Source organism: Pristiophorus japonicus, chromosome 1 (genome assembly GCF_044704955.1).
Source record: "Pristiophorus japonicus isolate sPriJap1 chromosome 1, sPriJap1.hap1, whole genome shotgun sequence".
NCBI classification, from domain to species: Eukaryota; Metazoa; Chordata; class Chondrichthyes; family Pristiophoridae; genus Pristiophorus; species Pristiophorus japonicus.
Window position 1 is genome coordinate 8374633 of NC_091977.1, and position 144179 is coordinate 8518811.

Consider the following 144179-nt stretch of genomic DNA (forward strand, 5'->3'; position numbering starts at 1 on the left):
GACTCTGGATCAGTTCCTATGGGTAGCCAATGTAACCCCACTATTTAAAAAAGGAGGGAGAGAGAAAACGGGGAATTATAGACCAGTTAGCCTGACATCGGTAGTGGGGAAAATGTTGGAATCAATTATTAAAGATATAATAGCAGCACATTTGGAAAGCAGTGACAGGATCAGTCCAAGTCAGCATGGATTTATGAAAGGGAAATCATGCTTGACAAATCTTCTCGAACTTTTTGAGGATGTAACTAGTAGAGTGGACAAGGGAGAACATAGAAACATAGAAAATAGGTGCAGGAGTAGGCCATTCAGCCCTTTGAGCCTGCACCACCATTCAATATGATCATGGCTGATCATTCACCTCAGTACCCCATTCCTGTTTTCTTTCCATACCCCTTGACCCCTTTAGCCGTAAGGGTCACATCTAACTCCCTTTTGAATATATCTAACGAGTTGGCCTCAACAACTTTCTGTGGTAGAGAATTCCACAGGTTCACAATTCTCTGAGTGAAGAAGTTTCTCCTCATCTCAGTCCTAAATGGCCTACCCCTTATCCTCAGACTGTGACCCCTGGTTCTGGACTTCCCCAACATCAGGAACATTCTTCCTGCATCTAACCTGTCCAATCCCGTCAGAATTTTATATGTTTCTATGAGGTCCCCTCTCATTCTTCTAAATTCCAGCGAATATAAGCCTAGTCGATCCAATCTTTTTTCATATGTCAGTCTTGCCATCCCGGGAATCAGTCTGGTGAACCTTCGCTGCACTCCCTCAATCGCAAAAATGTCCTTCCTCAGATTAGGAGACCAAAACTGAACACAATATTCAAGCTGTGGCCTCACCAAGGCCCTGTACAATTTCAGTAAGACCTCCCTGCTCCTATACTCAAATCCTCTTGCTATGAAGGCCAACATGCCATGAGTAATTTTCCGGTTGGCAAACAGTAACCAGTGGGGTGCCGCAGGGATCGGTGCTGGGACCACAACTATTTACAATCTATTTTAATGATTTGGATGAAGGGACCGAGTGTAATGTAGCTAAGTTTGCTGATGATACAAAGATGGGTGGGAAAGCAAATTGTGAGGAGGACACAAAAAATCGGCAAAGGGATATAGACAGGCTAAGTGAGTGGGCAAAAATTTGGCAGATGGAGTATAATGTGGGAAAATGTGAAGTTATCTCCTTTGGCAGAAAAAATAGAAAAGCAAATTATAATTTAAATGGAGAAAAATTGCGAAGTGCTTCAGTATAGAGAGACCTGGGGGTCCTTGTGCATGAAACACAAAAAGTTAGTATGCAGGTACAGCAAGTAATCAGGAAGGCAAATAGAATATTGGCCTTTATTGCAAGGGGGATAGAGTATAAAAGCAGGGAAGTCTTGCTACAACTGTACAGGGTATTGATGAGACCACACCTGGAGTACTGCGTACAGTTTTGGTCTCCGTATTTAAGGAAGGATATACTTGCATTGGAGGCTGTTCAGAGAAGGTTCACTCGGTTGATTCCAGAAATGAGGGGGTTGACTTATGTGCATAGGTTGAGTAGGTTGAGTAGGTTGGGCCTAATCACATTGGAGTTCAGAAGAATGAGAGATGATCTTATCGAAACATATCAGATAATGAGGGGGCTCGACAAGGTGGATACAGAGAGGGTATTTCCACTGATAGGGGAAACTAAAACTAGAGGACATAGTCTCAGAATAAGGGACCGCCCATTTAAAACTGAGATGAGGAGGAATTTCTTCTCTCAGAGGGTTGTAAATCTGTGGAATTTTCTGCCCCAGAGAGCTGTGGAGGCTGGGTCATTGAATATATTTAAGGTGGAGATAGACAGATTTTTGAGCGATAAGAGAATAAGGGGTTATGGGGAGCGGGCAGGGAAGTGGAGCTGAGTCCATGATCGGATCAGCCATGATCTTATTGAATGGTGGAGCAGGCTCGAGGGGTCAATTGGCCAATTCCTGCTCCTATTTCTTAAGTTCTTATGTTGGCAGGATGTGACTAGTGGTGTCCCTCAGGGAGCTGTACAGGAGCCAATGACTTGGATGAAGAAATAGAACGTCATTATTCCAAGTTTACTGACGCCACTAAGTTAGACAGCACAATAAATTGTGTAGATGGGAACAGAGGGTTTCAAAGGGACATTAAGAGATTCAGAAAACTGCAGCAGGTGGAGTCCCATCGGGAAAAGTGTGAGGTCATCCACTTTAGACCTAAGAAAGATCAGGGTATTTTCTAAATGGCAAGAGGTTAGGAACCCTGGAGGAACAGCGAGATTTGGGGATTCATAACAACAAGAACAACAATGATAACGTGTATTTATATAGCGCCTTTAACGTAATGAAACATCCCTAGGCGCTTCACAGGAGTAATATGAGATTTTAAAAATTTGACACCGAGCCGTATAAGTAGAAATTAGGGCAGATGGCCAAAAGTTTGGTCAAAGAGGTAGGTTTTAAGGAGTGTCTTGAAGGCGGAAAGAGCGGTAGAGAGGTTTAGGGAGGGAGTTCCAGAGCTTGGGGCCCAGGCAACAGAAGGCATGGCCACCGATGGTTGAGCGATTATAATCAGGGATGCTCAGGAGGGCAGAATTTGAGGAGTGCAGACATCTCGGGGGAGATTACAGAGATAGGGAGGGGCGAGGCCATGGAGGGATTTATAAATAAGAATGAGAATTTTAAAATTGAAGCGTTGCTGAACAGGGAGCCAATGTGGGTCAGCGAGCACAGGGGCGATGGGTGAGTGGGACTTGGTGCGAGTTAGGACACAGGTCAGTGAGCACAGGGGGAGATGGGTGAGTGGGACATTGCGAGTTAGGACACGGGTCAGCGAGCACAGGGGTGATGGGTGAGCGGGACGTTGCGAGTTAGGACACAGGTCAGTGAGCACAGGGGTGATGGGTGAGTGGGACTGGGTGCGAGTTAGGACACGGGGCAGCGAGCACAGGGGTGATGGGTGAGTGGGACGGTGCGAGTTAGGACACGGGTCAGTGAGCACAGGGGGAGATGGGTGAGCAGGACTGGGTGCGAGTTAGGACACGGGTCAGTGAACACAGGGGGAGATGGGTGAGCAGGACTGGGTGCGAGTTAGGACACGGGTCAGCGAGCACAGGGGTGATGGGTGAGTGGGACGGTGTGAGTTAGGACACGGGGCAGTGAGCACAGGGGGTGATGGGTGAGTGGGACGGTGCAAGTTAGGACACAGGTCAGTGAGCACAGGGGGAGATGGGTGAGCGGGACTTGGTGCGAGTTAGGACACGGGGCAGCGAGCACGGGATGATGGGTGAGTGGGACTGGGTGCGAGTTAGGACACAGGTCAGTGAGCACAGGGGCTGATGGGTGAGCAGGACTTGGTGCGAGTTAGGACACAGGTCAGTGAGCACAGGGGGAGATGGGTGAGTGGGACTTGGTGTGAGTTAGGACATAGGTCAGTGAGCACAGGGGGTGATGGGTGAGCAGGACTGGGTGCGAGTTAGGACACGGGTCAGTGAGCACAGGGGGTGATGGGTGAGCAGGACTGGGTGCGAGTTAGGACACGGGTCAGTGAGCACAGGGGTGATGGGTGAGTGGGATGGTGCGAGTTAGGACACGGGTCAGCGAGCACAGGGGGTGATGGGTGAGTGGGACTTGGTGTGAGTTAGGACACGGGTCAGTGAGCACAGGGGGTGATGGGTGAGCAGGACTGGGTGCGAGTTAGGACACGGATCAGCGAGCACAGGGGGTGATGGGTGAGCGTGACTTGGTGTGAGTTAGGACACGGGGCACAGGGGGTGATGGGTGAGCGGGACTCGGTGTGAGTTAGGACACGGGTCAGTGAGCACAGGGGGTGATGGGTGAGTGGGACGGTGCGAGTTAGGACACGGGTCAGTGAGCACAGGGGGTGATGGGTGAGTGGGACTTGGTGTGAGTTAGGACATAGGTCAGCGAGCACAGGGGGTGATGGGTGAGCGGGACTCGGTGCGAGTTAAGACACGGGCTGCCGAGTTTTGGATGAGCGCAAGTTTACGTAGGGTAGAATGTGGGAGGCCAGCCAGGAGCGTGTTGGAATAGTCAAGTCTAGAGGTAACAACGGCATGGGTGAGAGCTTCAGCAGCAGATGAGCTGAGGCAGGGGCGGAGACGGGTGATGTTACGGAAAGCACTAAAAGCTGCTGAAAAGGTACAACAAAGGGTTACGAAATCAAGGCGGGTAGATGGAATTAAGATACAGATCAGCCATGATGGAAATGAATGGCTGGGCAGGCTGAACGGCCTCCTCCGTCCCTATTTCCAATGTGTGCGCACGCTTTTGTCGCTTGAATGTCCTTGTTCTGGTTGTACTGACAGGCGTGTCTGCTATTTCCCGGTGTGAGGTGGTTTGTACACTTGACGCGTCGGTGCCTGTTCCCTCGCACTGACCGACTGAGTATTGGCCAATCCGCCCACTCGCTGTGCAATTGCTACCCCCTGCAGGACAACAATGGAACATCACAAATGAAAGTTTTTCCTCCGATTTTCTCTCTGATTTTTTTCCCTTGCCGTAAAATGTTAAAAGGATTCGATAGGCTAGGTACGGAGAAATTATTTCCTCTGATGGTTGTGGGGGCGGGTGGGTGGGGGAGGGGAATCCAGACGGGGGAAATTCTCTACCACGGAAAGTTGTTGAGGCCAGTTCGTTGGATGTATTCAAGAGGGAGTTAGATGTGGCCCTTACGGCTAAAGGGATCAAGGGGTATGGAGAGAAAGCAGGAATGGGATACTGAAGTTGCATGATCATATTGAATGATGGTGCAGGCTCGAAGGGCCGAATGGCCTGCTCCTGCACCTATTTTCTATGTTTCTAAAATAGTTAATTTATGAAGACAGGTTGCAGAAACCTGTATTCCGTTGCCTGAGGAATCGCGTTCTTTAAAATGATGAAGAGTAGGTACAGAGAAACTATTTCCTCTGGTCGGGGGTGGGAGGGGAGAAGTCTTAGAATTAGAGTCAGGCCGTTCAGGCGTGATGTCAGGAAGCACTTCTTCACACAATAGAGAGTGGGGATCTGGAACTCTCTCCACCTGTGGAGGCTGGGGGTCAATTGGAACGTTCAAGACTGAGCTTGACGGATATTTTGGGTAAGGGTATCAAAGGGTAGGGAGCGTAGGCGGGTAAATGGAATTAAGACACAGTACAACCATGATCTAATTAAATGGCGGAACAGGCTCGAGGGGCCGAATGGCCTCCTCCTGTTCCTGTGAGCGATAAGGGGATAAGGGGTTATGGGGAGCGGGCAGGGAAGTGGACCTGAGTCCATGATCAGATCAGCCATGATCATATTAAATGGCGGAGCAGGCTTGAGGGGCCAAATGGCCTACTCCTGCTCCTACGTTCTTATGTTATGTTGTTATCTTTTTCCTGCTTAACTCAGATCCCATCCAGAAGAGCAAGATGAAAGTCTCCTCTGTCCACTGGTTAGAATTTGCAGGGCTACGGGGGAAAGAGCAAGGGGGAGTGGGACTAACTGGGTAGCTCTTTCACAGAGCCAGCACAGGCACGATGGGCCGAATGGCCTGCTTCTGTACCGTACCATTCTATGATTCTCAGTAACTGGACTTGGAAATATATCGGCCGTTCCTTCATCGTCGCTGGATCAAAATCCTGGAACTCCCTCCCTAACAGCACTGGGTGGGAGCACCTTCACCACACGGACTGCAGCGGTTCAAGAAGGCGGCTCACCACCACCTTCTCAAGGGGCAATTAGGGATGGGCAATAAATGCTGGGCCTTGCCAGCGATGCCCACATCCCAGGAAAGAATATTTTAAAAAAATGAATATTGTGTTTGCTTGATGTGGAGGTGTCAGCATTGGTGGAGTGTTGGCTGAACCGAAGGGACCAGGATTACGGAGGCACCTTTCAATAACTGACCCAGACCCAACCCACTCAGTCCTGCTCCCGCAGCAAGGGTCAAACTGCTGGGCCGGTGTCAAGCGGGTCTGGGGGTGTCTCGGGTCAGAGCTGCTGAATCACAAAAGTGGAAAGTCAGCCAGGAGCAGAAAGCGATTGAGAAACAGGACTCGTCTTGTAGAATTTGGAGGTAGCAGCCCCACGGTGACTGCAGTGAAAGGTCCAGCGTGGTGGCCCCGACCTGTGAGAGACCATCGGCAGCAGGTCGGGGCCATAAAAGGCGAGCGGCAGCCTGGAACGGCATGGCGGTGTGCCACTGCAAGGAACAGCGCGAGCTGGTACAGGCGGGCGACGGCTGTGGATTGGACATCACCATAACCCAGGTCGGTGATTGGAGTGTGGGCAGGTACAGCAGGAGTAGCGAGAGATTGCATAGCGACGTGACCGGGGCCCAGGAGAGGCGTGAGACTGGGGCCCAGGAGAGGCGAGGGCCCAGGGGCAGCACGGGCCCAGCCCACACTGTGCGATATGTGTGCGCGCACTGGGTCCGTGCAGCAGAGCTGGTCTCCAGTCGTCCTGGTTAACCCTCGCCACTGGACCAAGACCTAGCTCTGTCAAGCCCCGTGTGGTGGCTGGTGTGCAACGATCACCAAACATTAAAAAAATCCACGCACAGGCATCTTCCACCCTTCAGGATGTAGTTCGGGATCTGGAATATTAGGTCCTTCATTGAAACACCTGTGAACTCATCCCTTTTTGGCGTGGAAGCAAGTCATCCTCGCTTCGAGGGACTGCCTATGATGACGTGATTAAGAATTAACAGTTGCTCGGTTATTGATCGCGTAAGCTCTTAGCTTGTCAACTGTCGAGTTTCACTTCTGCTGGATTATATATAAATTAGCACGACTGCTGTAAAGTTGAGAGATTTCGGGACTTGACTTTGGGATGCCGAGCACTCTCCCCTGCATGGTTACATTAAAGAATTCTCGTATCGTGGACTATAAGTGACATCGAGCGGTGTTTTTTCCCCACAACAGTCGGATCACGGACTCCCAGGTTGCCTACAATTTCTGCGGTCTGGAGGAGTCCGTGTTCCACGTCTATGTTGCAATGTGCGAGGTTGCAGCCCCTGTTCCATTATTTGAAGGGGCTGCTCCTCAAATTCTGGCTGCACTCCAGTCCCACACTCCTGATCTTTGGGCACCCTGTGCGGAGGGGAGCGGGCAGGTCGGAGGGCCTCCTCGTAGGACTGCTCCTGGGCACGGCCAAGGTGGGCCATCAGCCGGTCCAGGCAGCGGGCGGTCGAGGGGGTCGTTCAGCCCGACTTCTGTGGTTGCATCCGAGCCAGGGTGTCCCTGGAGATGGAGCACACGGTGTCCACCGGTACGCTCACAGCCTTCCACGAGAGGTGGGCGTCGGAGGGACTGGAGTGCATCATCACCCCCTGGCAACCAAATTTTAATTTGATGTGGTAAGGTTCTGTTTAGCGTTTATTTGTTAATTTGCGGGTTCCAGTGGTTGCGCCCCTTTAACAAGTGGGCACCCGGTTGCATTGCATTATTTAAAAAGAGTAGTGCGTGACGCTAGCCCCGCCCCCAAGTTATTGCCCAATCCCGAGTTGCCCCTGAGGGAAATCAAGAGTCAACCATGAGGTGCAGTACTGGATTCACATACAGGCCTGGCGGGGTAAGTACAGCAGTATCCAAGTCCGGTTTTTAACAACAGTCCGACAGGTTTCTTGCTTCCAGCCCACCAGATCTGACTGAACTCAGTTTCATGACTTGCCGAGCCGGGATTTGAACTGGCGACCTCTGTCGCTGCTCCTGCAGTACCGGCTGTCACCACTAGGCCGCCGGGTTAATCTGGAAGCTTGGCGGCGAAATCACATCCACCATCATCATCATAGGCAGTCCCTCGGAATCGAGGAAGACTTGCTTCCACTCTAAAAGTGAGTTCTCAGGTGGCTGAACAGTCCAATACGGGAATTACAGTCCCTGTCACAGGTGGGACAGACAGTGGTTGAGGGAAGGGGAGGGTGGGACTGGTTTGCCGCACGCTCCTTCCGCTGCCTGCGCTTGGTTTCTGCAGGCTCTTGCCGATGAGACTCGAGGTGCTCAGTGCCCTCCCGGATGCACTTCCTCCACTTAGGGCGGTCTTTGGCCAGGGACTCCCAGGTGTCGGTGGGGATGTTTATCAGGGAGGCTTTGAGGGTGTCCCTTGTAACGTTTCCTCTGCCCACCTTTGGCTCGTTTGCCGTGAAGGAGTTCCGAGTAGAGCGCTTGCTTTTGGGAGTCTCGTGTCTGGCATGTGAACAATGTGGCCCGCCCAGCGGAGCTGATCGAGTGTGGTCAGTGCTTCAATGCTGGGGATGTTGGCCTGGCCGAGGACACCAGGTGGCAGCAGAGCACCATCTTTCAATGGAAGATCTCCAACCAATGGGAGAGCTTGCAGCTTCTCACATGTGGGCAGCTGTTTGAGCGATAAGGCGGGTAAAGGGTTATGGGGAGCGGGCAGGGAAGTGGAGCTGAGTCCATGATCAGATCGGCCATGATCTAATTGAATGGTGGAGCAGGCTCGAGGGGCCATATGGCCTGCTCCTGCTCCTAGTTCTTATGTTCTTATTTTTAGCGTTCCAGGCAGACGGCTATTCAGCCACTCGGATCTGTGCCCGCGGGCAGGAGACTCGGGAAACCGGGATGCCAGGCCGGGGGTGGGTTGCCGGTTCATGGTTTCAGTGCTGACTCCTCGGTCCTCGGCCGAGAGAGGCCAAACCAGCACTCCACTCTTAAAGGGGCCGCTCACAAAACAGCCATGACAGGACGCAAGGAAATACGAACTGCTCCCCCCCACCCCCCACCCAGTCTCCCCCCTCCTCAATGGTCAGCTCCAAATTCTCCCCCCCCCCCACCCCCCGCCCCAAATGTCCCACACCCCAGAGTAACCCCACATCCCATTCGGTTTTATTCCAGCTCTGCTCCACAACAGCCTCCACTACCAAGGGGTGTCCCCATTTCCCCATATCCCCCCCCCTCCCCACTCTGGACAGTTGACCAGCCGACCCAATGCTATCGAGGCCTGAACATGGGATCGGGCCGGAGTTCAGGCGGCTGGTATCAGAGAGCCGAGAGGGCGGGGGGGCGGGGCATGGGGGGGGTGGGGAACATCAGGTGGGGGAAACATTGTGCGGTTGGGGCAGGGACATGGGGGGGGGGGCGGGGGACATTGGGAGGGGCGGGGGACATTGGAGGCGGGGGACATGGGGGGGGGCAAACATTGGGGGGGCAAACATTGGGGGGGCAAACATTGGGGGGGAGAACATTGGGGGGGAGAACATTGGGGGGGAGAACATTGGGGGGGGGAGAACATTGGGGGGGAGAACATTGGGGGGGAGAACATTGGGGGGGAGAACATTGGGGGGGGAGAACATTGGGGGGGGAGAACATTGGGGGGGGAGAACATTGGGGGGGGAGAACATTGGGGGGGGAGAACATTGGGGGGGGAGAACATTGGGGGGGGAGAACATTGGGGGGGGAGAACATTGGGGGGGAGAACATTGGGGGGGAGAACATTGGGGGGGAGAACATTGGGGGGGAGAACATTGGGGGGGAGAACATTGGGGGGGAGAACATTGGTGGGGGATTACATTGGGGGGAGAACATTGGGGGGGAGAACATTGGGGGGGAGAACATTGGCGGGGGAGAACATTGGCGGGGGAGAACATTGGCGGGGGAGAACATTGGCGGGGGAGAACATTGGGGGGGAGAACATTGGGGGGGGAGAACATTGGGGGGGGAGAACATTGGGGGGGGAGAACATTGGGGGGGGAGAACATTGGGGGGGGAGAACATTGGGGGGGAAAACATTGGGGGGGGAGAACATTGGGGGGGGAAAACATTGGGGGAGGAGAACATTGGGGGGGAAAACATTGGGGGAGAGAACATTGGGGGGGAGAACATTGGGGGGGGAGAACATTGGGTGGAGAACATTGGGGGGAGAACATTGGGGGGAGAACATTGGGGGGAGAACATTGGGGGGAGAACATTGAGGGGAGAACATTGGGGGGGAGAACATTGGGGGGGAGAACATTGGGGGGGAGAACATTGGGGGGGAGAACATTGGGGGGGAGAACATTGGGGGGAGAACATTGGGGGGAGAACATTGGGGGGAGAACATTAGGGGGAGAACATTAGGGGGAGAACATTGGGGGGAGAACATTGGGGGGAGAACATTGAGGGGAGAACATTGAGGGGAGAACATTGAGGGGAGAACATTGAGGGGAGAACATTGAGGGGAGAACATTGAGGGGAGAACATTGGGGGGGAGAACATTGGGGGGGAGAACATTGGGGGGAGAACATTGGGGGGAGAACATTGGGGGGAGAACATTGGGGGGAGAACTTTGGGGGGGAGAACTTTGGGGGGGAGAACTTTGGGGGGGAGAACTTTGGGGGGGAGAACATTGGGGGGGGAGAACATTGGGGGGGAGAACATTGGGGGGGGGAGAACATTGGGGGGGGAGAACATTGGGGGCAAGGAACCCTCTCGAGACATCCCGCCCCAACCCTCTCGAGACATCTGAAAGAATGACCGCACAGCCAACAAACGACCTTTGAGGAACAGGAACTTTGTTACCTCAGCACATTTAGTGACCCATTGGAAACAGCAAGATCCCACAGCATATTCGGTGAATGACCAAAGCTTTCCTTGGTGATGGTGGTGGAAAGAATATTGACCAGGACAACAAGACCACTTCCTGACTTACCATCGAATCTTCAACATCTATTTAAATCTTCTGAGACGGCCGCCGGGGCCTCGGTTTAACGGCTCATCCGAAAGACGGCACTTCCAACAGTGCAGCACTCCCTCAGTACTGCCCCTCCAACAGTGCAGCACTCCCTCAGTACTGCCCCTCCGACAGTGCAGCACTCCCTCAGTACTGCCCCTCCGACAGTGCAGCACTCCCTCAGTACTGCCCCTCCGACAGTGCAGCACTCCCTCAGTACTGCCCCTCCGACAGTGCAGCACTCCCTCAGTACTGCCCCTCCGACAGTGCAGCACTCCCTCAGTACTGCCCCTCCGACAGTGCAGCACTCTCTCAGTACTGCCCCTCCGACAGTGCAGCACTCCCTCAGTACTGCCCCTCCGACAGTGCAGCACTCCCTCAGTACTGCCCCTCCGACAGTGCAGCACTCCCTCAGTACTGCCCCTCCGACAGTGCAGCACTCCCTCAGTACTTCCCCTCCGACAGTGCAGCGCTCCCTCAGTACTGCCTCTCCGACAGTGCAGCGCTCCCTCAGTACTGCCCCTCCGACAGTGCAGCACTCCCTCAGTACTGCCCCTCTGCCAGTGCAGCACTCCCTCAGTACTGCCCCTCCAACAGTGCAGCACTCCCTCAGTACTGCCTCTCCAACAGTGCAACACTCCCTCAGTACTGCCCCTCCAACAGTGCAGCACTCCCTCAGTACTGCCCCTCCAACAGTGCAGCACTCCCTCAGTGCTGCCCCTTCAACAGTGCAACGCTCCCTCAGTACTGTCCCTTCGACAGTGCGGCGCTCCCTCTGTACTGCCCCTCCGACAGTGCAGCACTCCCTCGGTACTGCCCCTTCGACAGTGCAACGCTCCCTCAGTACTGCCCCTCCAACAGTGCAGCACTCCCTCAGTACTGCCCTTCCAACAGTGCAGCACTCCCTCAGTAATGCCCTGGAGTATTAGCCTGGACTTTGTGCTCGAGTCTCTGGAGTGGGACTTGAACCCACGACCTGCTGACTTTGAGGGTGATGTTCTCCCAACTGAGTCAAACCGACACACAGTTGTGAAACTCGGTCCACACTCGTATCTGTGAAGAATCAACATTTCTCTGTGTTTGGTTTATTGCACAGGCTGACTTGATGTTAAACTCACTCCTCAGGGAATCATAAAATGATAGAGCACAGAGGAGGCCCTTTGGCCCATCGTGCCTGTGCCGGCTCTTGGGTCAAGCTATCCAACTAATCCCACACACATAGCCCTGTTAAAAAATCTGCTTCAATATTTATCCAGTACCCTTTTGGAAGTTACTATTGAATCTGCTTCCACTAAGGGCTTCCACTGCCCTTTCAGGCTCCTAATCATAACAACTCGCTGTGTAAAAATATTTCTCCTCATCTCCCCGTTTGGCAATTATTTTCACTGTGTGTCCAGTGTGCCAGTGCAGCATTCGGCCGCCTGAGGAAAAGAGTGTTTGAAGACCAGACCCTCAAATCTACCACCAAACTCATGGTCTACAGGGCTGTAGTAATACCCGCCCTCCTGTATGGCTCAGAGACATAGACCATGTACAGTAGACACCTCAAGTCGCTGGAGAAATACCACCAACGATGTCTCCGCAATATCCTGCAAATCCCCTGGGAGGACAGACCCACCAACATTAGCGTCCTCGACCAGGCCAACATCCCCAGCATTGAAGCACTGACCACACTCGATCAGCTCCGCTGGGCAGGCCACACTGTTCGCATGCCTGACACGAGACTCCCAAAGCAAGTGCTCTACTCGGAACTCCTTCACGGCAAACGAGCCAAAGGTGGGTAGAGAAAACATTACAAGGACTGGGAGAAATTTAGAACTCAGCAGAGGAGGACAAAGGGTTTGATTAGGGCAGGGAAAATAGAGTACGAGAAGAAGCTTGCAGGGAACATTAAGGCGGATTGCAAAAGTTTCTATAGATATGTAAAGAGAAAAAGGTTAGTAAAGACAAACGTAGGTCCCCTGCAGTCAGAATCAGGGGAAGTCATAACGGGGAACAAAGAAATGGCAGACCAATTGAACAAGTACTTTGGTTCGGTATTCACTGAGGAGGACACAAACAACCTTCCGGATATAAAAGGGGTCAGAGGGTCTAGTAAGGAGGAGGAACTGAGGGAAATCCTTATTAGTCAGGAAATTGTGTTGGGAAAATTGATGGGATTGAAGGCCGATAAATCCCCAGGGCCTGATGGACTGCATCCCAGAGTACTTAAGGAGGTGGCCTTGGAAATAGTGGATGCATTGACAGTCATTTTCCAACATTCCATTGACTCTGGATCAGTTCCTATCGAGTGGAGGGTAGCCAATGTAACCCCACTTTTTAAAAAAGAAGGGAGAGAGAAAACAGGGAATTATAGACCGGTCAGCCTGACCTCAGTAGTGGGTAAAATGATGGAATCAATTATTAAGGATGTCAAAGCAGCGCATTTGGAAAAAGGTGACATGATAGGTCCAAGTCAGCATGGATTTGTGAAAGGGAAATCATGCTTGACAAATCTTCTGGAATTTTTTGAGGATGTTTCCAGTAGAGTGGACAAGGGAGAACCAGTTGATGTGGTATATTTGGACTTTCAGAAGGCTTTCGACAAGGTCCCACACAAGAGATTAATGTGCAAAATTAAAGCACATGGGATTGGGGGTAGTGTGCTGACGTGGATTGAGAACTGGTTGTCAGACAGGAAGCAAAGAGTAGGAGTAAACGGGTACTTTTCAGAATGGCAGGCAGTGACTAGTGGGGTACCGCAAGGTTCTGTGCTGGGGCCCCAGCTGTTTACATTGTACATTAATGATTTAGACGAGGGGATTAAATGTAGTATCTCCAAATTTGCGGATGACACTAAGTTGGGTGGCAGTGTGAGCTGCGAGGAGGATGCTATGAGGCTGCAGAGTGACTTGGATAGGTTAGGTGAGTGGGCAAATGCATGGCAGATGAAGTATAATGTGGATAAATGTGAGGTTATCCACTTTGGTGGTAAAAACAGAGAGACAGACTATTATCTGAATGGTGACAGATTAGGAAAAGGGGAGGTGCAACGAGACCTGGGTGTCATGGTACATCAGTCATTGAAGGTTGGCATGCAGGTACAGCAGGCGGTTAAGAAAGCAAATGGCATGTTGTCCTTCATAGCGAGGGGATTTGAGTACAGGGGCAGGGAGGTGTTGCTACAGTTGTACAGGGCCTTGGTGAGGCCACACCTGGAGTATTGTGTACAGTTTTGGTCTCCTAACTTGAGGAAGGACATTCTTGCTATTGAGGGAGTGCAGCGAAAGCTCACCAGACTGATTCCCGGGATGGTGGGACTGACCTATCAAGAAAGACTGGATCAACTGGGCTTGTATTCACTGGAGTTCAGAAGAATGAGAGGGGACCTCATAGAAATGTTTAAAATTCTGACGGGTTTAGACAGGTTAGATGCAGGAAGAATGTTCCCAATGTTGGAGAAGTCCAGAACCAGGGGTCACAGTCTAAGGATAAGGGGTAAGCCATTTAGGACCGAGATGAGGAGAAACTTCTTCACCCAGAGAGTGGTGAACCTGTGGAATTCTCTACCACAGAAAGTAGTTGAGGCCAATTCACTAAATATATTCAAAAGGGAGTTAGATGAAGTCCTTACTACTCGGGGGAATCAAGGGATATGGCGAGAAAGCAGGAATGGGGTACTGAATTTGCATGTTCAGCCATGAACTCATTGAATGGCGGTGCAGGCTAGAAGGGCTGAATGGCCTACTCCTGCACCTATTTTCTATGTTTCTATGTTTCTATGACACCCTCAAAGCCTCCGTGATAAAGTGCAACATCCCCACTGACAGCTGGTAGTCCCTGGCCCAAGACCGCCCTAAGTGGAGGAAGTGCATCTGGGAGGGCGCTGAGCACCTCGAGTCTCGTCGCCGAGAGCATGCAGAAACCAAGCGCAGGCAGCGGAAAAAAGCGTGCGGCAAACCTGTCCCACCCACCCTTTCCCTCAACGACTGTCTGTCCCACCTGTGACCAGGGACTGTGGTTCTCGTATTGGACTGTTCAGTCACCTAAGGACTCATTTTTAAGAGTGGAAGCAATTCTTCCTCGATTCCGAGGGACTGCCTATTGTTGTATATGCAGACTATAGATATACGCTCTGTGTAGTCACTGTGTGGTTGGATAAAGTGGAGACTTGTTTACCTGATGTACTGTCAATAAGGTTTACACTGTGTACATACTATACTGGTACCACTAGAGGGTGCAACTGGTGGAGACCGGGGGTTTCCTGCCCTGGTGGCAGGGCCCAGTATTAAAGACTGCCCACCATGCTTGTGCCTCACTCTGGAGTTACAAATAAAGGACCGAGGTCACTACAGTTTGAGTACAAAACATTGCCTCGTGGAGTCATTCATAAGTACATTACAGACATAATACCTATGATGCTGACGATGATGATGATGTATCCTCTGGTTAGTGACCCCTCTGCCACGGGAAACAATATCTTTTTATTCCCTCAATCATGATTTTGAACACCTCGATCAAATCTCCTCTCAACCTTCGCTGCTCCGAGGAGAACAATCGCAGCCTCTCCAGTCTGAAGCCCCTTTACTGAAGCCCCTCCCCTGGATAGTTTCCCTGTGAGAGCAGTGTGGGCTGTCGGGAGCTTTTGCCCACACTCCCTGGTGCAGCACGTGGCCCACGGAGTGCGTGGGCAACGGAGAAGGGGGAACGGTGGTGAGAGGGACAGGCAGGACCCTGACTCAGCATTCAGCTAGGCTGCTCGACCGGACGTAGAATCGTAGAAATTTACAGCACGGAAGGAGGCCATTTCGGCCCATCGTATCCCTCCCGGCCGACCAAGAGCTACCCAGCCTAATCCCACTTTCCAGCTCTAGGTCCGTAGCCCTGTAGGTTACGGTACTTCAGGTGCTTTTCAAATGTGGTGAGGGTTTCTGCCTCTACCACCCTTTCAGGCCATGAGTTCCAGACCCCCACCACCCTCTGGGTGAAGGCATTTCCCCTCAAATCCCATTTAAATCTCCTATCAATTACTTTAAATCTATGCCCGCTGGTTGTTGACCCCTCTGCTAAGGGAAACAGGTCCTTCCTGTCCACTTTATCCAGGCCCCTCATAATTTTAACACCTTAATTAGGTCTCCCTTCAGCCTCCTCTGTTCCAAAGAAAACAAACCCAGCCTATCCAATCTGTCCTCACAGCTAAAATTCTCCAGTCCTGGCTGTCATGTATTCAACCAGCATTGTCCCTTGCAATGGGGTGAATCGCCGTTCAGCTTGCCATTGTCTCTGTCGAACTCCCCCTCTGGGTTCGACATGTTGGGGCATGCCCGATTGCCCTTGTCTATCTGGAGAACTATGTGCTGCTTTAACAATGTTGAATCTCTGTCCCAACCATTCCTTAACACAGTACCTCTTGTCTGTTCTGCTAGTGGCCATGCTCGCGTGGTTTAAATCCCAGTTTCTCGTCGCCATTGATACGTCCTTACTACACAGTATAAATGCACACGAGGCCCAAGCTTGAGAGAAGGTCAGTCTGTGACCTGTCCTTTATTCCTTAGCACTCAAGTGATGGAAGTGGGTGAAGCTTCCCCTTTTATATCTGAAGGTCCAGTGAGAACAATGACCACTAGGTGGTGAACTTGTGGGAGACACTCCTAACCTGGACCTTCAGATTAGGAGTATCTCCCACAAGTTCACCACCTAGTGGTCATTGTTCTCACAGTGTACAACTTAGGTCAGATTTTACATGGGTTACAATGCTGGTTGAATACATGACACTGGCAACATCGATGAAGCCATGCTCCACACTGCTCAATGTGGTAGAACCAAGGGGAGGGGGGGTAGGTGAAGTTAAGATACAGATCAGCTACGATCTAATTGAATGGTGGAACAGTCGCGAGGGGCTGAATGGCCCCCACTTTCTATGTTCCGAAACAAAACTTGTTCACTAGCAAATACTGGCCCCAGTCACTGGGATCTGAGGTAAATACAGCCCGGAAAAAATCTCTGATTCTATCTTTCCCACTCCCAGAGCAGGTACAGCACGGGTTAGATAGAGAGTAAAGCTCCTTCTACACTGTCCAATCAAACACTCCCAGGGCAGGTACAGCTCGGGTTAGATACAGAGTAAAGCTCCTTCTACACTGTCCAATCAAACACTCCCAGGGCAGGTACAGCTCGGGTTAGATACAGAGTAAAGCTCCCTCTACACTGTCCCATCAAACACTCCCAGGGCAGGTACAGCACGGGTTAGATACAGAGTAAAGCTCCCTCTACACTGTCCCATCAAACACTCCCAGGGCAGGTACAGCACGGGTTAGATACAGAGTAAAGCTCCCTCTACACTGTCCCATCAAATACTCCCAGGGCAGGCACAGCACGGGGTTAGATACAGAGTAAAGCTCCCTCTACACTGTCCCATCAAACACTCCCAGGGCAGGTACAGCTTGGGTTAGATACAGAGTAAAGCTCTCTCTACACTGTCCCATCAAACACTCCCAGGGCAGGTATAGCACAAGTTAGATACAAAGTAAAGCTCCTTCTACACTGTCCCAGCAAACACTCCCAGGGCAGGCACAGCACAGGTTAGATACAGAGTAAAGCTCCCTCTACACTGTCCCATCAAACACTCCCAGGGCAGGTACAGCACGGGGTTAGATACAGAGTAAAGCTCCCTCTACACTGTCCCATCAAACACTCCCAGGGCAGGCACAGCGCGGGTTAGATACAGCGTCCTAATTACACCATCCCGCAACCCCCATCACCCCACCTTCCGTTACCCCACTCCTCCATCACAGCAGCCCCATCACCACCTCCACACGATCCCACAACCCCATCACCCCATCAACCCCCCATCACTCCACCCCATCACCCCATCACCCCCTCACCCCATCACCCCCATCACCATGTCCCCATCAACCCCCCCCTAATAACCCCCATAACTCCCCTCCATCACCCCACCCCCATCACCAATCACCCATCACCTCACCCCCATCACTCCACACCCCATCACCCCACCCACCCAACCGCCCATTACACCACAACCCCATAACCCCCATCACAACACCCCCCATCACCCAAACCCCATCACCCCCCCAATCACCCGACCTCCCATCACCCCAACCCCCCATCACACCAGACCCCCATCACCACCCCCCTTTGCCCCACCCCCCTATCAGCCCCCAAAACCCAAACCCCATCACCCCCCCATCACCCCACCCCCCATCACCCCACTCCTATCACCCCACCCCCTACAACACCACCCCCCATCACCCCACCCCCCATCACCCCACTCCTATCACCCCCCCTACAACACCACCCTCCTATCACCCCACCCCCATCACCCTACCCCCCCATCACCCCACCCCCATCACCCCCCCATCACCCCACCCCCCATCACCCCCCCATCACCCCATCCCCCATCGCCCCACCCCCCATCACACCACCCCCCATCGCCCCACCCCCCATCACCCCACCCCCATCACCCTACCCCCCCTCACCCCACCCCCATCACCCCACTCCTATCACCCCACCCCCCATCACCCACCCCCATCACCCCACCCCCCCTTCACTCCACCCTCCTATCACCCCACCCTCCATCACCCCACTCCCCCATCACCCCACCCCCATCACCCCACCCCCCATCACCCTACTTCCCCATCACCCCACCCCCCCAATCACCCCACCCCCAATTAGCCCACCCCCCATCATCACACCACCATCAGCCCCCCACCTCCCCATCAACCCCCAATCACTCCTCCCCCCCATAAACCCCATCACTCCACCCCATCACCACACCCCAAACCAATCCACAACCCCATCATCCACCTTTCACACCACCCAATAACCCCCATCACTCCCCCCATCAACTCACCCCCATCACCCCATCCCCCCGTCACCACCGCCATCACACCACCCCTATCACCCCACCCCCCCTCACCTCCCCATCACCCACTCCCCCATCACCCTATCCCCATCACCCTACTCTCCCATCAACCCCCATCATCCCACCCCCCCATCCCCCTTGGTAGTCTGCCGTATCCAACAAAGACGTTGATGTGCTAATCATCAATGGCATGTGTCTTCAAGTGGCTGTGTAGGCCAATTCTGGATGCACATAGTCTCTTGCACGTGGGACAAGGGAAGTTCGATGTGCCTGATGCTGACAGTACTGCCACCTGATGTCGTCTATCTCTAGTGTCCCACAGGCGTTGACATCGGCTTTCTTCGAAGGTCTGGCAGGCAGTCCTCGTGAGGGTTCACCACTGGATTTTATTAGCTGCTGTATTCTCGAAGTCCTTTGGTCGGATGCCACAGTACTGGAGGTTAGCCTTGATGCAATCTTTGTAGCGCTTGGAGGGTCGCCCCTGGTGTCTTCGATCTTCACAGAGCTCGCCGTGAAGAAGCTGACGAGGGATCCTTGACTCATCCATGTGGATGACATGTCCAGCCCACCGGAACTGGGCTCGCATGATCATCACCTCGATGCTGGTTGATTGTGTTCTCTCCAGAACCTCAAAGTTTGACACCGGGTCTTGCCAGCGTATGTGGAGTATAGATCTGAGACTGCGCATATGGAAAGCTTCAACTTTTTGATGTGATGACTGTAGGGTGTCCAGGTCTCACATCCATAAAAAAACAAGCCTGAAGGCTTTGTGTCTTAATGCAAGGAGTATCCGTAATAAGGTGGATGAATTAACTGTGCAAATAGATGTTAACAGATATGATGTGATTGGGATTACAGGATGATCAGGGCTGGGAACTCAACATCCAGGGGTATTCAACATTCAGGAAGGCTAGAATAAAAGGAAAAGGAGATGGGGTAGCATTGCTGGTTAAAGAGGAGATTAATGCAATAGTTAGGAAGGACATTAGCTTGGATGATGTGGAATCTATATAGGTAGAGCTGCAGAACACCAAACGGCAAAAAACGTTAGTGGGAGTTGTGTACAGACCTCCAAACAGTAGTAGTGATGTTGGGGAGGGCATCAAACAGGAAATTAGGGGTGCATGCAATAAAGGTGCAGCAGTTATAATGGGTGACTTTAATATGCACATAGATTGGGCTAACCAAACTGGAAGCAATGTGGTGGAGGAGGATTTCCTGGAGTGCATAAGGGATGGTTTTCTAGACCAATATGTCGAGGAACCAACTAGGGGGGAGGCCATCTTAGACTGGGTGTTGTGTAATGAGAGAGGATTAATTAGCAATCTCGTTGTGCGAGGCCCCTTGGGGAAGAGTGACCATAATATGGTGGAATTCTGCATTAGGATGGAGAATGAAACAGTTAATTCAGAGACCATGGTCCAGAACTTAAAGAAGGGTAACTTTGAAGGTATGAGGCATGAATTGGCTAGGATAGATTGGCGAATGATACTTAAGGGGTTGACTGTGGATGGGCAATGGCAGACATTTAGAGGCCGCATGGATGAACTACAACAATTGTACATTCCTGTCTGGCGTAAAAATAAAAAAGGGAAGGTGGCTCAACCGTGGCTATCAAGGAAAATCAGGGATAGTATTAAAGCCAAGGAAGTGGCATACAAATTGGCCAGAAATAGCAGCGAACCCAGGGACTGGGAGAAATTTAGAACTCAGCAGAGGAGGACAAAGGGTTTGATTAGGGCAGGGAAAATGGAGTACGAGAAGAAGCTTGCAGGGAACATTAAGACGGATTGCAAAAGTTTCTATAGATATGTAAAGAGAAAAAGGTTAGTAAAGACAAACGTAGGTCCCCTGCAGTCAGAATCAGGGGAAGTCATAACGGGGAACAAAGAAATGGCGGACCAATTGAACAAGTACTTTGGTTCGGTATTCACTGAGGAGGACACAAACAACCTTCCGGATATAAAAGGGGTCAGCGGGTCTAGTAAGGAGGAGGAACTGAGGGAAATCCTTATTAGTCGGGAAATTGTGTTGGGGAAATTGAAGGGATTAACGGCCGATAAATCCCCAGGGCCTGATGGACTGCATCCCAGAGTACTTAAGGAGGTGGCCTTGGAAATAGCGGATGCATTGACAGTCATTTTCCAACATTCCATTGACTCTGGATCAGTTCCTATCGAGTGGAGGGTAGCCAATGTAACCCCACTTTTTAAAAAAGGAGGGAGAGAGAAAACAGGGAATTATAGACCGGTCAGCCTGACCTCAGTAGTGGGTAAAATGATGGAATCAATTATTAAGGATGTCAGAGCAGCGCATTTGGAAGGAGGTGACATGATAGGTCCAAGTCAGCATGGATTTGTGAAAGGGAAATCATGCTTGACAAATCTTCTGGAAATTTTTGAGGATGTTTCCAGTTGAGTGGACAAGGGAGAACCAGTTGATGTGGTATATTTGGACTTTCAGAAGACTTTCGACAAGGTCCCACACAAGAGATTAATGTGCAAAGTTAAAGCACATGGGATTGGGGGTATTGTGCTGACATGGATTGAGAACTGGTTGTCAGACAGGAAGCAAAGAGTAGGAGTAAATGGGTACTTTTCAGAATGGCAGGCAGTGACTAGTGGGGTACCGCAAGGTTCTGTGCTGGGGCCCCAGCTGTTTACACTGTACATTAATGATTTAGACGAGGGGATTAAATGTAGTATCTCCAAATTTGCGGATGACACTAAGTTGGGTGGCAGTGTGAGCTGTGAGGAGGATGCTATGAGGCTGCAGAGTAACTTGGATAGGTTAGGTGAGTGGGCAAATGCATGGCAGATGAAGTATAATGTAGATAAATGTGAGGTTATCCACTTTGGTGGTAAAAACAGAGAGACAGACTAATATCTGAATGGTGACAGATTAGGAAAAGGGGAGGTGCAACGAGACCTGGGTGTCATGGTACATCAGTCATTGAAGGTTAGCATGCAGGTACAGCAGGTGGTTAAGAAAGCAAATGGCATGTTGGCCTTCATAGCGAGGGGATTTGAGTACAGGGGCAGGGAGGTGTTGCTACAGTTGTACAGGGCCTTGATGAGGCCACACCTGGAGTATTGTGTACAGTTTTGGTCTCCTAACTTGAGGAAGGACATTCTTGCTATTGAGGGAGTGCAGCGAAGGTTCACTAGACTGATTCCCGGGATGGCGGGACCGACCTATCAAGAAAGACTGGGTCAATTGGGCTTGTATTCACTGGAGTTCAGAAGAATGAGAGGGGACCTCATAGAAACGTTTAAAATTCTGATGCGTTCAGACAGGTTAGATGCAGGAAGAATGTTCCCAATGTTGGGGAAGTCCAGAGCCAGGGGTCACAGTCTAAGGATAAGGGGTAAGCCATTTAGGACCGAGATGAGGAGAAACTTCTTCACCCAGAGAGTGGTGAACCTGTGGAATTCTCTACCACAGAAAGTTGTTGAGGCCAATTCACTAAATAAATTCAAAAAGGAGTTAGATGAAGTCCTTACTACTCGGGGGATCAAGGGGTATGGCGAGAAAGCAGGAATGGGGTACTGAAGTTGCATGTTCAGCCATGAACTCATTGAATGGCGGTGCAGGCTAGAAGGGCCGAATGGCCTACTCCTGCACCTATTTTCTATGTTTCCATGTTTCTATGAGAGATGAGAGAACGACTGCTCTACACACCAACAGTTTAGTTGACAGTCGGATGTGGTGGTGACTCAACACCTTAGTGCGCAAGTGACCAAGTGCCTGGCTGGCTTTACAGATCCTTGCATCAATCTCCTTGTCCAAGGACCCATCACTTGATACGGTGCTGCCAAGGTACTTGAAGCTGTCCACTGACTTTAGTTGTATACTGCCGATGGAGATTGTGGGAGCAGGTGCTGTGGTGCCTGGGGCAGGCTGATAGAGAACCTCGGTTTTACTAAGGCTGATGGTTAGACCAAACAATTCTGTTGCCTCAGCAAACTTGCTGAGTATGAATTGTAGGTCCCTCTCCTTGTGTGCCATGAGGGCGCAGTCGTCAGCAAAGAGTGCCTCGAGGATAAGTCATTTACATACTTTGGTCTTTGCAGCAAGGCTGCGGAGGTCGAACAGTGAACCATCTCATCGATATTTCAGGTAGACCCCAAACTCCAAGTCTTTTTTGGCATAGTTGAAGACGCAGGTAAAGAATAGGTTGAACAGAACTGGAGCGAGTACACAACCTTGTTTCACTCCATTTGAGATGGCAAATGGGGCCGTGGTTGTGTGTCTGAGAGCACTTCACCTGTCATGTTGTCATGAAACAGCTCGATGATGTGGACAAACTTCCTTGGGCACCCAGGTTTCGTCAAGATTGACCACAGCGCTGCTCTGTTGACAGTATCAAAGGCCTTGGTGAGGTCAATAAATACAGCGTACAGGTCCATGTTCTGCTCAATGCACTTCTCCTGCACTTGTCTGAGTGCAAAGATCATGTCCGCTGTGCTCCGACCAGGTCGAAAGCCACATTGTGTTTCTGGAAGATTTACTTCTGAGACACTAGCTATGAGTCGGTTCAATACTATGCGGGTGATGATCTTCCCAGCAATGGACAGAGGCGATATTCCCCTGTAGTTGCCACAGTCTGCTTTGTTGCCCTTGTTCTTGTAGAGGGAAATTATCATAGCATCACGGAAGTCCTGTGGCATGTCTTCATCTTCCCAGATGCTAGTTATTATGTCATGAAAGGCCTCGAGAGTTGCTGGGCCTTGTAGATTTCGGCAGGGATTCCATCCTTTCCAGTACTCTTCTGGTTGATGACTTTCTTTACTTCGTCCATGCTGGGAGGAAGATCAAGATCTTCTTTGATAAGTTGCTGGGGTATGGAGTCAAGTGCTTCTTCATTCACTGTTGAAGGTCGATTGAGAAGATTACTGAAGTGTTCTCTCCACCTCTCATTTATGCCAGTCCTGTCTTTGATCAAAGTGCTGCCATCTGCTGAAAGGAGTGGAGTAGTGCTGGGTTTTGATGGTCCATAGACTGACTTGATGGCACTGAAGAACATCTTGGTATTGTGAGTTTCAGCATAATGTTCCACTTCCTCTGCTTTCGTCTGCCACCATTTATCTTGCATCTGGCAAAGGTCTCTCTGTGCTTTGCTCTGCGTGTGTCTATTGCGGTCCCTCTTGGAAATTGAAGAAGGGTCATTTTGCCATTCTCGGTATGCTTTTTTCTTTTCATCCAGCGTCTTGCAGATCTCAACGTTGTTTTCATCGAACCAGTCTTGGTGTACCTTCTTTTTAAGTCCAAGAGTTGTCTTTGCTGAGTCTGTCACCATCTGTTTGAGCTTTGTCCACTTCTGTGTGTTGTTGCCGATGAGCTGACCGTGAGACATCAGCCTGTTATCGAGGTCATCCTGGAACTGCTCACGGTAGCACTGATGTTTCCGCCTCGCTGTGTTAAAGGCACTTCTGCTCGGTTTTGGACGCTTGCTCTGAAATGGAGCAACGTACAGCTGGAGAGTGGATCTGACTAGACGGTGATCTGTCCAGTATTCTGCTCCCTGCATGGCTCTTGTGATCTTTACATCCTTAATGTCTCGCCTTCTTACAATGTGACATGGTCCATTGTTTAGACCTGGGGTGCATCCAAGTTGTTTTGTACTTGTCGGCCTGCCTGAATAGAGTATTTGTGAAAGTCAAGTCATTCTCCGCGCACATACTCAAGAGGAGGAGGCCATTACTGTTTAATTTTCCTGTGCCGTGCTGTCCAATGACTCCCTTCCAGTGCTCGCTGTCGTGCGTTGAAATCACCCAGGATGATCAACTTGTCCCCAGCAGGTGTGGACCTGACCAGTCTGTCTAGATCTTCATAGAACCTCTCTTTCATCTCATCGGGGCTTGGAAGGGTGGGTGCATACGCACTTAGAATGGTGATGTGGCGCTTGGCATTCAGGGGCAAACGCAGTTTCATAAGTCTTTTGTTAATCCCTTCAGGCAGATTCGGAAACTGTTGCATAAGAGAAGTCTTCACTGCTATGCCAACTCCGTGGATCCTATTCTCATTCTCTGCCTTGCCTTTCCAATAGAAGGTGTAGCCGCTGCCTAGTTCACTCACGCAGTCCTCCCCTGCAAGTCTTGTCTCGCTCAGAGCGCTATATCGATGTCATAACGCCGCAGCTCTCTTGCAATAAGGGCAGTCCTTCTTTCCGGTCTTGTAGTGTCAGCTCTGTCTAAGAGTGTGCGAACGTTCCATTGTCCAAGAAGAAGTTTTCTTGTGTTATGAAGTTTTCAACTGTTGCTGTATTTTCGACCGCAGAATGGGTTGAACTGCCAGCCGCGGTATACTGGCCAGTTGATAGAAGGGCAGGCAATGTTTGGGCCACCTTTTCTAGGCCCCTCCCTTCTAAAGGGTGAGCAGTGCTGTCCTAAAGAGGGCTGCTCAGTCGCCTGGGGTGCTGCCGGGTTCCTCTGCTGCCCTGGATACAGAGTCGAGCGACCACTTGCCCACAGGCCACCTACGGGCAGGTTTGAGGCTATGACTCCACCTGTCGCTTCGCCCCTCACCCATCGCCGCAGGACTTGGTGTGTTGGATGACGGTTAGCACAAACCTGTGCATCGATGCTTTTAAAGTGGGAAAGCCAGTGCACAGGGGCAGTCCCACTCTCTCCTCCACAGAAGCCAGGTTTCAGTGGCCCAAGATTTGGTACAACTGAAGACTTCATTGGCTGCAGTGGATGGCCATGACGTCTTTCGTGCTCTGCCATGCCCTATACACTCCACAGTGCATTGCTGTTCCACCTTCATGGCCGTTGGATCAGACTTGATCTCCTCCACCCAATCCACCGCAACAGGCTTCACATGCTGGGGTGAGCAGATCCCGAAAGTCACCGAGGGATAATACCCATCGGCTACCCTCATCTGGTTTAGCCTGCCTGTCGAAGCAGTTTACCAGGGTGTGGCCACTGTGCATGCTACAGCTACCTGGAGCCACAGATGAGAGTTGGATACCCAGTGGGGACCAAGGCAGAGGCACTACTCTGAAGAGCACGACAAGTCCACTGTCAGAGGTGCTACCCCTCCCAGACACCCCCCCATCACACCACCCCCATCACCCCAGCCCCACATGACCCCACAACCCCATCACCCCCATCACACCCTATCACCCCACCATCACCCCACTCCCATCACCATGCCTCCCATCACCACCCCACCCTCATCAACCCCCATCACCTCACTACCATCACCCCACCCCCAATAACCCCCATTACTCCGCTCCATCACCCCACCCTCATCACCAATCCCCCACCAGCCCACCCCCATCATCCCACACACCCGACCGCCCATCACCCCATCCCCACATAACCCCCATCACTCCACCCCATCACTCCACCACCCATCACACACCCCCATCACCCCACACCCCAACACCCCACACCCCAACAGCCCCCCATAACTCTGCCACCATCAATCCACCCCCATCACCCCAACATCACCCGCCCATCACTCCATCCCATCACCCCACCCCATCACCCCACCCCCCATTCACCCCACCCCCATCACTCCATCCCATCACCCCACCTCCATCACTCCATCCCATCACTCCACCCCATCACTCCACCCCATCACCCCACCCCATCACCCCACCCCCCATTCACCCCACCCCCATCACTCCATCCCATCACCCCACCCCATCACCCCACCCCCATAACTCCCCTCCATCACTCCACCCCCCCATCACCACGTCCCCCACCACCCCAACCCATCACCCCACCCACCTGACCACCCATCACCCCACACCCTCATAACCCCCATCACACCCCCATCAACCCACCCCCATTACCTTACCCCCCCATTACTCCAACCCCCATCACCCCCCCATCACCCCACACCCCAACACCCCCCCATAACTCCGCCACCATCAACCCACCATCACCCCCCCCCCATAATCTTATAAGTTTCGATAAGATCACCTCTCATTCTTCTGAATTCCAGTGCGTAGAGGCCCAACCTCCTCAACCTTTCCTCGTAAGTCAATATGTTCTCTCAGTTTAATTGGGCTCCGTGTTGGACTTTGAATTAGTGCTCCCCTCCTAGAGGGGGCACGTGTAGACCATCTTTAGTCAGCTCTCCCAGGCACCGTTCTTCACATGCGCCTCTAGACGGTTAGTGTCAGCAGTCGAGACATCCTCTCCTCAAGCCTGATCTGTCCTTATCCAACATCTACTCTGAAAGAAAGAAAGAAGAAAGAAAGACTTGCATTTATATAGCGCCTTTTACGATCTCAGTCTGTTGCAGAGCGCTTTACAGCCATGTGTTTGTAATGTGGGAAACGCAGCAGCCAACTTGCGCAGAGCAGGCTCCCACAAACAATGTGATAATGACCAGATAATGTGGCCAAGAATCAGAGAATCACACAGAGAAAGAGGCCGTTCAGCCCATTGTGCTGCGCTTTGGTAGTGGAATCCAGCTATTCCCACTCCCCCCTGCTCTTTCCCCATAGCCCAGCAATATTGTTCCTGTTATGTCTCAAATAAAGCAATGTGACGGAGTACTGTCGACATGAGTAATTGTGACCTTAGTCTCTTTATTCTGACTCCAGAGTGCTGGCACAGCATGGGAGACCTGCTTATATGCAGTGCTCCCAAGGGATGCTGGGATCCCTTGGGACGCCAACAGATGCACCCCCTGGTGGCGGTAGAATGCTGGTTACAAGGTGTTGCATACATAACAGTTCCATTTCAAGTATTTCTCCGATTCCCTTTTGAAAGTTATTATTGAGGCTGCTTCCTCCGCCCTTTCAGGCAGCGTGTTCCAGATCACAACAACTCGCTGCGTAATTTTTTAGTTCCCTCATGTCGCCTCTGGTTCTTTTGCCAATCACCTTAAACCTGTGCCCTGCTGCCACCTGGAAACCATTTCTCCTTATTTACTCGATCTAAACCCTACTTGGTTTTGAACACCTCTACGAGATTTCCACTCAACCTTCTCCGCTCTAAGGAGAAAAACCCCAGCTTCTCCTCATAACTGAAGTCGCCCATCCCTGGTATCGAGTAAATCCTTTCTACACCCTCTCTAAGGCCTTCACATCCTTCCCAAAGTGCGGTCCCAGAATTAGACACAATACTCCAGCTGGGGCCGAACTAGTTAAAAAAAGTTTTTAAAAAGACCTGCCATTCATAGCGCCATTCAGGACCACCGGACGTCTCAAAACGCTTTACAGCCAATGAAGGACTTTTGGAGTGTAATCACTGTTATAATATGGGCAACGTGGCAGCCAATTCCCCACAGCACAGCAAGATCCCACACACAGCAATGAGATAATGACCAGTTCACCTGTTTTAGTGATGTTGATTGAGGGGTAAATATTGGCCAGGACACCGGGGATAACGCCCCTGCTCTTCTTCAAAATATGCCATGGGATCTTTTATGTCCACCTGAGAGAGTAGATGGGGCCTCGGTTTAACATCTCATCTGAACGACGGCGCCTCCGACAGCGCAGCGCTCCCTCAGTACTTCCCCTCCGACAGTGCAGCATTCCCTCAGTACTTCCCCTCCGACAGTGCAGCGCTCCCTCAGTACTTCCCCTCCGACAGTGCAGCATTCCCTCAGTACTGCCCCTCCGACAGTGCAGCGCTCCCTCAGTACTGCCCCTCCGACAGTGTCGCGCTCCCTCAGTACTGCCCCTCCGACAGTGCAGCGCTCCCTCAGTACTTCCCCTCCGACAGTGCAGCATTCCCTCAGTACTGCCCCTCCGACAGTGCAGCGCTCCCTCAGTACTGCCCCTCCGACAGTGTCGCGCTCCCTCAGTACTGCCCCTCCGACAGTGCCACGCTCCCTCAGTACTGGGTCTCTGACAGTGCGTTGCTCCCTCAGTACTGGCCCTCTGACAGTGCGGCGCTCCCTCAGTACTGCACTGGAGTGTTAGCCTAGATTTGTGTGCTCAAGTTCCTGGAGTTGGACTTGAACCCGCAACTTTCTGACTCAGAGGCGAGAGTGCGGCCCACTGAGCCACAGCTGACACTTTAGCATAACCGCCTTGCTTTTGAAATCTATGCCTGATGATAAAGACAAGGACCCCCAAGTTTTTTTTTAACAGCCTTCTCAACTTGCCGTGCCACCATCTCCTCACTCAGTTGAGGTGTCTGCTGTATCTCAAATTGCCATAGAAATACCACCAACGATATCTCAACAAGATCCTGCAAATCCCCTGGGAGGACAGACGCACCAACGTCAGTGTCCTCGATCAGGCCAACATCCCCAGCATTGAAGCACTGACCACACTTGATCAGCTCCGCTGGGCGGGCCACATTGTCCGCATGCCTGACACGAGACTCCCAAAGCAAGCGCTCTACTCGGAACACGGCAAACGAGCCCCAGGTGGGCAGAGGAAACATTTCAAGGACACCCTCAAAACCTCCCTGATAAAGTGCAACATTCCCACCAACACCTGGGAGTCCCTGGCCAAAGACCGCCCTCAGTGGAGGAAGTGCATCCGGGAGGGCGCTGAGCACCTTGGGTCTCGTCACCGAGAGCATGCAGAAACCAAGCGCAGGCAGCGGAAGGAGCGTGCGGCAAACCTGTCCCACCCACCCCTTCTCTCAACAACTGTCTGTCCCACCTGTGACAGAGTCTGTAATTCCAGTGTTGGACTGTTCAGTCACCTGAGAACTCACTTTTAGAGTGGAAGCAAGTCTCCCTCGATTTTTGAGGGACTACCTATGCTGATGACTCAGCTAATAAGATAAGTCACTGAAGGTCAGAAGCAGGAACCCTGGCTGATTATCCGCTTCTTCATTTAACTTTAGCTGCCACGGACAAAGGTCATCACCAATGTAAAGGTGGCGAGCGCTCCCTTCTTAACGGGCCACAACCAATAAACTCTAACTTAAACCAACATTTTTAAGTAAACTTAATAAATTCAATTAAAATCCAGTTCTGGGGGGTGATGATGCACTCCAGTCCCTTTGGGGCCCACCTCTCGCGGAAGGCCACGAGCGTACCGGTGGACACCGCGTGCTCCATCTCCAGGGACACCCTGGCTTGGAAAGATAAAATAAAAGGAAAAGGAGGTGGGGTAGCATTGCTGGTTAAGGAGCAAATTAAGGCAATAGTTCGGAAGGACATTAGCTTGGATGATGTGGAATTTATATGGGTAGAGCTGCAGAATACCAAAGGACAAAAAACGTTAGTGGGAGTTGTGTACAGACCTCCAAACAGTAGTAGTGATGTTGAGGAGGGCATCAAACATGAAATTAGGGGTGCGTGCAATAAAGGTGCAGCAGTTATAATGGGTGACTTTAATATGCACATAGATTGGGTTAACCAAACTGGAAGCAATACGGTAGAGGAGGATTTCCTGGAGTGCATAAGGGATGGTTTTTTAGACCAATATGTCGAGGAACCAACGAGGGGGGAGGCCATCTTAGACTGGGTGTTGTGTAATGAGAGAGGATTAATTAGCAATCTCGTTGTGCGAGGCCCCTTGGGGAAGAGTGACCATAATATGGTGGAATTCTGCATTAGGATGGAGAATGAAACAGTTAATTCAGAGACCATGGTCCAGAACTTAAAGAAGGGTAACTTTGAAGGTATGAGGCGTGAATTGGCTAGGATAGATTGGCGAATGATACTGAAGGGGTTGACTGTGGATGGGCAATGGCAGACATTTAGAGACCGCATGGATGAACTACAACAATTGTACATTCCTGTCTGGCGTAAAAATAAAAAAGGGAAGGTGGCTCATCCGTGGCTATCAAGGGAAATCAGGGATAGCATTAAAGCCAAGGAAGTGGCATACAAATTGGCCAGAAATAGCAGCGAACCCGGGGACTGGGAGAAATTTAGAACTCAGCAGAGGAGGACAAAGGGTTTGATTAGGGCAGGGAAAATGGAGTACGAGAAGAAGCTTGCAGGGAACATTAAGACGGATTGCAAAAGTTTCTATAGATATGTAAAGAGAAAAAGGTTAGTAAAGACAAATGTAGGTCCCCTGCAGTCAGAATCAGGGGAAGTCATAACGGGGAACAAAGAAATGTCGGACCAATTGAACAAGTACTTTGGTTCGGTATTCACTAAGGAGGACACAAACAACCTTCCGGATATAAAAGGGGTCGGAGGGTCTAGTAAGGAGGAGGAACTGAGGGAAATCCTTATTAGTCGGGAAATTGTGTTGGGGAAATTGATGGGATTGAAGGCCGATAAATCCCCAGGGCCTGATGGACTGCATCCCAGAGTACTTAAGGAGGTGGCCTTGGAAATAGTGGATGCATTGACAGTCATTTTCCAACATTCCATTGACTCTGGATCAGTTCCTATGGAGTGGAGGGTAGCCAATGTAACCCCACTTTTTAAAAAAGGAGGGAGAGAGAAAACAGGGAATTACAGACCGGTCAGCCTGACATCGGTAGTGGGTAAAATGATGGAATCAATTATTAAGGATGTCATAGCAGTGCATTTGGAAAGAGGTAATATGATAGGTCCAAGTCAGCATGGATTTGCTTGACAAATCTTCTGGAATTTTTTGAGGATGTTTCCAGTAGAGTGGACAAGGGAGAACCAGTTGATGTGGTATATTTGGACTTTCAGAAGGCTTTCGACAAGGTCCCACACAAGAGATTAATGTGCAAAGTTAAAGCACATGGGATTGGGGGTAGTGTGCTGACATGGATTGAGAACTGGTTGTCAGACAGGAAGCAAAGAGTAGGAGTAAATTGGGACTTTTCAGAATGGCAGGCAGTGACTAGTGGGGTACCGCAAGGTTCTGTGCTGGGGCCCCAGCTGTTTACACTGTACATTAATGATTTAGACGAGGGGATTAAATGTAGTATCTCCAAATTTGCGGATGACACTAAGTTGGGTGGCAGTGTGAGCTGCAAGGAGGATTCTATGAGGCTGCAGAGCGACTTGGATAGGTTAGGTGAGTGGGCAAATGCATGGCAGATGAAGTATAATGTGGATAAATGTGAGGTTATCCACTTTGGTGGTAAAAACAGAGAGACAGACTATTATCTGAATGGTGACAGATTAGGAAAAGGGGAGGTGCAAAGAGACCTGGGTGTCATGGTACATCAGTCATTGAAGGTTGGCATGCAGGTACAGCAGGCGGTTAAGAAAGCAAATGGCATGTTGGCCTTCATAGCGAGGGGATTTGAGTACAAGGGCAGGGAGGTGTTGCTACAATTGTACAGGGCATTGGTGAGGCCACACCTGGAGTATTGTGTACAGTTTTGGTCTCCTAACCTGAGGAAGGACATTCTTGCTATTGAGGGAGTGCAGCGAAGGTTCACCAGACTGATTCCCGGGATGGCGGGACTGACCTATCAAGAAAGACTGGATCAACTGGGCTTGTATTCACTGGAGTTCAGAAGAATGAGAGGGGACCTCATAGAAACGTTTAAAATTCTGACGGGGTTAGACAGGTTAGATGCAGGAAGAATGTTCCCAATGTTGGGGAAGTCCAGAACCAGGGGACACAGTCTAAGGATAAGGGGGAAGCCATTTAGGACCGAGATGAGGAGGAATTTCTTCACCCAGAGAGTGGTGAACCTGTGGAATTCTCTACCACAGAAAGTTGTTGAGGCCAATTCACAAAATATATTCAAAAAGGAGTTAGATGAAGTCCTTACTACTAGGGGAATCAAGGGGTATGGCGAGAAAGCAGGAATGGGGTACTGAAGTTTCATGTTCAGCCATGAACTCATTGAATGGCAGTGCAGGCTAGAAGGGCCGAATGGCCTACTCCTGCACCTATTTTCTATGTTTCTATGTTTCTATGTTTCTATGTAACCGCGGGAGAGAGGCAGGCAGTCGGGCTGAATGACCCCCTCGACCGCCCGCTGCCTGGACCGGCTGATGGCCCCCTTGGCCGTGCCCAGCAGCAGTCCTAGGAGGAGGCCTTCCGACCTGCCCGCTCCCCTCCGCACAGGGTGCCCAAAGATCAGGAGTGTGGGACTGAAGTGCAGCCAGAAATCGAAGAGCAGCCCCTTCAAATAATGGAAGTGGGGCTGCAACCTCGCACACCGCACGTACACACGGAACACGGACTGCCCGCCAGACCGCAGAAATTGCAGGCGTGTCGGGAGTCCGTGAACCGACTTAAACACGTATTGCACGGGACTGCTCCGTGCACCACCCTCCAGGCCAAGTCCCCAATGGAGAAGGGGAGGACTCCCGCCTAGCGGGCCCTCAACTGGGGACCCCCCCCCCGCCTCCTCAGGATGGCATGGTGATGCGCTAGGCCTTGTCCGGACGGCAGACGGGAACGATGAAGTGGAGAGCACGCACGAGCAGCCCGTAGCGGAAACCTGTCCGGCGCGGAGCGGCATCGCATAGAGGGGCTCCCCGGGAGACGGCGCAGGGCTGCGAGGTGCCAGCTCCCGAGGGAGGTCTCGGGGGCCTGGCGCCGATGAGGAATTCCATCCGGACGGGGGTCAGCTGGGACGGGATCGCTCCACGCGCCCGAGCCTCCTCGACACACCGAGCGGGGTCAGGGTCCAGCGCCTCCTTTAGTGTCTCGACGGCTTTGGCCACGGACCGGATAGGTGCCGCGCCAGGTGCTCTGGTGACATCCAGCCTGCGGCTCCGGCATCCACTACATCGGCGGCTCTGGTCCCCTTGCCAGCCAGGGCCCCCTCCCCCTCCGCCAGCTACCCGAGACCTCGCTCGGTGAGGGGCGTATTCCTGGGCGGCGGCCCCCCGGAGTGAAGTCTCCACTTCTGACGGGGCGGGGGGGCTGGGGGGGGGCGAGTGATGATGAAACGCCTCTCGCACTGCTACAGGAGGCAGCAGCTAACTCAACGTGCGCCAGAGATTGAGCCGGAGAACCCTTTTAATGCGCTGAGCGCTCAGTGTTGCTGCTCTTCCTTCTTCAAGGGACAAAGTCACAGCAAGCAAAAAAACATCAAGGAAAACTACACACAAGCAAAAAAACATCAAGGAAAACTACACACAAGCAAAACAACAGCAGAAATGTTGTTTTGGTGATAAGGGAAGAAAAGGGAGTGGAGAATAATGGTGTGCTGACAGGGAGATAACAGGGTCGTTGCTTTGCAGGATGTAGATCAATGGATGGAGGCAAGTGCTACTTGCTGACATGGAAGTCACGTGACCTCTCACAGGAAGTGGTGTTGATTGGTCACCTGACTAGAGAGGATTTAGAGGCAGAGTTGGGAGGTGTGAGAAGTTCGAGAAGGTGTTCTGTGTTGGCTGTGGTAAGTTTTGAGTTTGACTAAGTGGGTTCTTGCAACCTGTTAGTTAGATTATTGATCCTGTGGTTAGAGCATTTTTTTTTTACATCTTGTGACATCTCCCTTTGTTCCTCAACTCTCACCTACTGCCCCTAGAACTTTAGGTGGGGTAGAATGGGTCACTAAGTGATGTGAATTAATATGGTGAGTACTTTCTGCCTAAATTGTCACCTGTGGATACTCCAACTGAAGTCTTGTTTGTTGTCTATTCTATTCCCACTAACCTTTTTGGTGTTGGTATCTTCTGCAAAATTCAGGGCTGTGATTTGGGGCACTACAGCTCCCAATGGATAGAAGTTACTAGTCAGTACCTCTACTATGGCAGCCTCTGGCCTGATTTGTTTTGAGGTGAAGTGATTCATGGCTACTCCTGCCTATCTGACTCTGGAATCTTGATGGCCATTTTCATTAGTTTAGGATTCTCTAGTTTTCAGCTGGGGGCTATGGTCTTGTCTTAATGACCCTTTTACTGAGTGTCCCTGTGATGAGCAATTGGTGGATACTTGCCCCATTTAACCTGGCTGAATCTGTTGCTATTGCTGCCCAATCTAAGCCCTTGTGTTTTAAATGGCCAATTATGAGTTGAGTGCTTAACCTAGAGGCTGGTGTTTGAGGCCCACTCTGTCTTGTCCTGTCACTGAACCTGCAGTTCCAGTTGAAGGTAGCTTTTCTGCTACAGTTCCAGTGAGTGATTGGGAGAACTCCCATGGGCATGCCAGATAACTGACTCTACTCTGTTCTGTGCTCTGCCCTGCCTGTTGGTGGGTGGGATGGTCATTCAGTTGACTGCTAGTACTGTGTATCTCTTTCCTCTGTCCCCCCCCCCCCCCCCATCCCTAATTGTGACTGGCCTTGGTCTTAGCTGTCCAGTTCTGTGTCCAATAAAAGTCCCAATCACTGACACTGAGGAATAGAATGCAAATCATAAAATGGTTACAGCATGGAAGGTCAATTGGCATATTAAGCCTGTTCTGACTGTTAGTGTCTTCCTTTCCCCCCTTGTAAGGGAACCTTGTTAATGTTGGCTGGCTAGTTTGGGGGTGTCTAGGGCTGGGTGACTGGTTAGTTGGAGGGTGTTGGTTAACTCAAGTCTGGACCTGGGGTAAATATGTACCATCTAGTTAGCCTCTTACATACTCTACTTGGTCCATCTTGCTGTGATCTGTTTGTGGCCCTGCTGAACTAATCCTTCACTGGGTGACTGTTCAGTTTAAAATTTGCAAACTGCTTTGCTCTTTTTTTGTGTTCTGGTCCTTTGACCTAGCCTTTAATCTTTTTTGAATAGGGATATATTTGTCTGATCAAAGCTGGCTGTTGGATTGAAGTGGTCTGTTAGGGGTAGCCTGTTACCCTGGCTATTCCTTCCTGTGCTGGTTGTTTTTTTTTCCTACAAACCAGTTGGGAGGAAAGGCCTTCCCAATTGGCCTTGAGACTATTCTCTGGTCTTGTTTAATTTGAGGTAATGCTCACTAGCTGAGGTCTCTCTCTCTCTCTCTCTCTCTCTCTCTCTCTCCTCCTTGCCAGATGCTTCACACCAGTTTATCTCTCCCTCTTTGTGCTTGGGTTCAATTCTGTCACTTCAACAGCCTCACCAAAGCTAGTAGGCTTTTTTGTTCCAGTGATTAAACTACTATGCCTTTTTAGATGTGGTCTGACCAGACCAATGTGCATGCTCAGCAATTCCTGTGGACACTAACAAATTAACTGTCTAATCTTTAACAGTAAGTGCTGTGTCTCTAGACTCTCATTATAAGAACAAAAGAAATGGGAGTAGGCCATGGCTGGTCTGATCATGGACTCAGCTCCACTTCCTTGCCCACTCCCCTTATTCCCTTTTTATTGGTTAAGAAACTAATTTATTCAATGACCCAACTTCCATAGCTGAGACAGAATTCCACAGATTTACAACCCTCAAAGAAATTCCTCCTCATCTCTGTTTTAAATGGGTGGCCTCTTCTAAGATTATGCCCTCTAGTTCTAGTCTTCCCCTGTCAGTGGAAATGTCCTCTCTGCATCCACCTTGTCAAGCCCCCTCAATCTTGTATGTTTTGATAAGATCACCCCTCATAATTCCAGTGAGTACAGGCTCAACCTTTCCTCAAGTCAACCCCCCTCATCTCTAGAATCAACTGAGTGAACCTTTTCTGAACTCTCCAAAGCAAAATATATTTTGTAAATATGGAAACCAGAACTGCATGCAGTATTCCAGGTGTGGCCTCATCAATACACTAACTGTAGCAAGACTTCCCTGCTTTTATACTCCATCCCCTTTGCAATAAAGACCAAGATTCCATTGGCCTTCCTGATCACTTGCTGTACCTGCTTCCAGCAAAGGTTCCATTTATACAAGACTTGGAACTAGGGTTCCCCCAAAGCTCTAACACTGGCTCCTTTTTTATTGGAGTCTGTTGTAGACTAATGGATTGATTTGATTAGTTATCAGCTCCATTTATTGTATGATGTGACCACCAGTATGGTAGTGAACTAGATAGACTGGTCTTTCAAGAAGTTCCTTTGACCTCATTTGATAAATGGCCTGCTTCTGAAATGTAGCATTTTTCTCTTTCTTTAAAAAAAAATAAAAAATTCTGATACACTTCACAATGTAGGATGTATGCAGAAATGCACTTTAGGTTGGTGACTAGTTTTGTGCAGCTTGAACTGAATCTCTTGTCCTACACTCCATGCTACATTTACCACTGTTTCAGTTGTAATTAGCTTCTGAACTGTTCCTCCCAAGTACTATAATTGCTTGATTTCTGGCACCTATCCTAGGGTGTCATAATGACCTGAGCATACAGCCTGGCACCAGCCTGTCTGGATCTTTCTTTACAAACTTGCTTTTTGAAGTTTTGTTGACCCTTCAACAATACCCTTTAGCTAACTGTTCCGATAATCTGGTCGCAAACTTCCTAAACCCTGATTATTGTTGCCATGGCAGCAGTGCTGAAATGCAAGGCCGAGTCGGTGTACTACCCCACCCCCCCACCAATGGAGCAGGTCTATTCTTGCATCTGAATCTGGTCCCAAAACTAGATACCCAGCCAAACGAAGTGTGATCAGCCTGGGTCGACTGATCACTTGCAGTCAAGTAAATCCACATTTTCATCAAAATAGTGCTTCTTGCACTGATTCAGTCAGGGATCATGGACATCAGCTGATATTTGACCTAGGATCAAATCATACAATGGTTACAGCTCTGAAGGTGGTCATTTGGCCCATTGAGTCCGTGTCGATTCTCAGCTCGTCCCATTCCCTGTAGCCCTGCAATTTTTTTTTCCTTCAGATACTTATCCAACTCTCTTTTGCAAGATTAAAATTGCATCTGCCTCCACCATCCCTCAGGCTGTGAATTCCAGATCCTAACCACTCGTTGCACATATCATCAGTTTTTCCTCGTGTTACCTTTGGTTCTTCTGCCAATCACCTTAAATCTGTGTCCTCCTGGTTCTCGACCCTTCTGCCAATGGGAAAAGTATCTTTGTCCAGACCCTCATGATTTTGAACACCACCTATATAATTTTTTTAAATATCCTTTTCTCCAAGCACAGCCCCCAGCTTCTCCAGTCTATCAATGTAACCTGAAGTCCCTCATGCCCAGAATGGTAGATGTAGTGCAGATTACAATCCAAGACTTCAGACAGCATTCAGTGGAGACAATTGCTACATATCTGCACTTTTTTACTTTTCAAATGCCCCATTTGTGCAAAGAGCCCTGATTGCAGGACACTGGATGCTTAACATGGGTCGCATCAGACTATCCACCTATCTGTAGTTCTTGCTAGAATCCACATCTGGGCATGGTGCTTATAAAAACCTAATTGGGAGCAGGAGCAGGCCACCTGGCCCCTCAAGCCTGCTCCACCATTTAATATAATCATGGCTGATCTGATCATTGACCTGCTCCCCATATCCCCTTCCCTTAGTTAAACTGTCTATTTCTGTCATCAATTTATTCAATGACCCAGCTTCCTCAGCTGAGGCAGCAAATTCCACAGATTTACAACCGTCAGAAGAAATTCCTCCATCTCAGTTTTAAATGGCCCAGTGAGTGAATCTGACACCTTCACTGAAACAGGAACCTAACTGGTGACACGAATGGAAAAGGACAAGTGTCCATGGCCAGTCTGCCCCGGCCATGGAATCCGCCAAAGGTCTACCCCTGGTCAAGCTCACTACTGCCAGCAGCTTGACTTCCTGTGAATTTTTGACTGGTTCTAAGTGCTTTGCCTGCCAGCTGGGAGGAAATGGGAACTTGATTCCTGTTGTAACCACTATGCAATTGTGGCTGAAGTTGTGAAATTTGGAGTAGGGTATTGGGGGTGGGTGGAGCAGAGCAGTCCTGGGCTCTTGGGAACCCATGCTCTACTAACCAGGTTAGATATTTGAGCGCTCACCTTCCCTTCATTCTCTGAGATGGAGGATTTTGAAGTAAAAGCCATAGTGCTTACACTTAACATTTTCCTCCAATTGTTTTTTGGCTGGTTGGATTTTATTGGCCAGTCTTGATATAACATGGCTTCAGTCAATGTGGTAATTAGTGTGATTGTGTAACCCATCAAGGATTAGAACTCTGCTTCTCTCCTCATCTCCCCAGGCCCCACTCTAACCAAGGCTTGTCTTCTATCTATCTGGCTGCTTGCCATCCTGAACTCTCTCCAGGCAGTCACCCAAGAAATAAACTGGAGGTTGTTTTGAGGGTGTATTCCCACCCACTGCAAAGAGCTTCAGGGGTACAAGAGCACAATGTTATGTTGTGAGACTAGTAATCCAGCAGCCTGGACTAATGATCCAGAGACATGAGTTCCAATCCCACCAGGATTTTAAATAAATCAAATGCATCTGGAATCTTAAAGTTTAGTATTGGTAATGGTGACTCTGACCTTACTGGATTGTTAAAGCTTGTAATGTTTATATTACCACACTGGATGTGGACTTATTGTGCACTGCAGCTAGAATTAATAATTAAACAGAAGCAGCAGGTTCTGGAGTCTTCGGAGAGCTGCCTGCCATGTTAGAAAGTTGTGTGCTGTGCTCTGGATATATTGCAAAACCCACCTGGCTCACTAATGCCCTTTAGGGAAGGAAATCTGCTGCCCTTGCCTGCTCTGGGCCTATGACTCCAGACCCACAGCAATGTAGTTGACTCTTAACTGCCCTCTGAAATAGCCCAGCAAGACAGTTATATTCACGATGGCAGCTCACCAGCACCTTCTCGAGGGCAATAAATGCTGGCCTTGCCAGTGATGCCCACATTGCATGGATTTTTAATTAAAGATTAATGCCTACTCTCTGGACTGAGGTTTGGTGTAGTCAGTGAGTGGCCAATCCCATTCCCTAAGACATGCTGGAAGCAGATAGTACTGATTCAAGTGGAAATTAGATACTTATATTTTTTAAACTACTTGCTGATAAGTGAGTAATTTTGAGATGTGATGTGTAGCAAGCTTGAACAGGTGACTGTGCCTCTAGTTCCCAAAGCTCTATCACTGGGGGGTTTCCCTCACCATGTCTGGGTCTTAAGAACCTAAAATAGGAGTAGGCCAGAAGGCCCCTCGAGCCTGTTCCACCATTTAATATGATCATGGCTGATCCGATCATAGACTCTGCTCCACTTCCCCACCTGCTCCCCATAACCCTTTACTCCCTTTATCGGGTGCATTATAGACTCATTGATCGCGATTGATTGCTGTGACTAGTCAATGCCATGTGACTAATTGAGACTTGCATTTATATAGTGCCTTTCATGTCAAGCTGCTCTACAACCAAGTTTTTTTTAAATGCAGGTGCAATTGTAATGTAGGAAACACCAATGTGAGAATGCAGATATATTTGGTTCAGGAATAAATATTTGCTAAGACACCAAGGATAACTCCCCTGCTCTTTGGCATAGTGCCCTGGGATCTTTTACATCCACTTGAGAGCAGGCGGTCAGTGTCTTATCCAAAAGATGCCCCCTCCAACAGTGCGGCACTCCCTCAGCACTGCATTGTAGCATCAGCCTAGGTTATGGGCTCAGTTTCTGGAATGAGTCTTGTATGCCATCTTTGGACTGGGCAGGAGTGTTGCCCACTGAGCCATGGCTGACACTCCATCATTAGAAGGCAGACTAGATGGACCTTCATCTATCCGCAATTCCGATGCTCCCAAACTCTTTCTTGCCCGAGTAGGTTTTGTGTTTGGGCTGTGTGATGCTTTGCCCATCCTTAGAGAGGGTTGTGGGGATCTGAAAGAGTGGTGGATGCAGAAACTCTCTCTCTCTCCACTTTTGAGGTGGTTGGACAGGCACTTGAAGTGCTGTAACCTACAGGGTTACGGATCTCGAGCTGGTCATTGAGATTAGACTGGATGACCTCTTGTTGGCTGGCACAGATACAAGTACTACAGGGAATCTAATACAGCCAGGGTGATCTTCTGGACTCATTTCGATTGCCTAGATGGGTCAGAGGAATTTTCCCCAGATATTTTTCTCCCTAAATTGGCCTGGGTTTTTAATCTGTTCCCCTCGGAGATCACATGGCCCTAGTTGGGGTGATCTACTGAAAACATCAGCACAAGAGGTGTCACAGTTGTGGGCTAGGTGCTCTTTACCTTTCTGTCATTGTTCATAGGTTTATATGTAACCTTCAGGACTGCTGACAAGGCTGTGTGGCTCTTTGATGGCTGGTGTGGACACGATGGGCTGAAATGGCCTCCTGCACTGTAAATTTGTGTTTATAAAGCAGTCTTGTGTTGGGAGTAGACTTGTGTAGGGTTGACAGGTTCCCTGACCTGAAAGACATGAGCAGTTGGCTGATTGTAATGTTACAGTAGCTTTCATGGTCACTTATTTCCTGGTACCACAAATTGCCAGATTTATTTCAATTTCAGCACTTTTACATGGAGTGGGGGGGGGGGGGGGGGTTGAACTTGTGATCATGAGATTGTTGATCCAGTGCTCGAATGCTGTGTCACTCTGCATTTCCTGATTGTGTGCTGGCTTCCTATAACCTCCTGAACAGGCAGCCGATTGTACGGAAGCCCCCCTGTGTTGGCAGAAAGTGTTGGCTCTTTCACCCTCTTGGTTGAAGGGGCACAGTCTTGGTCAGTCATGCCAAGCTGGTTTAGCTGCTGTTCATGACCCCAGCCACACAGGCATAAAACATTGCTCCTGGAGGCTGGAGCATTGTGAAAATCTACACGCATACAATGAAGTCCTGTTTAAATTTTTTTACATTCCCTCCAGGAATCTCAAACTTGCTTCAATCAATTTCCTGGTGTGTCTCGTGTGGAAAGATATTTGCTGCCCAACCAATAGGCTGGAGGGAGGGGAGGGGGTTACTGAAGGAACACTTGTTTGAAACAAAACTCCTGTAAACTTCCTTAAATTCCAGCAGTGCTGGCAGGAAAGCCTCCATCCTCGAACATGACTGCTGGATGATTGCTGGGTGGCTAGCTGCTGACTTCCTGTTTCTCAAATTTTTTTTTTTGTTTGCTTGGATTTTTTAAAACAGTAAATCCTTGAAGGGGAAAGGCTGTTCCAATGGCAGTAACTGGAGGCCCACTTTACTGAGTTACTGCAGACTGGTTGCTACCCTATATTCTCATACTACAAAAAGTGCTGACATCCTGTGCGCTTGGGGTAAGGAGTTTGCTTTTTGACATCCAGCATCTCTAGGCATTAGGACCATGCAGCACTGGAGGAGGCAGTTTGGCCCATCCTGCCTGTACTGGTTCTCAAAGCACACACAAGCTCCCACTCTCCTCAGCTTGGCTCGGGTGAGTAGCACTCTCTGCAGCCAGGAGTTTGTGGGTTCAAATCCCCTCCCCACCCCCCCCTCTGAGCACATGATCTAGGCTGGCACTCCAGTGCAGTACAGAGGGAGTGCTGCACTTTTGAGGTGCCATCTTTCAGATGAGACATTAAACTGAGGCAATGTGCAGGTGGATGTTGGAGAGTCCTGGGATCTTTTTTATTTGAGAAGGAGCTGGGAGTTCTGGCACCAACATTTCATCCCTCCACCAGCATTGACCAACACAATCTCTCCATTCATCTCCTGCGTTCCAAGATTGTGTACACAAGTTGGCTGCTGCTTGTATCCGTGACTACATTTCAAACACCAGCTTCGGGATGTGATTCAGCACTATATAAATGTAAATTCCAGTTCAGCTGTATGCAGAGCAGGATATTGTGGCCAAGTTTATTTCTCCTTTCCCAAGAAAAGCTTCCCAAGGAATGTTTAAACTAAACATTGCAAGCTAGTCATTGAGTGCGATCTATAATCAGACTGGCCTCTCTCTCGACACAGTAATCTGTTAGTGATCTATAATCAGACTGGCCTCAACACAATCTGTTAGCATCATTTCAGTCCAGCTGCCTCTCCCACTTTTGGGACACACTACATGATGTCATTTCCTTTCCATGGTCTGGGGAGTAATATTGGCCAAGTTCCCAGTTCAAACTAGCTGTAAAGCCGAGACCATTTCGAGCAAAGGTTCTGCTCTTCTCCTCTCCCCCACCCCCCCTGCCAAATGTCTAACAGCCCTTCTGTTGTCATCTTTGATTCACTAGCAAGACCAACATTTATTGTCCATTCCACCCATGCCCCCAATTACCCTTTTGAAGGAGCTGGTGGTCTTTGCTGCCACATTGGCAGCAGTTTACCAGTGTTCTCCAGTGCCTCATTAAATGGTGATTTCAGTTTTAATGGAGATTGCTCAGAATTATTGGCTTGCAGTTGAGTGTATGAGCCTCCACTGGGACAGTCCTGGGCAGTGAGCTGGGACAAGGCTTTCTGATCTTCCTAGCCCACCACACAGCTAAGATGAGTTGTATTTGCAGCTGTTCCAGGCTGTGGGGACAATGGTGGCAGAACTCCCCATTGATTGATTCATGCTTGCTCACTGCCAGATAGTGCCCCTGGGAGAAGAGCCCAGGGACTAGGTAGGGGGCGTGGGACCCAAGAGTCATGGTTTGATGCATAAACTGGCATCTACAATGTTGGATATAGACAATGTGCTCAGTCTAGCAGACAATTGGTGGTGTATGAGCCCTTGATCTTGTCAGCTTGGCTCTGTTGGTAGGACTCTCGCCTGAGTTGGAAGGTCATGGGTTCAAGTGTTGCTCATGTCCCAGGCCAACACTGCAGTGTGATACTGAGGGAGTGCTGTTGCATAGGAACTTGCAGTGCTGGAGCAGGCCATTCGGCCCATTGTGCCTATGTTGGCTCTGATAGAACAGTTGTGCTAGGTCCCTCCGCCCCCTGCTTTGTCCATAATCCTGTACATTCCTCATCCTTCAAGACTGTCCAACTTCCTGTTAAAATTATTCATGAAATCTGCTTCCACCACCTTTTACAAGTAGAGCGTTCCAGATCCTGACCACTCTGAATTTTGCTGCCTCTTGCCTCAATATTTTTCCAATGATTTGTTGAATCTCTGACCTCCAGTTATTGACCCTCTCCTAATTGAAGTCCCTCCTCCCTGGCAAACCTCCCCTGCACCCTTTGAGGCCTCTACATCTTTCCTGAAGTGCCACACCCAGAATTGTCCACAATTCTCTAGCTCCGGCCTTTGTCTGTCTGGCACTAAGGAGCAGGGATTTCACTGTCCTGATGCTCCTCCCTCAACCATCACCACAAGTTAATGCTTCATTTATCGCATTGCTATTTGGGACCATGTGCAAAAGATGGCTGCCATATTCTCTGATGGGAGTTTTTGAAATGCACAAACGGGGCATTTGGCTCAACTAGTCTACACCAGTGTTTATGCTCCCCACTAGCCTCCCAACCTACTTTATCTTGCAATACTATTCCTTTCCTCCCCTCGTTTATCTAGTTTTCCCCTTCAATGCATCAAATACTTTGGGGTTTTTATTCATTCCAGGGTGTGGGTGTTGCTGGCATTTATTGCCCTTGAGAAGGTGGTGGTGAGCCCCCTTCTTGAACCGCTGCAGTCCATGTGGTGAAGGTGCTCCCACAGTGCTGTTAGGGAGGGAGTTCCAGGATTGTGACCCAGCGACGATGAAGGAACAGCCGATATATTTCCAAGTCAGGATGGTGTGTGACTTGGAGGGGAACGTGGAGGTGGTGGTGTTCCCATGCTCCTGCTGCCCTTGTCCTTCTAGGTGGTAGAGGTCGTGGGTTTGGGAGGTGCTGTCGAAGAAGCCTTGGCGAGTTGCTGCAGTATTATTTATATATAATACTTCATTTAAATTTGTTAATGCAGCAAATTGACCTAGGCTCTCTCTCAGTAGGAACTGGGTGCCTGTTGGAGTGGAGGAGTCTGTTTTTATAAGTGAATGAATGGTGCATTTAGAATCCAAGCCTAACTGACTAGTCCATTCCAATCCTCTGTGTAATGGTTACAAATGGTGATCAAAGGTGGAAGATTCCATTTGTGGAATGTATAATTTGTTTAAATTGGAAGTTGCTGCAGACTGGGGGGGGTGGTGAAGTCAGTTACCCCACAGTGGGGTGTGACTGCCTCTTAATGCCAAATGGTGATGCCAAGAGCTGGTCTGGCTGTGAACACCACCTCCCTCATACTGGACCAGTCCTGGTGCTCACTGGGTTAACATTGACCCTGTAACAACACATCCATTTCATTCACGGGAGGTGGGGGAGGAAATGTGCGAGTCACAGCAAGGAATTTGGGGTTGGGGGGGGGGGTGCTTTTCGGGTGCCCTGCTCCTCGTCACTGGAAGTACTGAATATTTATCTTGGACCAGACTTCACGAAGCTGCCCCTAATTGGCTAATGGGTTCCAGATGAAAGCTGGAGTTCTCGTTGTTGGATATCGACTGACTTTGCGTGTTTGTTCAGATTGATGCAGTGTGTCAGTTGCTGCGCGCACCATGGAGTGTTCCACAAGGCTTGCACTGTGTGCCTGTGGCTACACTCCAGTTTCCTGTACCTATTCTGCAGGAACGGGATACAAAACCTCTTTTGTGAGGGGTCCGTTTAGATAACTGAAGTCTGAGTTGTTAAGCTGCCTCTTGACATTTGCTACACTGGCTTTGAGGTATGGGGTGGGGGGGGGGGTCTTGGGGGACATCTCCCACATCTTGGCAAAACAGACCAAGGTAGGATTTTTGAAATGAGATTATTTTTGCACCAATCCAGTGTGAATTTGAGACTGGGGCAGTAGGTGCAAGCTGGGCCATCTAGCTACAGGTCCGAGACTAGGCTCTCTGTCCTCTCTGCCTATACCTTTGGTTGAACATTCTTGGTCATGGTTTTTTTGAAGGGGTGCTGCTTCCTCCCTCCCATGGACTGTGACTGTTTAGAGACTTCTGTATGTGGGGAGGAAGATTCTGCATCTGAAGAGACCTGGTGGAATGGAGGCACTAGACTATGGATGGCCTGCTGAAATTATGGTGCAGCAAGGGGCCAAATCTCCTTGTGGGGTGGGGGCATTCTACAGCTGTGGGACTGTAACTCTCTCCTACCCTGCTGCTGACTGCCCCCCCCCCCGGATCAGGGCTAATTGGGAGCACCACTCTCTGGGCCCCCTCGGGGGCAGTGCAGAAGTTCTCTGATCCCCTTGGGGGGGGGGAGAAAGAGAGTGGGTCCATGGATGCCGATGCTAGCTGCCTGCATTATTTATTTTTCTAGCACAATTCCCTCAGTCAAGTTCAGACTTGCCTGCTCCAAGTGTGACCAATGCACTAATGTATCCAGTAGTGTCTGCCCTGTCATGTGAAGCTCCTCCCTTTGCCAAACATGAACTGTGTACCAATCGCTCCAGGTGACTTTTTTTTAACTTTAACTACAAAAAAAGTCTCGTAGACTTTACTGGGTTGGAGTTTAATTTGTCTCCATGGATGAAGTGGTACTGTTGCTAAAGACTATTCTGATAGTCCATGTGGTGACTTGGAGGGGGCATGGTGGGCACAAATACTTGCAGGCAGTAAATGGTTAATCTACAAGCCTGTTTCCATGGTGATTCTCTGTTGTAGCCAGTTAGCAATAAGCACCATTTACAAGTGTGGAATGCAGAGTGCTTGGGAGACCAGCGTTCCCTCCCATCACACAACTGTCCCACCAGAACTCCCATATATGCTGGCTCTTTGAAAAATCTTCACTCCAAGTATCCATGGCAACCCTGAAGTGGGTCTGAAGGGAATCTTGGGCCTCAGTTCGGTTTTAATTCCTGAGCTCTTGTTACTGATCAGTCTCATTTTGGGTAACTTTAAACCTCTAGCTGCGCACAGTTATGCAAGTAGTGGATTCTGTTCAGTATCAGTGCTTTCCAAACTAAGTGTAGGACTCTGTTCTTGAACTGGAGGCTTGCAGAAGGGGCATTGAGCCCTCTCTTTACCCCCCCCCCCCACCCAAAAGCTAACATCAACCGTTTCTCTTCTCTTCCCCCCCCCCCCCCTCATTGATCATTGCAACTGAGGATGATTTGGCAAGTACTGATCATCCATCAAAGGTAATCCCTCAGAATTGAGGAAGACTTGCTTTCACTGAGTTCTCTGGTGACTGAACAGTCCAATACAGGAATTGGTGTCTGTCACAGGTGGGACAGACAGTGGTTGGAGGAAAGGGTGGGTGGGGAGTCCAGTTTGCCACACGCTCCTTCCGCTGCCTGCGCTTGGTTTCTGCATGCTCTCGGCGACGAGACTCTAGGTGCTCAGCACCCTCCCGGATGCTCTTCCTCCACTTGGGGTGGTCTCGGGCCAGGTGTCGGTGGGATGTTGCACTTTATCAAGGAGGCTTTGAGGGTGCCCTTAACCTTGTCCCTGCCCACCTGGGGCTCGCTTGCTGTGCAGGTTCCGAGTCATAATGCACTGTGCTTGCATCAACTCGCCCTGACTCGTGCTGGTACATCTCTATGCTCTGTGCCTGGTCTGTGTTTGGGAGGGATTGGCAGAGTGGGTGACTAGAATGGGAGCCTTGGCTTGACCTGTGGTTGTGGGGTGGTAGTGGGCAGAGAAGGCTAACCCAAGAGCAGGCAAGTAGGATTGGCTTTCCCCTTGACCTCACGAGTACCTCCGACTAGTTAACTTGCTCAGGGAAAAACCTTATCCTTGTTTGGCTCTAAATGTGCTGGCTGTGGGGCATTCCCTCCAGTGTACATCAATCTGCAGTAATAGATTGGCAGCTACACCCCCTTCCTCCATGGGGACAATGAGCACAGATCCATTTACGCTGACATTTGTCTTTTTTTTTGCAGACAGTCTGAAAGGTTTGTAACGATCGGGGGTTCCTCCTTGTCTGAGTCTCGATGTTGGAATCTTTAAGAATTGGGAGCTCTGGACTTTCAAACTCAAACTGCATCTAGGCTTTGATCAATTGGATAGCATTCAAAACTACCTGTGAATACATTGACGTTCCAGAATGATGTGGCACAGGAGACCATTTGGCCCATTGAGCCAGTGCTGGCTCTTAATTAATCCCACCCCATAATTCTTTTTTCCCCAGCTGTATATCCAACACTTTTTTTGGTCTCCAATTTAAAGTTATTGAAATATCCACTTGCTCTTGGTGTGAAGGTATTGTCCCTGGTATGACACAACTGGCAATGCTCGTGGAGTTGAGCATTCTCTGGCTGCACATTCTCAAACTGAAATGCAATTCCTCTTATCGGGAGCTGAAGGCTCTTTATCAGGCACTGGCCAGCGAGCGTCTCTTGCACAAATGAGGTGGTGACCTCATGGACCTGGTTTCTCTCTGCTGTCAGGTGGTGAGGGCAGTGCAGACTTCAAACACTTCAGTGTAGCCCAATGTATGGCTCCAACAAGCCACAACCATTGGTGGGGAAACTGTGCAGGAGCTGGAAACGAGGTTCTAATTCTACCTTTTTTTCTTTTTGTAGAAAGGGAGCTTAATGGAAAATTACACTGAGGTGTCTTCAGACAATACAATGCTGAGTTCTCTAGTGCTCTGAGGTTATGTAAAATTCCCCCACTAGTTCAATGGGTCATGACCATTTTAAACTAACAGATCAATCACTTTGAGCAATTGGTACTGGGGGCCTGGTTAAGGTGAGCATGTACTCTAAGCTTGGGCTGTGAAGCAGTTGAGTTTCTGGCTTTAAGTTGTGTAGTTTAGCTCTCCATACAGGAGCAGAGATTTGATGAGCACTAGTAAAGTATCACAGGGGGTCAAGGTAGTTGTTTGACCAGTAGTATTGAGGTGTTGTGTGGCTTTTGGTTGGAGCGAGACTTCAAATTGAAGTGGTCTGCTTAAAGTAGACTTGAGTTTTGCATTCCTATAGTGACTTTCAAGACATCCCAAAGTGCTTCAGCTAACAAACTACCTGTGAATTTTAGTCACCTGATGTAATGTAGGAAACTCTGCTGCTAATTTGCCCGTGGCAAGAGCCACACTTGCAAACAGTGTGATGACCAGAATCTTTTTGTTTTGAGGTGATAGTTGTTAGATTTCCTCGTCGCTGCTTCCTTGCAAACCCTCCTCGACCAGCCCTACTAGAAACATCCCAACTCGTACACTTGCTCTTCATGGGACCAGGTCTATTGTTTCAGCTTTGCGATGGGCAGCTAGACCCCCGCAATCAGTTTAAAGAAAAACTTGCATTTATATAGCACCTTTCACAACCACCGGACATCTCCAAGCGCTTTACCGCCGATGAAGTACTTTTGGAGTGTGGTCACTGTTGTAATGTGGGAAACACAGCAGCCAATTTGTGTACAGCAAGCTCCCACAAACAGCAATGTGGTAATGACCAGGTAATCTGTTTAGTGATCAATATTGACAGGAAACCAGGGGTAAAACTCCACTGCTCTTCAAAATAGTGCCATGGGATCTTTTGCATCCACCTGAGAGCAGGCGGGCCCTCTTTTCAACATCTCAGACTGCCCCTCTGACGGTGTGGTCAGTGCTGAGGCAGCCAGACTGTTGTGCTCAAGTCCCTGGAGTGGGACTTGAGTCAGAAGGTCATGGGTTCAAGAGCCACAGCTGACACTTCAAAACTGTAGCAACTCGTATATTAAAAGGTGCTTGGAGGATGGAACATTTTATGGGACCAGATAGCCCAAAAATACACTTGGCACTGCAGTGCCAAATCAAGATTTCTAAATCCAGCACTACTAAAATCATGGGTAAAGCAACTTTTCTCAGACAACTGGCATTGGGCAGAGCTCAACACTCTCTCTCCTCAGTGAGCTGGACCATCCACTCCAGGAACATGATTGGTGTAATACAGCCACCTTGGTCTTTCCAGGCTGGGTGTTCAGTTTGTAGGCCAGCACATGTGATGGTGCCATGGCGGGCCCTTTGGTGCACAGTGAAGTAGTAATCCACCAGAAATGCACCTCCCTGCACTTGGAACTAGCCAATTCTTGCATCCCCCTTTGTTTATCTCCACCCTCCACCAAATTTAGAGCCATTGATAGACAAAAAAACTGTTGAGTTGAAGCAAATTGATGCAGCAACAGCAAGTAATTAGGAAAGCAAATGGTATGTTGGCCTTTATTACAAGAGGATTAGAGTATGAGTAAGACATCTTCAGGGTTTTTATAGGGCCCTGGTGAGACTGCACCTGGAGTATTGTGTACAGTTTTGGTCTCCTTGCCTCGGGAAGGATATAGAGAGAGTGCAACAAAAGTTCACCAGACTGATTTCTGGGATGGGGGGGATTGTCCTGAGGAGATTGAGTAGACGAGGCTTATATTCCTTAACAGAATGAGGTGATCTTATTGAAAAGTACAATTCTTACAGGGTAGATACAGGGAGGATGTTTCCCCAGGGGTTAGTCTCCAAATAAGAGGTCAGCCATTTAGGATTGATGAGGGCTGTGGAGGCTCAGTCTTTAATTATATTCAAGACAGAGATCAATAGACTCTTGGATATTAAGTGGAGTTGAGGTCAAAGATCAACCATGATATTGAATGGTGGAGCAGGCTCGAGGGGCCAAATGGCGGCCTCCTGCTCCTAGTTGTTGTTTGAGCATTTTGGGGCACATCTCAGGAGGGTGACTGCCCAGCTTCCTTCAGTGCAGATCATTGGCTTGGCATGCCTGCCATTTGCTTCCCTACCTAAGGGTTGCTTGGCTGTTAACCCTGTCCCTGGTCAGAGTTACTGGTGAACATGGTGAGATGCTATCCAGACTTGGGCTGACCAGTCTGTCACCAGGTGGCTAGGCAGTGACTGCTCCTGAGGTGTACATCACTGGGGTTATTTGGGTCCTAAGTTGTCTTTGGATCTCACAGGTGGTTTGTATCCTGGTGTGTGGCAATGTCCCGCTCACTCACTCCTCCACTTTGTTCTCCAATTTCTGTTTGAAGGTATTGCAAAACTCTGACCTGGTTTCCCTTCTCTACCAGCTGGTAAATCCTGTGACGAACTAGCACTGGAATTGTTTCCTGTAATAGACACTGGAATTTTCAACTGTCTGAGCAGCTTTTAGGTTTGTCACTTGTGGCTATTTGCCCAAGTCTTGCTCCAGGGACTTGATCACTGAATCTAGGCCGAACATCAGTGTTGCACTGTTGGTGTTGCCATCTTTTAGTTGAGGTGTTCAACAAAGGCTATGTCCACTCTCTCCTTGGGGCAAGGATCCCATGGCACTATTTTGAAGAGCAGGGAGTACTCCCTGGGGCAAATGTTTATTCCCTCCACCAATATCCACAAAATATGGTCTGGTCATTATCACATTGCTGTTTGTGGGAGCTTGCTGTGCACAATTGGCTGCTGCGTGTCCCATATTACAACAGTAACTACACTTCAAAGTACTTAATTAGCTGTAAAACACTCGCACATCCTGAGATCATTAACAGTGCTGTGTAAATGCACTTAATGTGCATACCAAACTAGTGACATTGAGTGAAGAGGAGGGACCCATTCCTAGCTGATGCAATGGGTTTACGAGTCACAGTAATGAGTGGGCTGGTTGAAGCGCTAATGGGAAGCAAGGGAAAGTTGTGAGAATCCAACATCTGCCAGATGCAAGCTCTCATCTGGCTGGAGACTTTCTGGGGTGGGGGAAGAAAGGGATGAGGGCTAGGAACTAATTCACTGGGGATGGAGATAAGGGGAGTTTCTACATTGACCAGTCCTTTTTAACCAGGTGACCGAGAAGAGACTTGCATTTATATAGTGCCTTTCACAACCATCGGATGTCTCAGTGCTTTACAGCCAATGAAGTACTTTTGAGTGCAGTCACTTGTAATTTAGGAAATGCAGCAGCCAACTTCTGCACAGCCAGCTCTCTCAAACCTGATGACCAGATAATTTGTTTGAGGGATAAATACTGGCCAGGACACTGGGATAACTCCCCTGCTCTTTGAAAGAGTGCTGTGGGATCTGTTGTGTCCACCTGAGTGGGCAGATGGGCCCTGTGTTTAACATCTCCAAAAGAGAGATGAGTGGGTGTGCAAAATCTCCTATTCCCCTCCTGGAGTTGACCACTGTTGCTAGTGGAGATTTTTAGACCTCCACCCACTTACCCCGAGCAATTCCTGGGTGCGAACAATTCCTATCAGCGGTGCCAGCACTGATCACTGCTGGATCACCCCTTCCTGCTAGATGAAAATCTTCCCTTGACTCCTGCCTGCTGTCCTGTAGCTCAAGACACAAATTAGTGGGAAAGCGGGTTGTGTAGAGGACCGAGGCTGCAGAGATTTGGATAGGTTAAGTGAATGGGCTAAGGTTTGGCAGATGGAATACAATGTCGGCAAGTGTGAGGTCATCCATTTGGGGGGGGAACAGTAAAAGAATATTATTTGAATGGTGAGAAATTACAACATGCTGCAGTGCAGAGGGACCTGGGGGTCCTTGTGCATGAATCCCAAAGTTAGTTTGCAGGTGCAGCAGGTAATCAGGAAGGCGAATGGAATGTTGGCCGTCATTGTGAGGGACGGAGTACAAAAGCAGGGAAGTGTTGCTGCAACTGTACAGGGTATTGATGAGGCCGCACCTGGAGTACTGCGTGCAGTTTTGGTCACCTTACTTAAGGAAGGCTATACTGGCTTTAGAGGGGGTACAGAGATGATTCACTAGGCTGATTCTGGAGATGAGGGGGTTACCTTATGATGGATTGAGTAGACTGGGTCTTTACTCGGAGTTCAGAAGGATGAGGGGTGATCTTATAGAAACATTTAAAATAATGAAAGGGATAGACAAGATAGAGGCAGAGAGATTGTTTCCACTGGTCGGGGAGACTAGAACTAGGGGGCACAGCCTCAAAATATGGGGGAGCCAATTTAAAACCGAGTTGAGAAGGAATTTCTTCTCTCAGAAGGTTGTGAATCTGTGGAATTCTCTGCCCAAGGAAGCAGTTGAGGCTGGCTCATTGAATGTATTCAAATCACAGATTTTTAACCAATAAGGGAATTAAGGGTTACGGGGAGCGGGCAGGTAAGTGGAGCTGAGTCCACGGCCAGATCAGCCATGATCTTGAGTGGCGGAGCAGGCTAGATGGCCTACTCCTGTTCCTAATTCTTATGTTCAATCCAGTCTGCTACCTGACTCGACACACACTGACCCTTGCCGCAAGTCTCCTGTGTGCCCCTTTATCAATGGTTTGCTGCAAGTCCATGTTTATAAAATCCACTGCATTGCCTTTAATCTTATTTGAATTCTTTGAAGAAATAACAGTTAAACATGGCCTTGGAAATCTAACTTTAATTCTGTCTACATGTTTAATCTTGAGCGCAGGTTCTACTGTTTCCTACCATTGTTGAGCCAACTGGTCTATAGTTCCCTGCTAGTTCTATCTCCACTTTTGAAGAATTGAGCGACCTGTTGCTCTGGATGTACAGTGTCCTTCAGGGATACCCAGATACAGGGAATGTGATGTGCTTGGACTTTCAGGAAACCTTTGACCAAGTATGACACAGGAAGGTTGAAGAATGCAAATCGAGCATTGGAAATCTGGACACCAGGCTGATCTGTGGTGGTTGTCTAGAATCTGGACACCCTGCCAAGCTGCTTACTGCTGCCAGCCAGGCACGGAGAATCGAGAAAACAAACTCCAACCCTACCACTTCCAGGTCTTCACAGGCACTGCACGCAGGTCCCTTCCCCTCAGCCTGGACACGGACATGCCTAAACACCTGACAATGCAGCACTCCCTCAGCATTGCCCCTCTGACATAAGAACATAAATGGGAACAGGAGTCAGCCATTCAATAAGATCATGGCTGATCTGATCATGGACTCTGCTCCCTATCCCTGCCTGCTCCCCATAACCATTTACTCCCTTGTCACTCAAATCTCTCTATCTGCCTTAAATATATTCACTGACCCAGCCTCCACAGCTCTCTGGGGCAGAGAATTCCACAGATTTACAACCCTCAGAAGAAATTCCTCCTCATCTCAGTTTTAAATTGGCAGCCCCTTATTCTGAGACTATGTCCCCTAGTTCCTGTTTCCCCTGAGTCGCAATATCCACTTTGTCAAGCCCCCTCATTATCTTATATATTTTGATAAGATCACCTCATTGTGTGGCACTACCCTATTGTCCGCCTGGACTTTTGTGCTCCAGTCCCTGGAGTGGGACTTGAATCTACAACCTTCTGACTGAGGCAAGAGTGCTGCCCACTGAGCCATGGGTGAGGATGTGGGATTTGGCCTATTATGTAATAAACACCATGGGTTGAATGGCCTGTTTCCATTTCCATCATATCTGCATTCCTTCATGTGGGGGCATTGACTAAAGTGACCCTGCAGTCTCTCTGCTCCACTGAACGCTTGTTCCCTGCAGCTTTGCGGTCTAGCAAACTGCTCAATTCACAAATTCACAGCTGCTTTAGTGAACTGTTCAACTTCCTCCAAGGGTTGGGCTGCTGTCCTTGGAGCCTTTCACTTTATTTATTTTTAAAAACCTTGTGGTTAAGGTTACATTGAGTTGTAGTACAGCACCCGGGGTTCAGCTGAAATGACAGCTTGTGTTGTATGGGAGGGAGATGAGGTGTGCACAGGGTTAATCCTAAAATGGCAATGTTGGCTGGGAGTTGGGTAAGAGGGCAAGCATGCAAGGGTTAATCCTGAAGACTGGTGTATTGGGAGGGGCACACCAGATTTCCTCTTTAGATGTTCCTTTAAAACCCACCTTTTGTTCACCTGTGCTAATTTCTACTTATAAATTTGACACTGAACTGTATCATACTCGAGCACTTTGGAATGTTTCACTGTTAAAGGCACTATATAAATAGAAGTTTAGTCCTGGAGTGACAGCATGTTGGAGGAGGAGGCACAAGGGTTAATGGTGTGGGGAAGGGGCACACGGTTAATCCTGGAGTGTTGGAGGGAGGCGCATAAAGGGTTAATGTTGGGGAGGAGGTGCCGAGGGGTTAACTCTGCAGTGAGTGTTGGGGAAGGGAGGGGGTTAACCCTGGAGTGACAGTGTTGGGGAAGGGAGGGGGTTCCTGTCAGGATTGTAGTACATTCCACTGGAGCCTCCAGCTGCCAGGGTCGGATTGGAAAGCTCTCTGCGGCCGCCTCGATTCCCCACCCGGGGTCCACACTGCTCCACACACCGCTCGACCCGGCTCCGGCTCGGTCCAGCCCGTCAGCCTGGGCAAATGTGGACTGGACCAGATGGCTCGCTCAGTCCCTTGTAAGTTTTCTGAATCTCTCTCTCTCTCTCTCTCTCTCCCTTCTACTTTTGTGCTTGTTGGCAGCAGCGATGAATTGTCTCTTGTCGAAGGGCTAGACCTTTGTATCAGCTGCGTGCTTGTCTGTTGTAGCCCGGTGCGTGTTAAAAGTACTTTGTAACCCAGTGCTCCTTGAGTGAGGCTGCTCTGTGCTCTGCAGTTGTGGATGGACGGAGCGTGTTTGTTACTGTTGCTGGCAGAGGGGTGAATGGAAGGATTGCATTGGCTTCTGATGTCACAGGTCTGTGTTCCGGTATGGGACTGACATTCGCTGCAAAGCTGTGCTGTCGTGGGTCTGGGGGCAAACTTTGCAGCTTGGTGTGTGTGCCCCGTTCAATGGGGCTGGGTGCTGGCCCTTGCTCGGAGCTAGTGGACTGATATACTTCCAGCCACGGGGGAGGGACTCATTGAGAACTTGGTGCCTGTCCGAGGGTATGGTGGGCGGGGAGGCGCTCAGTGTCTGCTTGTTAGTGGATGCAGACTGGGGGGTTGATCCAGTGGCTCACTGCCTTCCCTTGATGTGTGGGGGCAGGGGGTGCTTTGTGTCATGGGTGGATCCCTCCTAACACTTGACCTGCCCAGGAAGGCACTGTCACATGGATAACTGCATCAACTGGAGTATCTTTGCACTGGACTTGAGGCATTCGGGTCCTCCTTTGCCTCGTGCCTTCTAGGCTGGGCAGGCCACATTGTCCGCGTGCCAGACATGAGACTCTCAAAGCAAGCGCTCTACTCTGAACTCCTTCACGGCAAGCGAGCCAAAGGTTGGCAGAGGAAATGTTACAAGGACCCCCTCAAAGCCTCCCTGATAGGGTGGTCTTTGGCCATGGACTCCCAGGTGTCCGTGCAACATCTTCTTCACTAAGTGGAGGAAGAGCATCGGGAGGGTGCTGAGCACCTTGTGCATCATCGCTGAGGCCATGCAGAAAATAAGCGCAGGCAGCAGAAAGTGTATGGCAAACCAGTCCCTCGAACTCTGTCCCACCTGTGACCAGGACTGTGGCTCTTGTATTGGACTGTTCAGTTAGAAACTCATTTTTCGAGTGGAAGCAAGTCTTCCTTGATTCCGTGGGACTGCCTATGATGCCTTCGAGGGTGATGGCAAACTGGAATATTGTGTACAGTTTTTTGGCTTCCATATTTACAAAAGGATATACTTAAGAGGCAGTTATGAGAAGGTTCACTAGGTTGATTCTGGAGATGAGGGGTTGACTTTTATGAGGAAAGGTTGGGCCTATACACATTGGCATTCAGAAGAATGTGAGGTGATCTTATCGAAGTATAAGATTGAGGGGGCTTGACCAGGTGGATGCAGAGGATGTTTCCACTGATGGGGAGACTAGAACTAGGGGACATAATCTTAGAATAAGGAACTGCCCATTTAAAAAGAAATGAGAAATTTCTTCCGTTGTAAATCTGTGGAATTCGTTGCCTCAGCTGTGGAAGCCAGGACATTGAATAAATTTAAGATACAGTTTCTTAATGGATCAGGGGTTATGGGAGCAGGCAGGGAAGTGGATCTGAGTCCTGATTGGATCAGCCATGATATTAAATGGCAGTTGGCTCGAGGGGCCATATGGCCTACTCTTGCTCTTAAACCGAGGCGATAGCTGGCAAATCTTGCACTGCTCAATTTCAGTGCTTGCAATCATGCAACACAGGAGGAGGCCATTTGGCCCATTGTACCTGTCGGCTCTTTTTTCCCTATAAACCAGCACCTTTATCCAATTTGCTTGTGAAAGTTACTATTGAATCTGCTTCCACTGCCCTTTCAGGCACTGGTCCAGATTGCAACTTGCTGCATTTATTCATTTAAAAAAAGTAATTAAAAAATTCTCCTGGTTCCTTTGTCAATGTATCATTCTCCCTATTCCCCCCCCCCCCCCCCCCACCACCAATGCAGGGAGTAAATATTGGCTGGTTCTTCCTTGAAGTATGGGTACAATTATAGCCATTGTTACTAGTCTAGTAATCCAGAGGGCAAGAGTTCAAACCACACCATGGCTGTTTTGAGAATTTGCATTTGGTGGTTTCTTGTAAATAGAAAGCTGGTATCTGTAAACGTGACCATGAAGTATTGGTTCACTGGGGAAAGCTGTTGTCCTTGCCTGATCTAGGCTGATGTGACTCCCTGGATGTAGTTAACCCTTTACTGCCCTGAGTGGCCCAGCAAGGCACTCTGTTATACTAGTGTTAGGGTAGTAAATGCCAACCCTGCCAGTAATGATCTCAGTAGTACAGAAAATGTTAGAATCTGATGTGGTAATGGAATGCTTGGAAAATAAGTGTGCAGATTCAATGATTTATGAAGAGGAAATCCTGTTTGACTAATCTGTTTTGAGGTTGTAACTTCTAACTAGTAGAATAGAGAATGGGGAGCAAGTGGGTGTGGTGTATTTGGATTTTCAGAAGGCATTTGAGGGTGCCACACGAGTTTGTTAAACAAGGCTCAAGGGATTGGGGGGTAATATACTATCATGGATTGGTTTATTCCTTCTGATCTGTCAATAAATCACTTTTGTTCACTGGCTGCAAGGATCAGTGCTTGGGACCCCCAGCTATTCACAATCAATGATTTGGATGAGGGGGACTAAATGTAATCCCAAAGTTTGCTGATATAAAGCTAGGTGGGATTATGAGGAGGATGCAGAGGCTTCAAGGATCTAGATGGGCTAAGTGAGTGGGCAGAACATGGCAAATGGAATATAATGTGGTCACTTTGGGAGAAAAAAATAGAAAAGCAGAGTTTTTTTTAAATGGTGAGATTGGGAAATATTGGTGTTCAAGGACCTGGGTGTCCTTGTACACCATTGAAAAGTCATAAGAATATAAACGGAGCAGGCCATCTACACAATATCATGGCCTTAACTCTTCCCCACCCACTCTCCATAACCCTTCTCTCCCTTATTCAAATATCTCTACCTCTGCCTTAAATATATTCAATGACCCACAGCTCTGGGGGAGAATTCCATAGATTCACAACCGAGATTTCTCATCTGTTTTAAATGGCAGCCCCTTATTTGACCCCTACTTTTAGTTTCCCCCTGAATGGAAATATCCTTTCTGCATCCACCTTGTCAAGCCACCTCAATCTTGTGTTTCAACGAGGTCACCTCTCATTACTCGTATTGGCCTAACCTGGTATAACAACCCCTTCATCTTGGGAATCAACCCCTCTTATGCTTTTAAATAAGACCAAAACTACACAGTACTCAAGATGTGATCTTGCCAATGCCCTGTACAGTTGAGGGACTGCTTAAGTATAGTTGGAGCAGGACTACCCTGCAGGTACTGCAAGCAATTAAGCAAGCTAATGGTATGTTGGCCTTTATTGAAAGAGGATTTGAGTGAGATGTCTTGCTGCAATTGTAGGGCCCTGGTGCGACTGCATCTGGAGTATTGTGTAGTTTTGGTCTCCAGGATGTACTTGCCATTAAGGGAGTGCAACAAAGGTTCACCAGACTGATTCCTGGGATGGAGTGATTATCCAATGAGATTGAGTAGACTAGGCCTGTAAGTTTAGAATGAGGTGATCTCATTGAAACATACAAAATTCTATCATGGCTTGACGAGATAGATGGAGAGGATGTTCCCCCCCCCTGGCTGGTGAGTCGGTCAGTCTCCAAATAAGGGGTCGGCCATTTGGGACTGATATGTAGATTCACAACCCTCTGAAGAAATTTCACAAGAACATAGAAATAGGAGTAGGCTTGCGCCACCATTCAATAAGATCATGACTGATCTGATCTTGGCCTCAACTCCCCTTCCCCACCTGGTCCCCCCATAACCCTCAACTCATCATTCAAGGGAATTCTCTTCTCCAGAGGGCTGTGGAGGCTCAGTTCTTGAGTATACTCTAGACTGAGATCGATAGACTTTTGGCTATTTGGGGAATCCAGGGATGGTTGAGGTAGATCTGCCATTCAAGAAGATCATGGTTGAACAGGCTCGAGGGGCTGGATGGTCTACTCCCTAATATGCTATGGGAAGCACACCTCAATTCCCTCACTCCTCCACCTCTGGTTGATGGTGATGCTGAATTCTGTATGGTTAGTGAATGTCCAATGGGAGCTTAGCATCATGCAGTGCTAGGAGGCACACTTTCCATTCTTTGGCATTGCTGGCATTTTCCAACCCAAGAAGGCAAGTTACCAGGCCATTTGAGGGCTTTTGCCAAACTCATTGGTTTGGGACTGGAGTCACACCCAGACCAGGTAAGGATGTCCATGACCCAATTGGGGGTTAGTTATTTATTCATACTCGCACTTGCTGATGTCAGCATTTTATTTAACTGCATTCAAATTCTCAGCTTTGTGATTTGAACTTGCATTCTGGGGATTTAGTCTAAGCCTATATGGAGACTGGGCCTGGGGTGGGGAGCTGATTAATGCATCCAGCACTCATTTGTCACTGGGCTGCCTCTGCTGGTCCATTGGCACTGAATGGATGTCCCAGGGTATCCAAACTCTTGGGTGGGGGGGGGTTTCCTTCAACCAGGAACTGGTCACAATCTGATATCAAATGGGTTGTCATTTTTTTTTTTAGAGCTATAAAGGTGAGGATCAGCACTGCTGGTGTTCAGTGAAGTTATTGGGAGAGAACCTCTTCCACTTACTACACTGGCCTGGCTGGCCTCTCTCCTTCCTTCCTCCCAACTTGAATGATGGGCTGAATGGCCTCCCTCTGCTGCATGATTCTAAGTCTCATCCCATACACCCATTGCCCCCTGCACTTGCTGACCTACATTGGCTCCTGGTCTGGTACCACATCAAGTCATCTCCTGCTTTCACACCCACTTCCCCCCCTCCCCCTCACTCGCCTGTTCCCTCCTTGTCAGAGATGAGGAGGAATTTGAGGGTTGTAAATCTGGAAGTCTCTGCCCCAGAGGTGTGGAGGCTGGGTCATTGAATATATTTAAGGCAGAGATAGATTTTTGAGCAATAAGGGAATAAAGGGTTATGGGGAGCAAGCTGGGAAGTGGACCAGAGTCCATTATTTTTTCTCATAGCGGAGCAGGTGTGCAGGGCCAAATAGCTGCCTCCTCCTATTTCGTTCTAACCTACTCCAGCCCAACATGCCATGGATCTCTGCACTCCTCCAATTCTGACTTCTTGCACATCCCCCCCATTTTAATTGCTGTGCCAATGTCCTTTAAACCCCAATGTTCCTTTCTCAAAAGTTCTCTGCCATTGGGCTTCCATTTTGCTCCAGGGCAATTTCTGTACGTAGTGGTCGTGTTGCAATTGGGAACTTGACTGCTGTAAGGCAGCCGAGTAAATATTGATTCTATGCTATCTGATTAAGCTAGAGGCGATTTTTAAACTGCATGCCATTTATGGACTAGTGGCGCACTGGGGGTCCTGTGGGAAGTCCTGGCGAATAATGGCCTGCAGTATAATTTCCCAACAAAATAAGTAACTTTTTTTAATTAGGGTGTAACTTCCCTTTTCAGGTTTGAGTGCAACAAAAATTGAATCCAGACCACAAGGAAATGTTTGTGGTGAAAATAGTTTTGATTGCGTTAATGCTGCTATTTAGTCAGCACTGCCCATGTCAATACTACTGACTTGGAGCCTGAATATTTAATGTTCACTGCATCTGAACTGGCTTCTCTCCTCCCTTTCCCCCCTCCCCAACCCCACCCACCCACTCTGGGGCCTAGTGACAAATGGGGGGGGGGGGGAGAGAAATGAGTCCCATTGTGGCTCCACTTCAGAATTTCTCTCTCTCTCTCTCTCTCTCTCTCTCATCAGGACTGTCCCTTCACCTCTGTCTGATCCACTTACACTTTCCTTGTTGGGACTAGATTTCCCACCTCTGGTCCATTTACATTTTCCTCTTTTTGCCCATGGGCACTTCAACTGTGGTTTGACCAGGCTTTAATTTTGTGATTGTTTAAAGAATCTTACTGGCCTTGTTTCCTTGGATACACTTTCCACCCATGATCTCCTTCCCCCCCCCCCCCCCCCCCGGCTGAATTCTGCCCTTTATGTTCCTGAAGTTTAGTTTCAGCAAACTGATGTTCCCTCAGTGAGATTCCTGTTGAGGTGTTTGAGCATTTTAAGGGGGAAAAGTAGATGAGGGAGAATACATTGAAGGGCAGAGGATGGGCCTGCTTGTGCTGTTAATTCCATGAATAACATTAATTTGAAACCAATATCCACTAAGCTGCCTTGTAACTGTCTACAAGATTCAATAGTGCTCAACCATGTGAGCATCTAGTGGTGAAGGGTTAAATAGTCTGTCTGCAATACTTCAGTCTCCAGCAATTTAATTACTGTAAAGCAGAAGCCAGAGTTCCAGCTACTTGCTGCCAAAATCCCAGCTCCCTCCCCTATTCCTAGGCTTCTGGCTTTTTGCATTAGTATGTGGGTGTCGCTGGCAAGGATTGTCTGTTCCTTGAGCAGTTGTGGACCACTGACTCCAGTTCATGCAGTGAAAGTTCTCCCACAGTGCTGATGGGGAGGAAATTGGTGGATTTTTGACCCAGCAATGAAGAAGGATGGCTGTCCATGTTTGGATGATGTGTGCAGCTTGGAGTGGAATCTGGTAGTGATCCCATGCATCAGCAGCCTGTGATTCTAGGTGGTAGAGGTCGCTGGTTTGAGAAGTGCTGCTGAAGCCTTGGCGAGTTGCTGCAGTCCCTCAGGCAGTTCCTCAATCAAGGAAGACTTCCACTAAGTGAGTTCTCTGGTGACTGAATAGTCTAATACAAGAATTATTCTTGTGCAGCCATGGTGTGCTGCTGATGGAGGGAGTGAATGTTTACAGCTAGTCTATGGCTAATTTGGGTAGTGAATTGAGACTTGGTCTAATCCTTGCAAGGGAAATTTGCAACCTGTCCTAAGAGCATGGGTTGATCTCATTACCTGCAATATTACCTTCCCCATTACTCCAGTGGGTTTTGCAGCAGACTTTGAAGTTTTGCCAGGGTTATAGCGCAGTGCTCTAGCCTGGCCTGTGGGTCTCTGTTCCGTGCTCTAACTTTAACTGAATATTTTATCAGCAGTGACCTGCTTGAAATGGAACTTCAAACTGAAAACCAGCTTGTGGTTCAGGTGAACATTAAATCACACAAGTTGGCACATGAACAGAGGAGGCTGAGAGGAGACCTTTATTGAGGTGTATATAATTGAGGGGCCTGGATAGTGGAGAGGAAGGATCTGTTTTTCTTGGCAGAGGGGTCAACACCAGGGAGCATAGATTAAAGTAATTGGTAGGAGGTTTAGAAGGGAATGTTTTCACCCAGAGGGTGGTGTGGGTCTGTCTCTGCCTGGGAGGGTGGTAGAGGCAGAAACCCTCACCACATTTAAAAAGTACTTGGATATGCACCTGAAGTGCTGTAATCTATAAGGCTATAGACCAAGAGCTGGAAAGTGGGATTAGGCTGGGTAGCTCCTTTTGGCTGACGCTGGGCCAAAATGGCCTCCTTCCATGCTGTAAATTTCTGATTCTAAGAGTTGGGAGTAGGCCATACAACCCCCCTCAAGCCTGCTCTGCAATAAGATCATGGCTAATCTTTAAATTTGACTTCTTGCCCTATTCCCCCATATCCCTTAATTGCTCGGAGTCCAAAAATTGCCACCTTGAATATACTCCACAACTGAGCATCCACAGTCCTCTGGGGTAGAGAATTCTGAAGATTTGCAACCCTTTGAGTGAAGAAATTTCCCATCTCAGTCTTGGATGGTCATGCCCCCTAGTTCTGGTGTCTTGTCTGATATTATTTCCCTTGACCAATATTGTCCAAAGATTAACTCCTTGTCATTATGGGATCTTGCTGTGTCCACGATCAATATTTGAGATCCTGCTGTGAAAACTAACTATGGAAAATGCATGTGAAGGTTTGGAATGGTGACACCATGTGCTTTTATGTGGATAGTCAGATGGCTTTCTCAACTGCAATATGTTTCTAGTCTGGTCACACTCTACATTAACATGTTGGCTGAATAAATTATAAGTAACCTGGCTGCTTGTTCCAACATGACTTTCAATGAGTTGAACCTCAATCTCTGGAAAAAGCATTGAACTAGTGCCCTATCCTTTATCTCCAATGTCAGCTCTTGTCGACTTCTGCGATTAAATCTCCTGCATTGATGTAATTGGCAGCAAAAACAAATGGGAATCCAGGCTCTATGACCCCTGTCTTGGCATTGACCTCGAATCAAACATCCAGCGATATCTTGTGCTGCATTCCTCATGTACTGTTATGTCTCTCGAAGCTGGCTTCCTGACTTGATGCCAGGTTGAGCAAATGTTAAAAGGGAAACTGTTTTTTTAAAAAAAAAACTCCAAGTATGCAATTTTTGCGTGGCTTGTGTAGCATCTTGTCTCGTGGTGGCTTGTCTATTGTGTTCTCTTCCAAACTCATGTTCCTGGCAAAGGCAGTGTCCAGTCAGTGATTGAAAAGTGAACATTTTAAATGGGGCAGTACATCTGCCCCCACCCTGTACTGCCAGATACACATGGCTTGCCCATCACCACCTGCTGCCCATCCAGCCCAAGTCAATTAGATTTCTTGTCCTGAAATAAAAGGCCAGTTTATTTGCTTTTGGTGAAGTTGGTCGATGGATATATATTTCACCAGGAGAACTCTCAGCTCCTGTCGAGGGCTGTCTTGCCTGGAATACAAACTGGTGCCAGTTGTGCTCTGGTCTGACTATCTGGAGTGCTGTTCAGTTTTGGGCACCATGCCTCAAGGATATATTGATGGTGGACTGATCACCAGGATGTTGAGATGGACAGGTTGCAAAGACTAGAGTATAGAACAAGAGGTAATCTCTAGGTAAATCTTGGACCATGCAATCTCTTGGATTGGTTTAGATTGGCTAGTGGCTTGAAGGTTAATTTTCCCTTTTTGGTCCTGGGGTTTTGGCCCCTTGCAGGAAGTTACATGGCTGGGAGGGGGAGGAGAGGCCGGAGGGTCCTCAGTTTAACATCTCAAGACTGTAACTAGTAGTGTTACTCTGATCTGTTGAGATTCTGCTGAAGTCTTGCAATGGAGTTTGACTCTGAGCCAAGTGGGCCCTTGATGTCTTGACAAGCTGATTTGAGATCCAGTCAGTGCCACCCCCCACCAGACATGTGTCCATTGTTCATATACTGTCACTTCCCCAACACTATCAAAAAAACCACAGCTCCAGTTTAAAGGATAGAATTGAAAAGCAACAGTTAAACATCTATCAAACCTTGGGTTGATCGAGTGTTAACAGTTCTGGTCTCCATATTAAAATGTCAAGACTCGGAAGGGTGCCAAAAGACCCAGCCTGAGCTTGTACTCGTCAGCCAAGATTGAATTGGCTGGGGCTTATTTCTCTAGGGAGGGAAAAAAAGCAGACTGAGGGGAAACCTGATGGTCTTCAAGATTAATACAACTCTTTTTGGGAGTACAAATAAACATTAGATTGAGTGACAGTAAGTGCCAGCCCTGCTGGGAGTCAAACTGAGAATCTATTGTTTCCTAGATGGGCATTTTTAACGTGTTAAGCCAGAGAGTCAAACCACGCCTCCAGATTAATACAAACCAGGGTTTGGCCCTTGCACCTGTTCTGCCATTCAATAAGATCATGGTTGAACTTCAACTCTAGATTTACAATCAAATGACTTGGAAGAAAGGAATGAGTGTAACATAGCCAAGTTTGCTGACAATACAAAGATGAGAGGAAAAGCAATGTGTGAGGAGGACACAATCTGCCAAAGGACAAACAGGCTAAGTGGGCAAAAATTTGGCAGATGGAGTATAATGTTGGAAAGTGTGAGGTCTTGCACTTTGGCAGAAACAAATCAGCAAGTTATTTAAATAAAGATTGCAAAGTGCTGCTGTACAGCAGGACCTGGGGGTACTTGTGCATGAAACACAAGAATGGTATGCAGGTGATCAGGAAGGCCAATGGTATCTTCCCTCTTTATTGCAAAGGGGATGGAGTATAAAAGCAGTGAAGTCTTATCACAGCTATATAAGGTATTGGTGAGGCCACACCTGGAATACTGTGCAGTTTTGGTTTCTATATTTACAAAAGGATATACTTTGGAGGCAGTTCAGAAGTTTCACTAGGTTGATTCTGGAGATGAGGGGTTGACTTGAGAGGAAAGGTTGAGTAGGTTGGGCCTATACACTGGCGTTCAGAAGAATGCAAGGTGATCTTATCGAAGTATAAGATTGAGGGGGCTTGACAAGATGGATGTTTCCACTGATGGGGGAGACTAGAACTAGAGGGTGCAATCTTAGAATAAAGGGCTGCCCATTTAAAACATAAGTTTTAAGGGTTTAATTCCTGTGGAATTCATTGCCTGAGAGCTGTGGAAGCCAGGACATTGAATACATTTAAGACAGAAATAGACAGTTTCTTAAATAAGGGGCGCAGGCAGGGAAATGGAGCGGAGTCCATGATTCAGATCAGCTATGATATTGAATGGCAGAGCAGGCTCGAGGGCCATATGGCCTACTGTTATGTTCTGTTATGACTTTGCCTGTATTCACTAATTTAGTAGAATGAGAGGATCTTAATGAAAGGTATAGTTCTCTTGGTTGGATAGGCTGGATGCAGGAGGATGTTTTCCCTGGCTGGGAAGTCTAGAACAAGGTCAGTCTCAGGATATGAAGTAGAAAAATTTAGGACTGATGTTTTCAGAGGGTGGTGAACCTGTGGAATTCTCTTGGCTGTGGAGGCCAAGTCACTGAATATATTCAGAGGGAGATGGATTTATAGACAAAAGGCATCAAGGGGTATGGGGATAAGCATGATATTGAATGGTGGAGCAGACTTGAGGGCTGAATGGCCTACTGCTCCTATTTTCTGTTTCTAACTCTACCTTCCTGCCCAATCTCGATGTTTGATCTGGTAGATGAGATGTTTCCACTTGCAGGGAAGAGATGGTCATGGGATCATAGATATTTCCAACAAGAGTCCATTTGGGAAATGGGTCCTTTCTATCCAGGCCCCTCATAATTTTATCCACCTCTGGTCTCAGCCTCCTCCATTCAAAAGAAAACAACCCCAGCCTATCCACTCTTTCCTCATAGCTCATTCTCCAGTCCAGGCAACATCCTTGTAAATCTCCTGTACCCTCTTGTGCAATCACCTCTTTCCTGTAATGTGGTGACCAGAACTGCACACACTACTCCAGCTGTGGCCTAACCAGTGTTTTACAGTTCAAGCATAACATCATGCACTGCTTGCAGCAGATTTGCTCATTGACACAATGTTTCAGAGGGTTGATGAGGCAGTGTTTAATATAGTCTGTCTGGTCTTTAGCAAGGCTTTTGGTCCCACATGGCAGACTGGTCACCAGTAAAAGCTGCAAGTTGGATACAAAATTGGCTGAGACAGGAAGCAAAGGGTGATGGGTGTTGTGATGAAGGCTGTACCCAGTGGGGTTCTGCAGAGCTCAGTGCTGGGTTCCTTGCTTTTTGTGGTATATCAATGATTTGGACTTAAATGCAGGGGATATGATTAAGAAGTTGGCCCCTGCTACCTTCATGGATCTGTGCTCATGCATTCCAAGGTCTCTCTGCTCCCCTACACCCCTCCTACCATTTGTTGTGTATTCCCAAATGCATTACCTCATTTCTCCAGATTGCATTCCATTTGCCACTGTTCTGCCCACCTGACCAGTCGATTGATGCCTTCCTGCAGTCTACAGCTTTCTTCCTCACTATAACCACAGTCAATTTTTAATCATCTGCAAATTTCTTAATCCTGCCTCCTACATTGATGTCTGAAATATATATTTTAAAAAATTCAGGAGAAACCTCTTTACCCAGAGTGGTGAGTATGTGGAATGCTCTACCATGGAGCAGTTGAGGCAAATAGTGAGGATGCATTCCAGGGTAAAGCTAGACACCTGGGGGAGAAAGGTTATGTTGATGGGGTGAGGCTCGTGTTGGGCTGAAGGTAGTATTACAGTGCAGTAATTTCTATGCTAGTCCTTCTTTTTTAAATGAGCAGTTTCACCATTGAATTATCACATTGGGCAGAGTTCTGTAAACTAAAGACTATTAAAGTAGTATTGGATGGTGTCATGTCTTGACTGTCCAATAGGATCCTGAGTTTTGTGTATATACATGCCATCTGCCTGATTTGAGAGTAGTCAGTCTAGACACTACAATGTAGTCATTCCAAAAACTACTGATGCTATTTTGGGATTGAAAGCTTCAGCAACTGGGCTGTCTCTGATGTTGCAACAGCCTGAATTGCTAACTAATTGCACTACAAGAAAACCAGCCTGTTATGGGTTCAAGATCCACTCCAGACTTCAGTATAGCACTATTGCAGTCAGTCTCTCCTGACATTACACACAGGCCTGTTTACCTGCTTGAGTATAAGCAGGAGGAGGCCATTCAGCCCCTCAAGCTTGTTCCACCATTGTGAAAAGAATACTTGCAATTGTATAGCACCTTTCACAAACTCTCATGCACTTTACAATCAATGAAGTACTTTTTTGGGGGAAGTGTAGTCACTGTTGTAATGTGAAACATGCCAGCTAATTGTGCACAGCAAGCTCTTGAGCAGCATTATGATGACCAGGTAATCTGAGGAATAAATATTGGCCAGGACACCAGAGATAAATCATCTCCAATAAGTGACATGGGATCTTTGATCCCCCACTTGAGACAGATGGCTTTGGTAATAGAAATTTACAGCACAGGCGGCTGCCATTTCAGTCCAAGTCTGTGCTGGCCCACAGTGCTATCCAGACAATCCCATTTTTCAGCTCTTGGTCTGTAGCCCTGTAGGTTACAGCACTTCAGGTGTACCTCCCAAAACTTTTTAAATGTAGAAGTTTCTGCCTCTACCACCCTTTTCAGGCAGTGAGTTCCAGACCCCCACCACCCTTGAAGAAATTTCCCCCTCTAAATCTCTTTTTCCCCCCCACCCCTCCTCTCCCCCAATTACTATAGAAACATTACTATAGAAATAGGTGCTGGAGTAGGCCATTCAGCCCTTTGAATGGCAGTGCAGGCTCTGAGTTCATGGCTGAACATGTAACTTCAGTACCCCATTCCTGCTTTCTCGCCATACCCCTTGATCCCCCTAGTAAGGACTACATCTAACTCTTGTTTTAATAAATTTAGTGAATTGGCCTCAACAACTTTCTGTGGTAGAGAATTCCACAGGTTCACCACTCTCTGTGAAGTTTCTCCTCATCTCGGTCCTAAATGGCTTCCCCTTATCCTTAGACTGACCCCTGGTTCTGGACTTCCTTCCCCCCCCCCCCACATTGGGAACATTCTTCCTGCATCTAACCTGTCAGAATTTTAAATGTTTGAGGTCCCCTCATTCTTAACTCCAGTGAATAAAAGCCCAGTTGATCCAGTCTTGATGTCAGCCCCACCATCCTGGGAATCAGTCTGGTGAACCTTTGCTGCACTCTTAATAGCAAGAATGTCCTTCAAGTTAGGGGACCAAAACTGTACACAATACTCCAGGTGTGGCCTCACCAAGACCCTGTACAACTGTAGTAACACCTCCCTGCCCCTGTACTCAAATCCCCTTGCTATGAAGGCCAACATGCCATTTGCTTTCTTAACCACCTGCATGCCAACCTTCAATGACTGATGTACCATGACACTCAGGTCTTGTTGCACCTCCCCTTTTCCTAATCTGGCACCAGATCTATGCCTGCTGGTTGTTGACCTCTCTAAGGGAAAGGGGTCCTTCCTATCTACTCTATCTAGGCCCCTCATAATTTTATACACAATGAGGTGTCTCCTGTTCCAAGGAGAACAAATCCTGCTTATCCAATCTGTCCTCGTAGCTTAGATTCTCCAGTCCTGGCAACATCCTTGTAAATCTCCTCTACCCTCCAGTGCAATCAGTCCCATATTACAGGAAGGACATGAATGTTCTGACTGCACAGCACTCCCTCAGTAATTCAGAATGTTGGCTAGATTTTTGTGCACTAACTTCTGGAGTGAGATTTGAACCCACAACCCTCTGACTTGGGAGGTGAGGGTGTGAGCCACTGACAATTGAAGTAGATCATGGCTGATTTTGAAAAAAAAATAATTATTTGCTCAATGTGTGGTGTCACTGGCACTTTGGAGAGAGGATTCCAAGGCTGCTTAGTAGCTGAGGGGCACATTGGAACAAATAGCCTCTTGGTCTACATTTGGTGTTTCTCTGGGATAGACTGGACAGTTCTGCAAAAATCGGGGTTAGCTACAATGCTTGCCACATCTGCTCACTAGAGGGTGCAGAGAAGATTTGCAAGGATAATCTGTTATACCCTTGCATTTCTATCAAAGGATGAACAGGCTGGGTCTCTTTTCTCAGATGGCTGATAGTGGATAAAGACCATATCAAAACCTCAATTTTAGAACATGTTTCCACTTGTTATAACTAGGCTATCTGAGTCCCCAAGAAATCCAATAGGGGAATTCCAAACTTTACCCAGAGTAGTGAGAATGTGGAACTCACTACCATGGAGTGGTTGAAGTGAATTGTATCCATATGTTTAAGGGAGTGCTGGACAAGCATGAGAAGGGAAGAGGGTTATGCTGATTTTAGATGAGGCAAGACAGGAGGAGGCTCAAGTGGAGCATAAATGACAGCATGGCTGGTTGGGCTGAATGAATGGCCTGTTTCTGTGCCATATATCCTGTAATCACTAGACTTTTTACCCAGCCAATTTAAATGTCAAACAAGCTGAGGGGGATGGAGATGGTGGCCAGGGAATAGTTTGTGATGAGGACCATGGCTTTGGTCTTCCCAATATTTAATTAGAGAATTTCTGTTCATCCAGTACAGGAGGTCAGACAAGCAATCTGACAATTGAGTCTAGTTCCAGTGGGCCTGTGTTTACTCCTTCACACTGATCATACAAAACTTTACATGAGCTGTATAAACTTTGCTCTCCAATGTTTTGAGCTGCTTGCCTGCCCTTCTGAGATTGGAGGATCATCTGGTGCAGACACATTTACTAGTTCAGCTTGGTCAAATGCTGTTCAATACTTTCTCCCAGAGCAGTTCAATATGGGCACTGCACAACTTTCCAGCAGATCCAGGTTGCCCTACAAGGACATAAATTCAAACTTTTTCCCATAGGATGTGGGTGTTGCTGGCATTTATTGCCCATCCCTAATTGTCCTTGAGAAGGTGGTGAGCTGCTGCCTTGAACCACAGCAGTCCATGTAGTTAAGGTACTCCCACAATGCTGTTGGGGAGGGAGTTCCAGGCTTTTGACCCAGTGGCTATGGAGGAACAGCAATATACTTCCAAATCAGGATGGTGTGACTTGGAGGGGAATGTGGAAGTGATGTTCCCATGTGCTTGCTGCCCTTGTCCTAGGTGGTAGAGGTCATGGGTTTGGGAGGTGCTGGCAAAGGGACATGATAGAATAAGTGGTTGCTCATTTAAAACTGATGGGGAGGAATTTATTCTCTGTTGTAAATCTGTGGAATTCACTGCCTCAGCTGTGGAAGCTGGGTCATTGGTTAAGAAACTCTCTCAAATTTATTCAATGGGGAGCAGGCAGAGAAGTGGAGCCAAGTCAATGATATTAAATGGCAGAGCAGGCTCAAGGGGCCAAATGGCCTACTCTTGCTCCAAGCCATGTTCTAAGCTATGGTGAGTTGCTGCAGTGCATCTTGTAGATGGTACACACTGCAGCCATGGTGTGCTTGTGGAGGGAGTGAATGTTTAAGGTGGTGGAGTTGGGGTTAGTGAGCTGCTTTGGCCTGGATGGTGTCAAGCTTCAGTTCTGCTCCTTGACCAGCTAATCCTTATGACTTTCTATTATCTTGATCACCATGTGTGTGTATATAGTAAGCTTCATGTTGCTACCAAATGACTTGGGAGTCAGTTGTCTAATTTTAACTACCAGCTGCCTTTCAGAAGTCTCAAACTCCGATCAAACTGTAATCCATGGTTTGAATTCAATGAGTGACAAGGAGGCTGTGATTTACTTGGCTTTATTTTTAGCTGGGAGTGGGGCAGTCTGAATCTTGCAGCAGGAACTACATCATGGAAAAGGACTTGTGTGCTTTGCTGAATATAAAAGATGGCTTCTGTAGTTCCCATAAGATGTTTCAACTTAAACTAGCAAAAGCTGACCACACTCCATTGCTAGCTGGGAGGGCTGTTCTTGACCTTGACATCCCAAAGTGCTTGCAGACATTGAAGGCATAGTCACACTTGGGTATTAAGGGACATGGCAGGAAAGTGGAGTTGAGGTAGATCAGCTGTGATCTTGGTGAATGGCAGAGCAGGCTCAAGGGGCTGAGTGGCTTATTCCTGCTAATGTATGCAAGTGCAACAGCTAATTTGCTCCAATGAGATGATTCTGTTATTGATCAAGGGATAAATGTTGACCAGGGCACTGGGGAGGACTCTCGTTTAAAATAGTGCCATCTGTCCAGGCCTCTATTGGTGACACCCCAGACCACCTGCACTCCCTCATACTGCACTGGGTGTGTTCTACTTTGTGCTGAAGTCTCTGGTGGGGCTTGAGTCTATGCCCTTGTGCTCCCAATTTAGTGGGATTTGCCTCGTGGGCCCAATATGTACCATGGATCTACAAAGCCAAAACCACTTTTGTACCAATTCAGTGTAAATGGCACCTTGACTAGCTGCTTGTAGGGTGAAGGGACAAGAGACCAACGGTTGCTTTGGGTACACACTACTGTGTTGCCCAACTTGATAAAAATGATGAGACATGTCTTGGTTCCCATCCCCCCTGTCTTAGGCCATTTGGCCCCTCAAGCCTGTTCCACCATTTGATGAGATCATGGCTGATCTGTGGTCTAACTCCATCTACCTGCCATTGGCCCATAGCCCTGGGTTTCTCTTGAAAGGCCTGGCTCTAATTTTTAGACTATGCCCTAGCCCTAGAATCCCCAAGCAGTGGGAATAGTTTCTCTCCATCTGCCCTCTTCCCCTTTAATGTCTTGTATCACTCCTTTGTAATCTTGGTTCCAGGGGATACAGTCCCAATTTTATGTAAAATCTTTGTAATCTTGGTTCCAGGGAATACAATCCCAATTTTATGTAAAATCTTTGTAATTTAACCTTTTGAAGTCCAGGTATCATTCTGATAAACCTACGCTGCACTCAAAGATCAATATATCCTGTGTGTGGGGTTTCAGAACTGCTCACAGTACTTTGCATGTGGTCTAACCAGGGCTTTGTATAGCTCCAGCATAACATCTGCCCCCACCCCCCATCGTCATGTCCTTGAGATATAACTGCCAGCATCATTAAAATGTCATGAACAGGTACAGAAAATGATCAATGTACCTGGACTGTTAAGTGCCCTGTTCTATCCTTTTTTTAGGGCCAAAGTGGATGACCTCACTTACTTGCATTGAAATCCATTTCAGATTTTTGCCCATTCACTTTAATCTATTACTATTGCATTGTAATTTTATGCTGCCAGTGACCTTGCTTACAATGCCACATGACTGACTGGCCTCATTTAATAAAGTGAATAGTTGAGGCCCTAACATTGATCCTCAACATCCCTGGTCACATCCTGATAATTAAACTGCCTACCCATTATCCCTACTATCTTCTGCTGCTCAGCCAATTTCATAACATAAATAGGAACAAGAATAGGTATGGTTTCCTAACCAGGTCAGTAACTCTCCCTCAATTCCATGAGCATCAACTTTGCCTGCCAGTCTCAAGATCCATTACTTTAGCCACCTTTTTTTTGATCAGCCATGATATTGAATCATGGTTCAGGCTGAATGGCTTACTCCTGCACCTATTCTGTTTCTTTTCAAAAAGTTGATCTGTTTGGCAGGCATGGCCTAACTTTTACAAATCCATGCTGGTGTGCTCTGATCAGCTGAAAATGTGAGATTTTTGCCCTATCCTTCAATTATAGACTAGTAATTTCCTGCCAACAGATGTTGAGCTCAATGGTCTGTAATTGTTAGGTTCCCCACCCCTCCCACCTTAAATAGCAGTGACATGCAATTTTCCAATTTAAAAGTTCCAGCTTCAAATACTCTGCACATGCTGTAATGTGAACATTAAGTCCTACTGTGCAAGCTATTCTTGATTCAACTTGTCAGCTGTTTGTCCTTCTGGGCACATGTCCCTTCCTACAACATTCTTTGCTCTCGGCCATCTCCAATCCTGTCAATCCAGAGTCCAGTCTTCACATCTGACATTTGTGTAGTTGGATCAGGCAGGATAGCAGAAGTGTCTGTGTAAATCGATGTGTTGTCTCCTCAGTTGGTGCCTGCTAGGACTCTGCCCATTCCGTGCGTCTAGCCGCAGTTCTGTTCCACACTGGGATTTGTCGATCATTGAGGGGGTCTTTGTTTTCTGTATGACATGTTTGTCCCAACACAGGGAGCATTGGCAGCAAACAGTTGGCTTATTTGTGCAGTCTACCCTTGATCAAAGGGATTCTGCTCACGCAGCCCATCTAGTCTATTCCTGGTTAATGTATAACCATTCTGTCGGAGCAGTGTTACTGGGGTAACTAAGTTGCAATGGACTTGAGTCCTCTTCTGTCTCAAGAAATGGTGTTTTTGGAATCCGTGTGCTGACCTTTGTATCTGTTGGGTTTGAATGCCTCGGTTGGGGGAGGAGTGTAGAATGTTTCAGTGTAAGGGGTCAGTTGTGTGGGGCGGGCTGGGTGCTCTTTACCTTTCCTTCATTGTTCATGGGTTTAAATGTAACCTTCAGAGCTGCTGACCGAGGGCTGTGCAGCTTTGTCGGCCGGCGTGGACACGATAGGCCGGAATGGCTTCCTTCCATGCATAGATTTCAGTTTCTAGTGAGTCTCTCTATGCAGAGACCTAATGTTGAATGAGCCCACCCCCCTCCCCTGCGGGATCTGCCTAGTTTAAGATGGAGGAATGGGTGGTCAATTGTAAGGGACTATCCAGTCTTGCTGATGTCCACAAGCCCCCCTTCTTCCCCCCCCCCCAAATCTAACCTTTAAATATTCCACTGGCCTCTTTCCCTTATCCCATCCCTTAAGGTAAAACTTGTGGTGTTGTGGACCATCCTTCTGCACTGAAGTGCTAAATTTGCATGCTGACATTCATGTTCAAAAGTGGAGCAAATGGGACCGAATGAATAAGTGAACTTTCCTCCTGAGAAGGATGTTCAGCAAACTTTTTGTTGCTTGAGCCCAGCCCAAGCCAACATTGCTAATTCAGTGCTTACTCACTGCACAATCTTAACGATCCAAGGTGCTTCAAGTGTAATGAGACAAACTAAGGAACAATGACTCCTGTCCCAGGGATGGGGGAAGGTGGGCTCTGGAGGTCAGCATGCATGTGAAGTCTGGCCCATGCCTTTGGATGATGCCATGTAGATGAGCCCAAGGATAGAACATTGGCCTTTATTGCAAGGGGATGGAGCATAAAAGCAGGCAAGTCCTGCTACAACTTTACAGGGTATTGGTGAGGCCACGCCTGGAGTACTGCATAATTATGATCTCTATTTAAGGAGGGATATACTTGCATTGGAGGCTGTTCAGAGAAGGTTGCTTCTGGAGATGAGGGGGTTGACTTGAGAGGTTAGGCCTATGTGCAAATGGGGTGATCTAACAACATACAAGATAATGAGGGGGCTCAAGTTGGATGCAGAGGGGATATTTTCACTCTAGGTGGAGGGGGGGAAGAAACTAAAACTAGAGGATGTAGTCTTCAAATAAGGGGCCACCCATTTAAAGCTGATTTTCCTGAGTGTTAAATCTCTGGAATTCTCTGCCCTAGAGAGCTGTGTCATTGAATCAATTGAAGGAAGAGATAGACAAATTGAGTAAGGGTTGAGGTGTGGGAAGGGAAGTGGGGCTGAGTGTATGATATTGAATGGCAGAGTGGGCTCAAGGGGCCAAATTGCCTACTCCTATGACTTTGTAAATGGAGATACTCTGCACTGGAAGGTAGTCTGCATGTCTGTTCAAAAGAATTTGCATTACAGATGTGTAATTTGCAGCAGTTTAGTTTTGACTTCCCATGGGTGTAAAACCTCAGACCACTAACTTCTGGTTTGACTGGAGTTACATTTGGTCCAGCTGGTCTATATCTATTTATGCTCAAGTCTCCAAACCCCCATCCCTGTTATTTCCTATTCCTTTCTCCCTCATGTTTATCTAGCTTCATAAATGCATCTATACGATTTGCCTCAACCACTTCCTGTGGTAGCAAGTTCCACATTCTCACCACTCTGGGTAAAGAACTTTCTGCTGAATTCCTTATTGGATTTATTAAGTGACTCTTGTATTTTATAACCATGTTGAGACCAAATGACCAGCGAATGTCTCCACTTGTGGGGAAGAGCATAACTAGAGGCCATCAATATAAGATAGTCACCAAGAAATCTGAACTCAGAAGAAACTTTACCCAAAGTGGTGAAAATGTGGAACACTCAACCAGAGTGGTTGAAGTGAATAGTATCTGCATTTAAGGGGAGGCTAGACAAGCAATGGGGGAGAAGAGAATAGAGGGTTATGCTGATAGATTTAGATGAGACAGGAGGAGGCTAGAGTGGAGCATGGCCTGTGTGCCATATATTCTGTGAACTCTACATCTGCCCCAATAAGTCACCCCTGCCTTTTTCTCAGTTCAATGAGCTATTGCACTATTTAAAATGCTTCCTCATGCTAACTCTTGAGCTGGGTTTGAACTGTCTCCTTGTCTATCACCCTATGCCACCCAGGTGCATTGGTTGTGCACACCAGTGGCCCAATGCCTGCAGGCAAGGAATTGAGGTGTAGGGCTTTGTTTAAGATGGGTTGCGCATACACTCTCCTGCCTTCTCCACCCCTTTTTATGGACTCGGAAATCGAGGGATATGGGAATCATGTTGGAGTTCAGGTAGATCAGCCATGATATTGAATGGTGGAGCAGGCTCAAGGGGCCTGCTCTCAATTTGTATGCTTTCCAACCTCTGCTGCCTCTCTGACCATTGTAAGTGTTCTGAGGTTCATGGAGTTCACACCACTGGGCTGGGAAACAATGGATAATGTTATCTTGCTGTTTCTGTGCTTCCCCTCTCCTCTGATTCCTGTCTACTCAAACTCTTGTTTAAATAGGAGGGAATCTAATTGTTGCTTGAAATGCTGCAGTTGAGTAGGTTGGTGCATCAATGTGACTAGTGCTGTTATCTTCCTATCCCTGCTTTTTGGCTGAGCCAGTAAAACATGATTCAGAAGTACAGGTACTGTGCCTGATGAGCATTGAGTCCATGAAGTTTGACATGTCTTGTTTCTAACCAGCTGTGACTATCCAACACTGGCTGAATAATCTGATACAAATGCAGTAAAGTGCTAGGTTGAAAATGTGTTCATTTCAATTTTTGCCTGCTACAGAAAGCTGAAGTCCTCACACACCTAATTCAGGAGTTGTTGGCTAGCAGCTAGAATTGGGCAATGGGTCTGCTTGGCATCTGCAGTGCTGATCAGGCTTGATCACACCCAAGCTCGCTCTCCTGTTATGGTATAAGCTCCACAGACTTGGTTTAGAGGTAAAATGTCATGGAGTAGTAAACTAGGCCACTTGGCTAATAATCCAGGAGAAAAGTTAAAATCCACTGGCAATTTGATCTTTGATAATAAAAATCTATTACCAGTAAAAGTGAGCATGGAGCTGTTGGTTTTTAAAAACTCAACTCTTTCACTAATGCTGTTTAGGGAATTAAATCTGGTGCCCTTTCTTGGTCTGGGCCTATGACTCCACCCTTGACTTGCTGTTGTATACAATAAGCTGCACTACCTTGAGGGGAAAACCAGGAAATAAATGCCCACATCAATAACTAACTTTAATCGATTCTTGCTCTCCTCTCAAAGGTGAAAACACTGATCCTCCCAGCTCTTCCCCCCCCCCCCCCCCCCCCAGTGTTCGACACACATTTTTGCTTTAAGGCTGGCTGTCTTATCTATCTCTCCCTCCTGCTGTCTGTGCATTTTGCAGCATCCAGTAATCTGGCTGTACTGCTGCTCGTGACTAATGGATGTCCTGAGTTAATGGTTTTTTAGCTAATCTTTTTTTTTAAACACTCTGGTGGTTTAACCTTTGTACGTAGCCCCAACCTCTTCCTCTGCCCCTTGGTCTGTGTATCACACTCCAGGCAGCTCGGGCACGATCACTGGTAAGGGCTCCTTTTGAGTTGAAGTCTGGGAAGGAATGTTTTGAATGCTAAACTCTGCCTTATTTCTCTCGCTTGCTTTATCCCCTTCTCCTTGCTGCCCCCAGGGCACTTGGGTGCCTCAGACCCATGTGGGCCAAAGTCTGGATGCAGAATGCTTGCAGGCTATCTGGCTGTGGTGGGCATCACAACTGATCCTGAACCCCCCCCACCCCCCAACAGACACTCCCTGCATGGATTGAGCAAAGCCCCTATTTTTTAGCTTTATTATGGCCAATGAAGCTCACGGCACCAAGGGCTGTTGAATTTCATGGTGTCGAGGGTTTGGTCTTTTGACATTGAATGAAATGGGTTGGGTTCTGTAATCAGACTGCAGGTTAAGCTGGAGTGTGATTGGTGCTATTCCTTGCCTCCTGAGATGTTCCTGGTCAGTTCTGTTCTCCCCATGAGTTGAGCATCTGTTTAACCTGAAAAGATAAATTGCAAACTTCCTGATCTCTAGAATCAAACTGCTCTTTCAATACAGGGGCAGGATCGAGGCCATAGTGTTGATTTTACACAAACGCACAGAATAAGTTTATCAGCTGCTGAATGGCATTGACGCCAAGATTGCTCCTTTCCAAATGTTTGTTGCTGACGAGGTTTTTTAAAATCTTGCTGGTTGGGAGAAGTTTAGATTCAACAATTCTAAGTGTTTGGTCTTGGCTAGCTTGTGGTGTGAAGTTTGGACTTGATATCTGTTGTAGGGAATGCTCCCCAGTCCACTGCTGTTCCATGTCTGGCAGAATGCTGACCTCCTGATCCCGATGGGCTTCCCACTGCAATGTTTGTCGGATGGTACCTTTTTTTTTAATAAAAGGAAGACTTTGATTTATTTAGTGTCTTTCACAACTACCGGATGTCTCCAGTGTAAATCTTTACACTTCAAAAAGTACTTCATTGGCTGTAATCACTGTTGTAATGTAGGAAATGTGGCAGCGAGCGCTCTCCAGCATTATGATGACCACCCAGATCTGTTTTTGGTATGTTGATTGAGGGATAAATATTGGCCCCAGGCCACCAGGGAGCACGCCCCTGCACTTCGCAATAGTGCCGTGGGAGGTTTTGCGTCCACCTGAACAGACGGGGTGTCGATTAACGTCTCATCTAAAAGACTACCCCCTCTGACAGTGCAGCACTCCTTCAGTGCTGCCCCGAGTGTCAGCCTAGATTTTTGGTGCTCAAGTCCCTGAACTGGGACTTGAACCCACGACTGAGGTAGGAGTGCTACCCACTGAGTCACAGCTGATGCTAACACTTTTTTTAATGATTTTAGATGAAGGAATTGAATGTAATATCTCCAAATTTGCAGATGACACTAAGCTGGGTGCTGTGAGGAGGAGGATAAGAGGCTGCAGGGTGACTTGGACAGGTTAGGTGAGTGGGCAGATGCAGTATAATGTAGATAAATGAGGTTATCCACGTTGGTGGCAAAAAGAGGCAGATGGTGACAGATTAGGAAAAGGGGAGGTGCAATGAGACCTGGGTGTCATGGTACATCAGTCATTGAAAGTTGGCATGCAGGTACAGCAGGCAGTGAAGAAAGCAAATGGTATAGCGAGGATTTGAGTATAGGAGCAGTGAGATCTTGCTGCAGTTGTACAGGGCCTTGGTGAGGCATCACCTTGAGTGTTTGCAGTTTTGGTCTCCTAATCTGAGGAAGGATGTGCTTGCTATTGAGGGAGTGCAGCAAAGGTTCACCAGACTGATTCCCGGGATGGCTGGACTGACATGAGACTAGATTGACTAGGATTATATTCACTGGAATTTAGAATGAGGGGATCTCATAGAAGCGCATAAATTGCCAGGATTGGACAGGTTATATGCAGGAAGAATGTTCCTGATGTTGGAAGGCCAGAACCAGGGGTCACGGTCTAAGGATCAGGGGTAAGCCATTTAGGACCGAGATGAGATTTTTTCACCCAGAGAATTGTAAACCTGTGGAATTCTCTACCACAAAGTTGTTGTCAGTTTTAGATATATATTCAAAAGGGAGTTAGATGTGGCCCTTGTGGCTAAAGGGGTATGGAGAGAGCAGGAGTGGGGTACTGAAGTTGCATGAAGGGCTGAATGGCCTGCTCCTGTACCCCTCCTGTTTCTATGTTTAAACTCTTGTGGTCATTGGCAGCAGGGCACCAGATTGGGTGGGAAGGCTGGGGCTCAGGAATTTGTAGATATGGATTTGCAGTGATGTCTTGTCCCAGTGCTTCACAATCTAATGTAGCGGAGTCTTGGACTGAGCTCAGACTGGCAGATTAAAACCCCCACACCAAATACAACACTAGGTTAACTTTACCCATTCAGGTGGGGTCATGTATGTGGGGAAAACCTTAAATGCAGTAAAGGAGGCTTTGTGACCCAACTTTGTTCCTCTAATCTATCTGGTGATCCATGGCATTTGGACACCTACTGAGGCTGTAGGTCTTGACTCCATGCCAAGATTTCCCATGAATCTCTGCTCCACACCTGCATTCTCCACTGTATTGCCTGTCACTGCAGGGTATCTCCTGCCCTTGGACATCCCATAAATGGACCACTTGTACCTGCAAACCAGCAGCTGCAGCTTTGTGGCATCCTACCCCTGTGGAGAGACCCTTGACTGGGCGAGGGTCTTAGAGTTACAGGACCAATGGAGTGCAGATCAGCAGTGATTGGAATGGCAAAACAGGCTGGAGGGGCTGAATGGCCTCTTGTTTCCATCCCCTTGAATGTTCTGACCATAAGTCACCAATGCCCACTACTCTGCAGGAGGGACTTGGTATCAGTGCTACTTTGAGCCGTGTCAAAGGCCTTTGTGGACCATATACAGTAGACACCACCACTAGGGGGGAAAAAAAACTACCCAACACTGTCTCCAAGATCCTGGGAGGGGAGACACTGTCTGTTCTCGACCAGACCAACACCCCCCAGCATCGAAGCACTGACCACATCTGATCAGCTCTGTTGGGTGGGCCACATTGTTCATGTGCCCGACACCAGACTCAAAGCAAGCGCTCTACTTGGAACTCCTTGGCAAGCAATCCCCAAGTGGGCAGAGGAAATGTTTCAAGGCCTCGAAGTGTAACATCCCCACCGATTCCTGGCCAAAGAGCATCCAGGAGGGTGCTGAGCACAGTCTCATCATCCAGCAGGTGTGTGTGGCAAACCAGACTCCTCGTCCAGCTTTTCCTTCAACTGTCTGTCCCAACTGTGACTAATTTCCATATTGGACTATTCAGTCACCTGAGCTGAGTTGGAGCAAGTCTTCCTCGATTTGAGGGGCTGCCTGTGATTACTTTGAACAACAATCCAATATTGAATAAAAAGGCACTGGCTTGTGCAGTGGAGGGAGGTGTTTGTTAACTCTGCCAGTGTTGCCAAGACCAGCAGAGATGTATTTGAAGCTTGCTGTGTATAGACTGGTAAAAGTCTGTAGATTAACAGTTGCCTTTTATGAAGGGGCAGTAGGGCAGCAGTGTTGGGTTGTGTGGGAGGGGGTGGGAGGGCAGCAGTATCTTCACACAGCATGCAGTGGTGTAGAGTTGGACTTTGATTGGCGACCTGACTCTCTCTCAGCCTGTGTCTGCAAACAAGGGCTGAATACGGTGTCCTTTCTAAATTCAGCTATTGCTGGGTGCTTTGACATGGATGGTACACAAGCCCTGCAGGCATGCAGCAAACTAGTCATTCTCAGTGCACCAGGCTCATTGGTGAGTTAATAAACTTTGTTGCAATTCTATATTTGGGAGGGCTGCCACCTGGTGGCAGTCTCATGGCATTGAAACACCATTCTTGCAGGGCTTGACTGGGTAGATGCAGGGAGGATGTTTCCCCTGGTTAGAACCAGGGGTCAGTCTCAGAATAAGGGGTCAGCCATTTGGGATCGGAGGAGAAAGGGTGGTGAATCTTTGGAATTCTCTATCCCAGAAGGCTGTCTTGAGTACATTTGAGATCAATATATTTTTGGACATGAAGGTAATTGAGGGATATGGGGACAGTGCAGTTGAGTTGGATCAGCCATGATCTCATTGAATGGCAGAGCAGGCTCAAATGGCCACCTACTAATCTATTTTTTTAAAATTCTAAATGTTTTATTTGTGTAGCACTTTGGGCATCCCAGAGCACTTGAGCCTATTTTAGTTGAGTTTGAGCAGGAAAATGTGCAACCAATTTGTGCACAAGTCCCACAACTGAAGTGACCAGTCAACCATTGCATGTTGGTCAGGGCACATTGTCTGTGATGGCATCTTATTCAGCTGAATGGACTTGGCTCAATCTTTAGACAGTGTGTCCAACAATGCAGCACTCCCTCTGACTTGCATCGGATCGTCTGCCTCGTGCCCAAGTAGTTTGGGAGTGGTGTCTCCAACCATAAACCACCCAACCTGGGTTAAATCCTGACCCCTCCAGTGGTTTATGCTGCTCTGATTCTCTTCCCACAGGTTGGATTGACATGTCATAATCGACCCGACCAATTGTAGACCTTGTTGAGGGTGAAGGAAGCTGTTTGTTTTCCCGGTAACTTTGGACCAAGTCGAGATGGCAACCATGTCAGAACCTGTTGAGATCAGCAGTCCCAGCCAATCGGAGACTTCGCCAACAAAGGCTTCAAAAAAGGACAAAAAGCGAGGTAAGGAAATGATTGGACTCTAGGAGCTTTCCTACTGACTTGTGGGCCAAGGTGAGAGTTTAAAATCCAGAGAATTAATATTGAATCTACAGCTTGGCCCAATTGATATTTGTGCCCATGAGTGTCTTCCAGCATTGCCTCTTGCCAAGCATTCTCCATCCCTCTATCCTTTCTTCCCTCATACAGCAAGTCACTCCTTTAAATGCTCTAACCACTCACTTGGCAGTGAGTCACTTGTGTCAATACACTTTGTTCTGCCAGCCAGTGATACTTGTTAGTTATGACCAGGTAGTTTTCCCCTTGCACATCCCATAAAGGGGCTCTCTTGTCCCCAACAAGAGAAACTGCACCCTTCTACCCCTGCAGTGACCTCCCTCCCAATCCTAAAACACTGGTGCCTGCAGCACTTGCCAAGCCCCACTCTCTTTTAATAATTCTTGGGCTGTGCATGTTGCTGGCATTTATTACTCCTTGATCCCTTTAGCCATAAAGGCAATATCTAACTCACAAACACATCCAATGAACTGGCCCTAACCTGTAGCATTCCCTACTGCAGAGAGTTGTTAACAACTGAAGTTTCTCATCTCCATCCTAAATGGCTTACCCCTTATCCTTAGACTGTCCCCTGGTTCTGGACTTCCCCCAAAATCAGGAACATCTAACCTGTCCAGTCCCATCAGAATTTTATGTTTGAGATCCCCTCATCCTTCTAAACACCAGTGAATACAGGCCCAGTTTATCCAGTCTCCATGTCAGTCCTGCCATCCCAGGAATCAGTCTGGCGAATCTTCGCTGCACTCCTGGGGCCCAGGAGGCGTGAGGTGAGGGCCCAGGGCAGCATGGATCAGCCCTCACTGCGCGCTCAGTCTGTGCACCAGAGCTGGTCTTGTTGTCTTGGTCCAGTGGCAAGGATTGGCCAAGACCTAGCTGTCAAGCCAATGTGGTGGCTGGTGTGCAAAGGCCACCACACTAAAAATCCAAGCACGGGCATCTTCCACCCTCCAAGATGTAGTTTTGGATCTGGAATATTGGGTCCTTCATTGAAACACCTGTGAACTCATCCCTTTTGGTATGGAAGCAAGTCCTCCTCATTTTGAGGGTCAGCCTATGATTGCCCATCCCTAATTGCCCTTGAGGGTGGTAGTGAGCCACTGCCTTGAACTTCTGCAGTCCATGTGAAGGTGCTCCCACAGTGCTGTTAGGGAGGGAGTTCCAGGATTGTGACCCAGCGACTATGAAGGAACGGCCGATATATTTCCGAGTCGGGATGGTGGGGCCACCACAGCAGTCACGTGCCTGCTGTGGGTTTGGGAGATTTCAACGCCACTCTTAGTGGTCAGATTGTATATAATGACTGCAGTAACTGATCCTCCCTCTCTGCTCCACTGAGCTGATCTAATAGGCTATAACCCTTGACCCCAGATTTCATCCAAACAATCTTGTTTCCAGAGATCAGTGTCCATACTGTCTTGGCCTAACCTTAGTGTCTGCAAGCACCTGAAATCTTTGAAGTCTTTGCACAGGGCACACTGCCTTGATGCCAAGCTAGTTATACCTTGCACTGACTTGTTGTTATAAGCACAATGGGCCAAATGGCAGCTTCCTGTGCATGATTTTGTCTTTTGCAGGGTTTAGTTTAGCTAGATAAAAGTTCTCTGCTGCAGTGTTAAATAGTTGTTTCACACCCCACATCTCTCTCTAACCTCTGTGCGAATACAGCTTGTAGGTGGCTGGTGGAGGCAGTAGTAGGATATAATTTTGGCCTAAATTACCATCTCATCTGCATCAATGTCTGATATTTTGCCCAATATATTTCCATTCTGGGGTTTGGGTCAATACCCTGGAACCTGGTTCTAGATATAGTGGCAACATGCTGTAAGAATGAGGCAATATAAACTAAATGGTGCCATTTTTAAAGGACTATAGGAACAGACCTGGGTGTATTTACACCTTTTTGAAGGTGGTTGGACCAGTTGAGCAGGGTGTTTAAAAAGCACATGGATCCATAGTTTTAGTATTAGCAGCAAAGCCTCAGGCAAGGGACGTCTGTTATGTGGAAAGATTTGATTGAGGTATCGCAATTCACAAAGGGTTTTGATAAAAGTGAAATTGTTCCCAGTGGCAGAAGGGTTGATGACCAGAGGATGCAGACTTCAGGTGATTGGCAAACAAGCCAGAGGAAACATGAGGGGTTTATTTTATGCAGTAAGTTGTAATCTGAAATCCATTGCCTGAGGACAGTGGAAGGAGTTGATCCATAATTAAGTGGAAATATTTTCTGCTATGGGGAAAGAGCAGTGTTGGGGATAGTGGGACTAATTAGATAGCGAGCCAGCACAATGAGCTAAATTGCTGCCTCATGTGCGATATCCTGATTCTACACACTTGCTGCACCAAGCTGAGCCTTTCTGAAGTCTGTCCAATTTTAATTCTGGTGTCCTGTCCTGGGATTAATGAGAAAATATAATTCTTAAATCTGGGGCTTCAGCGAGTTAACCTTTCCACATCTTTGTTGGATCAGCCCTAGATGACCAGGAATGATCTGTTTCTTCCCAAGTGGAAGAGACTGAGCCAAGGTGAAAATTTCCATCTGTTTAAATTGCTTTTCCAAATGGTTAAACTGACATGTGATTTCCAGCAAGCTGGCTTGGGGCCTACTAAGTAAACTGTTTGCTGTAAGCTTTGATCAACTGAGAACCTTGCTAGAATCATAGAATGGTTACAGCCTGTGCTGGCTCTCTGCAATAGTTCCTCAGCTACTCCCCCCTCCGGCATTTCCCTGTAGCCCTGTGTTTAAAAAAAAAAAAAATGTTCAGGTATTTATTGAACTTTATCGTGGCTTTCAATTTGCCTCCACCGCCCTCTCTGGCAGTGCATTCCTGATCCTAACCACTGTTTTACCTCTATCTTTAATCGGTGTCCTCTGGTTCAATGGGAACAGTTTCTCCTGTTAAGACCCCTTGATTTTGAACACCTTGGAGCAGAGAAGGTCAAGATTTGATGGGAGAACCCCAGCTTCAGTCTATCCACATAACTGAAGTGTCTGATTCCCTTAAACCATTCCTGTTAATCTCTTCTGCACCTTTAAGACCTTCACATCCTTAAAGTGCGATGCCCAGAACTGTACACAATACTCCCAGGTCTGTGTTCCTGCACCCTCTCTCTCTCTCTCTCTCTCTCTCTCTCTCTCTCTCTCTCTCTTCTCATTGTTCACTATATACTTCCAAGTTTTGTCATCTGCAAATTTTGATATTGTGCACTGGACACCCATGTCCAAGTCATTAATCTATATCCAGAAAAATAGTGGTCCTAATACTGACCCCTGTGGAACACCACTATATAAACCTTCCAGTCTGAAAAACAACCATTCACCACTACTGTTTCCTGTCACTGAGCCAATTTCATATCCATGCTGCCACTGTCCCTTTTATTCCATGGGCTTCAACTTTGTTGACAAGCCTGTTATGTGGCACTTTGTCAAAAGCCTTTTGGAAATCCATGTACACTCTCAACCCTATGTTAACTCATCAAAACTCAAGTTGGTTAAACATGATTTGCCTTTAACAAATCCATGCTGGCTTTACTTGATCCACACTTGTCCAAGTAACAGAACTTTGTCCCTGATTATTTCTAAAAGCTTGCCAAGGTTAAACTGACTGGCCTGTAGTTGCTGGGCTTATCCTTGCATCCTTTTCTTTGAACAGGGCATAACATTTGCAGTTCTCTGGCACCACTCCCATATCCAAGGAGGATTGGAAGATTCTGGTACCTCCACAATTTCTACCTTTCCATCTCTCTGCATCCCATCTGATCCTGGTGAAATGAGATCCAAACTAGTTGGCTCTATGTTGCATTCTGTAACCACATTCTGCATATTGTGACTGCTCCTACAAGGATTGTCATTGACCAGAGATGCCCATGGGGGATGATTGACTAGTCTGGGGCACTTCTCAAGTGAAGCCTGACCTGAGCAGCCTTTAATGTAGGGGTTCAATAGGGTAGACAGAAGAAATTTTCACTTGTAGGGGATTCAAAAACTAGGACATCAATGAGTCACTAACAAATTCCGTAAGAAATTCAGGAGAAACATCTTTACCCAGATGGTAATGTGGAACTTGCTACAGTTGAGGCAAATAGTGTAGATGCATTTTCAGAGGGAGTGATGAACACATGGGGTGGCAGTGGGTAGAGGAATGCATAGAACATGTTGGTCAGGTGTGGGCTGAGCCTCGAGTGGAGCATAAATGCCAGCAGTTGGGCCAAATAGCCTGTTTTCTGTGCTGTGGATGCCCATGGCCACCTAGTGGATGGTCAGAGCTTCAGTTTGTTAAAATGGAGAAGCTGCCTCCAACATCACTGATCTATCTAATTGCTGACTGAGCATATCTTTAGTGCAAAAGGTGACGATTTCAAGTTATATCATGCTTTATTGCCTTGAGGTTGAAGGAAAAAATTAAGTCAGCAGTTGCTTTGTGTTGACACTAATTGCTAATGTGACTTGTTTATATCCAGTGGTCTGGACTCTGTGCTGGTTAGCCCATTGTCTCTGCTGGTTAACTTGTTGTCTTGGTGTTGGTTAGCCTGCTGTCGGTGGCTTAACTGAAGTTGCCTGGCCTTTACCCAGTGTCAGCCATATGTAATCACTGCTCTTTCTGTTGTCAAATAGCCTTAAAGGTCAAATGACCCTATTCTATTTGTGGTGGTAAATCACTAAATCCTTAGAACAGCCGACAACTGGTGCAATCACTGACTTTTGAACCAGCAATGTCCCAATTGCAAACTTCAGGTAATACCTGTTTTAATATATAACTTAACTGTTTAAACATTTGAACTTGACTTCATTGAGTTGTGTATGGCTGACTCTCAGTAATGGAGAATAAGTTACAGGGTTCACTCTGCTTAAGATCCAATTTAAACTGCTAGGTTTATTGAGCATTTCCCTCTGTCTTAGACGAGTTGTACACAGTAACAGTGATGCAAAATAAGTTGGGATGTCAATCTGCAGACTACTGGCCTTGGACAGCAAATGCAAATTTCACCAGCCTTGAGATTAGAAGCTTTTCCTCACAGGATGGCATATGTACAACACTTGGTTGCTCCAGTTGTTTAAAGCCCCATCTCTTCCCCACCACTCCCCCCAAAAATCAAATCTTGCATTAATTATTACTTCAATTTTAGATAGAGGTCCTGCAGGGATTGACAGCTGCTCAACTTTTTTCCTCCAATGGCCAGCATTTAAAGGGGAACAGTAGCATTGTGGTTACATCACTAGACAAGCAATCCAGAGGTCTGGACTAATCGGGAGACATTAATTCAAATCCCACCATGGCAACTGAGGAATTTAAATTCAGTTGCTTAATTCTGGAATGAAGCTAGCATCAGTAATGGTGACCATGAAACATTGTTAAACCCATCTGGTTCACTGTCCTTTTTTTAGGGAATGAAATCTGCCATCCTTACCCAGTCTAGCCTATGACTCCAGACCCACAGCAATAGCCTTGACTACCCTCTAAAATGGCCTAGCAAGCCACTTTTTATGTGTAGGCACTCTGTTAATGACTCCACAAGGCAGGGGTATGGTACTGTAGTCCTTTATTGCAGCCCTTTGAGTACACAGGTGAGCTCCCTTTTTGTACTAGGTCACCAGCAGCAGCACCCTCTGCTGTACAAGTAAGGTGTGTACAAGGTGACTACACTTCAGTGTTACAGTACATAACATTGTAGGCCTGCATACATAACACCACTTCATTGTATTCAAGGTGGCTCACCACCCCCTTGAGGGCAATTAATAAGCAATAAATCCTGGGCTGGCTGGCAATGCCCACATCCTGTAAAGACTTCTTGGGGTCCAGTGCCTACAAGGTAGGATGTTGTACATGCTGGGATTCAATGTCCTGATATCTTTCCTAGGTTCTGAAAAGACTGAGGAATCCCTATTGGCAAGGTTCAAGGGTGATGGAATCCGCTACAAAGCCAAGATAATTGGCATTGATGATGTGACTGACCCCAGAGGAGACCAAATGTGTCAGGATTCCATGATGAAACTTAAGGTGATGCCTTTTTGTGTTCTTGGTGCCCAAGTGTGTCTCTCCCCAGGGTGACATCCCATCCAGTCTACATGGTTGACTGCTCAGGCAACCATTGGGAAATTGCTGAGCCCAGTCCTGTGTTGTGTTTATCTTCCAATGTAAGTTGGTAGATAATTCAGATGTAGCAACCCTAGACCAGAGATGATAGCACTCCTACCTTCATCTATGCAAGATCACTTGATTATAAAAATGCAAGTTGTTGTACTATAGGGCCTTTGCCATAGTGCAATGTCACAAGGTGTTTCACAGGAGCAACTAGACTGCATAGGCTGGGTTTTGTTTTCTTTGGCACAGAGGAGGTTGAGGGAGACCTTATTGAAATGTATAAAATTGAGGGGCCTAGATAGTGGCAAGAAAGCACCTATTTCTGTTAGAGGTTAACAACTGGGGGCATAGATTTAAAGTGAGGGGGGGAAGAAAAAATTGAGGGGAAATTTCTTCACCCAGCAGGTAGTGGGGTATGGAACTCACTGCCTGAAAGGGTGGTAGACTGAAACCCTCACCACATTTTTAAAAAGTACTTGCATGTGCACCTGAGGTGCTGTAACCTACAGGGCTACGGACCGAGAGCTGGAAAGTGGGATTAGGCCAGACGGTGTGGGCAGGAATGGCCTCCTTCCATGCTGTAAATTTGAGTCTATTGACTAAAATTGACACCAGATCTTGGGACAGGTGGAATGAAGCATGGTGAAAGAGGTACATTTGAGGAACATATGAAGTTTAGTGAGGAATTCCAGAGCTGAGACATGGAGCAGAAAAGGAATTTAGCATGGGAATTAAATTAAACCAGTAACCTCCCTGGTGTGTGGAGCTCCATCACACACCTGCCCCCCTGCCCCCCCCCCATGGATGTAGAGAAGCTCAATACATTTGGGATGTGTTTGGCTAGCTTTGATCTTCTACACAGTGGAGACCACCTGGTACATCTGCCCCCATTTAGGGTTGCTCCCATTCAAGCAGTGAAGTCTAGACTCTGGTAGTTTGCTGGTTTTGGCTGACCTCCCAGGTAGTGTTTGGCAGCTCTTGCCCATCAGTGTGGCTAGATGCAGGAGGTCATTATTTCTCATCACCACACAGCCTGACTTTACCCATATTGAAGCTTAACTTCTCTCTATGCAACAGGACTGTCATGCTGCTAGCTCAGATGCAGAATTAACTGGACAGTTTGAGAAGTGTGATGCTTTAATGTGGAGTCTGACATTGGGATTGAGCTGCCATTGCTAACAATGGCAGAATATTTGAGTTGAATGGTCAAGTCCTCTTGCTGACTGGTGTTGTCCAGAGCCCACTTTGGCCATGGCCCTGACTCGGAGGAAATTCTAGGATATCCTTTCAATGGATGGCTGCAGCAACAATGATTGCAAGCTCTTGATAGTTTTTATTTCCATCTGGGTTGACAAAGACTTGTTTATATAATCCTTTCATGAACTTGAAGTCCCAAAGTGCTTTACAGCCAATGAAGTGATTTTTGACAATGTGACATCAGCATCCATCTTGGTGGTTGAGGGATCATCAGAACATCAGAAATAGGAGCAGGAGTAGGCCATACAGCCTGCTCTGCCATTTACTACGATCATGGCTGATCCGATCATGGACTCAACATTGGCTAGAACTCCCTGCTCTTCAGATAGTACCACAGGATTGTTTATATCCACCTAAGGGTGGAGGTGGGGGTCTCCATTTAACATCTCCTCTGAAAGATGTCACCTCTGACTGTGCAGAACTGCTCTGGGAGTGTCTGTCTGGGGTTGTGTTGTGCATATTGTGTATCTGCTTTCTATTTGATTGTTTACCTGGGATTGCTCTTGTAACCTCCGCAGGGCATAGCCATAGCTGCTCGTGCACAGGGGCAGCACAAGCAGAGGATTTGGGTGACCATCTCTCTATCTGGAATCAAGCTAATTGACGAGAAGACTGGAGTGAGTATCTTGCTGGAACCAATATAGAATGTGTATTGGAGCTCAATTCCATCCTTCAGACTTTACCAGTGGGGTATGTTGGGAGTTATTGACTGGTATTTGAGTAGGAGCAGTACTTGGGTTTTGGCTAGATCGGCTTCAAATCTCAGCATTTAATTTGGCACTGCAAACTTTGCCAAGATGGGCACTAGTGGTCTGCTTCAAATACCAGGTTCCAGGTGGACTCATTGAGAAGGGCTCCTTATTGGCCAGATTTCATTTGAGGGGTTGAGAAATGTTTATCAAAGTTCTGCTTTCCATGAAAATGAGTGGCAACATTCCAACTGTCTTGAGTTGAGCTATGCAACAAACACATTCTCATTGGGAGTGAGCACTTTTGTTCAAGCACCTTGGAACATCCCACCATGCTTCATAGCCAGTGAATTTAAGGAGTGTGGTGGTATCTAGATGGGATGACTGCATGGTGAGATCCTATGACTGTTAATCTGGTGGTGATTGAAGGATAAAATGTTGACCAAGGTACCAGAACTCTTGTGCCATGGGGTCTTGTGTTCCCTGTAACAGGTGGACTTGTCAATGTAACACTCCTCTGACCATGTCACACTCGGTACAGTACTGGAGTGTTGGCTTAGTCTGCTTGTGGGGCTTGACTCCATAACCTGAGTTGGGTGGCTTACCACGGAGCCAAGCTGGCACTTGTGGTATAACATTTAGATGACCATGACCAGGGGCATTTAATGTATTTCTAACTAATCATGGGCAGTCCCTCGCAATTGAGGGAGTCTTGCTTCCACGGAGTTCTCGTGACTGAACAGTCCAATACAGGAACTAGTTTTACAGGTGGGGCACAGTGGTTGAAGGAAAGGGTGGGTGGGACAAGTTTGCTGCACACTCCTTTCACTGCCTGCACTGTTTTCTGCATGCTCTTGGTGACTAGACTCAGTCAGTGCACTCCCGGATGCACTTCCTCCACTTATGGCAGTATGTGGCCAGGGATTCCCAGATGTCGGTGGGGATGTTGCATTTTATCAAGGTGGCTTTGAGGGTGTCCTTGTAATGTTTCCTCTGCCCACTTGGGGCTCACTTGCCATGGAGTTGAGTAGAGCACTTGCTTTGGGAGTTTTGTCTGCAAGCCTGACACAATGCAGCTTGCCCTGCAGAGCTGGTAATGATCAGTGCTTTGATGCTGGCCTGAGTGAGAACACTGATGGTGCATCTGTCCTCCCAGGGGATTTGCAGATTTTGATAACTATAAATCACCAAGGAACAAAGTTGTGGGTGTTTTATTGGTGGAGGACTGACATTCCTTCAAAACCTTCTACCCCTCTTTCTTTCAGGTGATTGAACATGAGCACACCATCAACAGGATCTCCTTCATTGCTCGAGATGTCACGGACAACCGTGCATTTGGTTATGTTTGTGGTGCAGAGGGCCAGCATCAGTTCTTTGCCATCAAGACTGCCCAGCAGGTAGTGTAACATGATCCAATCCATAATGCTTGGAATCTGAAACCAAACTGATGGACTGATTCAGTCTCTAGCTGTGGAGAAAGTGGACCATGTCCTATTCACCACCAGCAAAACTTATCTATGTTTAAGATTGAGGGGACTTGACAAGGTGGAAGCAGAGGATGTTTCCACTAATAGGGGAGACTAGAACTAGGTCATAATTTTAGAATAAAGGCCACCCATTTAAAACTGATGAGGAAATTTCTTCTGAGGGTTTAAATCTCTGGAATTTGCTGCCTCAGCTGTGGAAGCTGGGACATTGAATAAATTTAAGACAGCCCCATATCAGTTAAGAAACTATGGGGAGTGAGCAGGGACCTGAGTCCATAAGAACATAAGAATTAGGAACAGGAGTGGGCCATCTAGCCCCTCTAGCCTGCTCTGCCATTCAACAAGATCATGACTCAGCTCCACTTACCTGCCCGCTCCCCGTAACCCTTAATTCCCTTATTGGTTAAAAATCTAACTGCTATTAAATGGCAGAGCAGGCTCCATGGTTGCATAGCCTACTCCTGCTCCTATTATGTTCTATTACATGTAAGCACTGCTCGTGCCCAACTGATTAGATTCTTTATCTTCCCTTCATTTTTGTCACTTGGTTGCAATTGAGTTTTGCCAGACTTTTAGTTCTCTCTCTCTGGGCCCTTCTGTACATTGCCCTGTAAAATGGGGACAATTTGTATGCATGTTTCCCATCCTGGAGCATGAACCTTGAGCAAATTGTGATGTGGCTATTTGGTATATTGACTGCCTTCATGCATGAGGGCATAGCAATGGGAGTGGCTGTTACTAGGCTAGTAATTCAAATTCTCAAATGAGATTTGAAATCACATTCTCTGGACTAAGTCTAAAATAAAAAGCTGATATGAGCATGAAGCTGTTGGATTGTCATTAACCCCCCCTTCCAAACTGATTTCCTTTTTAGGGCAGGAAATCTGCTGTCTATTACCTGGTCTGGCCTCAAGCTTGACTCTTGACTGCCCTCTAATAGCTCAGCAAGCTAGTCCATGTCATCAAACCACTGCAGAATAACTAGAATCTAACTACAGACCAGCACCTTCACTGACTTCAGCAGCTCAAGGTCCACTACAGTGCAACTAGGGCTGTGCAATAAATACTGACTGTTCAAATCCTGGGAGGGGAAGCCAGCATCTCTCTAATTTGTGTTTGTATAGCACCTTAACATAGTAAACATCCCAATAACCTTTGCTTGACCTTGAGTGAGATTGGCATTGGGTCCTGTTTGCTGCTTTGTGATTGGAGGATAGACTGGTGGAGCATCTCCCTACACTTTCCTGGATCTGTTTTCTTACAAATTTGTGGACTAACTGGTTGATCCCATGTGGATTTTTTCCTCAGGCTGAGGCACTGGTGGTGGATCTGAAGGATCTCTTCCAACTGATATACAACTTGAAGAAAAAGGAGGAGGCTGAGAATCAAACTAAGGTAAGACACGGTGGACTGACGTGGACCAAACTCTGAACGGGTCAAATAAAGTTTCTCATTAGCGAATATGGAACTCCCTGCCACGAGTGGTTGAGGCCGAGAGCATCGCTTCATCAGGAGGCAAGGAAGGGAATGGGTCACATAGCCTGTTGGTGCTGTAGATTTTATGCAATCTAATGCAATGGATCTGTTTGAGGCATTGGCCCACTTTGGATCACCAACCTCCATGTGGGGGAGGGGTACAATGCCTTTCTATCCAGCTATGTTTTAGCCCTGATAAGAATTTTGTGGGTGGGTGATATATTATGACATCACTGAAGCCCATGACACACTGGTTCAACAGAAAACTGTCCATGTGACCATGCCATGTGATCCTTTCCCCATCATATTTCACACTTCTCAATGACCTTTTCTGCATCACCCCTCTTTTGTGAAATCAGACACAAAGTATTCAAGAATCATGCCCACATCTTCTGCCTCCATACAAAGATTACCCTCATGGCCTCTAATAGGCCCTACCCTTTAGTTATCCTCCTTGCTCTTAATATATTTATAGAACATCTTTGGGTTAACTTGATTTTGCTTGCCAAAAGTTTTTCATGCTCTTTGCTTTCCTAATCTCATTTCACCCCTGGACTTTCTGTACTCTAGATTCTGCAGTAGGCCTAAACCCTGCAGATCTCCTCTTTGAATGCCTCCCACTGCTCTGACTGATTTACCTTCAAGTAGCTGTTTCCAGTCCACTATGGCCAAATCACCTCTGTTTAACAAAATAGGCTTTCCCCCAATTTTGAACTTTGATTCCTGGTCTATCCTTGTCCTTTTTTTCTTAATTTAAATCTAACTGAATTATAGTCACTAGCACCTAAATGATACCCCTTCCACCTGCTCATTCACTCACTAAAGCTAAATCCAGAACTGCCCCCTCCCTTGGGCTTGCTACATGCTGGCTAAAGTTCTCAAATACATTTTAGGAATTCTGCTCCCTCTATACTCTGCACTAATTTTGTCCCAGTTAATATTGGTATAGTTGAAATCTCCTATTACTGCCCTATAGTTTTTGGACTTTAGAAATGTGCCTACATATTTGCTCTTCAATCTTCCTCACTGTTCTACAGTACACAGCCAGCAGTGTGATCGCTCCCTTTTTTGTTTTTCAGTTTGATCCATATCGCTTTGATCCTTTGAACATCATCTCCGCCCCCCCCTCCACAGCTAGAGTAGTTTCATCATATGATGACTCCCTCTATCCTGTCTGAAGATCCTGTAACCAGGAATGTTGAGCTGTCATACCTACCCCCTCTTAGCCATGTCTCATAGCTATAATATCATACTTCCAAATGTCAACCTGTGCTCTCAGCTCATCTGCCTTATTTGCGTTACTCCTTGCATTGGTGTATATACCATTTTTAATATAGCCAGACCACCTTGACTACTTTCTGGCCTTTGTTTCCTCTGTCCTTCAAATTCACTTTCTACATTTTTTGCTTTCCAATTCCAGCTTTACACTCCTCCCTACTGAATCTATTCACTGGTTCCTATCCCCCTGCCAAGCTAGTTTAAACCTTCCCAATAGCACTAGACCCCCCTGCATGAGGATATTGGTCCCAGCTCTGAGGTGCAACCAGCCTGGCTTGTACAGGTCCCACCTCCCCAGAAGCCATCCCAATGCTTCTGGAATCTCTGGCCACATTCATCTGCTCTATCTTTCTATTTCTGTACTCACTAGCACATGGTACCAAGAGTAATCCAGAGGTCCTGGTTTTAATCTCTCTCCTAGCTCCCTAAACTCTGCCTTATCCCTCCTTTTTTTTTTTAAACTGTCATTGGTACTCATGGGCCATGACTTCTGGCTGTTACACCCCCCGCCACCTCCAGAATGTCCTGCAGCAGTTCAGTGACATCCTTGACCCTGGCACCAGGGAGGCAACATACCATCCTGGAGTCATGTCTGTGGCCACAGAAACTCCTGTCTGCTCCCTTGACTGACCCCCCTACCACAATAGCTCTTCCTCGCAGCTGCTACTCACCACAGCTGATTTAGTTAATTGGGTTTTTAGATTAGAAATATCCCTGATCAATTTAATTGCAGCTTTATTTACAGGACTATGAACTATTGTTAGTATTTGTCTTTGAATAGTGAGTGTGGTTTTTTTCTGTTAATCAGCTACTTCCCTTGTGCTGACATCACTTCAACTCTGATGTCCATTTCAAATGTTACTTGTTGAGCCTTGTTTTAGCTGCTCTGCCTTGGCTCCCGCTGCTGCTCCCACACAGGGCCGCTGCCTCATGGCCTGTGGATCTGCCTGCCCTCTATCCTTGACAGACTGGTCTGCTGTGAAGTGTTCAATTATCCAACCATCCAGCCTTGAGACTTTCAGATTTCCACTTCCCTGTGTGGGAGGGGAAAGTGCTTCCTGAATGACATGGCTCTAATTTTAGAATTATGACGCTCATTCTTGACACCCCCACCAGAAATAGTTTCTTTATCCTATCAAACCCCAATTTATCACCTTTCAAACTTTTGAAATTAAAGGAATAAAAGCCAATTTTAGACAACCACTCAAAGGGTTAAATTGAGAATTTGCTCATTGATTGGTCCACCAGTACACTAAACACTGTCTCTCCCTCTTTCAGGATGCTGATGGAAATCCCACAAAGGTAAGAATAATATCCAACTAGTGCTACCTCATCTCTTCCCAGGTTAATGAACTGCTGCAAGGCTTCTCTGGAAATGGAGGATGGTCTGGAGTTTAAGCTTGTCTTCCTAGGGAGTGGGATTATGCTCTTGCTGCTGTCTATTGCAGAGCACAAAATAAATGCTGAGGATGAGGTCATTAGGCCCATCAAGCTCACTACTATCTTACTCCTCATAGGCAGTCTCTCAATCAAGGAAGACTTGCTTCCACTCTGAATTCCCTGACTGTACAGTCCAATATGGGAATTAGTCTCAGGTGGGACAGGCAATTGTTGGAGGAAAGGGTGGGTGGGACTAGTTTGCCTCACACACTTTCTGCTGCCTGCACTTGTATTCTGCATGCTCTCGGCAGCAAGGCTTGGTGCCCTCTGGATGCTCTGCCTCCATTTTGGATGGTCTCAGGCCAGGGATTCCCAGGTGTCAGTGGGATGTTTCATTTTATCAAGGAGCCTTTGAAGGTGTCCTTGAAACTTCCTCTGCCCACCTGGGATGGTCTTGCTGTGTCAGAGTTCCAAGTAGCCTGCTGAACAGAGCTGGTCAAGTGTGGTTAGTGTTTTGATGTTGGCCTGATTGAGAACACTGGTGCATCTAATCCTTGGTGTCCTACTAACCTCCCTTCTCCACCCCAGCATCTTTTTGAGGATTTGAGGTGCTGGCCTCACAATCACTTGCTTGAGGGGAGGTCTATGATGTATCTTGCAATCCACCTAGGACTTGGCACAGCCCCTACATGACCAGATTCAAATCACTTGTCCACCCACTGTCCAGGATTAATTATACCAAAACTAATGAGATTTGGTGTTGCTTTTGTCACAAGCAAAGCTTCTCTAATGGAAGAGATTGTTTTCATTTTCTCCAGCTGTGGTCCTAACTTAAATTGTACCTAATATTCCCATTTTGTTTTTCTCTCCTCAGAACGGTAGTCCATTGCTGACTTTTGATGACCAGGTATCCAAAGTTAAAAATGTAAGTCACTTTGGGATGGCTCAAATAAGATGTGCTGCTTTGGGTAGCTGCACATGGGACTCGATGGACTGTATTTGGGTGAAATTAAGATATCTAAATGTAAACTGCAATGGATCCTTTTTTAGGTGTTTGGACCCATGATTTCCACAGCTCTCCTCCACTGGTTTTTAAACAATGTCTAGGTCTGTTCTAAATTGATCAGATTGATTTGGGTATTACAACAACTTCATTGATGACTTGTCATGCAACTCCTGGGATGGTAGAGAACTAGATGGACCTTTTTTTTTGTCTGGCAATTTCCAAAGCTGGGTCACCATTCTGGGGCGAAAACTTTGGTGTTTTGATCAGAGAACTTGAGCAATCGGGACTTTCAGCCAGCAGTTGCTTGCATTGGCCCAGTGCATTAATGGGACCTTCACATGGCAGGACCTTGCTGAGTGATAATGCAGCAGGCTGCCTGCTTGTGTCAGCTGGTGAAGCTACAATCCTTGGCCAGCCTTCTGCTTTTATTGTCACTATAGCTCGCTTAATCTTTCAGAGCTGCTCATGTTCCATGTCAACATTCATGGGTTTTTCCAGGTGCATTTAGAAGAACTTGCATTTTACAGCCTCCAGACATTCCAAAGCCCTTCACAGCCAATGCAGTACCTTTCCAAGTGTAGTCACCTTGGAAACACAGCTGCCAATTTGTGGCCAGTGACCAGATAATCTTTCAATGCTGGTTGAGGGATAAATATTGACCAGGACATGAGACCACACCCCGCGTTTTCAAGTCTTGCTGTCCAAAAGGCAGACTTGTGCTGTTTAATGTTTCATCTGAAAGATGGCACCTCTGACTGTGCAGCACAACTGAGTGTCAGCCTAGACTTTGTGCTCCAGTCTATGGAGTGGGATTTGTGCCCACAACCCTGATCTAAGGGGATGTGGGAGCATGGGATTAGTACTTGTGTGGTGATTAAACTCCAACACTGGGCTGAATGGTGTTTCCATTTTAGAATTGCAGTTCTACAATGCAAGCATTAAATTCTGACTTAAATCCTTTCAAAGTGAGGAAATGATTCTTTTTAATTGACCTTCTGAAAAGGATTCATTTGCTTTCACAGGGCATTGATCAGCTACAGCTGTTTGGAGACATGTCCACTCCACCTGACATCCATTCCCCAGCGGTAAGAGAAGCAACTGCAACTGACCAATCAGATTGGTTGGGTAGTGCAGTCTTCGATTTCTTCAATCTGTTAAAGAATAGAAAAGTAACTTTGGCTTAAATGCCCCTGAGCCTTTATCTTGATGCTTTTTTGACCTGCAGTATCTCCTACCCAGACTAATCTACAGCTGATGTGGGAAGGTGGTCCAATTGCCAATAGTTTCATTGGGTTGTTTAGTGTATCCCTATCTGTGACCTTGCTCATAGGGGGCCTATTTCAAATGTCAGATTTGTGTACAGTTCTGGTTGTTTCATTACAGGAAAGTTGTGATTGCATTAGAGGGTCCAGAGGAGATTTGAGGGTATTGCCAGGACTGGAGAATTTTAGCTGAGGAAAGATTGGATCAGCAGTTGAAGTTGTATTTTTAGACTGATTTGATTGAGGGGCCTAGAGTGGATCAAGAAGACCTATTTCCATTAGCAGAGGAGTCACTAACCAGGGGATATAAATTTAAGTGATTGGTAGAAGGGTTAGAGGAATTTGAACTTTATGCTGTGATTGGGAGGTTGGGGTCTAGAACTCACAAAGGGTGGTAGAGAGAGAAACCCTCTCCACATTTAATAAGTACTTTGATGTGCACTTGAATTGCTGTAACCTGCAGGGCTACAGACCAAGAGCTGGAAAGTGGGATTAGGTTGGGTAGCTCTATCAACTGTGCAGACACAGTGGACTGAATGGCCACCTGTGTTGTAAATTTGGGAACTCCAGGGCTTCCAATGTAAAATGCTAAATAAAAATGGATACTTCTGGGAACTTGGTAGCACTTCTCCAGGGGAAAATGGTGTTCAGCTGACCAGCAGAGGTCACTTTTCCTCTAATGCCTCACTTAACTCTTGGGACTTATTTGTGGGTCACTTTTTTTTGTTTCTGCATAATCCCTAAGTATCATGGTATCTAGTTAAATCTTGATGGGAAGGATAGTAATAGTTTACGAGCAAATTTATTGGACTTGCTGAACTATCCTTTCACAGTTTGGGTGACTATTAAAGGACACGACTGCTGCCAACGAACCGGAAGAAGCCCGCGCATGCGCACTATTGTTTCGTCGGGGGAACGGGTTTAACATTTTTAAATGCCGGGAGAGATCGGGCTGTGAGGAAGGAAGCCGGAGCACTTCTCCGATCTCCGTCTGTTGTGAAAATTGTTATGCGCAGAATGCTTCCGGTTCGTTGGCGGCAGTCACTCCGCTATTTGTAAGGCGCTATTTAAAATGGGAATATCGTAAGCATTCCAGAGCACTGCCAGTCCACCCTCGTGTTCTGTTGCTGTTTACACTCCGGTGATTAGTCGGCTCGCGCTTTCCTGTTGCTGTGTTGGCCCTTGCCCAGCCCAACTTGTGGGAACCATTAGATAATTAACCAGAAAGAAGCTGTCTTGCCCCCCCACCCCCTTCTCCCTGGTTTCAGCTTGGCTCAGTGTTGCACTCGCTTTCCATATACAGCCAGCAGTGGGTCTAAAGGCTCTATTGGCTCCTCCTCCCAGTTCTTTTGCATCTTGAGGAAATGGTGACTAGTCTACAAGCCTTTGAGATGAGTTGGATCAAAGACAAAGGAAACTGGAATTCTGGCTGGTGTTGCAAGGCAGAATTTGTGGTTGGCATTGGGCTGGGTGTAGTTCTGCTTAATCACTTTCTCTAAGTCTCTGGGTGTGAACTGTCTTACTTAGTGCTGTACTTGTCTTGTCCTGCACTAGAGATCAAGTCAACTCAGAAATTTGCTAGTTCTACAGTGTCTCTCATTCCTACATAAACAGGAGTAAGCCACTCAATAAGATCATGGCTGGTCTGATCATGGACTCGGCTCCACTTCCCTGCCTGCTCCCCCATAACCCTTTACTCCCTTATTGCTCAAATCTGTTTATCTCTGCTTTAAATATATTCAATGACCCAGCCTCCAGTTCTCTGGGACAGAGAATTCCAGATTTACACCCTCAAATTTCTCTATCTTGGAATAAGGGCTGCCCATTTAAAACTAAGACTGTCCCCTAGTTTTAGGTTCTCCTGAGTGGAAATATCATCCTCTTCCACCTTGTCAAGCCCCCTCTATCTTGCATTTCAATAAGATAATTGAGGAATTCTTCAATCATGTGCTTTGTTCATGAAGGGTTGAAACCATGTGATGGGTTGATCTGCACTAGAGTATTTTCCAGGTCCCAGGTTGAAGTTTAACTTTCTCCTGGGCAAGGTATTTTCCACCAACTGAATCCATGTTTGCTGCCCTTTAAAAGGACATTCACTAGCCATGTGGTCAATGGTCCATAGTCTGGCTCATTGGTGTTTGGTGTTAAGCATTGGGTTTTGAAGTTGCTCAGTGGCATGGTGATCTGGTTCATGGGCTGGAGCAAAGAGCAATACAGCCATAAAAATTCATGTTCCCAGTACTGGACTGACCAGTTTAAAATAAACTCCAAGGAAGGGCATGAGGTGATCTTATTGAACTAGGGCATAGTTTCAGAATAAGGGGTCACCATTTAAAATGGAAATGAGGAGGCATTTCTTCTCTTGGGTTGTGAATCTTTGGAATTCTCTACCCCAGAGCTGTGGAGGCCAGGTCATTGAATATATTTAAGGTGGAGATAGATTTTTGAATGATAAAGGTGTTGTGGGTAGCAGGCGGAGAAATAGAGTTGAGACCAAGGTCAGCCATGAACTTATTGAATGGAGGAGCAGGCTAGAGGGGCTGAATGGCTGGCTCCTGCTCCTATTGTGTAGGGTGTGAAGTAGATCTGGTCCCAGAGCTAGGCTTGTCATGGGGTTAAATCCTACATTTAATAAACTAGCTCTAGCTATGATTTCAGTTCACTGCAAAATTAATGGACAGCCTGAAAATGGAGGCTATTGCCCATCACTGTTCAAAAAGCCTTGTAAAGGCCTTTGACTCAACTAGTGGGCCAAGAGGTGCATTGTTTTTTTTTGATGAGCTGATCAGTATTTACTGGTGTAAATATTTTGTTCTAACTGTCCCCACAAGTTCAGGTCACTTCATTAATGTGGCAACATTTACTGAAAGTCCAGTTAATATGTTCCACAGCTCATGGGAATGGAAATGTTAATCAGATGTGAAGGAACTGGCTTTGCTCTCTGCCCCCCCCCCCCCTCCCAGTGCACTAGTCACTACTTGGTGGTTTCTGTGTAGAAAATTTCTTTAAACTAAGGGAGCTATGGGTCTGAACAGCAGCCAAGTGTCTGGTGACCACATTGTGTCCACAGCACCTCTCTTGTCCTGTGGCCAATCGGCCATTCAACCCCCTCGAGCCTACTCTGCTGTTCAGTGAGCTCCTTGCTGATCTATAATCCTAACTCTCTCTCCCACCTTTGTAGCATTACCCTTGCCCCTCTGTCACTCTGGAAATTTGTCAATTGACCCTCTGCATTAACGGCTTTTGTTGGGAGGATTCCATATTTCCACTACCCTTTGTGTGAAGTGCTTCCTGACAATGCCCCTCAACAGCCTAGCTCTAATTTAAAGTTACGCCCCCTGGTTCTGGACTCTCTCCACACACCAGAGGAAAATATCTATTGATGGTCAGAGGATTACATTTATTTTTGCTGAGGTAGTTGGCTTTTAGTAAGTCGTGGGTCCTAGCTGGAGAGGTTGGCCTTTATATCTTGGACCCAAGTGCTACTGTAGATGGTTGTATGAATGAACTTGGGTTTATTTAATCCACCCTGGAAGCTCTGAAGCCTTCCACCGTGGCAACATTTTCCCTGTGCCGTGTGAACTGGTGTTCAGGCTTGACCTTTTCAAGATGTCCATGTTTATTCAAATAAGCAACCAGTAGTGTAACTGAGCCATGCTGACCACTAACTCCAGGTGTGAATTGGTCTGCCTGCTCCCAGAGGCATTTAGAGGTTGCTTGCAGGCTCTGGTGCTGGTAGTTGGAGCAGAACCTTCAATTGGAGAGGGACTTTACCACTTGCAACAGCTCATGAGCACAAGAGTAATGAGCTATGGATCAATAGCTGTGCAGCTAATATCTGGCCTTGCAAGCACTTGCTGTGCCAGAGTGACAAAGCAGTAAAAAAGGCAGACTTGCATTTATATAGCACCTTTCATGACCCCTGGACATCTCCAAGTACTTTACAACTAATGAAGTACTTTACAACAGTGACTACATTCCAATGTGGGAAACATAGCAGCCAATTTGTGCACAAGCTCCCACAAACCGCAATGTGATGATGACTAGATAATATCTTGGAGTGTTAAGTATTAGCCAGGACATCAGCGATAACTCCCCTGCTCTTGGAAATAGTGCCATGGGTCTCTGTTTGACAGCCCCTCAGTCAGTGTGGCGCTCCATCTCTGGAGAGGGACTTTAATCCACAACCTTCTGACTGTGGAGAGTGCTGCCCACTGAACCACAGCTGATGTACTCATAACTTGGTTTGTTTTGAAGTTACCAACACCTTGGGGTGCCAAGCAAGACTAAATGAAAATGTTTGATTTTGATGGCCATGTGTCCTACTTTAGCTGATGTGTCACTCAATGAACTTGTGACCACATTTCACTTGATCATTCTCTGGGGAAATGAGGGTATAAATAGTGGCTTTTGAGGGTCCACTCATGGGGGTGGAACTTCCTGTGGGAGTGTAATTTTGTCAAGGGCTATTTGCACCCAAATATTATTCCAATCTCATTGGCATAAATGGTGTGAACCATTAGCACCTGAGGAGGAATGCACCATATATTGCACCATTCATGTGTTGGGCACTGTTTAAAAACATGCCATGGAAGCTTTTACATTACACCAAGAAATGGAGCAGGAGTAGGTCATACAGCCCCTTGTGCCTACTCCACCATTCAATAAGATCATGGCTGATCTTCTACATCACCTGTTTTCCCACCTGATCCCCCATCTCCCTTAGATTTTTTGACTCCCAGGGGAATCAATCAATCTCCGCCTTAAATATACTCAACGCTTCAGCATCCACAGCCCTTTGGCTTAGTTCCAAAGATTCACAACCTTTCCTTCTGTACCAAAAAAAGGGTTGAATTTTGCACCCATTTTGAAAGTTGTGAATACTTTCAGGAAATTTATGTTGGTGGCTAGTCTGGCACGGATTGATACATGGACATGCAGGAAATTTAGGCATGGCATAAGAGCAGGCATAAGCTATGCCTGAATTTCCTCAGTCTCTTGCACTGGAAGTCAGTTTGGTATCTAGATTGTACCACTTCCATACACAGGAAATTCCTCCATAGTTTATATTCACGCGAGCAGAATATTCGCTATTTGGAAAAGTAAGGATTGTCTCTCGTGTTGACATTCCTTGGCATGATTTTTTTGTTTTGGTAGCTTATGTTGGTCCTATGATTCTTATCTTTATTTTTTTTCTATCAATGATTAGGAAAGTAATGAAGGTTCTTCTAGTTACTTGCTGGACTTATCCTCTCCTGAAATGGACCCCTTGAACACATGTGTGAAAGGCCGGCCTTTTTGTGATGAGACCACCGCTTCCTCACTCAACTTCTTTCCTGCACCTGATCCCAATCCCTTCGGCAATGATCCTTTCTCTGAACTTAACCAATCAGCGCCACCTCCGTCAGTTGATTCTGTAAAACCTTCTACTCCGAAAGATGGAGCTCTTCAGCCTTTCCCAGGCGATCCGTCTGTCAATGGTGCGCAGAGCGGAGATCACCTTGGTCACGATTACTTTGACCAGATTTCTAGCCGGATTGTCACGTGCCCAAAAGTTACTGACAACGACTCCTGGGCACTGAATGGATTGAAAGGGCAAGAGCCCATTGATTTGGCTAGCAAACCCACCACACCTGACCCTTTTGCTGAAATCTCTGGCATTGCACTGCCAGTGCACAACGGGTTAAAACCAGACACTCAAAGCACTGCCACCAAGCAAATGGATTCCTTCCTGATGCAGAGCCTTGACTCCATTACATTGTCCCCTCCGCCACAGAGCACAAAAGGAGGCCGAGGCAGGCGGCACATTCAGGTGAAGACCTCATCTAACCCCTTGTCTAACCAATTAATAAAAAAAATAAAAATTACTAACCTTTCTAACTTTAACACCAGCTTTGGGTGACCCCAATCCTGTCTGGTCCTAGACAATCTACTTGCTCATAGATTCCAGGTTCCCTGTCCCTTCAACCTTGGAGAAAATTTGGGAGGACCAGCAGTTGCTGCAATCTAGAAGTCCAAAAATCTAACTCCAAGTACTATACTTGGTATTTGTTCAGATTCCACATGAAAGGTTTGGTTTGGTTAATCCTCCTTGATTCTTCCCAAGATTCTCTTCCTGCTGTTGAGTGATGCTCCAGGTCGAATTTAGGGCAGATCTTTCAGGTGGATTTAGTCTTGAATTCTACAACCTCGGCAGTCTAAGATGGAGCGCCAGCTCTTGGTGTTAATGGGAGGACATCATGGGTTCGGGTTCCTATTTAAAACTGGGTCAAGAGCAGAAGCCCATGCAGGTGAATCTGGCTGCTCCAGGGAGATAGCTGAGATCCAGGAGCAAACTAGGCTCCTGCTAGAGTAGAGGTCCAAATCCATAATGGACCAACACCCACTTCCTAATCTTGCTGAATTAAGCATTTTGTGTAATTGATGCCAGAAAGTTTGAATACTTGGCTGTGATGAACTGTTTGCACAGTGTGTGTTTCTCTCGTAGACTGCAAGTGACGACTTTGGATCCAGTCCATTTATTTCAGCAGCAGCCCAGTCAAGTCACGGTTATCCTCTGGATCTATTCAATGTGCCGGCTTCTACATCGCCACAGGCCAGCTCAGGTAGGACTTGTTTGAGAAGTAACCAACCCTCATTGGTGGAATATTGACAGCCAGTTGGAGTGTTGAACTTGCCTGATAACGCAATGACTTTGGTCACTACAGTTGCCTGCTTGCATTGAGGAGCTTTACTCACCCCCATCTCCCTGCAGTCAATATAAGCCATGCTCTGTCCTTTCTAAACCAACCCCCAGCAATGGACCTGATGTCCTTCTCACGGTGTTGCCTGCAATGAGTTGGAACCCCCATGCTGGGTTAGCTCCATGGCTTTAACCCTTTGGGAAATTGGTCATGTTGTTAGTTTTTCCCTCTTGGGTTTACTAAAGCGTATGGACAGCCAGCAGCAGGCAAATGCATTTGACACTTCTCCAATTGCAACTCCATAAAAGTTGCATTCTGTTGCATTGCCTCTTCCTAATTCCTTACTCCTTCTCTTTCTCCCCCCCCCCCCCCCCCCCCAAAACACAACACTTTCACAACTACACACTCTGTTGCCAGACTTTGCCACAGCCTGGAATATTCAGTTCCATCTCTTGCCAATGCAGTTAAACATAAACCTAAATAGGAGTGGGCCATATGGCCTCAAGCCTACTCTGCCATTTAAGATCATGGCTGATCCGATCATGGACTCTGCTCCATGTCCCTGCCTACTCCCCATAACCCTTCACTCCCTTATCAGTCAAAAATCTGTATCTGTCTTAAATATATTCAATGACCCAGCCTCCACAGCTCTCTGGGGCAGAGAATTCCACAGATTTACAACCCTCAAGAAATTTCTCATCTCCATTTTAAATGGACAACACCTTATTCTGAGACTGTCCCCTAGTTTTAGTTTCCCCTGAGGGGAAATATTCTCTCTGCATCCACCTTGTTGAGCCCCTCATTATCTTGTTTCAATGAGATCCCCTCATAACTCCAATGTGTATAGGCTCAACTGATCTTCAGTCAACCCGCTCATCTCTGGAATCAACCTCGTGAACCTTCTTGCATTGGAAGCTGTTCAGAGTATATCCTTAAATAGAGACAAACTGTATGCAGTACTCTAGGTGTGGCCTCACTAATGCCCTGTACAGTTGATGCCCAAGAATTCTTTCTCAGGAAATTCAGATCTCAACCCATGTTCTATCTGCGGTGCCTTTTTCAAATGGGTGCTTTGATTAGAGGGTAGCTAACAATGGTGAGTGAATAAACTGTAAGCTAAAATAAGAGGTAATAAGCTCTTGTAATATGCTCTTATTTTTATTTATTTCTAGGCTTGCCTGGACCTCCTCAGGCTACATGGGGTCAACAGCCACCAGTACTTGCTCAACCTGGCTCCGTGCCTCCAAGGCCAATCCTTGGTCCACAGCCTCCCTTTGGACAACCCAATGTCTTTGGTAGTCAACCCACTGCAGTCTGGAGCCAGCCTGCCCCGTTCGGAGCTGCACCAGCACCCTCTGCTTGGGGACAACCGACCTTGGCCCCACCTGGTATCTGGGGTCAGCCACTTCCTCAGGTCATCCCTTTTGGAGTCAATCCATTCGCAGCTTCCCTTCCCATGGTTCCACCCATCGTAGGTCTGGTGCCTCCCGCTGTGGCCTTATCCCCACCTCTGCCTCCTCCGCGACCCGCCCCTCTGGCCAGCCCTCTGGATGCCACCAAGCCGCAAAGCAATGCCTTCACCGCCTTGGACCCACTGGGGGACCGGGAGAAGAAGAGTGTCAAGGAGATGTTCAAAGACTTCCAGATTGCCAAGCCCCCAGCCGTGCCAGCTCGGCGAGGTGAGCAGCCTGCTGTTCTAGGGGCATCAGGAGCCTTTGCCCAGTATTTCACCAGCAAAGTGGGTGTTGCCCAGGAAACCGCTGATCACGATGACTTTGACATCAATCAACTCTCGCCTACAGCGACCAGTGGTAATGGCCTTGGCTAATGTTTTTGTGTTGAGGCTTGCTGATCTAGAGTACATAGGCATTGCCTGCCTTGAGGCTTAGTATGTTATCTAGTGAAGGGCTTCTACTGATCCCAGCCACCTACAGATGTTCCATTGACTCTTCCTGTCTGACTTGCTTCCTTTACTAAAAAAATAATATTGCAAAATGGTTGTTGTCCTTGCATGCTCTAGCAATGATTCCACAAGGCAGTGTTTTGTACTTGCACTGTAGTGACCTTTGTCCTTAATTCGAGTGAGGATCACACCTGGTGGCCTGCCTTTTATACTAGGCCAGGCACACCTGTGTAGATAACCTGTGAGTCTCCCGCTACTGTGCCCTCTGGTGGCACACCTTGAGATAGTTCCAGCAGCAGCCAAGTAGGATACATGACCGGGTGAAATTGTAGGCTTAACATTCTCTACTTGTAACTGCAGAGATCTAATGTTAAATGATGCTCCTTCAAATGGAGGTCTGGTTCCTGGGAAGCTGAGACCACTCTGCTGGCCAGTTATTTCCTTGTCACAGAAGCTTGGGATTAGTCCCACTTGGAGTTTCCCTGTGCTTTGCTGTCTGTGGCAGGGGGAATTATAGAAATTTACAGTGCAGAAGGAGGCCATTCAGCCCATTGTGGCCAGGGTGGCCAACAAATAGCCATCCAGCCTTATCCCACTCTCCAACTCTTGGTCCATTGCCCTGTAGGTTATAGCACTTCAAGTGCACATCCAAGCACTTTTTTTTTTTTTAAATGTGGTGAGGGTTTCTGGCTCTACCACCCTTTCAGGCAGTGAGTTCCAGACCCCTACCACCCTCTAACAATTTCCCCTCAAATCTCCTCTGAACCTCCTACCAATTACTTTAAATCTATCCCCCTGGTTGTTGACCCCTCTGCTAAGGGAAATAGATCCATCCAATCCACTGTCTAGGCCCTCATAATTTTATACACCTTTAATGTCTCCCCTCAAAGAAAACAAACCCAGCCTATCCAATCTTCCTCATAGCTAAATTAACATCCTCCAATCTCCTTTGCACTAGAGGGTACAATCAAATCTTTCCTGTAATGTGGTGACCAGAACTTCACACAGTACTCTAGCTATGGCCGAACTAGTATTATACAGTTCAAGCATAACCTCCCTGCTGTTGCCTTTTTATTAGTCAAGGTATATAATACAAGTATTCAGTATGCCTTAACCACCTTATCTACCTGGCCAGCTACCTTCAGGGATCTGTGAACCTGCACTCCAAGGTCCCTTTGTTCCACTACACTTAATGTCTACCATTTAACATGTATTCTCTTGCCTGGTTAGCCCTCCCCAAATGCATTCCCTCAATGTGGATAAATGAGGTTATCCACTTTGGTGGCAAAAACAGGAAGACAGAATATTGTGGTGACAGATTAGGAAAAGGGAGATGCAATAAGACCTGGTTGTCATGGTATATCAGCCATTGAAGTTTGGCATGCAGGTGGTGAAGGCAAATGGCATGTTTGCCTTCATAGCTAGGGGATTTGCATATAGGAGCAGGTAGGTCTTAATGCAGTTGTACAGAGCCTTGGTGAGGCCACTCCTGAAATATTCTGTTCAGTTTTGGTCCCCCTAATCTGAGTAGGATGTTCTTGCTATTGAGGGAGTACAGCAAAGGTTCACCAGATTGATTCCTGGGATGGCAGGACTGATGAGACTGGATCAACTGGGCTTGTATCCACTGGAGTTTAGAAGAATGAGGGGATCTTATAGAAACATATAAAATTCTGATGGGATTGGACAGGTTAGAGTCAGGAAGAATGTTCCTGTTGCTGGAGTTCCAGAACCAGGGGTCACAGTCTAAGGATAAGGGTAAGCCATTTAGCACTGAGTAGGAGAAACTTCTTCACTCAATGGCTAACCTTTGGAATTCTCTACTGCAGAAAGTCGAGGCCAGTTCGTTAGATATATTCAAAAGGGAGTTGGATATGGCCCTTGCGGTCAAGGGGTATGGAGAGAAAGCAGGAAAGGGGTATGGAGATTGAATGATCAGCCGTGACCTTATTGAATGGCAGTGCAAGCTCAAAGGACTGAATAGCCTGCTCCTGCACCCAATTCTGTTTTCTAGGTCTTGCACTTCTCCAGATTAAATTCCAATTGCCACTTCTGTCCACCTGACCAGTTTATCAATATCTTCCTCTGGTTTTACTGCTTCATCAACCACCACTGATTTTAGTATCCTTTGCAAACTTTATTCTAGATTCAAGTCTAGATCATTGTTGTGTACTGCAAAAAATGTTGAATAACAGGTAGTTGGAAATGAAGGGCATAGCAGTGTGATGGTTTTGGCTGTGGAGGGAAAGTGTTGAGCAGTGATGTAGACTGAAGTATACCTGGGGTAAAGATTAGCTCCACAGGTGGCAGGAGTTGGATGGGTTTAGGACCAGGTGTAGTGACTCTTGTAGTTTGCAAAGGGTGGAGAGTTTGAGGAACTATCCTCCCTCGGAGCTGTGGACAGGAGTGGGTATAGCGCAGGAAGGACACATCAGCAATATTCATCTGCTGAAATAGCTGATTTTGATGGAGGGGAATGCACTGGATGTGGCATGAGTATTCAGAAGGCATTTGTTAAGCTGCCTCACTAGATGATGTGCTCCTTTCTCTGAAGAAAGGCAGTCCATGGAAATTCTGGTAAAGCTTTGACCTGCCCAGAAAAACATCTAAGCCACACAGGTTGAAAAGTTGCATTAGGGTGTATAACAAATGAGGTGGATAGGAAGGACCTGTTTCCCTTGGCAGAAGGGTCAACAACCAGAAAGCATAGATTTAAAGTAATTGGGTAGGGGGGATTTGAGGGGAAATTTCTTCAGAGGGTGGTGGGAGTCTGGAACTCACTGCCTGAAAGGGAGGTGGAGGTAGGAACCCTCATCACATTTAAAAGATACTTGGATGTGCACTTGAAGAGCTGAAACCTACAGGGTTACAGACAAAGAGCTGGAAAGTGGGATTAACTCTTGGTCGGCCTCCTTCCATGCTGTAAATATCTCTCAAAGATTTTAAAGCTCTGCTTGGGGCTGGGTTTCTACACCAAGATCTGCCAAAATATGGGCCTGCTTTGAAATGTATCCTTCAAATTTTGCTTTTAGATGCCCCATTAGCACCACCTAGACAGAGTGCACCAACGCAGAATCTGTTTGACACTATCGGAGATCCATTTGCTGCCCCTCCAACAACACCTGTGAGTATTGGCCTGGAAGTGATGCTATCTAGTGCTATTCAGTCATAAAGTCTGGAGGAATGGTGGGATTAACAAGTTGAAACTTGTCGCTCAATGGAAGCATGTGGCTGAGCTGGAGGACTTCCTTTCTGCTTGTTGGCAATAGATGGCCAGACATCCTCATGAGGTCATGGCCAGAGATAACCTGGGTCATTGAATATATTCAAAGCAGAGATAAAACAGATTTTTGAACAATAAGGGAGTAAAGGGTTATGTGGAGCTGAGCCCATGATCAGATCTGCCCTGATCTTATTAAATGCAGAGTAGGCTTAAGGGCCTGTATGACTGACTCCTGCTCCTATTATGCTCTTGGCATTGCCATGAGGATTATCTTTGGTGAAGCCTGTGTCTCAAATCATTGGTTCACTCTAACCTTAAATGTACCCTCTGTCACCAACTCCAGCCTGGCCACTGAGACTGAGCCACAGCATGCTATTTGACCTAGAGCCTGGCATCCCACTGCATAGCCTCTCCATCACCAGGACTACTTGCTTCCATCTCCATAACATCTCCAACCCTACCTCTGCTCATCTGCTGCTGAAACCCTCCATGTCTTTGTTGCCTCAAATGACTTGGCTGACCAAGCTCTCCTGGCTGGCCTCCCACCATGCACCTTCATCCAAAACTCAGCTGCCTGTGTCCTAGCTCAAGTCTCATTCACCATCACCAGTGGGCTTGCTGGTCTACATTGGCTCCCAGTCTGGCAACACCAACTTAATTTTTTTTATCATCGTTTTCAAATTCGCTTGCCCTTCCTGATTGCTAACCTTTCTTTTTCTCCCCCCCCCCCCCCCATCACCCCCTCCAGATCTGTGCTCCAATTGTGGTCACTTAACCATCTGATTTTCTTTGCTCTGCCATTGGTGGCGCTGCCTTCAACTGCTGAGGCCCCAAGCTCTGGAATTCCCTCCCTAAATCTCTCGACATTCCTTCAATCCTACCTCTTTGATTTAAGCTTTTGGTCACCTGTCCTAATACCATCTTATGTGCCTGTCAGTTTGATTGACACTGCTGTGAAGTGCCCTGTGAAGTTTTATTACATTGTAGGTGCTAAATAAACGTAAGTTCTGATAACCTGTTGTACTGCACTCGGGCAAACACTTTGCCTCATTCAGCCCCAGTGGGTTGTAAATCCCCAGATACAAGGGCCTTTGTTGGTACTCTAGCAGAGGGGCCACTTGATTACCCTAAACCCAGCCAATGGGTGGAAGCCCTCTTGTAGATGGTCTCCCATCAGAGAATCCTGTCAATCTGACCCTCTGCCTGTGACTGCCCTGTGGAGCCTATTGTCACACCTGCCATGCATTCCAAACCACATGACCATTCTTGTTGGCTTGACCCAAGCTGCAGTGTTTAAAAACAAAATATAAAGCTAAGATACCAATCCTTAGACAGGATATATGGCACAGAAACAGGCCATTTGGCCCAACCAGTCCATGCTGGTGTTTATGCTCCGCTCATGCCTCCTCCTGTATTTCCTCATCTAAATCTATCAGCATAACCCTCTATTCCCTTCTCCTTCATGATTGTCTAGCCTCCCCTTAAATGCATCGATACTATTCACTTCAACCACTCTGGTAGCAAGTTCCACATTCTCACCACTCTCTGGATAAATAAGTTTCTTCTGAATTCCTTGTTGACCTTGTATTGATGACCTCTAGTTTTGCTCCTCTCCCACAAGTGGAAACATTCTCTGAAATTATAAAAGGTTTGAGTAGATACAAAGACCTCTTGTCAGCCTTCAAGTGACCCAGCCTGTACATCCTTTCCTGATGTGTATACCCTTGCATTTCTGATATCAACCTTATAAATATTTTCTGCCCCCTCTCCAGTGCCTCTCTATCCTTTTTTATAATGCAACCAGAACTGTATGCAGTACTCCAAGGTTTGATACAAGTTTAGCATAACTTCTCTACTTTTCAACTTAATCCCTCTGGAAATAAACCCATTTGCTTTTTATGGCCTTGTTAACCTGTTGCTACTTTGTGATTTGTGTATTTGTACTCTGATCCTTTTGCTCCCCTCCTATTTAGTCTTTTACAAATATTTGACAATTTTCTTAACCAGAAGTGAGGCCACACCTGGAATACTGCATACAGTTTTGGTTTCCAGGTTTACAAAAGGATATACTTGCATTGGAGGCAGTTCAGAGAAAGTTCACTGTTGATTCTGGAGATTAGGGGGTTGACTTGAGGATAGGTTGGACCTATACTCGTTGACATTCAGAGAGGTGATCTAATCGTTGTATAAGATTGAGGGGGCTTGATGCAGAGGATGTTTCTACTGATGGGGGAGACTAGAACAAGGGGCTGCCCATTTAAAACTGATAAATTTCTTAGTGTTGTAAATCTGGAATTTGCTGCTTGAGCTGGGTCATTGAATAAATTTAAGACAGAAATGGACAGTTTCTTAACCAATAAGGAGTTATGGGGAGTAGGTAGAGAAGTGGACCTGAGTCCTTGATCAGATCAGCCATGATTGCATTAACTGGCAGAGCAGGCTTGAGGGGCTGTATGGTCTACTCTTATTTTTTGTAATCCCTCCCATTTATCTGTTTGTTTGCCAGTCTTCAGTCCTGTTTGGGGGATACAGATTGCTGTGATATTATAAACTAACAGTAACCATTGCTTTATCTAGGCTTCCCCTGCCCAACCATTGGCTTCTGACCCCTTTGGAAACTCCTTTGGCAACCCATTTGCGTAACTGTCTCGACGCATTGTCTGTAAGTATGTCTAACTCTTTGGGACAAATGGCTCCCCATAATCTCTCATCCCTGATCTTCACATTGAAGTGTAGTTGGGAGTGACCCTTGCAGCAACCGGTTAAATGCTTGCAACATGACCACGGTGAATTGGCCAAGAGTCCCTAGTTGTCTCTGACTCTCAGGACTAATGTTCCCCTAGCAACCAATTTCCCCAATACTAGTCAGATGCAATGCAACAGCCATCTTAAGTGAGTAATACCTGCCTCACTGACTGCATTGCAGGTTTGAATCCACTGCAAACACTTGGGGTTAGAATTTTCCCCAAAGCCCAAAAAAACACTAAGGCTGAAAAGATAATTGCCAGAAAACTGCCTGAATTTTTTAAAATCCACCCAGCAAAAAATATGGACCTTGTACCCCCAATTGGGCAGAAAAATGCAATTTTGCCTGGATTGGGCAGTGCCTAAAGAGAATGTTGGGAGAGAGGGTTTTTATTCCAATCTAATTTTTTCCGAGGCTGCAGGCTTGGCCTAACACCAAAAAAATAAAAAAAACTTTTCAAAAACTTAATTGCTGAAGACCTTTTTAAATTAAATCACCAACAGATTTTGAAAATAATTGGGTTTTTTCCTATCTTTTTTCTTACAGACCTACCACCCAGCTCCACTGATCCCCCCCCCCCCCCCCCATGGGTAGTTTATAATTTGTTTCTATACTTGCCTATGGGTCCCTGATCAGCCAAAGATTGCACCAGGGCAAACTGGACTGCATGCCAGTGGTCCACTCCCCAGTGGGACTTCAAAACTGCCGGCTTACCTCTGGTAGGGAACTTCTTGCCGACCCAGTTTGTGGCCAATACTGCCAAGAAACCAGGTGGCAATGGAGTGCAAATTCTAGCCCACGAGCGCCTTACGCAAGCTGCTGCCTGGAGCTAATGGCCACACCAGTTGGGTTATCTTTACTGGCTGTTGAACTCTTTGCTGTACATTTGGCTAAATGAGTAAAATACAGCAGATAAATTGGCTTCAGTCTTGTGATGCAACTTTGGGGGGGGGGGGGGGGTGAGGAAATGAAATACTCAATTCATATGGGCACCAGTCTACAATGGTCCTAAATTGGCAAATCCCCCTCTTACAAGGATGACTAGGAGAAATAAGTGGTGTGTTGAAGTAAACGGATGACTGCTTTTATCGAACCTGGGGATGCTTCATGCAGTCACTTGGTGCTTTCGGATCAGGTGTTCAACTGTGGCCCTGTCTGCCTTTGGGTGAATGTAAAAGATCCCATGGCCCTGTTTTGAAGAACAGGGGAGTTATCCCTGGTGTTCTGGGGCCAACATTAGTCCATCAATCAACATTGCAAAAGATGTCAGTCATTATCACATTGCTTTTTGGAGAGGAGAGTTATGGGACCCAAAAGAGCCAGGAGCAGCACGGCCCAGCCCACACTGCAATGTGTGTGCACTAGGTCTGTGCAGCAGAGCTGGTCTCCAGTTGTCCTGGTTAACCCTTGCCACTCGACCAAGACCTAGCTCGGTCAAGCCCATGTGGTGGCTGATGTGCAATGGCCACCAAGTTGTTTTTTTTTAAATCCACGCACCGGCATATTCCACCCTTCAACATGCAGTTCAGGACCTGCAATATTGGGTCTATCACTGAAACATGTGCACTCCTCCCTTTTTGGTGTGGCAGCAAGTCATCCTTGATATAAGGGACCACTGATGCTGAGAAATTGGCTACTGTTTCCTACACTAGAATAGTGACCACACTATAAAGTTCTTTGTCTGGAAGGTACTTTGGGACATGAAAGGTGCTACAGAAGTGCAAGTCTTAGTTTTGGTCTCCTTTTATTTAAGGAGGGATATACTTGCCTTGGAGGCAGTTCAGCAAAGGTTCACTAAGTTGATTGTCTAAAGGTTGGGCCTGTACTCATTGTAGTTTAGAAGAATGAGGGGATCTTATTGTAACATAAGGGGGTCAACAAGGTGAATGCAGAGGATATTTTCCCCCTGTGGGGAATCTAGAACTAGGGGGCATAGCTTCAGAATGAGGGGTTGCCCATTTAAAACTGGAGGAGGAATTTCTTCTGAGGCTTGTAAATCTTTGGAATTCTCTACCCCAGAGTGCTATGGAAGCTGGGTCATTGAATATATTTTAAGATGGAGATGTACAGATTTTTTGACAAGGAGTTGAGGGCTATGGGGACCAGGCAGTGGATTTGAGACCCAAATCAGCCATGATCTTATTGAATGGTGGAGCAGGCTCAAGGGGCCATTTGGCCCACTCTTGCTCCTATGTTTTCAATCAAAAGATCATGTCATTATCACATTGCTGTTTGTGGGAGCTTTCTGTGTGCAAACTGGCTGCTGCATTTCCTGCATTACAGCAGTGACTACAAAAGTACTTCATTGGCTGGAAAGTGCTTTGGCATACCCAGATGTGAAAGGCACTGTAGAAATACACTTTGCTTGAAATTGCTCCTTTTTGGCATGAAATTCACAAATCGCCACGTTGAGGTAGATGTGCTGCCCAAGTTCTGAGGCAGACCAGGTCCCCAGACCTGAGCAAAGGCATTTGACAATCTGTCTTGGAACAGTCGCCATTCAGTGAGCAGGATCCAGAGTTTGGGATTAAGTTGCAGTGGGCGTGGACAATGTGCAAAGCTGAGGATGAGTAGCGAAGATGGCTCACACTAGTGTGATCATTTGTGGTGCCTGAGGGTGTGTCAGTAAATGAGAAACTAATCCTTGCCTTGATGTGGTGGTTAACCCCTTGCCTTCTCTTCCCCCCAGCCACCCTAAATTTGGTCCTCTGGATTTTTTTGACTACCGGAACAGTCTTTGCACACACAACAGAAGGGTTGACGAGTGAATCGGGTTTGCTGCAGAACAAATGATGGAAGTGGCAGCAGTCCCCTTGCCTGAAGGCTCTGGCTTGCTGTCGATTGCCCATTGACTAATGATTTACCAGTGAGCAGGAAGAAGACTCCATGCAGTCCAGGAACCTTGCTTTTTTTATTGTTAAAAGGGTATATGTTGTATTTCTGATCTGCAAGTCGGAAAATCTTTTTGGCTTTGGAGTATTGAAAGCCAATCTGAGTATAGCCTCCTGGGTAATGACTGGTTTGTTGGCAAGTGTGACTCCTGTTGCTATTGTAACAGTCATGCATCTTAAACACTTTTTCCATTCTGGACCTGCCTGGTTTGTGTTGGCTTTGCAAGCAAAGTGCCTGACTGGTGGCCACCATCGAGATGTCGAACTTCAGTGCCTTCATTGAGCAGAATCTGCTGTCCTGTCTACACTGGAGGATTGTTGGTCTGTTTGAAAGGTGGTCCTAATATTCTCCTGTGCATTGGACGAGTGTTTTTCTCTTTTTTTTTTTTTGCCCCCCGCCCCAATTGTAAATGTTGCAGACGTTTGAGCTCCTGTCCTGACGGTTGCTGGAGATGCAATGCTGTTGCCACCAGTGCTTGGCATGCAGTCTCTGACATGGCTGCAAGTTGGAGTGTCTCAAATGCACCAATGCATTCCAGAAATGCAACACTTTGAAATGGGGATTTGGGGGAAGAGTGCCTAGCCTTTGAAACCAATAAATGCTAATTTTGCACATTTTGTATTAAACTTCAGAGCCTTCCTTTCAAATGGAGAATTTGGCAGAGAACCCAGAACCTTCAAAGGGAATATCCTAATGACTCGGCATTGTCTCAATCCTCACTATCATCGTAACTGCAATAATCCCTGTTGGTTCTTGCAAGGTCATCTCCATAACCACAAGGTTCTGCATTACTTGAGTGGGAGCAATATTGCTGCTGTCAGTTCCTTCTAAATACTCTTGAGCACAGAGACCAGATCTGCCACTAGTGTGGTATGTGATGTGATGTACACTGACTGCACTATATGCTCTTTATAATTCACATTTCAACATGGCCCCCCAACACTCAAACTATGTATTGGTTTGCTTGCTCCTACAATGACTATTGTCTTGTCCTCGCACCTGGTGACCTTGGACCCAAATGTACACCTCACTCTGGCCTAACCATTCCCCTAAATGGGAGGCTGTACCCCCAGCCACATACTGATACAGGCATTGGTGCATTGCACATATATTGTCCCCACTGACCTGAACATGGTCCTCTGGACCTCAGTTCGACCGTTTCTTGTTTAAAAGGTGTAGATGTGTTCATGTGACTTCAGGATCAGCACCTTGACCATTTGAATGACCCCCACCCCCCACTTTTACCAGCAAAACATTCTGGCAACAACTGCAGGTCATCTACCTGTTCCTTGCCAAGCCCCCTTAGTGTCTGTGCCCATCCAAACACCTTAACTCGTAGTTCAATAAACTGGAAATGTAGAGTGTTTATATATAGCTGTGACTATTACAAATGTAATCTAAATCTGTAATGTGGTCTTTTATTAAATGTATTTGTGCATCATTCAGACTTGTGGGTTTTTAATGCAATCCCAATCTCTTGACCTGTTCCTTTGGATGTGAGGCTGTCTGAACTTTCACTGTTTGAGCTACTTCGAGAAGTTAAGTGAAGGGGGGGTGGTGTTTGGGGGGGAGAATGGAAAGGAAATAAGTTGTCAAATCCATTGGTCTGTGCTGGCAGGCCTGATTGAGGTTAATATGGAGACTCTCCTGGTAGATGAGTGCTAATTGGCCCTGGGCTGGTGGTAGGAGATTCCCTGGAGCTGGTGGGAGAAGGAGCAGAGAAATTCACTTGCATTTGTGTTCATTTGGAGCCAAGAAATTGGCAGTTGTTGAAAAGCTGCTGAAATAGAGAAAATGATAAATACTCTGCAGCGCTTATGTGGATATTATTGGCCCAGAAATTGCAGTCAGAGGCTTCCTGCAGGCAATTGCCTCTGACCTGAAACATTTCTACAAATTGATCTGGTCTGGGAGGAGTGTGGGATTCTAGTAGGGAGGCCTTCTCTCCCTGTGCTGTGAAGCACGCTCCTGTCGTCCAGGTTCCCATGGAGACAGTGTCATGTGACTGCACAACCAATTGGATACAGTATTAATAGCAATATCTACAAGTTCTCAGCAAACACACACTGACTTTGATTTCAATTAATTTTAATTAACTTTTCTGATTTTAAGTTTTGTAATTGGGGTTAAACTTTAGTGGGCAGTGTTTTAGCAAGTGATTTAAAATTTATTTCTACATTGTAAAACTCTTGCACCTGTAAAAGTGGGCTATGTGCCTGCTTTTCAGGTAAGTTTTTGAGTATATTTGCTCGGGTAAGATATGGGTAAATCTTGCTCTTGCAAATGTCCTGGCTGCTGAGGAGATCTATTGAGCTCCAGCTTGACTGATCAGAAAAGCTGGTTTTCAGCACGTGCGCATTGTGCACTGAACTGGCTTTTGCGATGCCTTCCTGGGTCAGTGTACACTCCGTATGGACCAGAGGGGCTGGGATTTCCAGGTTAATGTTTCAGGTCGGAGATCGCTAGATTTTTGGATATTGAGGGGATATGTGAAGTTGAGGTAGATGATCAGCCTTGACCTTGTGAAATGGAGCAGGCTCGAGGGGTCGAATGGCTGCCGACTCTTGCGTTTTGTCAAACTAGGAAAGGTTGGAGATGTGTGCCTTTTAAGCAAGGGTAGGGGGAAAAGAACAAGGCTCTGGGAGCAGAGGGCAGGACTGATTAACCAAGGGCTAATAATGGGGCAATAAACAATGGGTCCAGAGGAACTGTAAATGGAAACAAAACACCAATGCAAAAGCAAAATACTGCTGTTGCTGGAAATGTATTGGAAATAGAAAATCCTGGAAACACACAGCAGGTCCAGTAGCATCTGTGGAGCGAGGAAAGTTTTAAATGTTCAGGTCTGTAACCAGTTCTGACTAAGGGTCCTCTAGCTGAAACGTTAACACTTTCTCTGTCCTCTGATGCTGCCTGACCTGATTGGTTCCAGCATTTTACTGTTCCTGGAACCATTTATCTGCCCTGGCTGTCTAGAATAAACTAGAGCGGAGCGTATGATCTGAAATTGTTGAGCTCCAGGTGGAGTCAGAGGCTGTAAGTGTCTAATCGAAAGATGAGGTCCTGTTCCTCGAGCTTCATTGGAACAGTGTACAAGATGGAGGTCTGAGTGAGAATTGGAATTAAAATACCAAGCAACTGGAAACTTGAGGTCCTGCTCGATGTTCAGCAAAGTGCTCACCTGATCTGCATTTGGCCTCGAATGTAGAGGAGACTGCATAGTAAGCAGCACATTCAGTATACTGAATGTTACAAGTAAATTACTCCTTCACCTGGAAGGAGCATTTGGGGGCGGGGGGCCTAGCCAGTAGGAAAAGGCAGGTTTTTTGCTTCACTATGTGGGTGTCCCTTGCAAAGCCAGCATTTATTGCCCATCCCCAATTGCCCTAGAGTGGCTCGCTGAACCATTTCAGAGCACGTAAGTGTCGGCTACATTGCTGTGGGTCTGGAGTCATAGGCCAAACTGGGTAAGCGCAGCATATTTCCTTCCCTAAAAGGACATTAGTGAACCAAAGGTTTTTACAACAATCTCTGGTAGTTTCATGGTCACCATTACTGATGCTAGCTTTTTATATCATTTATTTAATCAACAATTTAAATTCCCCAGCTGTCGCAGTGGGATTTGAACTCTGGTCTCTGGATTACTAGTCGAGTGACAACCACTAGGTGACCGTTCCATCTCCTGCCCTTGCATGGGAAGGGGTCAGAGGGTGATTGAGCCATGGCCCAGGGTGTTGTGGAGTGAACTGCCCCTTCAGGGTGCTGGGAGCGGAAGATGGGTTTAATGATGGCATTGTACTGGAAATGATGGATAATCCATTGAATATGGAGACTGGTGGGGTGGCTATTTTACCCCTTCATTCTTCCCTGCCTCCTTACATTCCCTTCCCACTGTCCAGGGCCCCAAACACTCCTTCCAGGAGAATCAGTGATTTATTTGTACTTGTTGCAAACCAGTATAGTGTGTTCACAGCTCACGATGCAGTCTCTTCTAAACTGGTGACTGCTTTGCTGTGCACCTCTTCAGTCCACAAGCTTGAGGGAAGGTTAGGCCTCTACTCATTGGAATTCAGAAGAATGAGGTGATCTTATCAACTTAAGATTCATCATAGGCAGTCCGTCAGAATCGAGGAAGCATCCACTCTTTTAAAAAAAAAAAAAGTCATTAGGTGGCTGAACCGTCCAATGCAGAACCACGGTCCCTGTCACAGGTGGGCCAGATAGTCGTTGAGCTCTTTCTGCTGCCTGCGCTTGATTTATGCATGCTCTCGGCAATGAGACTCTGTGCTCAGCGCCCTCCCAGATGCACTTTCTCCACTTGGGGCAGTCTTTGTCCAAGGACTCCCAGGTGTCAGTGGGGATGTTGCACTTAATCAGGGAGGTTTTGAGGGTGTCCTTGTAACGTTTCCTATGCCCACCTTTGGTTCGTTTTCCGTGAAGGAGTTATGTGGGGGGGCTTGACCAGGTGGATGCAGAGAGGATGTTTCCACTAATGGAGACTAGAACTAGGGGGCATAATCTTAGAATAAGGGGCTGACCATTTAAAACTGAAGAGGAGGAATTTCTTAGGTGTGTAAATCTGGAATTCACTGCCTCAGAGCTGTGGAAGCTGGGATATTGAATACATTTAAGACACAGTTTCTTAACCAAAAAGGGGTTATGGGAAGTGGACCTGAGTCCATGATCGTATTAAATGGCAGAGCAGGCTCTAGGGGCAGTATGGCATACTCCTATGTTTTTGTTAAGCGTGACCCCGAGCTTCCAGTTGCTTACCACTTTAATTCTCCATCTCTTTCCCACTCTGACCTCTCCGTCCTCGTGCACTGTTTCAATGAAGCTGAACAGGCGCTCGAACAGCATCTTGTCATTCAGCTAGGCACTTTACAGTCTCTGTTCAACAATAATTTCACATTTTTGTATTGGTGTTGACTCTGGTCTGTCCCTTAAGGCTGCAGAGTGCTTTGTGCAGGAAGTGCTGTAAATGGGCAAATCGTGAATTCACCTCGGGGCTTGAATTGCTGGGGTACGTTTCTCTCTCTTCGTAGCTTCTCGGTATCGTGGAGTTCTCCCTGGGGAGGCACTGGTCAGACAGGAGTGGCTGGTTCTGATTTACGTGTTCCGTTGTGATGAGCTTTCTGAATACTAATTGCACACTTTGCTCCATGTGTAGATGTGGTTTGTTTCAGTCTGGTGATGCACAAAAGGCTTGGTGATTGGCCCAAGGCATTTTATACCCTCTGAAATCCGTTATAGTCAATATATTTCATGTGTGGGTGTGGTATTATCCAATTCAATCAAATGAGGTCGCCAAGAGCTTTGGAGGGGGAACAAGAAGGTATTTACTAGAATGGTTCTGGGATGAGATTAGTCATAGGAACATAAATAGGAGCAGGAGTAGGCCATACGGCCCCTCGAGCCTGCTCCGCCATTCAATAAGATCATGGCTGATTTGAACATGTGGCTAGACTGGAGAATCATGGAAATTTACAGCACAGAAGGAGGCTATTGGCCCAACGTGTCCACGTGGATCAACCAAGAGCTATCCAGCCTAATCCCACTTTCTAGCTCTTGGTCCGTAGCCCTGTAGGTTGCGGCACTTTACGAAGATGGGGTTCTCCTTGATGCAGAGAAGGCCAAGAGGCGGTTTGATAGCCGTGTTCCAAATTCTTCAGGATTCAGCTAGAGTAAATAAAGAGGAGCTGTTTCGACTGGCTGAAGGACCGATAACCAGAGGGCACAGATTTGTGATTGGCAAAAGAACCAGAGGTGACATGGACCTGAGAGAGCTTGTTTTACACAGCGCGTGGCTAGAATCTGGAATACACTTCCTGATAGGGTGGTGGAGGCAGATTCAGTAGTAGCCTTCAAATGTAAATTGGATTAAAAAATATAGGGATATGTGGAAAGAGCCGAGGTGTGGGACTAACTGGATTGAACTTCGAATGATGCAGTGCAGATTCGATGGGCCGAATGGTCTCTTCCTGTTCTGTATCATTGAGTTAATTTGCTGACCCTGGTATCCGAGCTCATATCGAAGTTGCAGCCAGTTTATTTCTAATATTGGGGTGCCGTGGCTATAATCTCCTCCTCAACCCCTTTCCCTGCTCCGCTCCACCCCTCCCCCCCCCACCCCTCCCCTGAACAGCGAGAGCCCTAATCTGAACTTCACACGGGTCAGACATGAAATATGTTGCCCAGGTTGACTGATACCAAGGGTAAACATTGCACACTAGGCTTTAACTGATTTAAAAACATCGAGTAAATATTTAACCTGATTGCTTCTGGGAAGATGAAACCTTAGTCTGCATTTTCAATAACAAAAAACAGAGTGGTTTGTTAATTATGGAGCTGGCAATTAAATTAGTTTGAGTGATGGATTGAAGTCAGATACGGTGTTAGTCTAAGTAACTACCCATGTATTGGGGAAGAGCCCCAGTGTCCATTACTATGAGATATTGTAAGTAGTTTGGAACCACCAAGGGCAAATCACCCCTCTTACAACAGTTCTAGACACTGGAAATATAGTGGTTGGCAGTAATATACAATCATAGACAGATCTTTTCGGTCTCCACCGTCACAATGCTTTTATTCAAGTTAAAGCACACCTCTGCACACAGTAAAAACACACCCTGGTGGTGTAATGCAAACAAACACAGTACAACACACCGTCTGGCCCATCTAAACAGGCTACTAACGCAAAGTACCCATGTCTAAACCACCCCTGCTCGGATTCAAAATTGCACCACTGAAATCTGTCCAACAGAATGTGCGTATGCTTATGATCTTTGCAAAAACCTCCCCACTAAAACCCCTAAGGCTTGGTTGGGACACACAACACCCTTTCACACTATGCGGTGGTCTTAAAGATGTGTGGGCTGGGATAATGCTCACCAGTTACCCTTCTGGCTTACTCGCTGCTTCTCCCGATTAGGTGTATCTTCTGGGTCCGTACCAAACTGTGGTATTCAAGTCCACGCTCAAGGTCAGCTTCCCAGTCAAAGTAGCAAGGCTCTGTGGTGTTTCTTCTCTCTGTCCCAGGCGGAGTGCTCAGTCCTTGTGTGTTGAACGAAGCAAGCAGGCATAGAAGAGGGGAGAGAGAGAGATGGCTGCAAACTGCTGTCTCTTATACTTGCAAAAATGCTTCTTCTCGTGCCAAAAGTCCAACTGTCCCTTCGCCTGAGGCTGTGCAACTGAAAAGCAAAATCAAGTATCTGGCCGATTCCTTTATCAACTGGGCTGAACCTCGATGTGTGGCTCCGACGGGTCTGTAGTCGAATAACTTTCCTCTGTCTTTCGATGGCCTGAACGCCCGGCCACTTTACTTAATGTCTCACTGATTGCAAAACAAGAGGTCTGTCCATCAACCATTCCTGCCATTGATTCCTTGTCCACCTGATGTGTATTCCTGTGGGGCATGTATGGATGTGTCCCACGTCAGTGCTGTCTGCTCTCTGCTGTAACAGAAAATGTGTCCAAGCAATGACCAAAACTTTAAGTTTTTGCTGTCAATGTTTTCATCGAATCTTACAATACGCCGATGTCTTTAGTTGTTGGTTGAACTAACAATCTCTGAAATGTAAACAGCTGGAAATATTCGGGTCAGGCAGCATCTCTGGAGAGAGAAAGGTCGATGACCTTCCATCGTGTGGTGTTGGTGGGAAGTGACGAGGGCAGCAGAATGATGGACTCCCAAGCTTTGCTTCTGAAGAAAAGCTGGATGTGACATTATTGATGGGGGAGTGGGCAGAGCAGGTTGAGGGGTACAACGATTGTTGTTTTTAGGATTCTAAAGGGAGTAGATAATGTTGACCACAGTATAATGTGGATAAGTGTGAGGTTGTCCACTTTGGTGGCAAAAACAGGAAGGCAGATTATTATCTGAATGGTGACAGATTAGTAAAAGGTGCAACAAGATTGGGTGTCATGGTACATCAGTCATTGAAGGTTGGCATGCAGGTACAGCAGGCAGTTAAGAAAGCAAATGGCATGTTGGCCTTCATAGCGAGAGGATTTGAGTATAGGAGCAGGGAGGTCTTACTGCAGTTGTACAGGGCCTTGGTGAGGCTACACCTTGAATATTGTGTTCAGTTTTGGTCTCCTAATCTGAGGAAGGACATTCTTACTATTGAGGAAGTGCAGCGAAGGTTCACCAGACTGATTCCCGGGATGGCAGGACTGATATATGGATCGACTAGGCTTATATTCACTGGAATTTAGGGGATCTCATAGAAGCATTGTGATATATTCGCAAAGCACAGCACACACAGCTTCCTACATGGCGGGAAGCCTCCAGAATCTGCCTGGTTCTGTTTATTATTAACTCTGCAGTTGCAGTACACAATACGTCCACATCCACAGTGTGGCGCTACAAACATTACAAGTTTACAGACATTACACTTCTCCCTCCTTAATGAAGAAGTTATTACAACAACATCATACATAACTTTCACGTTTATACATAACACAGGATATAAACTTTTTTTTTCTATTTACAAATTTAACTTTACCACTTGTTTTCTGTTTCGAAGAGGATACCTTTGCTTTCGAACAGAACCTTCCAAACATGGTGTCGATTTCATACTCATTCGAGGCTCATCCTGAGGAACATTTTCCTCCATGGAATTTCCTTGATTTTCATTTGAACTCACTCTAACTTCCGGCTCTTTGTTTTCTTGACTCGGACTTGGACTTTCATTCTGATTCTCTCCTGGATTTGTTTTCAGTACATTGGATTTAGGATTTGCTACTGGTGTATCAAAACTATCTGATGAGTCAGAAATAATTGAATCATTCCCACCTTCAACTCCTTCCATGTCTGTCGGTAAAATATGATCAATATGAACAAACCTAACTGTCCATTATCAAACATCTTTACCAAATATGTGCGAGGACCACATATCTTTACCACTCTTCCTGGTAACTACTTTACCCATTTATGGTGATGGTTCTTCACTCTCACCTTCTGGTTTAATTTCACACTTCTCTCTTTTACTCTACCTCTATCATGATTCTCTTTCTGTCTTAATTGTGTCTCTTCTACGGACTGTGCCAAATTTGGTTTTAACAACGAGAATCTGGTTCGTGGCTGTCGTTTGAGAAACAACTCTGCTGGTGTTCTACCAGTAGTTGTATGAGGAGTATTTCGATATGTAATCAAATAATTAGCCAATTTGTGATCCAATGACAACTGTCGTTTCCTTGGATTTGGATCTAATATTTGTTTTATGAGGGCACGTTTTACAATTTGTACAGTGCACTCTGCTGCGCCATTCGAAGCAGGATGGTATGGTGAAACCTTGGTATGTTTCACACCATTTTTGCTTGTGAATTGTGAAAATTCTCCTGAACGAAATTGTGGTCCATTATCTGAAACAATCTCTTCAGGGAGGCCAAATGAAGAAAATAATTTTCGCAAAATGTCCAATGTTTTACTTGTTATTTTCCACACTGGAAACACCTCAACCCACTTCAAATGTCTATCAATCACAATGAACAATTGTTGTCCTTCTAACTCAGCAAAATCAATATGTAGCCTTTGCCACACCCTGGGAGGCCATTTCCATGGCTGTAATGGTACTGGTGGTGGTTGCTTGCTTACCGATTGACATGTCGTACACTGACTCATGATGTACTCTACATCTTTATCAAGACCTGGCCACTAGAAATAACTGTGTGCAAAATTCTTGGTCAAGCACATTCCCAGGTGCTGGTCATGGAGGTCTCCTAATAATTTGGACCTGAATTTATTTGGTATAACCACTCTTGCACCCCACATGATCCAATCTTTATCGACTGATAATTCATTCCTACGAATGAAGAATGGATGTGTATTTTTGTCTGTTACCTGGTTTGGCCATCCATTTGCAATATACTCATACACCTTTGACATCACTGGGTCACGTTTGGTTGGTTCTACCAATCTCTTCAGCTGTGACTGGCAGTTCATCAATGTATGAAAAATAAAACACTTCTTCCCTATCGGGTGTAACTTGTGATGGGGAAGGCAATCTAGACATTGCATCAGCATTACTGTGATCAGCTGATCGTCTGTATTCAATATCATATGTATATGCTGACAAAATCAAAGCCCATCTCTGCATTCGGGCTGCAGCTAATGTTGGAACTGGGGACTTTGGATGGAGGATTGCTGTTAGGGGCTTATGGTCCGTAACAATGGTAAACTTATGACCATACAAGTATTTGTGAAACTTCTTGACCCCAAAAATTAATGCTTCCCTTTCAATTTGCACATAATTACTCTCACTGGCACTGAGAGTGCGTGAAGCAAAAGCAATTGGTCTCTCCTCCCCACTACGTGATACGTGAGAGATCACTGCCCCAACTCCATACGGAGAGGCATCACATGCTAGCATAATCTCCTTAGATATGTTATAGTGAACTAACATGGTGCTCTCTACCAATTTACTTTTACACTCCTTGAATGCTGCATCGCATTCTTTTGACTACTTCCAATGGACCTGTTTTTTCAAAAGTTTATTCAGTGGATGTAATACTGCAGCCAAATTTGGTAGGAACTTCCCACAATAGTTCAAAAGACCCAAGAATGAACGAAGTTCAGTGACATTCCTGGGAGTGAATATAAGAACATAAGAACATAAGAACATAAGAAATAGGAACAGGAGTAGGCCATCTTGCCCCTCGAGACTGCTCCGCCATTCAACAAGATCATGGCTGATCTGGCCGTGGACTCAGCTCCACTTACCCGCCCGCTCCCCATAACCCTTAATTCCCTTATTGGTTAAAAATCTATCTATCTGTGACTTGAATACATTCAATGAGCTAGCCTCAACTGCTACCTTGGGCAGAGAATTCCACTGATTCACAACCCTCTGGGAGAAGAAATTCAGCCTAGTAAATTGTCTCTGTACCCACTCTAAAGCTAGTATATCATTCCTTAAGTAAGGTGACCAAAACTGCATGCAGTACTCTAGGTGTGGCCTCACCAATACCCTGTACAGTTGCAGCAGGACCTCCCTGCTTTTGTACTCCATCCCTCTCGCAATGAAGGCCAACATTCCATTCGCCTTCCTGATTACCTGCTGCACCTGCAAACTAACTTTTTGGGATTCATGCACAAGGACCCCCAGGTCCCTCTGCACCGCAGCATGTTGTAATTTCTCCCCATTCAAATAATATGCCCTTTTATTGTTTTTTTCCCAAGGTGGATGACCTCACATTTTCCGACATTGTATTCCATCTGCCAAACCTTAGCCCATTCGCTTATCTAAATCTCTTTGCAGCCTCTCTGTGTCCTCTACACAACCCGCTTTCCCACTAATCTTCAAATCATCTACAAATTTTGTTACACTACACTCTGTCCCCTCTTCCAGGTCATCTATGTATATTGTAAACAGTTGTGGTCCCAGCACCGATTCCTGTGGCACACCACTAATCACCGATTGCCAACCTGAAAAGGACCCATCTATCCCGACTCTCTGCTTTCTGTTAGTTATCCAATTCTCTATCCATGCTAATACATTTCCTCTGACTCCGCGTACCTTTATCTTCTGCAGTAACCTTTTGTGTGGCACCTTATCGAATGCCTTTTGGAAATCCAAATACACCACATCCATCGGTACACCTCTATCCACCATGCTCGTTATATCCTCAAAGAATTCCAGTAAATTAGTTAAACATGATTTCCCCTTCATGGATCCATGTTGCGTCTGCTTGATTGCACTATTCCTATCTAGATGTCCCGCTATTTCTTCCTTAATGATAGCTTCAAGCATTTTCCCCACTTCAGATGTTAAACTAACCGGCCTATAGTTATCTGCCTTTTGTCTGCCCTGTTTTTTAAACAGAGGCGTTACATTAGCTGCTTTCTACCTCCCCAGAGTCCAGAGAATTTTGGTAGATTATAACGAATGCATCTGCTATAACTTCCGCCATGTCTCTTAATACCCTGGGATGCATTTCATCAGGACCAGGGGACTTGTCTACCTTGAGTCCCATTAGCCTGTCCAGCACTACCCCCCTAGTGATAGTGATTGTCTCATGGTCCTCCCTGCCCACATTCCCGTGACCAGCAATTTTTGGCATGGTTTTTGTGTCTTCCATTGTGAAGACCGAAGCAAAATAATTGTTTAAGGTCTCAGCCATTTCCACATTTCCCATTATTAAATCTCCCTTCTCATCTTCTAAGGGACCAACATTTACTTTAGTCACTCTTTTCCGTTTTATATATCGGTAAAAGCTTTTACTATCTGTTTTTATGTTTTGCACAAGTTTACTTTCGTAATCTATCTTTCCTTTCTTTATTGCTTTCTTAGTCATTCTTTGCTGTCGTTTAAAATTTTCCCAATCTTCTAGTTTCCCACTAACCTTGGCCACCTTATATTGGTTTTTAATTTGATACTTTCCTTTATTTCCTTGGTTATCCACGGCTGGTTATCCCTTCTCTTACCGCCCTTCTTTTTCACTGGAATATATTTTTGTTGAGCACTATGAAAGAGCTCCTTAAAAGTCCTCCACTGTTCCTCAATTGTGCCACCGTTTAGTCTGTGTTCCCAGTCTACTTTAGCCAACTCTGCCCTCATCCCACTGTAGTCCCCTTTGTTTAAGCATAGTACGCTCGTTTGAGACACTACTTCCTCACCCTCAATCTGTATTATAAATTCAACCATACCGTGATCACTCATTCCGAGAGGATCTTTTACTAGGAGATCGTTTATTATTCCTGCCTCATTACACAGGACCCAGATCTAAGATAGCTTGCTCCCTTGTAGGTTCTGTAACATACTGTTCTAAGAAACAATCCCGTATGCATTCTATGAATTCCTCCTCAAGGCTACCCTGTGCGATTTGATTTGACCAATCGATATGTAGGTTAAAATCCCCCATGATTACTGCCATTCCTTTTTCACATGCCTCCATTATTCCCTTGATTATTGTCCGCCCCACCGTGAAGTTATTATTTGGGGGGCTATAAACTACGCCCACCAGTGACTTTTTCCCCTTACTATCTCTAATCTCCACCCACAATGATTCAACATTTGTTCATTAGAGCCAATATCGTCTCTCACAACTGCCCTGATATCATCCTTTATTAACAGAGCTACCCCACCTCCTTTCCCTTCTTGTCTATCTTTCCGAATCGTCAGATACCCCTGTATGTTTAATTCCCAGTCTTGGCCATCCTGCAACCACGTTTCTGTAATGGCCACCAAATCATACCCATTTGTAATGATTTGTGCCGTCAACTCATTTACTTTGTTTCGAATGCTGCATGCGTTTAGGTAAAGTGTTTTAATACTAGTTTTTAAACCATGATTTTTAATTTTGACCCCTCCTACAGCCCCTTTATATTCATACATATTGTCCCTTCCTATCATCTTGTGGTTTACACTTACCCCAGTGCTACTCTGCTCTGTTGCCTCTTGCCTTTTGCATTCTTTCTTGGAGTTCTGTTCATCTGAGCTCTCACCCACTCTAACTAGCTCAGAGCCCTCTCCTGGGTTCCCATTCCCCTGCCAAGCTAGTTTAAAGCCCTCACAACCGCACTATCAAAACCACCCGCGAGAACATTGGTCCCGTCTCTGTTGAGTGGGTGCATTTCTAATTGCGTCCAATTTTTCCATGGTTGGATGTAAACCATCTTTGTCTACTCTGTACCCTAAGTATTCCGCTGAGTTTTTAAATAACTCACAATTACGAGCAAACACTCGTACTCTGTGCTTCTCTCGCCGTTTGAGGACTTCATTCAATATGTTATTATGAAGTTGCCTATTTGGTGCTGAAATTAGTATGTCATCCAAATAACATACTACCCCTTCAATACCTTGCAAAATCTGGTTCGTTCATCACCCCTTGGAATATGGCAGGGGCGGAAGACACTCCAAACGGTAGTCTATTAAATTGATATAGGCCTAGATGAGTATTTATAGTCAAACATGACTTGGACTCCTCATCTAGTTCAAGCTGTAAGTAGGCATTCGTAAGATCCAGTTTTGAGAAGATCTGACCACCTGTCAGTGCTGTGAACAAATCTTCTATATTCGGCAATGTATTGCAGACATTACCATCTCGAACCTGGTTTACGGTTACTTTATAATTACCACACAATCTTATCTTACCATCGGACTTAGGTACAACAACAATGGGTGTAGCCCAATTACATCGATCTATCTTACAAATAATGTTCTCAGTCTCTAGTCTTTTGAGTTCTTGCTCAACTTTCTCCTTGAGTGCATATGGTACGGAACGTGGCTTGTAGTAAACCGATCTAGCGACCTTCTGTACCCTGACAGTCGCCTTGAAGCCTTGGATCGGACTGCCCGTTTCACAGAACACCTTCGGATACTTCTTGATAACCTCATCCGTTGATGAAAATCTCGCTTCCACACAGAAAATCTTACTCCAATCCAGCTTCAGTGAGCTCAACCAATTTCTTCCTAGTAAGGCGGCTTGTCTCCTTTCACTACTATTAGAGGCAAGTTTTGAAATTGATGTTTATATTTCACTGGTACGGTGATACGACCTACCACAGGAATTTTCTCTCCCGAGTAGCCTCACAGCTCTATCTTGGATTTCTCCAGTTGGAAATCTTGCAATTTGTTGCGATATAGTGACTCCGGTATTACACTCGTGGATGCACCCGTGTCAATTTCTATTGGTATCTTGAATCCCGCAACATCTATGTGGATTTTGATGCTTTCCGAATCGCTGTACATTAACCTCGTGCTCCTGATGACGTGTAACTCTAACATCTCCTCGTCCTGTTGTTGTTCTTCCATGCTATGTAGTCTCTTGGGGTTTTGTACTCAAAGCTTTGAACGCTGGACTCATAGCTTTGAAAGCTGGTTTACCCTTCAGTAGGCATGCCTTCGTAAGATGCCCAGTCTTCCTGCAGAAGAAACACTCTGCCTTCACGTATGGACAACTTTGAGCAATGTGTTGTCCCAGGCACCTATAGCACGACTTCGACGCTCTGTTAGAATTTCCAGTGTCTGAGACTTTGGGCCCCCACCGTCTTTTACCTTGAACCTGCAGGTGATTTACCTCGGTTGACTGACGACCGTAATTATTATTTAATTCTCGGGAATATTGTTCGGCCATGCCCATCGACCTCGCTGTCTGACAAGCAATCTCAAAAGTCAAGTCCTCCGTCGTCAATAACTTCCTTCTGATCGCATCATTTTTCACCCCACAAACAAAACGATCCCGTAATGCTCGGTTTTGAAAGTTTCCAGTTCTGGTCGCCATATTATGAGGAAAGGTTGAGTAGGTTGGGCCTCTACTTATTGGAATTCAGAAGAATGAGAGGTGATCTTATCGAAACGAATATGAGGGGGCTCGACAAGGTGGATGCAGAGAGGATGTTTCCACTGATGGGGGAGACTAGAACTAGGGGGCAGGATCTTAGAATAAGGGGCCACCCATTTAAAACTGAGATGAGGAGGAATTTCTTCTCTCAGAGGGTTGTGAATCTGTGGAATTTGCTGCCTCAGAGAGCTGTGGAAGCTGGGTCATTGAATAAATTTAAGACAGAGATAGACAGTTTCTTAACCGATAAGGGAATAAGGGGTTATGGGGAGCGGGTGGTGAAGTGGAGCTGAGTCCATGATCGGATCAGCCATGATCGTATTAAATGGCAGAGCAGGCTCGAGGGGCCGTATGGCCTACTCCTGCTCTTATTTCTTATGTTCTTAAAAATGATTTACCATGATGATACCAGAATTGCGAGGGTATACATATCAGATAAAGAATGAACAGGCTGGGTGTCTTTCTTTTGAAAAGAGAAGCTGAGAGGTAACAAAACAGAGGTCTTTAAAATTATGAAATGTTTTGGTAGACAGTGTATTTCAACTTGTGGGGAAGAGCATAACTAGAGGCTATCAATATAAGATAGTCACCAAGAAATCCAATCGGGGATTCAGAAGAAACTTCTTTACCCAGAGAGAGGTGAGAATGTGGAACTCACTACCACAGGGAGTGGTTGAAACGAATAGTATCGATGTATTTAAGGGAGGCTAGACAATCATATGAGGGAGAAGGGAATAGAGGGTTATGCTGATAGAGTTAGATGAGGAAAGTTGGGAGGAGGCTCGAGTGGAGTATAAACGCCGTTATGGACTGGTTGGGCCAAATGGCCTGTTTGCGTGCTGTATATCCCGTGTAATCCTATGTAACATAGGAAAGCATCCCCAGGGGCTTCAACAAGGTGTGAGAAAGAAGCCCTAAGCTAATTGGAAGGGATAACCAGAACTTTGTTCAATGAGGTGGGTTTTAAGGAAGGAGGGGAGGGAAGGTGAGTAAGGGATTCTGGTTTAGGGAGGGAATTCAGGGTGGGGTCTAGCTGACAAAAGGCATGGCCTTCAATAGTGAGGTGGGGGGGGGGGGGAAGATAGGAGATTCACAAGGCCAAAGGAATGGAGATTTTTGGGGAGGGGTTGGGTAGGAAGAGGTGGTACTGGAAGAGGTTTTAGGAATGGAAAGAGGCAAGAGCCGAGGACAATATAAAGATGAGAATTTCAAATTGAGGGAGCTGGCTGTCAATATAGGTCAGTAAGGACAGGTGTGATAAAAGACTTGCATTTATATAGTGCCTTTCACAATCTCCCAAAGCATTTACAACCATATAGTCACTGTTGTAATGTAGGAAACGCGGCAGCCAATATGCGCAGAGCAAGCTCCCATAAATAGCAATGTGATAATAACCAGAAAGTCTATTTGCGATGTTGGTTGATTGGTCAGGGCACCAGGGATAACTCCCCTGCTCGTCTTCCAAATAATACCATGGGATCTTTTATGTCTACCTGGTTTAGCATTTCATCCGAAAGACGGCACCTCTGATAGTTCGCCGCTCCCTCAGTGCTGCCCCTCCGACAGTGCAGCGTTCCTCAGTACTGCCCCTCCGACAGTGCGGCGCTCCCTCAGTACTGCCCCTCCGACAGTGCGGCGCTCCCTCAGCACTGCCCCTCCGACAGTGCGGCGTTCCCTCAGTACTGCCCCTCTGACAGTGCGGCGCTCCCTCAGCACTGCCCCTCCGACACTGCAGCACTCCCTCAGCACTGCACTGGGAGAGTCAGCCTAGTGCTCAGGTCTCTGGCGTGGGACTTGAACCCACAACCTTTTAACTCAGAGGCGAGAGTGCTGCCCACTGAGCCACAGCTGACACTGATGGGCGAGTGGACCTTTTGTGGGATAGACGTGGGCAACAGAGTTTTGGGTGCATGAGAGTTGAGAGAAGCTGAAGGATGAGACTGATCTGGAGGGGATGGAGGTGAGTGGTTGAATGGTAGTTGGGTTGCGGTAGGGATGGAAGCAGGTGCTGTTCGACGTGGAAGTGGACTGTGTTTGCGATGGAGATGATATGGACTCTTGGCTGAGATGGCCAAGGCTGCTAGCAGTCCGGTTTAGCCTGAGAACGTGGCTGGGGAGAGAAATGATGGCACTGAAGAGGAGTAATTTGTGAAGGGCGCTGAAGATTACTTCAGTCTTCTCAATGTTGAGTTGGACGAGGTTAAGACCCATTGGGTAAGCTGTCTGACAACAAAGGCAATGGAGGGGTTGAAAGAGGTATTGTAAAGGTCGAAATAAAACAGAAAATGCTGGAAACACACAGCAGGTCACGCAGCATCTGTGGAGAGAGAAACAGAGTTAACGTTTCGGGTCAATGACGGGTAGAGTTGAGTGTTATCAGTACAGCTGAGGAAGCTGATGCCATATCTGGTGATTGATGTTAGCTGTGGGCAGATTTTAAATGAGAGAGGGGCAAAGGGTAAATCTTGTGGGACTCCAGAGGTGACTGTATGGAGGGCAGAGGATGATGCGCTGAAACCGTCGGTCAGTGATCAAATATGTCGGTGCGGAGGTGCGGCGAGAGGTCGTGGCGGAGGTGCTGCGAGTGTTTTTGTGGCGGAGGAGCGGCGAGGGTTCGCGGCGGCAGTGCGGCGAATGTTTGTGGTGGAGGATCGGCGCGAGATCGTGGCGGAGGTGCGGCGAATGAGGGTACGGGGACCAGAAGAGCCGAGGGCCCAGGGGCAGCACGGGCCCAGCCCACACTGCGATGTGTGTGTGCGCGCTAGGTCCGTGCAGCAGAGCTGGTCTCCAGTCGTCTTGGTTCAACCCTTGCCACTGGATAAAGGCCGAGCTCTGTCAAGCCCGTGTGGTGGCTGGTGTGCAACGGTCACCACACGTTAAAAATATTCACGCACAGGCATCTTCCACACCCCTCAATTGGAGTTCAGGACCGGAACATCGGGTCCTTCATTGAAACATCTGTGAACTCATGCGGAAGCAAGTCATCCTCGTTCGAGGGACCGGCTATGATGATGATGATTGGATCGTAGTCCCACGGAGCCAGCCAACAGCGGAGAGGTACTGGACGAGGGTGATGTGGTTGGCAGTAATAAAGGCTCCAGAGAGGTTAAGACCGTAGTGATGGATCGCCATGTGGGTTGTTGGTGAATCAGCCAGAGTTAGGGGGTGATGCCACACAGATATGGGAGGTGGCAACACGTTCGAGGACTTGAGAGGAAAGAGGTTGGAGAGGGGCTGGTTTGATAATAGTTGATTTTTTTGTTGTTGAAGAGGCGGTAATGATCCTTTTTAAGGGAAGGGAGCTGTGCCAGAGGGTTGTGAATCTGTGGAATTCTCTGCCCAAGGAAGCAGTTGAGGCTAGCTCATTGAATATATTCAAATCACAGATAGATAGAGTTTTAACCAATAAGGGAATTAAGGGTTACGGGGAGAGGGCGGGTAAGTGGAGCTGAGTCCACGGCCAGATCAGCCATGATCTTGTTGAATGGCGGAGCAGGCTCGAGGGGCTAGATGGCCTACTCCTGTTCCTAATTCTTATGTTCTTATGTTCTTATATGTTGGGGAAGTCCAGGGCCAGGGGTCACAGTCTGGGGATGGGGGGTGGGTCATTTGGGGCCGAGATGGGGATGGGCTTCTTCACCCAGGGAGTGGTGAGCCTGTGAAATTCTCTGCCACGGAGAGTTGTTGAGGCCAGTTCACTAAGTGTATTCAAAAAGGAGTTAGATGTAGTCCTTACTACTCGGGGGATCAAGGGGTGTGGCGAGAAAGCAGGAATGGGGTACTGAAGTTGCATGTTCAGCCATGAACTCATTGAATGGCGGTGCAGGCTCGAAGGACCGAATGGCCTACTCCTGCACCTATTTTCTATGTTTCTATGTTTCTATGTGCCAGAGGAGAGAGAATCATTTTCAATGTCCGCTAACACTGGGGATCAGAAAGGAAAATTGATTGATCAGTTTGGGAGGGATAGGGTCGAGAGAATCTCATGGGCAAGACGGGCTCAGAGGGCACAAGGGAGAATGGGAGAGAAACAAGTTGGACTAGATTGTGAGGAAGATTGGGGCCAAGGGAAGAGGCAGCTGAATGGGTGGTCTAGCATGGCGATGAATCATTGAGATCCTTACGCTTGTTAGCGGTGGGGGAAGCAGTCAGGGAGTAGGAAAAGAAGCTTTGGGAATTATCTTCTGTTCTCCAGAATGACCCAGGAGTAATGAGTGGCTTTGGCAGAGGATAAATGCCATTGAGTTGACACTTTCTTAGTCTTCAGCCCGTGGAAAAGGCCGTTGATGGTTTGAGATGCCTTCTGTGGCTCCAAGGCTTATAGAATTTTTGCTCTTGTGTGAGGCTCCCCTTTAATTTTTCCCACCCCTTTAAATTGACCGACACTTTATCCTTCTCTTGCCACTAGTATTTCCCTTGGATTCCCCCCAAATCTACATCTGAGACCGTGCTGACTAAGGGAAGGCAACAACATACAGCGCTTGTAACGTAAATGAGCTTCCGACTACATATCCGCAGCATAACTAAGACCACCTATTTCCACCTCCATAATATTTCCCGTCTCCGCCCCTGCCTCAGCTCATTCGCAGCTGAAGCCCTCATCCCTGCCTCTGTTACCTCTAGACTTGACTGTTCTAACGCACCCCTGGCTGGCCTCCCACATTCTACCCTACGTAAACCAGAGGTGATCCAAAACTCGGCTGTCCCTGTCCTAACTCGCACCAAGTCCCGCTCACCCATCACCCCTGTGCTCACCAACCTGCATTGGCTCCTGGTTAAGCAACGCCTCAATTTCAAAATTTTCATCCTTGTTTTCAAATCCCTCCATGGCCTTCACCTCTCCCTATCTCTGTAATCTCCTCCAGCCCGATAGCCTTCCAAGATCTCCGTGCTCCTCTAATTCTGCCCTCCTGAGCATCCCTGATTATAATCTCTCAACCATCGGTGGCCATGCCTTCTGTTGCCTGTGCCCCAAGCTCTGGAACTTCCTCCCTTAACCTCTCTACCTCTTTCCTCCTTCAAGATGCTGCTTAAAACCTACCTCTTTGACCAAGCTTTTGGTCATCTGCCGTAATTGCTCGGTGTCCAATTTTTGTAACTCTCCTGTGAAGCACCTTGGGATGTTTTACTATGTTAAAGGCACTACATAAATGCAAGTTGTTGTTGTTGTAACATAACCCTTCACAGGAGCGAATATCAAACAAAATTTGGAACGGAGCTGCATAAGGAGATACTTGGGCAGGTGACCAAAAGCTGGGTCAAAGTGGTAGGTTTTAAGGAGCGTTTGAAAGGGGGAGATGGAGAGCTTTAGGAAGGAAATTAAAGAACTGAGCTCCTGTTGTAGGCATGGCCACCAATGGTGGAGCGCTTAAATCAGGTATGTACAAGAGGCCAGAATCGGAGGAGTGCAGAGATCGCAGAGGGTTGTCGGGCTGGAGGAATAGTAACAGGAAGTAAACAAACCTCTGTCTAACAGCAGCCGAGAAGCCAGTCTGGAGATAGCAGCTGAGAAAAGGCTGGGCTTTGGTCTCTTGTCACGCCATCACCCCACCCCCACTCCCCCTTTCATTCTGCCTAGTTCCATCAATCCGCACTATTCGAGCTTCGTTACTTCCCATGATGGGAAGTGATGTCCCAACCCCACCTACCCACCTTCTCCCCATTTCTCCCAACCCCACCTACCCACCTTCTCCCCATATCCCCCAACCCCACCTACCCACCTTCTCCCCATTTCTCCTAACCCCACCTACCCACCTTCTCCCCATATCCCCCAACCCCACCTACCCACCTTCTCCCCATATCCCCCAACCCCACCTACCTACCTTCTCCCCATATCCCCCAACCCCAACTACCCACCTTCTCCCCATATCCCCCAACCCCACCTACCCACCTTCTCCCCAAATCCCCCAACTCCACCTACCCACCTTCTCCCCATATCCCCCAACCCCACCTACCCACCTTCTCCCCATATCCCCCAACCCCACCTACCCACCTTCTCCCCATATCCCCCAACCCCACCTACCCACCTTCTCCCCATTTCTCCCAACCCCACCTACCCACCTTCTCCCCATATCCCCCAACCCCACCTACCCACCTTCTCCCCATATCCCCCAACCCCACCTACCCACCTTCTCCCCATATCCCCCAACCCCACCTACCCACCTTCTCCCCATATCCCCCAACCCCACCTACCCACCTTCTCCCCATATCCCCCAACCCCACCTACCCACCTTCTCCCCATATCCCCCAACCTCACCTACCCACCTTCTCTCCATATCCCCCAACCCCACCTACCCACCTTCTCCCCATATCCCCCAACCCCACCTTCTCACCATACCCCCAACTCCACCTACCCACCTTCTCCCCATATCCCCAAACCCCACCTACCCACCTTCTCCCCATATCCCCCAACCCCACCTACCCACCTTCTCCCCATATCTCCAATCCCACCTACCCACCTTCCCCATATCCCCCAACCCCACCTACCCACCTTCTCCCCATATCCCCCAACCCCACCTACCCACCTTCTCCCCATATCCCCCAACCCCACCTACCCACCTTCTCCCCATCCCCCAACCCCACCTACCCACCTTCTTCCCATATCCCCCAACCCCACCTACCCACCTTCTCCCCATCCCCCAACCCCACCTACCCACCTTCTCCCCATATCCGCATACCCACCTACCCACCTCTCCCCATATCCCCCAACCCCACCTACCCACCTTCTCCCCATATCCCCCAACCCCACCTACCCACCTTCTTCCCATATCCCCCAACCCCACCTACTCACCTTCTCCCCATATCCCCCAACCCCACCTACCCATCTTCTCCCCATATCTCCAATCCCATCTACCCACGTTCTCCCCATATCTCCAATCCCACCTACCCACCTTCTCCCCATATCTCCAAACCCATCTACCCACCTTCTTCCCATATCCCCCAACCCACCTACCCACCTTCAACCATATCCCTCAGCCCCACCTACCCACCTTCTCCCCATATCCCTCAGCCCCACCTACCCACCTTCTCCCCATATCCCCCAACCCCACCTACCCACCTTCTCTCCATATCCCCCAACCCCACCTACCCACCTTCTTCCCATATCCCCCAACCCCACCTACTCACCTTCTCCCCATATCCCCCAACCCCACCTACCCATCTTCTCCCCATATCTCCAATCCCATCTACCCACCTTCTCCCCATATCTCCAATCCCACCTACCCACCTTCTCCCCATATCTCCAAACCCATCTACCCACCTTCTTCCCATATCCCCCAACCCACCTACCCACCTTCAACCATATCCCTCAGCCCCACCTACCCACCTTCTCCCCATATCCCCCAACCCCACCTACCCACCTTCTCCCCATATCCCCCAACCCCACCTACCCACCTTCTCCCCATATCCCCCAATCCCACCTACCCACCTTCTTCCCATATCCCCCAACCCCACCTACCCACCTTCTCCCCATATCCCCCAACCCCACCTACCCATCTTCTCCCCATATCTCCAATCCCATCTACCCACTTTCTCCCCATATCTCCAATCCCACCTACCCACCTTCTCCCCATCCCCCAACCCCACTTACCCACCTTCTCCCCATATCCCCAAACCCACCTACCCACCTTCTCCCCATATCCCCCAACCCCACCTACCCACCTTCTCCCCATATCCCCCAATTCCACCTACCCACCTTCTTCCCATATCCCCCAACCCCACCTACTCACCTTCTCCCCATATCCCCAAACCCCACCTACCCACCTTCTCCCCATATCCCCCAACCCCACCTACCCACCTTCTCCCCATATCCCCCAACCCCACCTACCCACCTGCTCCCCATATCCCCAAACCCCACCTACCCACCTTCTCCCCATATCCCCCAACCCCACCTACCCACCTTCTCCCCATATCCCCCAACCCCACCTTCTCCCCATATCCCCCAACCCCACCTACCCATCTTCAACCATATCCCTCAGCCCCACCTACCCACCTTCTCCCCATATCCCTCAGCCCCACCTACCCACCTTCTCCCCATATCCCCCAACCCCCTGCCCCCACGCCCCACCCCTCCAGATCCCTTTCTCTCCAGAAACACATCTACTCGTCCCTTGACACCATTTACACGCTGCGTCCAGTGTCCTTCCCTGGTGAGCTGTCCAACAACTCGATTAGCCTCGGAGAGAACCAGTTGCCATGGGCTCGCCATCTCACTCCTTACTCTTTTCTCAAAGTGAGCCAGCAAAGCCCTTGTACCCGATTCCGGTCGCTCCCCAACAAAAGCACAGCTTTATTTTTACGTCGGCTGTCCGTCAGACCCACAATGAGTTAATGGATCCAGCGAGAGCTGGGCTGCCCGGTCGATGATTGACAGACGTGTTCTATTTAGATCCCTCGCTCGACAGGACCCCAATGTGGAACAACGCAGCAGCCACACAGCTCGGGAGAAGATGGCTCGGTCTCCTGCCTTCGTGACCCTCTATGCCTTGCTCTTCTCTGCAACACTCATACCTGACTTGGAGGGTAAGGGAAGGTAAGCATGTGTACACAGCAAATGCCACTGGACGTGGAAATCTCAAACTCCTTGGGGTGGAAATTTGGTACGGCACGCTTTGGGGCGATGATGGCACCGGGTCACTAACTTTATTGCCGGGCTATGTATAAAACCTTAAAGTGGGATCATAGGCGGTCCCCTCGAACGAGGATGACTTGTTTCCACGAGTTCACAGGTGTTTCGATGAAGGACCTGATGTTCCAGATCCTGAACTCCAATTGCAGGGTGGAAGATGCCTGTGCGTGGATTTTTTTAACCGTTGCACATCAGCCACCACACGGGCTGGACAGAGCTAGGCCTTACATAGAAACATAGAAACATAGAAATAAGGTGCAGGAGTAGGCCATTCGGCCCTTCGAGCCTGCACCACCATTCAATATGATTATGGCTGATCATTCACCTCAGTACCCCATTCCTGCTTTCTCTCCATACCCCCTGATCCCTTTAGCCGTAAGGGCCACATCTAACTCGCTTTTGAATATATTTTAGTGAATTGGCCTCAACAACTTTCTGTGGCAGAGAATTCCACAGGTTCACCACTCTCTGGGTGAAGAAGTTTCTCCTCATCTCGGTCCTAAATGGCTTACCCCTTCTCCTTAGACTGTGACCCCTGGTTCTGGACTTCCCCAACATTGGGAACATTCTTCCTGCATCTAACCTGTCCAGTCCCGTCAGAATTGTATATGTTTCTATGAGATCCCCTCTCATCCTTCGAAACTCAAGCCTAGTCGATCCAGTCTTTCTTCATATGTCAGTCCTGCCATCCCTGGAATCAGCCTGGTGAACCTTCGCTGCACTCCCTCAATAGCAAGCAAGTCCTTCCTCAGATTAGGAGACCAAAACTGTCCAGTGGCAAGGATTAAACCCAGGTAAAGTGGGATATTCGGTTGTACGGTGGGACTGGAGTGCATCATCACGTCCGGCAACCAAATTTTAATTTGAGCCACTAATGTTAAAAGTTTAATTAGTCGGTTTTAGTGCCCCTTTAAAATGGGCGCACTTGACTTATTGTTTTACAAAAATAGTTGTATCGCGCCCAAGCAGAGAGTGGAGCGCTAAGAACAGCATTACACACTCCTCCTCGGGCACTAACGGAGCAATGGCACAGGAAGCCGACTCAATATTTTACCGCGAGGATATGCCGGCACCCTGGAGCCAGAATCGCAAAACATTCAACAAGCCTCGCCCTCGCTTCCCCACTACGGCTACAAATAAATAGAAATATAAAAACTGAAATGTCAGTCCTGACCTTGCACTGCGGACGATATCGCCCCGGGATCGTGGCCGGACCGACTGCTTTCCCCGTCCGGTCCCAGCGCCCGGCGCTACGGCAGGGGAAAAGGTCAATTTTGCAAACGCGAGGCTGTGGGGGCGTGGCACACTCGGTGACATCACCCAGTGGGCGGGGCCTAGCGAGCGCAGCGCAATCTGTCAGCGCCGCCACTCAATCTTTACTGACGTTCGCGGCAGCAGCCAACAGCGCCCCCTCTCTGGCGCTACTGGTGCTGCTAACAACCGAATTTCGGCCCCCCAGATTTTAAACAGGAGCTGAGAAAAAAAGATACTTGCATTTATATAGCGCCTTTCACAGCCTCAGGAGGTCCCAAAGCTCTTCACAGCCAATGAAGTACTTTAAAATGCGGGCACTGTTGGAATGTAGGCAACTCGGCCACATATTTGCGCACAGCAAGCTCCCACAAACAGCAATGTGATCATGACCAGATAATCTGTTTTAGTGATGTTGTTTGAGGGATAGATATTGGCCCCAGGACACTGGGAAGAACTCCCCTGCTCCTCTTCGAAATAGTGCCATGGGATCTTTTACGTCCACTTGAGAGAGCAGACAGGGCCTCGGTTTAACACTTCATCGGAACGACAGCACCTCCGACAGTGCAGAGCTCCCTCAGTACTGCCCCTCCGACAGTGCAGTGCTCCCTCAGTACTGCCCCTCCGACAATGCAGAGCTCCCTCAGTACTGTCCCTCTGACAGTGCAGTGCTCCCTCAGTACTGCCCCTGCGACAGTGCGGCGCTCACTCAGTACTGCCCCTCCAACAGTGCAGCACTCCCTCAGTACTGCCCCTCCGACAGTGCGGCACTCCCTCAGTACTGCCCCTCCAACAGTGCAGCACTCCCTCAGTACTGCCCCTCCAACAGTGCAGTATTCCCTCAGTACTGCCCCTCCAACAGTGCAGCACTCCGTCAATACTGCCCTTCCAACAGTGCGGCACTCCCTCAGTACTGCCCCTCCGACAGTGCGGCACTCCCTCAGTACTGCCCCTCCAACAGTGCAGCACTCCCTCAGTACTGCCCCTCCGACAGTGCAGTATTCCCTCAGTACTGCCTCTCCAACAGTGCAGCACTCCGTCAGTACTCCCCCCCGACAGTGCGGCTCTCCCTCAGTACTGCACTAGGGATGTCAGCCTACATTATATGCTCAAGTCATAGAAACATAGGAACAGGAGGAGGCCATTCTGCCCCTCGAGCCTGTTCTGCCATTCAGTTGAGATCACGGCTGATGTGAGATCTGACTCCATATACCTGCCTTTGCCCCATGACCCTTAACACCTTTGTTTAACAAAAAGCTATCAATCTCAGATTTAAAATGAACAATTGACCCAGCATCAATTGCCGTTTGCGAAAGAGAGTTCCAAACTTCTCCCACCTTTGTGTCGAAGTGTTTCCTAATCTCACTCCTGAAAGGTCTGCCTCTAATATTTAGACTCTGCTCCCCAGTCCTAGAATCCCCAACCAGGGGAAATCGTTTCTCTCTATCTACCCTATCTGTTCCCCTTAATATCCTGAAAACTTTGATCACATCACCCCTTAACCTTCCAAATTCTCGGGAATCCAACCCTAGTTTGTGTAACCTCGCCTTATAATTTAACCCTTGAATTCCGGGTCTCATTCTGGTAAACCTATGTTGCACTCCCTCCGAGACCAATATATCCTGTCTAAGGTGCCCAGAATTGCTCACAGTGCTCCAAGGGTTCGAAATTCAGTGGCTAATACCTGCTAATAGCGTGGTGTTAACTGCGTGTTCGGAATCGAGGAAGACTTGCTTCCATTCTAAAAATGAGTCCTTAGGTGACTGAACAGTCCAATACGAGAGCCACAGTCCCTGTCACAGGTGGGACAGACAGTGGTTGAGGGAAAGGGGTGGGTGGGACAGGTTTGCCGCACGCTCTTTCCGCTGCCTGCGCTTGATTTCTGCATGCTCTCGGCGATGAGACTCGAGGTGCTCAGCGCCCTCCCGGATGCACTTCCTCCACTTAGGGTGGTCTATGGCCAGGGACTCCCAGGTGTCGGTGGGGATGTTGCACTTTATCAGGGAGGCTTTGAGGGTGTCCTTGTAACGTTTCCTCTGTCCACCTGGGGCTCGCTTGCCGTGAAGGAGTCCCGAGTAGAGCGCTTGCTTTGGGAGTCTCGTGTCTGGCATGCGAACAATGTGGCCTGCCCAGCGGAGCTGATCAAGTGTGGTCAGTGCTTCAATGCACCCAGGGAGGCGCCACTAAGTTTATGGTCTTGGCCCTCCAAACCGTTGTTCAGGGTCCATGTCGACTATGCAGGCCCGTTTTTGGGTAAAATGTTCCTTGTGGTTGTAGATGCGTACTCCAAATGTGAGATAATGTCAGCAAGCATGTCCGCTGCCACCATTAAAAGCCTGTGGGCCATGTTTGCCACGCGTGGACTGCCTGATGTCCTGGTGAGCGACAACGGGCCATGTTTTACCAGTGCCGAGGTCAAAGAGTTCATGACCCGTAACGGGATTAAAGCTGTTACATCTGCCCCGTTTAAACCAGCATCCAATGGTCAGACAGAGAGAGCAATGCAAACTATCAAGCAGAGCTTGAAGAGGGTAACTGAAGGCTCACTGCAGACTCGCCTATCCCGAGACCTGCTTAGCTACCGCACGAGACCCCACTTGCTCACTGGGATCCCACCTGCTGAACTGCTCATGAAAACGGCACTCAAGACAAGGTTCTCGTTAGTTCACCCTGATCTACATGAACAGGTAGAGAACAGACGGCTTCAACAAAGTGCGTACCATAATAGCGCAAATGTGTCACACGAGATTGAAATCAATGATCTTGTATTTGTATTAAATTATGGACAAGGTCCCAAGTGGCTTCCTGGCACTGTCGCGGCCAAACAGGGGAGCAGGGTGTTTCGGGTCAAACTTTCAAATGGACTCATTCACCGGAAACACTTGGACCAAATCAAACTCAGATTCACGGACTATCCTGAGCAACCCACTTTGGACCCTACCTTCATTGACCCCCTAACATACACGGTTGGCCACGAAGCAGAACCCATCACCCGCAGCAGCCCAGCAGGGCCCAACGAACGATTCACCAAAACCAGCTTTTGCACCGAGACGATCAACCAGGGTAAGAAGGGCTCACCTTGTAAATGTTACACTGTTGACTTTGGGGGGGGGGGGGGAGGGGGGGGAGGGGGGTGGAGTGTTGTTATATATGTAAACTTGTATATACCTTGTACAGCCACTAGAGGGTGCATCCCCTGGAGTCCTAAGGTATCCCACAATCCCTTGGGAGCACAGGTATTTAAGGAGGCTTCACAGGTTGGAGAGGCACTCTGGAGACCTGCAATAAAAGACTAAGGTCACACTTTACTTTGAGCTCACAGTGTTCAGTCTGACTCTTTCTCCATACACAACAGCAATGATGGCACACCACGTCACCCTGCCACGCCGATTTGAAAGGTGCCAGCTGCAGAGACAGCTTGGGGACAATGTGGATCCTCCTCAGGGGAGGGGCCCCAGATGGTGGGGCAGGAGGCCGTACATACGCAGGATTTACCGCGCGCATTAATCTCACCTTGAGATGTCCGAAGAGCAGTGCTTACGAAGGCTGAAACTCCGCCAAGAGATGGTCACGGATCTTTGGAGCCTTCTGCGGACATACCTGGCAGCTGACATCGGCACCAGGACCTCGCTGTCAGTGGCAGTGACAGTGACAGTAGCACTGAACTTCTATGGTACCAGCTCCTTCCAGACTCCTGTAGGCGATGTATGCATCATCTCGCAGTTTGCAGTGCATTGCTCCATTCGCCAGGTGACTGATGCTCTCTACTGCAAATGATTGGACTAAATCAAGTTCAGCACGTCCAGTGAAGAGCAGGCTGAGCGCTCCCGTGGCTTTGCCAGGATAGCGGGCTTCTCCAGGGTTCAAGGAGCCATAGATTGTACGCACGTGGCATTGAGGGCCCCGCCCCCCCCAATGGAGAGATCTTTCGGAATCGCAAGGGATTCCGCTCCCTCAACATACGGCTGGCCTGCGACCACAGGCAGATGATCCTCGCTCTCAGTGCCCGATATCCTGGCAGCTGCCACGATGCCTTCATCCTGTGGGAGAGCAGCATGCCACCACTCTTGCAGCTGCCGCATGAAGGCTGTGGCTGGCTCCTGGGCGACAAAGGGTATGGCGTGGCCCCCTGGCTGATGACACTCCTCCGCAATCCCACCACCCCTGCCGGGCAGCGCTAAAACAACAGCCATACCACAACCCGGGCCATTACCGAGCAAACTATCGGGCTTCTGAAGCAATGTTTCCGCTGCCTTGAATGGTCTGGAGGGGCATTCCAGTACTCACCTGATAGAGTCTCCATGATCACCATTGTCTGCTGCATGCTGCACAACCTGGCCATTATGAGGAGTCCAGCCATTACCACCAGGGATGGATGATCCTCCTCAGGAGGAGGACGAGGAAGACGAGGAGCCTCAGCCAAGGAGGAGGCAGGTTGACACTGCGGCTGGAAGGGCTGCTCATCAGAGATTCATCGCTCATCGATTCCAGTGAATGGGTCTTGACATGCTGCATGGCCAGCCTGGACACCTGGGCATCACCTCAACACATCGCTACATAGCCTGCAGCCTCCATCTTAAATAATCAGCGTCTCATCATGTGAACAATCCAAGCTTGGTTTATTGCAAACGTAAGTCACGTGTGC

General features: G+C 47.5%; 2 protein-coding genes across 6 annotated transcripts in view; both read left to right on the forward strand.

Moving 5' to 3' along the window:
• Window positions 1-33612: 33612 nt before the first annotated feature.
• Window positions 33613-115804, forward strand: dab2 (DAB adaptor protein 2). Of its 5 annotated transcripts, none has more exons than XM_070877251.1 (15): window positions 33613-33676; window positions 80769-80956; window positions 86867-87006; window positions 88866-88964; window positions 90302-90433; window positions 91832-91918; window positions 94556-94579; window positions 95532-95582; window positions 96686-96748; window positions 102135-102737; window positions 103413-103530; window positions 104781-105419; window positions 108544-108635; window positions 111312-111396; window positions 114170-115804. In XM_070877251.1, the coding sequence occupies exons 2-14, from the start codon at window positions 80866-80868 to the stop codon at window positions 111375-111377; spliced, it is 2205 nt and encodes a 734-aa protein (XP_070733352.1). In that variant the 5' UTR covers window positions 33613-33676; window positions 80769-80865; the 3' UTR covers window positions 111378-111396; window positions 114170-115804. The 5 variants fall into 5 exon arrangements, 4 of the variants coding, with proteins under 4 accessions (XP_070733352.1, XP_070733349.1, XP_070733360.1 ...); XM_070877248.1 differs by lacking the exon at window positions 33613-33676 and adding an exon at window positions 54062-54216; XM_070877259.1 differs by lacking the exon at window positions 33613-33676 and adding an exon at window positions 54062-54216 and having other exon boundaries at window positions 104781-105287.
• Window positions 115805-143905: 28101 nt separating this feature from the next.
• Window positions 143906-144179, forward strand: part of c9 (complement component 9) — a 70727-nt gene continuing 70453 nt past the window's right edge. Inside the window, exon 1 of the mRNA XM_070877081.1 lies at window positions 143906-144024. Coding sequence (XP_070733182.1) covers window positions 143906-144024 — 119 coding nt within the window. The remainder of the gene's footprint in view (window positions 144025-144179) is intronic.

Excerpts from the sequence above, each read along its gene's own strand:
- dab2 (XM_070877251.1), top strand. The coding sequence starts at position 80,866 with ATGGCAACCATGTCAGAACCTGTTGAGATCAGCAGTCCCAGCCAATCG. Across the intron at positions 91,919-94,555 it reads AGGCTGAGAATCAAACTAAG|GATGCTGATGGAAATCCCAC; the intron begins GTAAGACACGGT and ends TCCCTCTTTCAG. Across the intron at positions 103,531-104,780 it reads ATCGCCACAGGCCAGCTCAG|GCTTGCCTGGACCTCCTCAG; the intron begins GTAGGACTTGTT and ends ATTTATTTCTAG.